Source organism: Mustela erminea, chromosome 1, assembly GCF_009829155.1.
Source record: "Mustela erminea isolate mMusErm1 chromosome 1, mMusErm1.Pri, whole genome shotgun sequence".
Lineage (NCBI taxonomy): Eukaryota > Metazoa > Chordata > Mammalia > Carnivora > Mustelidae > Mustela > Mustela erminea.
In genome coordinates this window covers 64,172,607-64,283,660 of record NC_045614.1, presented here as the reverse complement: position 1 = coordinate 64,283,660, position 111,054 = coordinate 64,172,607, and the positions used below count along the sequence as shown (strand labels likewise).

At 44.2% G+C, this 111,054-nt stretch overlaps 1 protein-coding gene and 1 pseudogene across 2 annotated transcripts; both read right to left on the bottom strand.

Annotated features, from left to right (window-relative positions):
• Positions 1–13,209: 13,209 nt before the first annotated feature.
• Positions 13,210–17,431, bottom strand: LOC116589269 (annotated as a pseudogene).
• A 42,991-nt stretch (positions 17,432–60,422) lies between these two features.
• DCLK3 (doublecortin like kinase 3) lies at positions 60,423–106,180 on the bottom strand. 2 transcript variants are annotated; one of them, XM_032359053.1, is made up of 5 exons: positions 105,854–106,180; positions 84,352–86,183; positions 68,335–68,467; positions 64,459–64,626; positions 60,423–62,240 (listed from the first exon to the last, which is right to left on the bottom strand). In XM_032359053.1, the coding sequence occupies exons 1-5, from the start codon at positions 105,918–105,920 to the stop codon at positions 62,047–62,049; spliced, it is 2,394 nt and encodes a 797-aa protein (XP_032214944.1). In that variant the 5' UTR covers positions 105,921–106,180; the 3' UTR covers positions 60,423–62,046. The 2 variants fall into 2 exon arrangements, with proteins under 2 accessions (XP_032214944.1, XP_032215018.1); XM_032359127.1 differs by lacking the exons at positions 60,423–62,240; positions 64,459–64,626; positions 68,335–68,467 and adding an exon at positions 83,536–83,793.
• Between the last annotated feature and the right edge of the window lie 4,874 nt (positions 106,181–111,054).

The following is a 111,054-nucleotide window of genomic DNA, read 5'->3' as shown; positions in this document are numbered from 1 at the left end:
CAAAGCCCAAGATAAATCTGGCACAGCTTCTTGGTGCATCAATTTCACTTTAATAACAGTAACTTCAAACTTGTTAAATATTGAAATAAAGTATGAATTATGTGGAGTACAACAGAGAATGCATATTAATTCTTAAAGATAAGACTTTAAGACTTGTAGGAGATTTTGAAATTTGGGTGGAAAATATCAGTATGATTCCAGATGACTCACACTTCCTCACACCACCCCATTGCCCCTCAGGTGCAGGCATTCACTCTTCTCAGTACTGAGAACATTGGAGGGACAAGGCTTTATGACTGATTCCCATTTTTTAAGGTGGTTCCTGTTGATGGGGATACGTTTTGTATTTTATAGATATGGCCCTTTCCCCTCCAGCCCTGCCACCGACCATCTTCTTGAAACCATTCTAGTTGCTGTGCTTGAAATGAGTTGCAGGACTGAAGTGGCTTTAGAATGATTTCTTCTGGACTGAGATTTGCAGTGGAATTTTTTGGGAGAAGGTTACAAAGAAATTGATATCTCAATAACAATTATGGGTAATTATAATTTTTCTTTTTTTATTCCTCTTATAAAACACAGCTGCAATGAATATTCTTATCATCATATCTGTGTCTGTACCATTAATTATTTCTCTGATGATAACAGGGATGGTGGCTCTTTCTAAAAAGTAAAAGTTGACCTACTATTTCTATATTTCTGTTTACATAAGCCCCACAACTAGGTCATGAGTAAGAAGCAATTCTTTTTTTCTTTTTTCTTTTTTTTAATAAACATATAATATATTTTTACCCCAGGGGTACAGATCTGTGAATCGCCAGGTTTACACACTTCACAGCACTCACCATAGCACATACCCTCCCCAATGTCCATAACCCCACCCCCCTTTTCCCAACTCTCCTCCCCCCAGCAACCCTCAGTTTGTTTTGTGAGATTAAGAGTCACTTATGGAAAAAAGACAGCCTCTTCAATAAATGGTGCTGGGAAAACTGGACAGCCACATGCAGAAAAATGAAATTGGATCATTTCCTTACACCACACACAAAAATAGACTCAAAATGGATGAAGGACCTCAATGTGCGAAAGGAATCCATCAAAATCCTTGAGGAGAACACAGGCAGCAACCTCTTTGACCTCAGCCGCAGCAACATCTTCCTAGGAACAACGCCAAAGGCAAGGGAAACAAGGGCAAAAATGAACTATTGGGATTTCATCAAGATCAAAAGCTTTTGCACAGCAAAGGAAACAGTTAACAAAATCAAAAGACAACTGACAGACTGGGAAAAGATATTTGCAAACGACATATCAGATAAAGGACTAGTGTCCAGAATCTATAAAGAACTTAGCAAACTCAACACCCAAAGAACAAATAATCCAATCAAGAAATGGGCAGAGGACATGAACAGACATTTCTGCAAAGAAGACATCCAGATGGCCAAGAGACACATGAAAAAGTGCTCCATATCACTTGGCATCAGGGAAATACAAATCAAAACCACAATGAGATATCACCTCACACCAGTCAGAATGGCTAAAATCAACAAGTCAGGAAATGACAGATGCTGGCGAGGATGCGGAGAAAGGGGAACCCTCCTACACTGTTGGTGGGAATGCAAGCTGGTGCAGCCACTCTGGAAAACAACATGGAGGTTCCTCAAAATGTTGAAAATAGAACTGCCCTATGACCCAGCAATTGCACTACTGGGTATTTACCCTAAAGATACAAACGTAGTGATCCAAAGGGGCACGTGCACCCGAATGTTTATAGCAGCGATGTCCACAATAGCCAAACTATGGAAATAACCTAGATGTCCATCAACAGATGAATGGATGAAGAAGATGTGGTATATATACACAATGGAATACTATGCAGCCATCAAAAGAAATGAAATCTTGCCATTTGCGACAACATGGATGGAACTAGAGCGTATCATGCTTAGCGAAATAAGTCAAGCAGAGAAAGACAACTGTCATATGATCTCCCTGATATGAGGAAGTGGTGATGCAACATGGGGGCTTAAGTGTGTAGGAGAAGAATAAATGAAACAAGATGGGAATGGGAGGGAGACAAACCATAAGTGACTCTTAATCTCACAAAACAAACTGAGGGTTGCTGAGGGGAGGGGGTTTGGGAGAAGGGGGTGGGATTATGGACATCGGGGAGGGTATGTGCTTTGGTGAGTGCTGTGAAGTGTGTAAACCTGGTGATTCACAGACCTGTGCCCCTGGGGATAAAAATATATGTTTATAAAAAATTTTTTAAAAAAAGTTTAAAAATTCAAACTAGAAAAAAAAAAGAGTCACTTATGGTTTATCTCCCTCCCAATCCCATCTTGTTTCATTTATTCTTCTCCTACCCACTTAAGCCCCCATGTTGCATCTCCACTTCCTCATATCAGGGAGATCATATGATAGTTGTCTTTCTCCGCTTGACTTACTTCGCTAAGCATGATACCCTCTAATTCCATCCATGTCGTCGCAAATGGCAAGATTTCATTTCTTTTGATGGCTGCATAGTAATCCATTGTGTATATATACCACATCTTCTTCATCCCTTCATCTGTTGATGGACATCTAGGTTCTCTCCATAGTTTGGCTATTGTAGACATTGCTGCTATAAACATTCGGGTGCATGTGTCCCTTTGGATCACTACGTTTGTATCTTTAGGGTAAATACCCAGTAGTGCAATTGCTGGGTCATAGGGCAGTTCTATTTTCAACATTTTGAGGAACCTCCATGCTGTTTTCCAGAGTGGCTGCACCAGCTTGCATTCCCACCAACAGTGTAGGAGGGTTCCCCTTTCTCCGAATCCTTGCTAGCATCTGTCATTTCCTGACTTGTTAATTTTAGCCATTCTGACTGGTGTGAGGTGATAGCTCATTGTGGTTTTGATTTGTATTTCCCTGATGCCGAGTGATATGAAGCACTTTTTCATGTGTGTGTTGGCCATCTGGATGTCTTCTTTGCAGAAATGTCTGTTCATGTCTTCTGCCCAGCCTCTTCAATAAATGGTGTTGGGAAAATTGGACAGCCACATGCATAAAAATGAAATTGGATCATTTCCTTATACCACACACAAAAATAGACTCAAAATGGATAAAGGACCTCAATGTGAGAAAGGAATCCATCAAAATCCTTGAGGAGAACACAGGCAGCAACCTCTTCAACCTCATCCGCAGCAACATCTTCCTAGGAACATCGCCAAAGGCAAGAGAAGCAAGGGCAAAAATGAACTATTGAGATTTTATCAAGATCAAAAGCTTTTGCACAGCAAAGGAAACAGTGAACAAAATCAAAAGACAACTGACAGAACGGGAGAAGATATTTGCAAACGACATATCAGATAAAGGGCTAGTGTCCAAAATCTATAAAGAACTTAGCAAACTCAATACCCAAAGAACAAATAATCCAATCAAGAAGCAATTCTTGGGAGGAGGAGTCAAGATGGCGGAGAAGTAGCAGGCTGAGCCTGCTTCAGCTAGCCGGAGATCAGCTAGATAGCTTATCTAAAGATTGCAAACACCTGAAAATCCATCGGCAGATCGAAGAGAAGAAGAACAGCAATTCTGGAAACAGAAAAACAACCACTTTCTGAAAGGTAGGACCGGCGGAGAAGTGAATCCAAAGCGACGGGAAGATAGACCCCGGGGGGAGGGGCTGGCTCCCGGCAAGCGACGGAGCAACGGTGCACAAAATCAGGACTTTTAAAAGTCTGTTCCGCTGAGGGACATCGCTCCAGAGGCTAAACCGGGGCGAAGTCCACGCGGGTTCAGCGTGGCCTCAGGTCCCGCAGGGTCACAGAAGGATCAGGGGTGTCTGAGTGTCGCAGACCTTGCGGGTATTGGAACGGGAAAGCCGGGAAAGCCGGCTACAGAGACAGAGCCGACAGTAAGCTCACAGCTCGGTGTTACCTTGAACTGGTCGCAGGCTCGGAGAGCTCAGAGCACGGCCGGAGGTCAGGCAGACGGGAGTAACTGGGCGCTGTTCTCTGAGGGCGCACTGAGGAGTGCGGCCCTGGGCTCTCGGCTCCTCCAGGCCTGAGACCAGGAGGCCGCCATTTGTATTACCGTCCTCCGGATCTCTACGGAAAGCGCTCAGGGAACAAAAGCTCCTGAAAGCAAACCCGAGCGGATTACTCACCCCGGCCCCGGGTAAGGGCGGTGTAATTCCGCCTGGGGCAAAGACACTTGAGAATCACTACAACAGGCCCCTCCCCCAGAAGATCAACAAGAAATCCAGCCGAGACCAAGTTCACCTACCAAGGAGTGCGGTTTCAATACCAAGGAGAGCAGCAGAATTCCAGAGGAGGAGAAAGCCAAGCACGGAACTCATGGCTTTTTCCCTGTGATTTTTTTTTAGTCTTGCAGTTAATTTAATTTTTTTCTTTTTCTTTTTTTTTTTTTTTTTTTTTTTCCTCGCCTTCGGGTAAAATTTTTTTTTTTTAACTGTTACCTTTTTCTTTTTTAACGATTTTTTACTAGTTTATCTAATATATATATTTTTTCTTTTTTACATTTTTCTTAGGTGTTTTCCTTTTTTTTTTTTAATTCTTTTCTTTTCTTTTTCTTTTTTTTTTTTCTTTTTTCTTTTTTTTTCTTTCTTCCTTTTTGAACCTCTTTTTATCCCCTTTCTCCCCCCTCACGATTTTGGATCTCTTCTAATTTGGTTAAAGCATTTTTTCCTGGGGTTGTTGCCACCCTTTTAGTATTTTACTTGCCCCTTCATATACTCTTATCTGGACAAAATGACAAGACGGAAAAATTCAACACAAAAAAAAGAACAAGAGGCAGTACCAAAGGCTAGGGACCTAATCAATACAGACATTGGTAATATGTCAGATCTAGAGTTCAGAATGACAATTCTCAAGGTTCTAGCCGGGCTCGAAAAAGGCATGGAAGATATTAGAGAAACCCTCTCGAGAGATATAAAAGCCCTTTCTGGAGAAATAAAAGAACTAAAATCTAACCAAGTTGAAATAAAAAAAGCTATTAATGAAGTGCAATCAAAAATGGAGGCTCTCACTGCTAGGATAAATGAGGCAGAAGAAAGAATTAGTGATATAGAAGACCAAATGACAGAGAATAAAGAAGCTGAGCAAAAGAGGGACAAACAGCTACTGGACCACGAGGGGAGAATTCGAGAGATAAGTGACACCATAAGACGAAACAACATTAGAATAATTGGGATTCCAGAAGAAGAAGAAAGAGAGAGGGGAGCAGAAGGTATACTGGAGAGAATTATTGGGGAGAATTTCCCCAATATGGCAAAGGGAACGAGCATCAAAATTCAGGAGGTTCAGAGAACGCCCCTCAAAATCAATAGGAATAGGCCCACACCCCGTCACCTAATAGTAAAATTTACAAGTCTCAGTGACAAAGAGAAAATCCTGAAAGCAGCCCGGGAAAAGAAGTCTGTAACATACAATGGTAAAAATATTAGATTGGCAGCTGACTTATCCACAGAGACCTGGCAGGCCAGAAAGAGCTGGCATGATATTTTCAGAGCACTAAACGAGAAAAACATGCAGCCAAGAATACTATATCCAGCTAGGCTATCATTGAAAATAGAAGGAGAGATTAAAAGCTTCCAGGACAAACAAAAACTGAAAGAATTTGCAAATACCAAACCAGCTCTACAGGAAATATTGAAAGGGGTCCTCTAAGCAAAGAGAGAGCCTACAAGTGGTAGATCAGAAAGGAACAGAGACCATATACAGTAACAGTCAACTTACAGGCAATACAATGGCACTAAATTCATATCTCTCAGTAGTTACCCTGAATGTTAATGGGCTAAATGCCCCTGTCAAAAGACACAGGGTATCAGAATGGATAAAAAAACAAAACCCATCTATATGTTGCCTCCAAGAAACTCATTTTAAGCCCGAAGACACCTCCAGATTTAAAGTGAGGGGGTGGAAAAGAATTTACCATGCTAATGGACATCAGAAGAAAGCAGGAGTGGCAATCCTTATATCAGATCAATTAGATTTTAAGCCAAAGACTATAATAAGAGATGAGGAAGGACACTATATCATACTCAAAGGGTCTGTCCAACAAGAAGATTTAACAATTTTAAATATCTATGCCCCCAACGTGGGAGCAGCCAACTATATAAACCAATTAATAACAAAATCAAAGAAACACATCAACAATAATACAATAATAGTAGGGGACTTTAACACTCCCCTCACTGAAATGGACAGATCATCCAAGCAAAAGATCAGCAAGGAAATAAAGGCCTTAAACGACACACTGGACCAGATGGACATCACAGATATATTCAGAATATTTCATCCCAAAGCAACAGAATACACATTCTTCTCTAGTGCACATGGAACATTCTCCAGAATAGATCACATCCTCGGTCCTAAATCAGGACTCAACCGGTATCAAAAGATTGGGATCATTCCCTGCATATTTTCAGACCACAATGCTCTAAAGCTAGAACTCAACCACAAAAGGAAGTTTGGAAAGAACCCAAATACATGGAGACTAAACAGCATCCTTCTAAAGAATGAATGGGTCAACCAGGAAATTAAAGAAGAATTGAAAAAAATCATGGAAACAAATGATAATGAAAATACAACGGTTCAAAATCTGTGGGACACAACAAAGGCAGTCCTGAGAGGAAAATATATAGCGGTACAAGCCTTTCTCAAGAAACAAGAAAGGTCTCAGGTACACAACCTAACCCTACACCTAAAGGAGCTGGAGAAAGAACAAGAAAGAAACCCTAAGCCCAGCAGGAGAAGAGAAATCATAAAGATCAGAGCAGAAATCAATGAAATAGAAACCAAAAATACAATAGAACAAATGAACGAAACTAGGAGCTGGTTCTTTGAAAGAATTAATAAAATTGATAAACCCCTGGCCAGACTTATCAAAAAGAAAAGAGAAAGGACCCAAATAAATAAAATCATGAATGAAAGAGGAGAGATCACAACTAACACCAAAGAAATACAAACTATTATAAGAACATACTATGAGCAACTGTACGCCAATAAATTTGACAATCTGGAAGAAATGGATGCATTCCTAGAAACATATAAACTACCACAACTGAACCAGGAAGAAATAGAAAGCCTGAACAGACCCATAACCAGTAAGGAGATTGAAACAGTCATTAAAAATCTCCAAACAAACAAAAGCCCAGGGCAAGACGGCATCCCGGGGGAATTCTACCAAACATTTAAAGAAGAACTAATTCCTATTCTCCTGAAACTGTTCCAAAAAATAGAAATGGAAGGAAAACTTCCAAACTCATTTTATGAGGCCAGCATCACCTTGATCCTAAAACCAGACAAGGATCCCACCAAAAAAGAGAGCTATAGACCGATATCCTTGATGAACACAGATGCGAAAATACTCAACAAAATACTAGCCAATAGGATTCAACAGTACATTAAAAAGATTATTCACCACGACCAAGTGGGATTTATTCCAGGGCTGCAAGGTTGGTTCAACATCCGCAAATCAGTCAATGTGATACAACACATCAATAAAAGAAAGAACAAGAACCATATGATACTCTCAATAGATGCTGAAAAAGCATTTGACAAAGTACAGCATCCCTTCCTGATCAAAACTCTTCAAAGTGTAGGGATAGAGGGCACATACCTCAATATCATCAAAGCCATCTATGAAAAACCCACCGCAAATATCATTCTCAATGGAGAAAAACTGAAAGCTTTTCCGCTAAGGTCAGGAACACGGCAGGGATGTCCATTATCACCACTGCTATTCAACATAGTACTAGAGGTCCTAGCCTCAGCAATCAGACAACAAAAGGAAATTAAAGGCATCCAAATCGGCAAAGAAGAAGTCAAATTATCACTCTTCGCAGATGATATGATACTATATGTGGAAAACCCAAAAGACTCCACTCCAAAACTGCTAGAACTTATACAGGAATTCAGTAAAGTGTCAGGATATAAAATCAATGCACAGAAATCAGTTGCATTTCTCTACACCAACAGCAAGACAGAAGAAAGAGATATTAAGGAGTCAATCCCATTTACAATTGCACCCAAAACCATAAGATACCTAGGAATAAACCTAACCAAAGAGACACAGAATCTATACTCAGAAAACTATAAAGTACTCATGAAAGAAATTGAGGAAGACACAAAGAAATGGAAAAATGTTCCATGCTCCTGGATTGGAAGAATAAATGGAATAAATATTGTGAAAATGTCTATGCTACCTAAAGCAATCTACACATTTAATGCAATTCCTATCAAAGTACCATCCATCTTTTTCAAAGAAATGGAACAAATAATGCTAAAATTTATATGGAACCAGAAAAGACCTCGAATAGCCAAAGGGATATTGAAAAAGAAAGCCAACGTTGGTGGCATCACAATTCCGGACTTCAAGCTTGTCGTCATCAAGACAGCATGGTACTGGCACAAAAACAGACACATAGATCAATGGAACAGAATAGAGAGCCCGGAAATAGACCCTCAACTCTATGGTCAACTAATCTTCGACAAAGCAGGAAAGAATGTCCAATGGCAAAAAGACAGCCTCTTCAATAAATGGTGCTGGGAAAATTGGACAGCCACATGCAGAAAAATGAAATTGGACCATTTCCTTACACCACACACAAAAATAGACTCAAAATGGATGAAGGACCTCAATGTGTGAAAGGAATCCATCAAAATCCTTGAGGAGAACACAGGCAGCAACCTCTTTGACCTCAGCCGCAGCAACATCTTCCTAGGAACAACGCAAAAGGCAAGGGAAGCAAGGGCAAAAATAAACTATTGGGATTTCATCAAGATCAAAAGCTTTTGCACAGCAAAGGAAACAGTTAACAAAATCAAAAGACAACTGACAGAATGGGAGAAGATATTTGCAAATGACATATCAGATAAAGAACTAGTGTCCAGAATCTATAAAGAACTTAGCAAACTCAACACCCAAAGAACAAATAATCCAATCAAGAAATGGGCAGAGGACATGAACAGACATTTCTGCAAAGAAGACATCCAGCTGGCCAACAGACACATGAAAAAGTGCTCCATATCACTCGGCATCAGGGAAATACAAATCAAAACCACAATGAGATATCACCTCACACCAGTCAGAATGGCTAAAATCAACAAGTCAGGAAATGACAGATGCTGGCGAGGATGCGGAGAAAGGGGAACCCTCCTACACTGTTGGTGGGAATGCAAGCTGGTGCAGCCACTCTGGAAAACAGCATGGAGGTTCCTCAAAATGTTGAAAATAGAACTGCCCTATGACCCAGCAATTGCACTATTGGGTATTTACCCTAAGGATACAAACGTAGTGATCCAAAGGGGCACATGCACCCGAATGTTTATAGCAGCAATGTCCACAATAGCCAAACTATGGAAAGAACCTAGATGTCCATCAACAGATGAATGGATGAAGAAGATGTGGTATATATACACAATGGAATACTATGCAGCCATCAAAAGAAATGAAATCTTGCCATTTGCGACAACATGGATGGAACTAGAGCGTATCATGCTTAGCGAAATAAGTCAAGCAGAGAAAGACAACTATCATATGATCTCCCTGATATGAGGAAGTGGTGATGCAACATGGGGGCTTAAGTGGGTAGGAGAAGAATAAATGAAACAAGATGGGATTGGGAGGGAGACAAACCATAAGTGACTTTTAATCTCACAAAACAAACTGAGGGTTGCTGGGGGGAGGGGGTTTGGGAGAAGGGGGTGGGATTATGGACATTGGGGAGGGTATGTGCTTTGGTGAGTGCTGTGAAGTGTGTAAACCTGGTGATTCACAGACCTGTACCCCTGGGGATAGAGTATTATGCCTCCATCAGAAAGGATGAATACCCAACTTTTGTAGCAACATGGACGGGACTGGAAGAGATTATGCTGAGTGAAATAAGTCAAGCAGAGAGAGTCAATTATCATATGGTTTCACTTATTTGTGGAGCATAACAAATAGCATGGAGGACATGGGGACTTAGAGTGGAGAAGGGAGTTGGGGGAAATTGGAAGGGGAGGTGAACCATGAGAGACTATGGACTCTGAAAAACAATCTGAGGGTTTTGAAGGGACGGGGGGTGGGAGGTTGGGGTACCAGGTGGTGGGTATTATAGAGGGCACGGATTGCATGGAGCACGGGGTGTGGTGCAAAAATAATGAATAGTGTTATGCTGGAAATAAAAAAAAAAAAAGCAAAAAAAAAAAAAATTTGGTTAACTTCTTCAATACTATCCAATCCACTTGCCATTTTCCAGAGATGCCTCATGGAATTTGGACTACTGAGTGCTTTTATTGCTTAGAAACAGAAGAGCAGGCTGCCTCCCACAGTATTTGATCCACTGTCTAAAAACAATCTTCATCATATGCTGAATATACTAATTCTTATCTGTTTAAACAGTTAGTATATTAAAATAAAGTTATTTAAAAGGAAAAAAAAAAAAAAAAGAAGCAATTCTTATATCCCAGAAAGAAGTGTACTTGCGAATGCCAAGGTTGGATTAAGGTTTGTAAGGTGTGATCTTCAGGTCCCTTAGCCACATCTGACCATAGACCAAATCACCCAAACATCCCAAATATAAGAAACAAATGTAGGGAGGAGACATACATAGGGAAACCTAAAACTGGATTCCAAGATCAAGCCACTACCACCATGAACTCACAGAAAGCACTTTAAGTGCTTTATACTAAATCTAGCTCTAATACAAAAATCCAGAAGAATGGTATGGATAAAATGCTACAGCAGAGAGCCATGCACTTGAGGGCCATAAGAGGAGCTGAAACTTAACAGATGAAATTATACCTTTCTTCCTCAAATCGTGGGCTTTAAAGAATATGGACTAGCAAGAGAAAATGTACATGTAACCCATGCTACAATGATATGCAACCAATACGTGTCTGGTTCTTCTGATGCTCGTCCTACAAGCTCTGAGCATCACCTATACCCATAAAAACTGAGAGGGCATGTCACTACACCCCAGCATTCTTTCCACATCCCGGCAGTACCTACTGAATATGTATACTGGTATGGGGAAAGAACTCCAACTGACATCAACTGAGCACCAATAACTGAGCACCAATATGCTGGTGCTTCACACTTGCTGACCATTTCACTCTCATGACCACCATAAAAATTAATCTTATTATCAGCACCTTCCAGATAAAGACACCACAGATAATGGAAAATATGGATTTGTTGAATATATATTAAATTTGACCTGCAGTCCCAAAGGCAACACAGAAATGCAATTGTAGAGGCCGGCATATGGGACCTTTCTAAGGTGGTCATAAAGAAATAAAGAGCTGTGAGCACAGTAATGACCCATTGAAATAGAGATCAGCATGGCCAGAGTTCAGAGAAGGGTTGCATTCCATTATGGAAAATGATGAGAAGGCCCAGAGTCCATAGAAACCTCAAAGATGCTCTTTCTATAGTTTCATTTAGGGCCAAATTTTGGCTCTTGAGCTCTCTGATGAAAGGTAACCCAAGTAATTTTTCAAGGTCAGTACAAGCAGTGACCTTCAAGTCAAACTCTATTGGCTCTGAATTGCAAAAGACAATAATTACACCACATCTATAGCATCTCTGCAGCAAAATTGAAAAGAATGTTATCCTCTCTGACTCCCCAATCCCTCAGAAAACAGTAGGGACCAGAGGAATGTGGCATTGCTCAGAACAGGTAAATAACTCAATAGTGTGATTTTTATATTCATGTTGATTAAAGATGTCACCTTGCTTCAACAAGCTTTGAAAAGTGCCCAGATGGATCCTTTTTTCTCATGACTCATAAATTACACAGTTCGCTGAATCTGTAATTCACAGAAACATATCATGGTGTCGGCCTTGTAAATGCCAATGCCAAAGCACCAGCGCCTTTCATTATACACTGTGATTATGGATTAAATGATTTCATAAACATATTGGGTGTTTCACATTTGGTATGAGGCTGTCTTAGAGTCCCTACAATCTGTCATCGCTGTTAACGAGATATCGACCTCCTGGTAATCCAAGCAAAAAAAATTCCCCTTTGAATGTCAGCCAAGAAGAAAACCCTCCAGACCTTCCACAAACTGCTCTCAAATCCCATAAGTAGAATAACCTCAAGAAAAAGGCCAGCAAAAAGGCCTTGGATGTCAAGGGCTGTGTCTGAGCAACATGAAGTATAGGCATTAGTGATGTTTGCAATTCCTTCTCTCCCCAGTGCAACAAGGACCATCTTAAGCAGGTGAAGCCCTTAAAGTAGGTTTCTCCAGAATTTCACTAAAGAATTCCTACCAGCAGAAAAGGATGAACTATGTGTACACAAGTCCTGGAGGTAGGGCTGCTAAATCCTACTATAATTTCAAGATTTCCTAGAAGTCTTGGATGACATCTTTTAAAGTTTATTATATACTTTACATCCTGTTCCACAAGAGTTCCCAACTTAATATGGTATGTAAGTGTAATATTCCAGGAAGTGGAGTCATGTTTATCTTGGATATTGAGTAGGCTGTGGTCTTTATTCACACTAGAGCCCCAGGGATCACAAACCTCCACTTTCAGAGCTTCAGTCTTCAGGAGTTTCCTAAATGAAACTAATTTCATGTAATGCCAAAATGGGGGAATTGCTAAGATTGAACCTACTTTGCAGTTGCAGAAGAGTCTCAATGTCTTCTTTCATAGGTGAATTAAGACGTTCCTTTATATTGTTGCCAGATTTCATTTTCAAATTTTGCCTTTGTATTACTGTTTGTAGATCATAGGTCAAAGATCTAGATAACTGGGGTTTTATATACGTCTCTATTTTAGCAATGAAACTACAGCTTGGGTGGAACATCACTAAGCAAACCCAGAAAGCAGATCAGATGCCAACCTTCATGTGTATAAACAATGTTTGCAATTGGGATTTTAGAGTCTTTAAAGGTCTTTTTACCAAAGGATCTGTAAGATATATTACAGTTATATATATATATCTATAGTGGTGCCTCAAACTTCCTGTTCACATAAAACCTAAGAGAAACTTAAAAAACATTGAACCTAAGCATTTTCTTATCAAGGCCGATGGCATAAGCCCAAGAGGTGAAACAAATCACACAAACACGTTTAAAATCCTTACTAGCATCCCACTTGCTAAGATTCCATTGCTTAAATGAAGTCACATGGTCAAGTCCAACATCAAAGAGGTGGGGAAATGTACTCCCTTTGCTGCAAGGGTGATGAGTGAAGAATTGAGAACATAAATCCAACTGATCATTTTGTTGCTGTTTTTTTGAAGGTTAGACAATTTATTAAGAGCCCCCTTTCCTCTGTCTTTAGGTCACTTTTTCCTCTGTAGACCTTGTGTGCTAGCCCCAGGAACATGGCTTGGGGCAGAGGCATGGCTCAATGAGGCCCAGAAGGTGGCTGCAGCTGTCTAGCTCATACCGCATGAACACAGCTGGCAGGTTCAGCTCCTTATACAGCATCTTCACCCAGGGCCACCTTCTTGGCCTCCTTCTGCCCATAACTCTCCTGAAGGATCTTTTACTGTTCTAGAGAGGCCTGCTGCAGACACCGAACCAACCAGCCAACTACATTTTTTGTCCTGGATGTCTGTGTCAATTTTAGCTGTCACACTAGGGTCTCCAGAGAGATCATGGTAATCATCCTGATTCTGAAAGAACTCCCCTATCTCCAGCAGGATTCTTTTGGCATTGGCATGCTTTTCTCCCCATCTATGCCTGCCATATCCACAGCAGCAGCCACAGGAACACAGAATGAATAGAATGCAGTCTTGTACTTGACAATACATTTATACCTCTTTTCAGTGATTCTGCCAAGATCCACATTATCCTGGAGGGCTGTGATGAGGTCCAGGGTCCATCTGATCTCAGTCTTATAGGAACTCTGTAGGAAAAGCGCAAATGGTTTCAGATAATAAGGCTGCTCTTGGCAGTAAAAATTTAGCAGGTGGTGGATATATGCTTCCAGAAACAAAACTTCAGTGATGGTATCCAAACCTATGCCAGGTTTGTGATACCTATAGATCCTGGTATGCCCCGTCCAGTGAGAGATGAATCCATGATGTCATCTGACACCAGGAAGAAAGCCTGGAGCATTTCCACACACCAGCCCACAGTCAGGGCCTGCAGGAGACTATCAGCATCCTGCTTCCCTGCCTCCACCAGCTCCTGAAAATCTATCAGCACTGTCAAACCCCACTGGTACTTGCCTTGGATAGCACTGTATCCCAAGACCTTCTTAAGCCAGGCAATTCCATCTCCTGTCTCCAGGTGGGTCATGCCATCCTCAGTCAGCACTTTGACCATCTGAGAGGAGTGCTGGATGAAATCCTGCTTTACTTGGGCATAAGGATCCAATTTCTGGTCCCCATTGATTCTTTTTTTTTTAATTTATTTTTTATTTATTTTCAGCATAACAGTATTCATTATTTTTTCACCACACCCAGTGCTCCATGCAATCCGTGCCCTCTATAATACCCACCACCTGGTACCCCAACCTCCCACCCCCCCACCACTTCAAACCCCTCAGATTGTTTTTCAGAGTCCATAGTCTCTCATGGTTCACCTCCCCTTCCAATTTCCCCCAATTCCTTTCTCCTCTCTAACTCCCCATGTCCTCCATGCTATTTGTTATGCTCCACAAATAAGTGAAACCATATGATAATTGACTCTCTCTGCTTGACTGATTTCACTCAGCATAATCTCTTCCAGTCCCATCCATGTTGCTACAAAAGTTGGGTATTCGTCCTTTCTGATGGAGGCATAATACTCCATAGGGTATATGGACCATATCTTCCTTATCCATTCGTCCATTGAAGGGCATCTTGGTTCTTTCCAAGTTTGGTGACCGTGGCCATTGCTGCTATAAACATTGGGGTACAGATGGCCCTTCTTTTCACTATCTGTATCTTTGGGGTAAATACCCAGGAGTGCAATGGCAGGGTCACAGGGACGTTCTATTTTTAATTTCTTGAGGAATCTCCACACTGTTCTCCAAAGAGGCTGCACCAACTTGCATTCCCACCAACAGTGGAAGAGGGTTCCCCTTTCTCCACATCCCCTCCAACACATGTTGTTTCCTGTCTTGCTAATTTTGGCCATTCTAACTTGTGTAAGGTGATATCTCAATGTGGTTTTAATTTGAATCTCCCTGATGGCTAGTGATGATGAACATTTTTTCATGTGTCTGATAGCCATTTGTGAGGGAGGAGTCAAGTGCTCTGCTCCTGGATGCCAACTCTTGGTCTAAACCTAATTGATCATTTAAGATTTAACAATTTTCTCCTGATTGAATTATTATTATAATTATTGCAAACAGATATCAAAACACAAAAATATAACATCTGAAAAATAATTGTTAAACATATATAATTTTTTATGGAAAACACATCTCTTAATGATATGAAATTTTAAAAAAATATGTCCTATATCTGTGAATAAATATTATAAACACAAAAGAACCAAGATTCAGCATTAATTTCATAAAAATTTTTCATTTTTATAAATAAGAGCGTTGAGAAATTTTGTTTACATAACTATAGCTATGAAGACATTTTCATAACAATGTACTGAGTTCTTTGAACTCTTCGTTATATACCAAAAATCACATGGTGATCCACCATCAAAAACTAATTTTAGGGGCGCCTGGGTAGCTCAGTCGTTAAGTGTCTGCCTTCGGCTCAGGTCATGATTCCAGGGTCCTGGGATCAAGCCCCTCATCAGGCTCCCTGCTCAGCAGAAGGCCTGCTTCTCCCTCTGCCTGCTGCTCCCCCTACTTGTGTGTGTGCTCTCTCTCTCTTTCTCACTATCAAACAAATAAATAAAATATTTTATTTAAAAAAACTTATTTTAATAATCTATATGCTGACAACTTAATTTCAGTCTTCCTTCAATTTTGCTGAAAGTAAAGAATAGGAAACTATGTTTTTTGTAAAATATTTTATTATGCAGTCATTCTGTTTATTCACTTTTTCAGTTTCTATGATATACATTTAAAGAACTTTATCAGCACCTGTCAGTGACTGTTAATTATATCTGGTTATTTCTGAAACTCTCACTTACGGTCACCTTGTTTAACACAATATACTCAAAAAAGGATGGGGAAATACAGTGTAGCTAATTTTTTTTTTAATTTTATTTATTCCTTTGACAGAGACAGATCAGAAGTAGGCAGAGAGGAAGGCAGAGAGAGGAGGAAGCAGGCTCCCTGCCGAGCAGAGAGCCCGATGCGGGACTCAATCCCAGGACCCTGAGATCATGACCTGAGCTGAAGGCAGAGGCTTTAACCCACTGAGCCACCCAGGCGCCCACAGTGTAGCTAATTTTAACTCAGCTGTGCCAAGGCAATATTTCATGAGGGGATGCTTTTACTATTTATTTACTTTTTGGGGGGTAACAACCTTATTTTTTTATAATGTTCAATTAGCCAACATATAGTACATTATTAGGTTTTGAGCAGAGAGCCCGATGCGGGACTCGATCCCAGGACCCTGAGATCATGACCTGAGCCGAAGGCAGTGGCTTAACCCACTGAGCCACCCAGGCGCCCAACATGCCCTCTTTAATACCCATCACCCTGTTACCCCATCTCGCTGTCCCCCTCCCTTCTGTAACCTCAGTTTGGTTCCCAGAATCGAGTCTCTTATGGTTTGTCTCCCTCTCTGGTTTCTTCCCCTTCAGTTTTCCCTCCCTTCCCCTGCAGTCATCCATGCTATCCCTTATGTTCCATATATGAGTGAAAGTATATGATAATTATCCTTCTCTGCTTGACTTATTTCACTTAGCATAATACTCTCCAGTTCCATTCATGTCATTATAAATGGTAGGTATTCATCCTTTCTGAGGGCTGAGTAATATTCCATTGTATATAGGAACCACATCTTCTTTATCCATTCATTTGTGGAAGAGCATCACAGCTTCTTCCACAGTTTGGCTCTTGTGGACATTGTTGCTATGAATATTGGGATGCTTTTACTTGATAACAAAGCTTGTAACAGCAGGTAAACTATTTTCATATAACATGATGATAAAGCCACTCCTAACATCAAACTAATCATCAAATCAGGGTTCCTGTCCATCCAATCTAATTTCATTTTTCAATTCAAATGAACATATTAATATAGAACCCTATGATTCCCATCTCAATTTGGAAAGCAACAGTAGTCTAGCATATTTTGAGCCTATTTTCTTCAATAATCAATTTTAAAAACTTTGAGTTGAACATCCTAGATTTATTATGTTGACCAGTTTAATGGCATTATCCAATGGCACACGAAAATTGTACGTAACTTTTTAGAAATGAAACCTTATGTATGAGTAAAAATGTATTCCTAAGTGTAAGGAGCATTTAAACCACAAATATGAAGAGTAAAACTGGTGTTTTCCCAGGCATTGAAATAGCCAGTGATCAGAGAAACTCACATACTCTTCCCAAGAGAAACCCAAATCAACTCACTTATAGGACTGGGCATGTACCAATCCATATTAACAGAAGAGGACAACCCAAATCACACCAAGAAAAGAAACAGTGGCTCTGTAAATAAAAATGTCATACAGGAATTTTGCTAAGCTTTGACTGGCAGTGTAAAACTCTGATTATTTTTACCAGAAAATGGCTGTCTTTCATTCTTTCCGCTATTTTCATGGATCCTTGGCCTTCAAGAGTTCTAGCTAGAAGGGAAGGGAAGGGAAGGAAAGGGAAGAGAATGGGATGATTGACAGCTGATGAGGAGGATAAAACAGCTGAGGGTTTCAAGCTCTGAGAACCAAAAGGAACATGGAGAGAGTGGGTCCTTTGAGGAGTGAAGCTCCCTAGAGGCCGTCAGCAAACTAGTTAAAAGTGGATGAAAGTAGGGAAATCTGAAGCCACCTCCCTTTCCACTCTCCATTCCAGGATGCCTTCTATGTCACTCATGGACTTTTAAGAAAGTCTTCTTTCTCTACTGGACTTTGCAGGTATTCATGGCTTTGCAAATAGACTTGCATTTAGGATCTACCTACAACAGAAATGTGATTTGAAAAAAGAAGAAAAATTCCAATGAGGTTTGAAGTTTTCACTTTTCCAAGAAGGAGGAAAGAGAGTGGCCCAACACCCATAGGAACTTCCTGAGGCCCACTACAAGAAGCCACAGGGACTGTCTGTTCCTGGAGGAGGTAAGACTGAAAGGAAGCAAAATATGAACCTGTCAAATATCCCAAAACACACAGCTTCTACCCTCCACAACTGGATGCATTCTTCACATCTCATTCACATTCAACTTCCTGAATCTTAGAGTCAAACAGGCCCTCAAGGTTGCTTGTCTTTAGGAAAGTGCACTATGATTATCTTCGTGAACCAAATGAAGCCCAGAGACTTTCCAGAGTCCTCTAGTTAGGAAGAGGTACAGAGATTAGAATTCAAGTCACCTGTCTCTCAGCTCAAGGAAACAAGCACGAAGACTACAAAGTAGGCAGGCATCATTTTGTATAAATGGACAAATAAAATATTTGAAGTTTATCATCCTATTAAAGAATGAAAATTCAACTGAGAAATTTGAAGATCTAATTGTCTTTATTAAACAATTCATAAATCAGGTAGCATCCCATCCAGTAGAGGGATGCTCAAAGGAATTGTACGAAGTGGAAGGTTTTTACAGGAAGGAGGGTGGAGCAAGAGTTATTAAGAAAAGAAAATAGAGGATTGTTCCAGTCAAGGTCACCTTTCATTAGGGATGAGGGCAGAGAGTCATATCATGCAGATTATGTCGCCTTCCTGTGGGGGATGGACAGCCCATGTAGGAGATTACCTCACTGGTGCTGACCAGAAAATTCCTGACTGACACATTGAGACTACATTTCTGGGGGAGGTTGAAACTGCACTTAGGTTAGGTATTAAACTCAGGTTTGGGGACATGGCCTAGCATACGTGACTACATCTTGGGCCTGTGGTTTTCTTTTTGACCATTCCTTCACAATTTTTTCCTTCTATCTTCCCCTTCTTTCTCTCTTTTTTCCATGGAATATAATCATGTTGTGGATTTTCTATTCTCTTTTTTAAAACAATTTTATTCTTACTTTATTCTTATTATCATATTTTTCATAGCTGAACATGAGACTCGAGACTCAAAAGATCTTCAATGCACAAAAAAATTGATGACCACGTTACCATTAATCATTATAACCAATCTTGTTTGGCAGAATTCTAAGATGACCTTGAAATGACATTTGCTCTGATATACATTCTCCCCTTTGTGAGTGGAAGGAGCCTGTGAATATGATGAGAAATTGTTCTCATGATTAAATTATGTTATGTGGCATAGTTAATTTTAAGAAAGGGAGATGGGCCAGATGGGCCTCACTTAACTACATGAGTTCTTTAAAAGCAGAGAATTTTTTCTGGCTGATGGCAAAAGAAGTCAGTGATTCAAATATCTGGAGGATTCAACATGCCACTCTTGGCTTGAAGATGAAGAAGGCTATGTGAAAAGAACCCACAAGCCCCTCTAGTTGCTGAGAGTGAGCTCCAGCCAACAGCCAGCAAGAAAATAAGACCTTAGTCCTATAAGCACAATGAACTAGATTCTACCAATGACCTGAATAAACTTGGAGACTGATTCTTTCCTGAGAGATTCCAGGTAAGAATGTACCTTTGAGCCCTGGAGGAGAGAATCCAACCATACCTTACTGAACTTCTAACATACAGACCTGTGAGCTAATAAGTAGGTATTGCTTTAACCTTCTAGGTGTGTGGCAATCTGTTATGCAAACAATCAATACCCCAGTCTTGGATTTAAAATAAGTATATTCTCACAAAGAGAATAAAATCAAGGGAAATTTTTTTTTAAGAACCACTGTTTTTCCTGGTAATCCAATGACTGCACATGGATTTATATACCCTGGATGCACTAGAATTGGCTTAGAGTTGGAGTTATCTCTTGAGAAAACGTGATTTCTTTCAAATAGTATGTGTAATTAACAGTCATCCCTTCTGATACTTGAAGTTACAAATGTTGAACTCTTGAAGGGAAAAGAAAAGCTTCAAAAAGGAGTAGTAATTGTTTCTAGAGCTAAAGAGGACAGAGGAACAGGTTTTTTCTGTATCTCATATTTGTATTTGAAACACAGGGGTCACTAGAATTCATGGTGGTCATGCTTATATCCAAAATTCATATACTATCTCCTCTAAAGGTGCTATTACCAAAAAAGAAAGTTAAACATGTAAAGACCAAGGAGGAGGGAAGATGCCAGATATAAATCTACATACAGTTTTAGCAGTTGGGCAGCAAATAACAGAGGAAAGGGTGAATATCTCTGAAAAATATCTTTAACTACCATTACTGGGATAGTAAATTCAACTAACTATAAAAACGTGCCTCTTATAGAAATGGCTTTGTGAAATTATTCTCCAGGAAATGTGAAACTTTATACATTCATTCCATCAAAAGAGAATTTAAAACCACTCATTCATTACCAGTTTACAGATAATAGAGATGAAGTTTCTGTATCAATACTAACAGTTATACTGCTAAGGTTAAGACACTTTCACAATAGCAGTACAAAAAAGGAGCCCTATAGCAGCTTCCCTGATCCTGAAACAGCCTAACAATAGCTGGCCTACCCCAGCTGTGCCTGCCTAAGAGGCAGGGAAGACGAAATTTATCAGTGAGACTGTAGAATTCTCTAAAACCTTCATTCCAATCGTTATTGGTCTTAACTTCCTTACACTAGAGCTATCTAGTTACAAAATACCAGCAGAGATGTATGTCCTTATATCACAGTTGTTATGTTTATCTTTGAATTTGGTTCAAGAGCCAAAATTTATCATGGTACATTGAATTAATAGAATCAATACATCATGTACATTGAATCAATATAATAAGTTAAACTTTTGTAAATATGACATGTCCCCTTATCAGTAAGCCAGTTCCTCTGCCTGCACCAAATCGATTATGCCTGAAAAGAAAGCAGGGCAAGTATTGTATCAGCAAAGAGGATGACATGATGGAGGGTAGCCCATACCCAACAAGAGAGAAAGGAAGCCCACCCAATTAGCTCTGGAAGACCCAGGCATTTCACGGTATCTAGAAGGTGAGGAGTCTCTCGAAAGAAAGCTTGAGCTGTAACAAGAGAAATAAAGAAGTGAGAGTTTCTTTGTACATTTGAATATGATGTAAGTAAATCTGGAACCCTTTCATACAAAGGTTTGACAGTAGATTCAACAGAGGGAAGTGGGGGAAGATTGGAGTCACCAATAGCCCGCAGCTATAGAGTCAGAATGAACTCAGAAACTTGCATCTTAGGATACGGGTTGGTGCTGGGTTCACATTACATGTTAATGTGTTGAATGATTCAGCTTGACCAACTAGTCCTGGCTTGCCTGGCTATTTCGTGGTTTTATCACAGAAGTCCCGTGTCTCAGGAACCCCTCAGTCCTGCTTGAAACCTGTCTCTGCATCTATCAACTTGCAACTATGCATTATGAGTACATGTAGTAGGAAATGTAAGACAGAGAAATTTAATTAGATTAGGTACCTAATTAACACAGATTTTAATAATGTGGCATTGCTAACCTTATCTTCAAGGGAATGCAGAAACCTAATATTCCTCAATGGATTCTCATTTAAACTGCCTTTTGAGAAGTGCTTACTGGAGAGTTTTGGTATGAGGTCTGATTTCTTAAAATGAAAGAAGTCTTAAACTGACCTATATTTTCCCGACAAACCTTTAATATAATAATCATTCTTTACACTAATTGTGCCAGGATAACATACACATATGTTAATTTGTTTTTGCTTTAGGTGCTGCAGGATGCCTGAAACATCCAGAATGGCAGGGACCAGCCAGCTGGAATGGCACAAAGTGAGTGGCCACAGATGCATCACTGACATGAAGTATATTGGGCCGGAGAGGCATGTGGGATGGAAGAGTCAGCCCACCACCTCTGTCAATGTCCTGTCTACATGCAGGTAGGAAGAGCAGATAGAAGGTAAGAATAGAAGAAGGTTTAAAGGTCCCACCTCATCTTTACTGTCACTCCAGACAGAAGAGTCACATGTCCACAGTCTTCTGCTACTAATTTTAGCTTCTAGAAATGATCAATGAAATGCTTTTTTTTTCATCATCCAAAATCAATAATAAGCTTACCAATGGCATCCCTGCAAATTATGACCATTTTTAGGGAAATGAATCCTATTTAAATGAATCACATTAATGCAAATACCATCTAGAAAGGGTCAATATATAATAATAAAGAGCTCATTATTAACCAAGCTTATTTGAATCTTAGGCCCATTTGAGTATTACTTTCTCTCTTCATCTCCCAGTCCTCTGAGAGATATGAAAATTAAAACAAAATATCAAACTGCATGAATAATCAAAAAACTAAATCATTACCTTCCAGTAAAAATATATTTTGTAAATATATTTTATATATATTTTCAGTAAATACATATATATTTTTTGAAACAGGGAATATGCTCATCTGCTGTGATATTGGGCTCTGACACAGTGAGAATGAAATGAGAAACACTATGACCTTGTAAATAAAGGATGCAGGGGACTGATGGTCTCTCTCCAGAGGAGAAATGAAAATGGGAAGGACTGCCACAATGTTAAATCCTACTAAAGCTGCCCCCAACTACCATGCACTCTCAGTACATAAGACTCTAAGGGGGCATTGCCTGGCAGTGCTCCACCCAGATCCCCTGGATCTTCCTACTGGTCGGGCATGCCGCTCTCCAGTTTCTGCATTCCTTACTCCTGACAGTTTACATCTGGGGATCTCCTCAGAGAACTGCCTTTGTCCTATCAGAGCTGCACTGCCACAACATAAGTAAAGAAAGCCAGAGGTTCCTGGGAGTTCATATCCTCCATTTATGGCCCATGGCCAGTGCCTGACAGATAGATGGGTATAAGGTCTAGCACCCTCTTTGAGGATAGACATATTCTGCTATGTGGTTTATACCCCAGAACCCCTCTCAGAATTAAGTTGAGGCAGGACTTCACCCAAAACCACACCTTTGCTTGATTTTCCATACTCTCTCCTCCTTCTCCTGGGAGAAGGTCCTTCATAAAACATTTGTATGTGAATCCTTGTGTTGTGATCTATTTCTGGAGACCCAAGACTTCATTCCACTCCTTCTTTTTGGAGAAAGGAATCTGAAGTTAAGTGTTACAAGCTCACATAAGCCTCAGTGGCATTTCCAATGGAAAGACAAGCTGATTGAATTTTGTGTGCAAAGTTTGTGGCCTGAAGAAGAAAATCCAGATGTAACTAATGAGGCAGCTACTACTCTCCATGTAGAGTTAAAGTTCTGTATCATTCATAATTATTAAGGTGAAAAAATCTCTATCTGTGCATCAGCAATGTACTCTGGTTGATAAAGTAGTTTCCTATGGGAATAATGAGTTAACAATTCTGATACTGCATACACATATGCAACTGAACAATTAAGTAAATGGATGGCAGATGGCAGGAGCCAGGTTTCTTACTGTTGGAATGGGAAGTTACAGTCAAGATTAGAAAGAAAGCTAGAATGATCCATGTAGTAATAGAGTACAGTTGGAGACATCAGTATAAACTTACTTTAGTTCAATATAGATACAGATTGTTACATACAGAAATATGTATGGGTATGTATATGTAGATGGGTTAATATACACATACACATTTTCTTGCTCTGTCAGTTTAGAAGCCATAACAATGACACCCCAGTAACATCTAACATACCCAGCCCCCCAATCTTGGTTTATAAAATCATTCTCCAATAAAAGGAACCAGGGGTCCTTGGAGATGTGGTTGATTCAAGGACTGGAGCAGGAAATATACAACATGAGCCCAAGTATTGTGTAGTGTCAGGAAGTAAGGCAGTACTTAAACAGCTTCACAATGATGGGAGTGTGTAAAGGGGACACAGGAGTCAACCAAAAGTGCTCCCAATAGCCCAATCTGGAATAATTTGAGCAAGAAAATTAAGTCATATTGGATTATAACAGAAAGTGTTAAATAATTGTCCTTTGGGAAAAAAAATGTTTTTCATCCTTTGAAGGCAAAGGAGAAGACTTTCCCAAATAAATAAAAGCTGAGGGAGTTTATCACCACCAGACCTAGCTTTAATGGTAAAGGGAATCCTGCAAATTGGAATGAAAAAAATAGTAAATACCAAAACAAAAACATGTGAAAAGTAAAGCTCACTGGTAAAAATAAATATATTGGTAAATAAAGAATACTGTAATACTAAAATGGTGGTCCATAAAACACTTTCAATTCTGGCATATCTAAAAGACAGAAGCATAAAAAATAACTATAACTTGGGATGCCTGGATGGCTCAGTCTGTTAAGATTCAGCTTAACCTTTGGCTTGGGTCATGATCTTGGGGTCCTGGGATCAAGGCTTGCATCTAGTTCCCTGCTCAGCAGACAGTCTGCTTCTCTCTCTCCCTCTGCTGCTCCTTCTGCTTTTGCTCTTTCTCTCATTCTTTTCCTCTCAAATAAATAAATGCCCTTCAACAGATGAATGGATAAGGAAGATGCGGTCCATATACACTATGGAGTATTATGCCTCCATCAGAAAGGACGAATACCCAACTTTTGTAGCAACATGGACGGGACTGGAAGAGATTATGCTGAGTGAAATAAGTCAAACAGAGAGAGTCAATTATCATATGGTTTCACTTATTTGTGGAGCATAACAAATAGCATGGAGGACATGGGGACTTAGAGAGAAGAGGGTTGGGGTAAATTAGAAGGGGAGGTGAATCATGAGAGACTATGGACTCTGAAAAACAATCTGAGGGGTTTGAAGTGGCGGGGGGTGGGAGGTCGGGGTACCAGGTGGTGGGTATTATAGAGGGCACGGATTGCATGGAGCACTGGGTGTGGTGAAAAAATAATGATACTGTTATGCTGAAAATAAATAAATGAAAAAAAATAAAAAAATAAATTAAATTTTTAAAAAACTATAACTCTAAAGCAATGTTAATGTATATACAATATATAAAGATGTAATTTGTGTTATCAATAGCATAAAGTGGAGTGGGGAAATCGAAAAGAATAGAGTTTTTGCATACAATTGGAATTAAGTTGTATCAGCTTAAAATTGTTATGTTTTATGTAAGCCCTATGGTAAACACAAAGAAAATACTATAAGAAATTACAGAAAAGGAAATGAGGGGGAAAAAATGTCAATACAAAAAAAAATCAATGAAACATAAAGGAAGATGCTAAGAGAAAAAAAGAGGGAAAAAATTGCTACAAGAACGACACAAAACAATTAACAAAATGGCAGTAATAAATCCTGCCCTATAAGTCATTACTTTAAATGTAAATGGATTAAGGCACCCGATCCAAAAAAAAAAGGGAATGGCAAAATGGAAGTAAATAAACAAATAAGAGGAAGCTATATGCTATCTTCAAGACAGTCACATTAGATGTAAAGACACACAGGCTAAAGTGAAAAGATGAAAGAAGTTTTCCTATTCAAATGATAACTAAAAGGAGCAGAAGTGGCCATACTTACATCAAAGAAAATAGACTTTAAGTTAAAAAAAAAGTAACAAGAGACAAAAAAAGGACATTATATAATGATAAAAGAATCAAATGACCAGGAAAATAGCAATTGTAAATATGTATCACCTAACATCAGAGGTCCCAAATACATGAAGGAAACCAATATTTCCTTCAGTAGATTTTAGTACTTCACCTTCAATAATGGATAGAACAACTACAGAGAAGATCAGTAAGGAAATAAATGACTTGAACAATACTAATTGGATCTATAGGTATAAGCAGAACACTCTAGGCACCAGCAGCAGAGCACATATTCCTCTCAAGCACACATAGAACAGTTTCCAAAGAGATCATATGTTGGGCCACAAAACAAGCCTTAACAAATGTTAAGACTGAAATCATACTGTGTACCTTTCCAACCACAATAGAATGAGACTAGAAATGAATAGCAGTAGGAAAACTGGAAATTTCACAAATATGTGGAAATTTAACAACCCATTCTTGAGCAACAAATGGGTTAATGAAGAAATCACAAAGGAAATTAGAAAATATCCAAGACAAATAAAAACAAAAACAAAACATACCAACACTTATGTAATACAACAAAAGCAGTTCTAGGAGGAAAATTTATAACAGTAAAGGCCTACATTAAAAAGGAAGATCCCAACTCAGTAACCTAACTTCATACCTTAATGAACTAGAATTAAAAAAAAAAAAAACTAAATCCACTCAAGCAGAATGTGTGAAATAATGAAGATTAGACCAAAAATAAACAAAACAGAGATAAGAAAAAAAATGATGAAACTAAGAGTTGGATTCTTTTAATAGATTTACAAAATTGGCAGGCCTTTAACTAGATCAACTAAGAACAAAAGGACAAGACTCAAATAACTAAAATCAGAAATGAAAGAGGAGACATTACAACTAATAACACAGAAATACAAAGGATCATGAGACTTCTGTGAACAAATATAAACCAACAAATTGCATAACCTAGAAAAATACAGCCTACCAAGACTGAATCATGACTAAATAGAAAATCTGAACAGATCTGTAACTGGTTAGAAAATTAAATCAGGAATCAAAATGCTCCATTAAAAAAAAATATCCAGGACCAGATGGCTTCACTAGAGAATTCTACCACACATTCAAATAAAAGTTAACACCAGTACCATGCTGTCTTAGTGATCACAGCTTTGTAGTAAAGCTTGAAATCAGGTAGCGTGATGCCCCCCATTTTATTTTTGTTTTTCAACATTTCCTTAGCGATTCAGGGTCTCTTCTGATTCCATACAAATTTTTGGATTATTTGCTCCAGCTCTTTGAAAAATACCAGTGGAATTTTGATCGGAATGGCAATAAAAGGATAGATTACTCTAGGCAGTAGAGACATTTTAACAATGTTTATTCTTCTGATCCAAGAGCATGGAACGGTCTTCCATCTTTTTGTGTCTTCTTCAATTTCTTTCATGAGTGTTCTGTAGTTCCTCGAATATAGATCCTTTACCTCTTTGGTTCGGCTTATTCCCAGGTATCTTATGGTTCTTGGTGCTATAGTAAATGGGATCGATTCTCTAACTTCCCTTTCTGTATTTTCATTGTTAGTGTATAAGAAAGCCACTGATTTCTGTACATTGACTTTGTATCCTGCCACGTTGCTGAATTGCTCTATGAGTTCTAGTAGTTTGGGGGTGGAGTCTTTTGGGTTTTCCATTTATAGAATCATGTCATGTCAAGAGAGAGAGTTTGACTTCTTCATTGCCAATTTGGATACCTTTTATTTCTCTTTGTTGTCTGATTGCTGTTGCTAGGACTTCTAATACTATGTTGAACAAGAGTGGTGAGAGTGGGCATCTTTGTCGTGTTCCTGATCTCAATGGGAAGGCTGCAAGCTTTTTCCCATTGAGGATGATATTTGCTGTGGGTCTTTCATAGATAGATTTAATGAAGTTCAGGAATGTTCCCTCTATCCGTATACTTTGAAGCATTTTAATCAGGAACGGATGCTGGATTTTGTCAAATGCTTTTTCTGCATCGATTGAGAGGACTATGTGTTTCTTCTCTCTTCTCATATTAATTTGTTCTATCACATTGATTGATCTGACAATGTTGAACCACCCTTGTAGCTCAGGAATGAATCCCACCTGTTCATGGTGGATAATCTTTTTAATGTGCTGTTGGATCCTGTTTGCTAGGATCTTGTTGAGAATCTTAGCATCCATATTCATCAGTGATATTAGTCTGAAATTCTCCTTTTTGGTAGGGTCTTTGCCTGGTTTGGGAATCAGGGTAATGCTGGCTTCATAGAAAGAGTCTAGAAGTTTTCCTTCTGCTTCAATTTTTTGAAACAGCTTTAGGAGAATAGGTGTTATTTCTTCCTTGAAAGTTTGGTAAAATTCCCCAGGGAATCTGTCAGGTCCTGGGCTCTTGTTTTTTGGGAGGTTTTTGACAAAGACAGCATGGTACTGGCATAAAAACAGACACATAGACCAGTAGAACAAAGTAGAGAGCCCAGATATGGACCCTCAACTCTATGGTCAAATAATCTTCAACAAAACAGGAAAAAATATACAGTGGAAAAAAGACAGTCTCTTCAACAAATGGTGCTGGGAAAACTGGACAGCTATATGTAGAAGAATGAAACTCGACCATTCTCTTACACCGTACACAAAGATAAACTCAAAATGGATAAAAGACCTCAACGTGAGACAGGAATCCGTCAGAATCCTAGAGGAGAACATAGGCAGTAATCTCTTCGATATCAGCCACAGCAATTTCTTTCAAGATATGTCTCCAAAGGCAAAGGAAACAAAAGCGAAAATAAACTTTTGGGACTTCATCAAAATCAAAAGCTTTTGCACAGCAAAGGAAACAGTCAAAAAAACAAAGAGGCAACCCACGGAATGGGAGAAGATATTTGCAAGTGACAGTACAGACAAAAGGTTGATATCCAGGATCTATAAAGAACTCCTCAAACTCAACACACACAAAACAGAAAATCATATCAAAAAATGGGCAGAATATATGAACAGACACTTCTCCAATGAAGACATACAAATGGCTACCAGACACATGAAAAAATGTTTATCATCACTAGCCATCAGGGAGATTCAAATTAAAACCACATTGAGATATCACCTTACACAAGTTAGAATGGCCAAAATTAGCAAGACAGGAAACAACATGTGTTGGAGGGGATGTGGAGAAAGGGGAACCCTCTTCCACTGTTGGTGGGAATGCAAGTTGGTGCAGCCTCTTTGGAGAACAGTGTGGAGATTCCTCAAGAAATTAAAAATAGAACGTCCCTATGACCCTGCCATTGCACTCCTGGGTATTTACCCCAAAGATACAGATGTAGTGAAAAGAAGGGCCATCTGTACCCCAATGTTTATAGCAGCAATGGCCACGGTCGCCAAACTGTGGAAAGAACCAAGATGCCCTTCAATTGACAAATGGATAAGGAAGATATGGTCCATATACCCTATGGAGTATTATGCCTCCATCAGAAAGGACGAATACCCAACTTTTGTAGCAACATGGATGGGACTGGAAGAGATTAAGCTGAGTGAAATCAGTCAAGCAGAGAGATTCAATTATCATATGGTTTCACTTATTTGTGGAGCATAACAAATAGCATGGAGGGGCGCCTGGGTGGCTCAGTGGGTTAAGCCGCTGCCTTCGGCTCAGGTCATGATCTCAGGGTCCTGGGATCGAGTCCCACATCAGGCTCTCTGCTCAGCAGGGAGCCTGCTTCCCTATCTCTCTCTCTCTCTCTGGCTGCCTCTCCGTCTACTTGTGATTTCTCTCTGTCAAATTAATAAATAAAAGCTTTAAAAAAAAAAAAAAAAAAAAACAAATAGCATGGAGGACATGGGGAGTTAGAGAGGAGAAGGGAATTGGGGGAAATTGGAAGGGGAGGTGAACCATGAGAGACTATGGACTCTGAAAAACAACCTGAGGGTTTTGAAGGGGCGGGGGGTGGGAGGTTGGGGTACCAGGTGGTGGGTATTATAGAGGGCACAGATTGCATGGAGCACTGGGTGTGGTGCAAAAATAATGAATACTGTTATACTGAAAATAAATAAAAAAGAAATTAAAAAAAAAGAAATTTTATTACAGAGGAGCAAGAGAAAGAGCAAGGGGAGAGGAGATCTGAAAGCAAACATCTCTGCAACCAGTATAGTCCCTCAGGCATTTGTCTGCATTCGCGGGGAAGCATAACATCCTCATGACACAGGCACGTTTGCTTCCCCATCACTGTACCATTCATCAGAGAGATACATTCTTGTCACAATATTTTGAGGAATATTCACAATATTTTGAGGAATAGGACTTTGTTATGGGCTGATCAGTATCCTTCCAAAGTTCAGATATTGAAGTCTTGACCCCCAGGACCTCAGAATGCAACTGCATTTGGAGATTGTATCTTTAAAGAGGTGATTATGTTACACTGAGGTGATCGGTGTGGGACCTAAGCCACTTATGGATTGGTGATTTTATAAGGAGAGAGGATGTGGACACAGGCATGCACCCAGGGGAGATTGTGAACACGCCAGGAGAAGACAGCTACCAGCAACCCAAGGACAGAGGTTTCAGAAGAAACCAACCCTGCCAACACCTTGACCTTGGCCTTCTAGCCTCAGAAGTGTAGACAAATAAGTTTCTGTGGCTTAAATTAAAAAAAAAAAAGTTAACACCAATTTTTCAAACATTTTTTAAAAATTGAAAATGGAGGGGCACCTGGGTGGCTCAGTGGGTTAAGCCTCTGCCTTCGGCTCAGGTCATGATCTCAGGGTCCTGGGATTGAGTCCCGCATTGGGCTCTCTGCTCAGCAGGGAGCCTGCTTCCTCCTCCCTCTCTCTCTCTCTCTCTCTCTCTCTGCCTGCCTCTCTGCCTACTTGTGATCTCTCTGTCAAAAAAATAAATAAATAAAATCTTAAAAAAAAATTGAAGATGGAATACTTCTGGGCTCATTTTATGAGGCCAGCATTACTCTGATAACCAAAGCTAAACAAAGATACAAGGGGCAAAAAAATGGTAGCCCACATCCCTGACAAATATTGGTGCAAAAGTTCTCAACAAAATGCCAACAAACTGAATTTAACAGCACTTTAAAAGTTCATACACCGTGACCAACTGGGATTTATCACTGGGATGCAAGAATAGTTCAACATACAGAAATCAATGAGTATAATATACCACATTAACAGAATGAAGGGCAAAAAATCACATGGTCATCTCAATTATGCAGAAAAAAACATTCAACAAAATTCAACACTTTATATAATAATAACACTCAACAAACTAAGAACAGAAGAAAATTACTTCAACATAATAAATGCTATATATGAAAAGCCCACAGCTAACACAATCAAAGTTGAAAAAATGAAATCTTTTCCTCTAAGGTCAGGAACAAAGTAGGATGTTGACCTTTGCCACTTTTATTCAACACAATACCAGAAATCCTAAATACAGCAACTAGGTAAGAAAAATAAATAACATCTATCCATACTGGAAAGAAAGAAGTAAAATTATCTCTTTCTTAGACTGTATGTGCTATAACACAGATGTGTCTTGAGGTCATTAAGATAAGGGAAATAAGACAATCACAAAAAGATAGAGAGCCTGTTTCCACTTACGTGAAGTACCTAGAATAGTCAAATTCATAGAAAGATAAAGCAGAATGGTTGTTGTTAAGGAGCTTCAGAGAGAGAGAAATGGGAAGTTGTTGCTTAATAGTATAAAGATTCAGTCATGCTGGATGGGAAACCTCTACAGATTTGTTGTATAACAATGTGCATATAGTTTACTGTACGACACACACAAAAATTCTTAAGAGGGTAAATTTATGTTACTTGGTTTTTATTAGAATGACAAAATTATTATTATCTCAGTGACCATAGGGGCAAAGGTGGTGTGAAAAGATAGGGCTTCAAGAATTTTCGATTCATGAGTTATTTTTCCTGTAGATATTTTACATATGAGTTTTTCTTTATGGTTATATCCCATAGTTACAAAATCAAACATCATTAAGCTCATGTAGGAATTTATTTCTCATGGCTGCTGGGCAACACTAATACCCATGTTTCCCTTTCACCACCAGTTCATTTAGTACCCCTGGTCACCTCACACATTCATATCACTTCTATCCTTATAATCCACCTATGGTGGGTACTCTCCACTTGCTGTTCCCCAGCTCTTGTCCACATTTTCCTGCCCTTCCCTGGACCCCAGCAGGCTGAACTTGATGGAATGCATCACCCAAGCTCTTTTTCCCTCTGGCTTCTGTTGGCAAATGGAGATACCACCAAGCACCTGAAGGGCAGGGGAGAGAAGTTACAGGTTTATTCCCTGGCTCCTTCCCAGCTAGACAACACTTTGATAAATGTCTGCATTTTTCTACCCAAGGTTACAGCTCCTTTCAAATAGCCCCTCTCTGAGAGCTACAGATTTTCCCACACTCCCATTGCCATCCACCTCTTACCCATCACAAAAAGCAATGGCTTCCTACTGATTTGGGTCCTTCAGTGCCTCACCATCCCTTGTTGGTGCCTTTCACCATACCTACACTTTTACAAACACTCACCTTATCATTAAGCTCTCCTAAATTATATTTTCATGTGCCATCTGCTTTCTGTGGACCCTGACCAATCCACCACTGTTAGGATAAACCAAGCACAGAACCACCCCCAAAAAAGTATGATTTGTGAGCAACAACTTTTTCCTATATTCATGGAGCAAACACCATGTTAGAACCCATATCAATCTCCACACTGCAAAGCAAGCTTCCCCAGTAAACTATCACATCATTCCCAATCTGCATTATGAAAGTGTGCTAGAGAGAAGTATCTGTATTGTGAAATCCTGCCACAAAGGACTGAGTCTACATCGAGGAAGAAGTAGTCCAATGTCAGGGAAGACTGAGAGTGAGAGGATTTTGACGGGGTTGGGGGAAGGGGTCTTGCTGGAGGGAGCCAGCCTTCAGCAGGTGGTGTCAGGGTGGGTCAAAACCAATCCTGAGGGGTTAATTCAGGCTGTTCTGAATGGACTGCCCCAAGAAGACAATCCAGAGCAGATGATGCGCATAAGCAATAGGGCAGCAGAGGGTTCTCATGATGATTAATGAAAGTCTTGGTCTCTGACTCCCTTAAACTCACAGAGAAAATTCAATTTCCCACTGGATCTCTCTCCAGCCAGGGCCAGAGAAGCCTGTTATTCATCCCCTTGGGATGTAGGCAGAGAAAAAAATTATCATAAGAATATACAATTACCTGGTGTCTAGAGCTGCCTCACCTTTCTTTCCAACTGCCAAGCCTCAACGAAGCCACAATGGAGGAAGGAGACGGAAAATCTGTACCAAGTGTCCCACCATGTTTGGGGTACTTTGCCTGTATTGTCTCCTTCAGCATGACTCTCTGCATACCCCTACAGGACGGCCATAGAAGGAGCCCGCCTAGCCTTCCTGACGAAACAGAAGTCAAGAAGCCAAACGACTCTAGTTGAATATTCCTGGGTCACAGAAGAGTGTCCTGCCTTCTTTCATCCATTTATCAAAACAGAGTGAAGGGATTTTTAAAAGGGGAGAAGGGAGGATAGGTATGAAAAAGGGAAGTATGGGAGATGTTTAGGATGGGGAAACCATTCTGTACAAAACAGTAATGGTGGGCATATGACTTTATGTATTTTTCACAACTCATAGAACTGTACAACACAAAGACAGAATATGGATTATAGTTAATAGTAATGTATCAGTATTGGTTCATTGATTGTAACAAATGGACCACACTAACACAAGAATTCTGTGCTTGGGATAGGAAGTGAGGGAAGGGTTGAACAATGAGTATATGGAACTCTGTGTACTATCTGCTTAATTATTTCATAAATCTAGAACTACACTTAAAAATATTGAATCTATTAATTACAACAATGTATAATAATAATAATAATAATAATAATCCCACATACTGAACAGCCTGCCCCTCCTATTGCTTTGCAGTGAATCTGGCCTTTCTCCTAGTGGAGGAATAGGCTATGTTGTGACTGAGACTAGTGGATGATGTATACATGCAGAATATGGGGATTGGTCCAGCATTAACATCTACAGCTATAAATGAGTATCAGAGGATGCTAAGAACTCAGTGGGGAAAAGTGGAAGGAAACCTCCAGTTGAAATATCTCTTAATTAATGTTGAAGGTCATAATGACAGAAGGACTTCTTCCTGACAACACTGATAGTGAAAAAAATTGGGAAAAACTGTGAAATACCCCTGTGGTTATGTTTCATTTTGTTTTCTTTCTTTTTTTTTTCTAACTTTCCTTCAGTCATGAGTGAATATTTTTGAGGAAGGAGGAGATAACAGTGTTCATATTCCTATAATGTAACAATTACTGTAGTATTTTTAAAAAAGCCTTAAGATTCTAGGAGCCATATCTGCCTCTAAATTTTTAAAGATATTCTCTGGACCCAAGTCCAGTTACTTAAAAGAGTCTTGTTGTTGCTTTGGGTTCCCAGGAGATGGGGGCTGCAGCCAGTTTATTAAAAGAGTGATCCCAGGAAGCACAATGAGGGGTGAGGAGAAACAGGAAGGGAAGGAAAACTAATATGGGCAGGATAAAAGGACTTAGTGCTGTCAACAGCTTGCTGACAACAAAAAACTTCTATAGACTCTCAAAAGGAACCAGATAAGCCCACTCACGATAAGTCAAGACAAAAGCAAGACCACTCCATAGTCATGACTGTACACAAAGATAAGGACATGGTGTGACCACAAAAATAATTAAATATCCCTTTGTTCTGACATAACTGAGTCCTGCTTCTTTATCAACAACAACCCAAGATCTGCTTTGTTGGCCCCGCCTCTTAGATAAAAATCATTAAAATACACAGTCATCAAATTGCCCTGAGCTCCCAATTCAGCACTCAATTCAGGAGTGGAGGGATCAAATCACTTCTTACAATCCTTTTCAAAATCACCCAACCCAAGTCCTCCTATACTAAAATCCCATTTACCCTCTCACAGTCACTTATGGTATGTATTCTCCCTGTTGCTGCAAACTTATCAACCTCACTTTGACTTCAGATGGAGTCGTGTGGCCTTTGGCTGATGGACAGTGACACCAATAAAAAATGAGTTACTGAATTAATTACTATTGTAGGCAGTGGGATTCAATCCCACTGTGGACACTACAGAACTGCAAACAATGCATCTCAGAATTAATTATACCATAAGATGGAAGAGACCAGGGAATTAATAGCCTGACTCCCAGTCTCCTTTACTTGAGAGTCATCCCTGGGGCATTAACCCCTCTACATTTTTGGATTGTGCCTACATGAGGTGGGGCAGCCTCCCGCAGCTTCAGAGGAATTCCAAGGACAATGAAACAGAGAGGCATCTTGAGTTCCACTCTCAAATGTTTTCGGGGGACTCTGACGGAGTCTGGGGAACTGTCCACCAGAGGTGTGCTGATCCCAGGTGGTCCAAGAGGATGTAATATAGTGTCCTACATTTTACATTTTGACAATAATCTACATTTGATATGTGAGAAGCCACATTGTACAGATGCAGAAACTGAGACTCAGAGAGGTTAGAAATGTGGAACTGAGGCCACCTGGTCTCAATGTTTAAAAAAATTAAAAAGGCAACATTGCTAAAGTTTTTCTGCCAGAGACACATTTCTTCTCATCTCTCCTAGATGCATTTTTCTGATACTGCAAACAAATTGCAGAATGAGATTTGGAGATTATATGTTGCTACAGACCATTTTAAGGAATGTGCAAGACTGTTTGGAGCAGTCATTTGGAAACCCCTGTTCTCATCAGAGGAAATCTTATGGGGAACATAGAGCAGAGATGAGGCCTAGAGCTTCCCCTACTTCATGACCTCAGTCAGCCTGTGAGACTCCTCTGAGAATGCCCAAACTCCATAGAGCACAGAAGTAAATCAAAAACAAAAGATTCAGATGCCTGCACCAGTCTGACCTCTATCAGCTTGTTACCATGAATGAATTTTATTATTTTACCTCTGAGACAGGGCCCTGGGGATCCAGTTTCTTTCTTACATTGCATTGTAGAGTTATCTCTGTTACCAATGAACAATTGAGGGCTACATGAACTGATTAAACAGCCCAACCCTGCTGACATAATTCACAACTAATCTTGTTCATTATCCAAGTGCAGATTCAACAATTTGATCCTCACCATGCATCAGTGGCATGCATGCTGTGGTGCCCACCCTCATTTATTATGTGTTCAAATACAGTGTCTTGTGCTCCATGATTATTGTTACAATGGATATGTAGCTGAACACAAAGGGAAAGCAAAACAAAATCCTTTATCTCTTATTTGCAATTTCCTTTGGGAAACAAATGAAAAGGCATGGCAAAATCAGGTGATTAGCTATGAAATAGATTCAGCAGAAACCAGAGGGCTTTGGGAGCCCAAAGATTCATGGAGGATGGAAAAGATAAAGTACAGGGGAACACTGAACAACAGGCTACTACATGTATTTAGGGGTGAAATGATGTGACTTTGGGATTTGTTATAAAATTCTCCAGTATGATAAAAAGTGGGAGGGCAGATGAAAGAAGATTGGCAAAGTCCAGCCAATTATTAAGGCTACATCCTGGGTACATGGAAGTGTGTTTATTTCTGTGAAATTTTCCAGATCTAAAATCTTCTTAATAAAAGGATGTGGTTGTGGAGTTTTCTTTCCCAAGTACAGTGCATGTGATGTCCATCTTAAACACTTTGCACTGTATCTCATTTAATCTTTTAAAAATCTGATTCACTTTACAGATGATGAGCCTTAGAGTCTAAGCAATGAGGTAATTTCCTGGGAGTGCTGGAGCCAATCTTCCCCTTGAGCTCTCCAATTAGAATTAAGTGAATTAACTCATGAAGAGGCTGAGTTGGACTTGGACCTTGACTTCTCAGCATATATAGGCATCCCAGGAGAGGGAACCACATGAACAAACCTCCGCAGATAAGACCTACAGGGGTAGGGAGGAGAAAGAGGGCAGAGGAGTAGGAGACCTAAATATGATGGCATATTATATTTAACTAGACAGTTATCAAACCATTCTGAACACCTACAAACTCAACAGGAGATCAAAGAGAAGAGAAGCAATTCTAGGAACAGAAAAGCAACCACTTACTGGAAGGTAGGGTGTGTGGAGAAGTGAATCCAAGGCGATATACGAAGATAGACCATGGGGTGGTGGGGGGAGCCAGCTCTTGGCAAGTGATAGAGCAGCAGAGAACAAAATCGGAAATTTTAAAAGTCTGCTCCACTGAGGGACATCACTCCAGAGGCTACTCAGGGGGTAGATCCCTCACTGGGACAATGTGGTCTCACGACCCTCAGGGTCACAGAAAGACCAGGGGTGTCTGAGTGTGTCAGAGCTCCCAGGTATCACAGGGGGAATCCAACTGCAGAGACAGAGATGAGAATTGGTTCTCAGCTCAGGGTTACCTTAAACAGTGATCCAAGGCACAGTCAGACCACTGCTCTTCGAGCAGGGACCTCACAAGTGACAGATCCGGGGACACTCACCTTCCTCCCCAGGAGAAGTGGCACAGGAGCATGCTGCAGGAACTGGCTGGGTTTAGAGACTCCAAACGGGGCATGCACCAGAGATAGAAATGCTCAGTCACAGGCTGGAAGAGCACAGAGTGCGGACAGAGACCAGGGAGAAGGGAGTGACTGACTGCTTTTCTCTGAGGGCACACTGAGGGGTGGGGCCCTGAGCTCTCAGCTGCTCTGGCCCTGGAGATTGTGAGGCTGCCATTTTCATTCTCTTCCTCTGAATCTATGGAAGTGTTCAGGGAACAAAATCTCCCAAGAGTGAACCCAAGCAGATTACTTGGCCTGGCCACTGGCAAGGGCAGTGCAATTCCACCTCAGGCAAAGACACTTGAGAATCCCTGCAACAGGCCCCTCCCCCAGAAGATCAAAAAGAACATCCAGCCAATATCAAGTTCATGGGTCAATGAGAACTGCAGAACTCCAAAGCTAGGGGAAGGCAACACATAGAATTCATGGGTTTTTTTCTCATGATCCTTTACTCTTCCAAAGTTAAATTTTTTTTAATTTTATTTTCTGTGTGGTGCATAAACACTGAATCTTGGAATACTTAAAAAATAAAATTCAATTTTAAAAAAAGAATCTAAAATTTGAAAAAAAAAATTTATTTTCTTCTTATCCTATTTTTTTGTTTCCTCTTTCTCATTTTAACCTTTTTTTAACTATTTTATCTTAACAATACTTTTTTAAAAAATCTTTTTTAATTTTCATTGTTATAGTCATATTCTATCCCTTAATTGTATTTAATTTTATTTTTTATTTATCTTATTTATTTTCAGTGTTCCAGAATCTACATATTGTTTATGCACCCCACCCAGTGCTCCATGCAATACATGCCCTCCATAATACCCACCACCAGGCTCACCCAACCCCTCACCCCCCTCTCCTCCAAAACCCTCAATTTGTTTCTCTGAGTCCACAGTCTCTCAAGGTTCATCTCTCCCTCCAGTTTCTCCCAAATCACTTCTCTCCATCTCCCAATGTCCTCTGTTATTCCTTATGCTCCACAAGTAAGCAAAACCATATGATAATTGACTCTCTCTGCTTGACTTATTTCACTCAGCTTAATCTCTTCCAGTCCCTTCCATGTTGATACAAAAGTTGGGTATTCGACCTTTCTGATGGAGGCATAATACTCTATGGTATATGGACCATATCTTCTTTATCCATTCATCCATTGAAGGGCATCTTGGTTCTTTCCACAGTCTTTCCACAGTAACCTTATTTTTTTGTATACATATTGGTTTTTCTTTCCTTTTTTTAAGATTTTATTATTTATTTGACAGAGAGGCAGAAAGAGAGTGAACACAAGCATGGGGTGGAGGGGTGGGAGAGGGAGAAGCAGGCTTCCTGCTGAGCAGGGAGCCCAATGTGGGGCTCAATCCCAGGACCTGTGATCATGAACTGAGCCGAAGACAGATGCTTAACCAAATTAGCCACCCACGTGGTTTTTCTTTCTTTAAAATTTTGGGATACAATTTCTTCTAACAGTTCAAAATATACCCTAAATCTAATGCATGGCTTTGTTCTAGTCTCCAGCCTGACCACATTCTTGCCTCTTTTTTTTTTCTTTTTTCAACCAACTTCTTATCTTATCAATTCTTTTTTTAGAATCTTTTTTTAATTTTTATCTTTACAGTCATATTCTATCCCTTTGTCATGTTTACCCTTATTTTTGTATCTATATGTTTTTCTTTCTTTAAAATTTTGGGAGGAAGTTTCTTCTAACAGACCAAAATACACTGAAAATCAAGTGTGTGGCTGATACACACACACACACACACACACACACACACACACACACATCTCCACACACATATATGTATATGTATATATATCTCCTCCTTTCTTAATCTCCCTGGTTGTAGGTCTCTTCTGATTTGGTTAGTGTATATATTTTCTGGGGTCATTGTTACCCTTTTAGTATTTTGTTCTCTCATTCATCCATTCTTATCTGGATAAAATGATAAGGTAGAAAAACTCACCTCAAAAAGAAAGAACAAGAGGGAGCTCTGATGGCTAGGGACCTAATCAATATGGACATTAGTAAGATGTCAGAACTCGAGTTCAGAATGATGATTATCAAGGTGCTAACAAGGCTTGAAAAAAATGTGGAAAATACTAGAAAATCCCTTACTAGAGAAATAAAATACCTTTCTAGAGAAATAAAAGAATTAAAATCTAAGCAAGTAAATCAAAAAAGTTATTAATGAGGTGCAATCAAAAATGAAGGCTCTTACTGCTAGGATAAATGAGGCAAAAAAAGAATTAGTGATACAGAAGACCAAATGATGGACAATAATGAATCTGAGAGAGGAAAAAAAAAGAGATAAACAACTACGGGACCATGAGAGGAGAATTTAAGAGATTAAGTGATACCATAAGATGAAACAATGTTAGGATAATTGGGATCCCAGAAGAAGAAAGAGAGAGGGGGATGAAGTTATATTGGAGCAAATTATAGCAGAGAATTTCCCTAATTTGGCGAAGGAAATAAGCATCAAACTCCAGGAGACACAGAGAATGCCCCTCAAAATCAATAAAAGCAGGTTCATACCCCATCATCTAATAGTAAAACTTACAACTCTCTGTAACAAAGACAAAATCCTGAAAACAGCTCGGGACAAGACTTCTGTAACATACAATGGTAGAAATATTAGATTGGCAGAAGACCTATCCACAGAGACCTGGCAGGCCAGAAAGGACTGGAATGATATATTCAGGACACTAAACGGGAAAAATATGCAGCCACGAATACTATATCCAGCTATGCTGTCATTGAAAATAGGAAAGATAAAAAGCTTCCATGACAAACAAAAACTAAAAGAATTTGCAAACACCAAACCAGCCCTATAGGAGATATTGAAAGGGGTCCTCTAAGCAAAGAGAGAGCCTAAAAGTGAAAGAACAGAAAGGAACAGAGACAATATACAGTAACAGTCACCTTACAGGCATACAATGGCACTAAGTTCATCTATTTCAATAGTTACCCTGAATGTAAATGGGCTAATGCCCCAATCTAAAGACCTAGGATATCAGAATGGATTAAAAAAAAATAAGCCCCATCAATATGCTGTCTGCAAGAAAATCATTTTAGACCCAAAGATACCTCCAGATTGAAAGTGAGTGGGTGGAAAGCAATTTACCATGCTAATGGACATCAAAAGAAAACTGGGCTGGCAATCCTTATATCAGATAAATTGGATTTTAAGCCAAAGACTATAATAAGAGATGAGAAAGAACACTATATCATGCTTAAAGGGTCTGTTCAACAAGAAGATCTAACAATTTTAAGTATCAATGCCCCTAACATGGGAGCAACCAATATGTAAACCAATTAATAACAAAATCAAAGAAACACATCAACAATAATATAATAATAGTAGGGGACTTTAACACCTCCCCTACTGAAGTGTACATATCATTTAAGCAAAAGATCAACAAGGAAATAAAGGTTTTAATGACACACCAGACCAGATGGACATCACAGATATATTCAGAACATTCCATCCTAAAGCAACAGAACACACATTCTTCTCTAGTGCACATGGAACATTCTCCAGGATAGATCACATCTGGATCACAAATCAGGTCTCAACCGGTACCAAAAGATTGGGATCATTCCCTGCATATTTTCAGACCGCAGTGGTTTGAAACTAGAACTCAGCCACAAGAGGAAAATTGGAAAGAACTCAAATACATGGAGGCTGAAAAGCATCCTACTAAAGAATGAATGAGTCAACCAGGAAATTAAAGAAGAATTTTAAAAAGTCATGGAAACAAATGAAAATGAAAACACAACTGTTCAAAATCTTTGGGACACAGCAAAGGCAGTCCTGAGAGGAAAGAATATAGCAGTACAAGCCTTTCTCAAGAAACAAGAAAGGTCTCAAGTATACAACCTAACCCTATACATAAAGGAGCTGGAGAAAAAAACAGCAAAGAAAGCCTAAACCCACCAGGAGAAGAGAAATAATAAAGATCAGAGAAGAAATCAATGAAATAGAAACCCAAAGAATGGTAGAAGAAATTAATGAAACTGGGAGCTGGTTCTTTGAAAGAAATAATAGGATTGATAATAATCCCAAAACCAGATAAAGACCCTATCAAAAAGGAGAATTACAGACCAAATATCCTTGATGAACACGGATGCAAAAATGCTCACCAACTACTAGTCACTATGATCCAATGGTACATTGAAAGGATTATTCACCACAACCAAGTGGGATTTATTCCTGGGCTGCAAGTTTGCTTCAACATCTGCAAATCAATCAATGTGATACAGTACATTAATAAAAGAATAAACTAGCCAGACTTAACAAAAAGAAAAGAGAAAGGACTCAAATTAATAAAATCATGAATAAAAGGGAGAAATCACAACCAACACTAAAGAAATGTAAACAATTATAGGAACATATTATGAGCAAATTTGACAATCTGGAAGAAATGGATGCATTCCTAGAGACATATAAACTACCACAACTGAACCAGGAAGAAATAGAAAACCTGAACAGACCCATAACTAGTAAAGAGATTGAAGCAGTCATCAAAAATCTCCCAACAAACAAGAGCCCAGGGCCAGATGGCTTCCCAGGGGGAATTCTACCAAATGTTTAAAGAAGAATTAATACCTATTCTCCTGCAGCTGTTCCAAAAAACAAATGGAAGGAAAACTTCCAAAATCACTTTATGAGACCAGCATTACCTTAATCCCAAAACCAGATAAAGACCCTATCAAAAAGGAGAATTACAGACCAAATATCCTTGATGAACACGGATGCAAAAATGCTCACCAACTACTAGTCACTATGATCCAATGGTACATTGAAAGGATTATTCACCACAACCAAGTGGGATTTATTCCTGGGCTGCAAGTTTGCTTCAACATCTGCAAATCAATCAATGTGATACAGTACATTAATAAAAGAAGGAACAAAACTATATGATACTCTCAATAAATGCTGAAAAAGCATTTGACAAAAAACAGTATCCTTTCTTGATCAAAACTCTTCCCAGTTTAGGGATAGAGGGCACATTCCTCAATATCATCAAAGCCACTTTTGAAAAATGCACAGTGAATGTCATTCTCAATGGGAAAAAAATTAGAGATTTACCCTAAGGTCAGGAACACAGCAGGGCTATCCATTCTCACCACTGCTATTCAACATAGTACTTGAAGTCCTAGCCTCAGCAATCAGACAATAAAAAGAAATAAAAGGCAACCAAATCAGCAAAGAAGTCAAACTCTAACTCTTTGCAGATGATATGATACTTTATGTGGAAAACCCAAAAGATTCCACTCCAAAACTGCTAGAACTCATACAGGAATTCAGTAAAGTGTCAGGATATAAAATCAATGCACAAAAATTAGGTTGCATTTCTGTACACCAACAGCAAGACAAAAGAAAGAGAAATTAAGGAGTCGATCTCATTTACAATTGCACCCAAAATCATAAGATACCTAGAAATAAACCTAACCAAGGACGCAAAGATCTGTACTCAGAAAACTAGAAAGTCCTCACTAAAGAATTGAGCAATACACAAAGAAATGGAAAAACTTTCCATGTTCATGGATTGGAAGAGCAAATATTGTGAAACTGTTTATGCTACCTAAAGCAATCTATACATTTAATGCAATCCCTATCAAAATACCATCAATTTTTTTCAAAGAAATGGAAAAAATGAAACAAGATGGGACCAGGGAGGGAGACAAACCATAAGAGACTCTTAATCTCACAAAACAAACTGAGGAGTGCTTGGGGTGTATGGGGGGAGGCATAGGGAGGCTGTTATATGAACATTGGGGAGGGTAGGTGCTATGGTGAGTGCTGTGAAGAGTGTAAGCCTAATGATTCACAGACCTGTACCCCGAGGCAAATAATACATTATATGTTAATAAAATAAAAGTTTTTATTGGAAAAAGACCTACAGGGTGGGAACTTCTCTATGAGAAGATGGTTTCGCATAAGTGCATATTTTATTACTTAGCTGATACAAGCTGATTGTCTCATCACCTGATCAACACTGAGTGAACTAAAAGAGGAAGAACAATGAGAATCAGGTGTTGAAGCAGAAGTCTGAGAGATCTGAGGGAGTCTGGGACTTGAGCTGATCCAACACTTGTTCTGTCCCAACTGTGTCCTAACTCCAATATGAGAATAAAGGAGAACAGGGAGCCCTGACAGCTGAGTGAGGCAGAAGCTCTGGCTCCTCCCAGCTCTTGGAAGACTAACTTCTCTTTCTCCTTCCTTTCCCCTCCTAGCTCCTGGCCAAAAAATATATTGACTGAGATACTTACTGCATGCTGGGCAGCGTGCAGGCAGGATGTTGGGGATTTAGAGGTGCAGTAGATCTGTGCATCCCTCCAAGTGCTCTGAGCCCAGACCAGCAGCCACAAAGGGGAATGACAATGTGAGCTCTGAAGGGGAAGTCTGTCTTGGAGTGGGGCTGCTTAAAGGTTATGGAACCTACATTCCACACAAAGCAAGGGTAGGGCTTGAACAAACAAAAACTAGAGAGGGCTACCTAGGTAAATGTGGACATGTTTAAGATGTATTTGTCTGGGGAATGGGCAGAGAGCATCAGTCATCTATTACTGTGTAACAAGCAATCACAAACACATCCCAGTGGCATAGAACAAAAAGCAGTTACAGAGGAAGGTGAAGCAAAGAAGCTCTTTAAATTTGAGGGTTAGGCTTAAGGTAATGCAGAGCCAGTGAAGTTGTCCATGCAGTGCAGAGAAGTGTCTTATACATGATGTGGCAGAGTACATTTTTGGGAGCCAATTTTTTTATACCTCCCTACATCCACACCCTTACCATACAACTTTGTAGTTTCCTCATGTGAGCATGAGTGAGTGTATTTCCCTATCCCTTGACTTTGAGATCAGCTATAAAACTTGCTTTGCCAATAAAATCTCAGGAGATGAGACAAAGCCACCTTTTGCAGAAGGCCCTCCCTCTTGAACTTCTGCCCTTGCAAGACAAAGATATGCACTGGATGGTTTGGTCCAGAGAAGATGAGGCACACTCTCTGAGACCCACAGACTTGAGTGAGAGAGGGAATTTCTCCAGCTGTCACAGTCAAAGCCGAATGGCTCAGCCACGCCCCACTTTGATCAGACAACCTCCAGCCAACGGATGATGCATAAGCAAGTCAGGCTGAGATCAAGAGAGGCATAGAGCTGACCCACAGATGCCATATAAATGCTTTTTGTTCTATGCCACTGGGATGTGTTTGTGATTGCTTGTTACACAGTAATAGATGACTGATGCTCTCACCATGATTCCCTCCCCCCAAAATTCAGGGAATTTTGTCAAGACTAGTCAATTCATGGACAATTATAGGCACCTGAGAAGCTAAAGTTAGGGATTATGTCTCTCTCCATCTCATGGAAAGAAGAGCAGGACAGTGCTGGCAATAGCTATGAAAACGGCATGGCTCTAGGTAAGATAATAGTCACACATATGTATTTGACCTGTATTTGACCCAGCCTAACTCCCTAAACTAGAGGAAGGAAGCAATGCTTTTTCCTAGAGATTAGGAGCATTCTAGAAGATTCTGAGAAACTTTCAACCAATCCTGGGAGTTGGTAAAAAATAAATAAATAAATGCTCTAGAAAAGTAAACATTCTAAGTCCCAAAACTTTAGACTCTCTTACACACACACACACACACACACACACACACACACCCCTGTCAAACCTAAATATGTGTAAGGTTTTGCAGTATACAGGGATCAAAACACATTCTCATCATATGAAGAGAGTTCCCTTTATAACAGATCTATCTTCTTCAACATATGAAAACTCAGGTTTTGGAACCTATATCCAGGAGTATGTCTTGGGCACATTTAACACTATGATTTTAAAATGTTGGCTGACCCTTAACTATTTTAGAAGGTTAAAATGTTAGAGGCCTCACAACTGTCAACAACTCTGTTATTAGGAGGGGAAAAATTGTACAATTTAAACATTTCAGCCTGAGATCTTATCTCCTTTTCATGACAGCTGGTTCCAGGCAAGCTTGGACAAGGTAGTCATAAGCATTCATTGCCTTCTCTAAGCCAGGAATCAGGGCTGTTAGCTGTTGAGAGAGAGACAGTTGTCCCCAGAACTGATATTCAAACCCTAACACACCTGTTCTCTCTCACAGATGGAGATTTGGGCAGAAATGAACCCAGACCTCCTTGTACCTTCAAGTGTGGCCACAGCCCCCAGCTGGCTCCACACGCATGAGAGACTGCTTCCCCAGCCCACCACGCGTGAGAGACTGCTTCCTAGCCGACACTGCTCAGCGTGCATCCCGTTGATCCAAGAAGAGATGATTTCCCCAAGAGCCTTCCATAGAATGAATCAGGACCTTTCAAAGTAGCAATTCGACAAGGCTCTTCTAACCCTTAGGAGGTTTTTATTCTTTTAAGGCATATATAGAAACATGGACCTTATCCAAGTATGAAAGGGTTCTTTTTGAATGTTTGTAGAGTATGTGAGCGAGCCCCTCCCACAGCTGCCCCCCAGCCTTTGGTGCACTGGAATCTGAACCTTTCCCCATTAACAGCCCTGTCCTCTAACCTCCTCCCTGCCCCCCCGCAACAAGCCTTGACTCATTCTTCCCCTGGCCCTTGCTCAAGCTCCAGCCCCTGTCTGGGTCTGTCCATCCACACTCCCTCTCACCCTGACATCCGGGATGGGGCAAACCTAAGTCAGGGAGTCTATGTAAGGACTGGGGCAGGGCTGCACACTTTACAGCTTATCCATGAAGCTTTTCATTGCCAGGAGCAAGAACAGCTTGTTACAGTGACACAATCCTTATCTTGTCTGACAGAAATATCCCATTTTGAGAGACTAAACCTAGCAGGGCAGAAAATGAGAAAGATACCAAACCCAGATTGTCAAGGAAAGCATTCATCAGAAACCAGTACAACACAGATCCCTCAGGTACCAGGTCAGGAAGCAGGAGCCAGACACAGGCATGGTTGCGCTTTGTTAAACTGAGGTCATTCCCTGATCAGAGCCAGGCTGACTCCTCAAGCCCAATACAGTGCCCTGGGAACAAGGACAGATTCCAGGATAATCTGCCTCACCTGGGAGTGACACTGCTCACAGCGCCATCTGGTGGCTTCTTGGTGACATGCCAGCCTGCAGAGCCTAAAGACCCCAGCAAAATCTCAACCAGAAGGGTTCAGAAAAGTCAAAACTTCACCCTGCCTGTAGCTCTTTCTCCCACCTGCTCATTCTCGTTTAATCGTCAAGATTTACTCGGTTTTATAATGAACACGGTGAGAAAAAAAAACTCTGCCAAACCTCAGTTCCATTTGAAATAAAGCAATTTTATTTCAAATAAAATTTGAAATTTTATTTGCTTCGCTGGGATGTATTAGACATCCAGTCACCCAGACCAGTGCTGGAATGCTCCAGCCCATTTGGAGTGCAGTGCTTTTTCCCACTTGTCCTCCCTTTCCATGCCTTTGCAAAGACAGGAGATGAGGACGAAAGAGTCTTCCATGGCTGTCCCCCTGGGATTGCACGGTCCGCTTCCTCTTTGAATGTGATCTTCTTCAAGTGCTGTCCTCAAGCCAGAAGGAAGATCTACAGCCACCAGATGATTTAGTGGCCAGTGGCACAACATACAGGCCTCTTTACCTTTTCCAGTCTTCTTTCAAGTACATCAGAGCAAACCTCCCCTTATAATTAATACTCATCCCAATGTGAAAACACCATGAGGAGACAATACCCACCTCTCCCCCAAAACCTTGCTGCAAACACGAGAAGATGGTGAGATTGCCGAGCAGTAATGCCACCAAAGACAAATGCCTCAGCTGGCATTACGGTGTTGTCAGGGTGTGTTCTTCCAGCTGAACCGGGCACACGAAGTGAGTGCTTTCAGTTAAAAACATGCACTGAATCCCTGCCATGATGATTCTGATCATCCCAGATGTATCACAGCAATGAAGGGGATACAGAACTCTCTGGAGAGTGAGCCAGAGAGCATGATGCTTGAGCATCATAAGCAAAACAGGCCATTGGAATAAAGTAAACATTGGCAAGATACTTTTTTGATATATGAGCCTATGGTTTTCTCATACAATTTTAATGCCTTGGATTTCATGCAAGTAGCCTTTGTAATTCTTCCCTTCAGGGTATTTTTTACAGAGCAGGATACAGATGGGACTTGAGATCAGAAGCTTGTCCTTCTCCTGCCCTCTGTAATGGCTCCCTGATAAATACTAGATGTCCCAGGTATAGGGTGGAGAGAGAGAAGCCTATCCTGGCAAGGAGAGAGTCCAGGACAGGGCTGGGAATATCTAGGAGTCCCACATCTATGATGTTGGGAATGTCTGAGTCATGAGGACAGCACTTTGAGGCAGGTGGGGAATGAGGGGGTCACAAGACCTCAAAAGGATACTAGGGTGGGAGATGCTAGGCCCAAGGACCCAAAGCTCAAAGCTTCACCAAAGATTCTCGCATTCTGAGCTGAACCTATGCAGCCTCAACAGACTGAGACAATGGGTATGTCTCAGCATTAATCAATGCAGACCTGTGACTTATGACTGGAAAGTCTCCCCTTGGCTTTACCATTGTGAGTGGCCCCAGGACCCTGGCATGACCTCAGGCTGGAGAGGAGCCTACAGTAACACCAGAAGTGAAATTTCCAGGTGATCCTCCCTGCACACCTGAGTTCAAGACTCAGATTCACACCACTCCAAACGTATTGGCAGGAAGAGACGCTGCAGGAACCTGACACTAGAGTTACAGAGACCCAGAAGGAAACATAAAATGGAGACTGACGGTAAAGACTCAGCAGTATGGAAGTAAAATCCAAGCCTTTAAAGCCCAGAGCCACACACAGTGCCCACAGTGGACCTAGACAGGCCTGGTGTTTGACCACGTTGGTGAGGGTGACTGCCAGATTGTCAGCAAGGACACACAAATCAGAGCCTGTGACTGGTAGCAATCACGCTTTATGTGGTCCCCTTGTCTTTTGAGACCTCACTAACACTGGCGAGAGCATCCTTTCCCACAGGCTGCAGGAAGCACAGTGAACTTCTGGGGTGGCACAGCCAGGGCTTCACCCTCTTAAGAAACTCAGGAGAATGGACAGGATCTCCTGAGATGTCAGACTTCCTCCCTTTCCAGACAAGCCCTGACCAGCAATTCACTTTCCTTCAGATACAAATTCTATTACTCCATCCTCCGTAAGACTTAACTCTATAGTCAGGTTTGTCCTCAAAAAGCAATTACATGGTTGTCAAAAACCATTAGGCTGAATACTTAACATTGGTGCATTTTATTGTGTGTTAAGTAACACTCACCTTAAAACACACATATATACACACACACTCACTTGTTATGGGCATCTGTAAAATCTGGAAACAGACAAATACATATGTCATCAAAGACATCTTCAGTCTGTAAAAAGGGATACTTCCATGCTTTAGGACCCTCGAGACTTGGATTAGGTTAATGAAGACAGAATATATATGATATTCTCATTCTAGGATGTGGGTCAGTCATTCTAACCCTAGGAATTACCTGGGTAGGACAGAGCAGGTGGGCAGCCCGGGACATGGTGCTGGCATGGTGGTGTGCACAGAGTTGGGGCTGTGGTGGAGGAAAATACCCTTATGGCTTTTTTAAAAACTCGATTGGGAGGGGAGAGATCTAAGCTGATTACGCACCCACCGTCTTCCCTGGAGCAAGTTTATTTCCCCTCCCTAGGCATTAGACATTCAACCGTAAAAGGAGTAAGATGGGTAAGATGATCTCTACATCTTAAATTTTATGATTGATTCTTTATTTAATCTATCTTGCAGCACCCGGGTGACTTGCATTATCAATCATAAAAGATGGAAGTGAGGCTTCTGATAAGCTACCGTCCCTAAGAGGATGCCGCTATTCCAAGTCTCCGAATGGAAAACCTCCGCCACACAGCAACTTGAAAATGTAGTGCCTTCTGATGGCCACACCTCTGAAGACAAATGAAGACATTGGATTTCCGTGCTCCTAAAGCTAAAATCACCACAACTTCATTTTTATCCGCTCCTTAGACTGGTTCAGGACCAGAGTGGACCCACGCCGTTGCCTTAGCACTACAACGAAGCCACCAGCCTACAGGCGTGGGGCTGTGGAGTAGACCAGAGCTGAGTCGCTGACTGCCTGTGTCTAAAGAGGGTCCGAATGTATCCTAGCAAACCCTCGGCAGCTAGCGCTAGAGCCCCGGCTGCCTTTATAGCCTAGAAAAAAATAGAATGCAGCCCAGCGACCAAACCACAGCCCCGTCAGCAGCCTGTGCTGCATTAGGGGTAACCTTGGCCCAGATAAGTTCATTGCAGACACGGTGTTTTTAAAAGATGAAGAAACAACCAGCCTACTGCAATGCAACCGCGGCAAATTCTATCCACAGCAGACCCAGGAACCCAGCGCTGCACACCCCAGCGTGATTCCAAAAGTCAAGAGCACCACCTGCTGCCCAGACTGCGGAAAGGCCGGTTTGTCCGTCAACCTTTCTCTTCAGCAACCTCAAACGGAAGGTGCCTTCAGCTCAAACTGGGGGAGCCTGCTCAGTCTCCGAAGTTCCCTCCAAGATCTGTGAGCTGTTTGTACGCCTTTGTGTTTATGATGGCCTAAAAAACGCCACACAAACTCAGTCACATGCTGGGTCATTCGACTGATAAAGGAATGGAAAATCATCAAAACATTCCTGGCCTCTATTTTGCATTTGTTAGGATGTCGCTGGGAAGTTGTGTCCAGTGCTACTGTTTCTATCTGTGGCATGTTCATGGATCAGAAGAGCGGTGATGGCATCCTCAAGGAGGTATTTCTACTAAGTAAAAGTCAAAGGACTCAGCTTCGAGCTCTATAGCGACTGTAGAAAAATGGGGTGAAAACTGAGTCATCATAGGGGACTCAGGAGGGTAGAAGCCCACCTAACTCCAAAGAATGTAAACAGAACAGTAAGGACCATATTGGAACTGCAAAAGGCAACTTAGTGGAAATAAAACATCATCTATCTGATCTAACTGATATAAATTATGAGGCAGTTTTACCTGAAGCTAATTTGTAATTTTGTTTTGCTTGTATGATGGAGTATGAATTATAAGGATAAGAAATGTATGCCTGGTATTGTTTGAAATATTTGTTAAATTAGGGGCACCTGGGGGGCTCAGTGGGTTAAGCCTCTGCCTTCAGCTCAGGTCATGATCTCAGGGTCTTAGGATCAAGCCCCACATCAGGCTCCCTGCTCAGTGAGGAGCCTGCTTCTCCCTCTCCCTCTGTGCTCTCTCCCTCTTTCTGGCTCTCTCTCACTCTCGTTCTCTCAAGTAAATAAAATCTTCTTAAAAATGTTTGTTAAATTATACAGAATTATTTACCTCTGACTCCTTCTAACTGCTCTCCTTATTTCTATCCCTCCCCCTCCAATGCACACATACACTCATATCCAGTGTTAATTGTTGAATGGAAAAAATATGTCAACACATAGCGTTCGCTAGAAATTTCTCCCGCTAAAAGGGACCCCATATATGACTCAGCATTAATCAGGTTTTGCCTGCAGTGGTGGTGTGCTTCATAACAACCCACCCCCAGGTCTCGATGGCTTACAGGGACAGCTATCTGTCTTCCTCACCCACATGTGCTGTGGGTCAGTTAGAGCCCCTCTGGCTCTGCAGGCCAAGTTCAGGTCGGCTCCACATGTCTCTCATCTTTGAACCTGGCATGCTTTTTTTGTGGTCAATGGCAGGGGCACAGAGACCACACAGATGCACATTTAAAGCCTCTGTGCCCATCACATCTGCTCCAATTCTTTTGGTCAAAACAACAGGGTAAGGAGGTGTACTTCCCCCACAGAAGCGTAAAGAAGCCAGGATGGGGGGAGGAGGGAAGGTAGGGTTGTGAACAGACCATGCAACCTATTACAGACCCACATTTTAGAAATACTGCCTTTAAGGAAAGGGAGCATTTACATTCTCATTTCTCCCTTTAAAAAAAGAAAATGTGTAGAAACTCTGATCCAAGAGGTAATTGAGTCTCTGCATTGTATTCTCTTTTCTCATTTCTGAAATCTCCACCAGAATAAATTAAACAAACTGAGAACTAAATCACAACCAGAGGCCAGACCTAAAACTTAAAAGCTGAGATTGTGGACCAAGGGCCCTCAGAGAGCTCTGGCCTCACAAGTCACAGACTTGTGAAAGATGAATTCCAGGACCCAAGCTCTCACCCCAGCTCTGAACCAAAGTGGCCGAAGATGGGGGTGAGTGATATTGTAGTCAGCCAAAAACAAATCCAGCAAGAGTAGCCCTTAGCCTGCTGCCAAGGCCTGAGTGATTGGGGTCACAGAGTGACCTCACTTCTCCTCAGAGCTCCCCAACCTGCACTGAGGGTGTGGGTAGCGAGCTGCATGGGACATGGTTCCTGATGAGAGTGGCTTTGCCATGGCACTGGGCAGGCTGGCGAGGGGACCCCATATATGATCCTAGCAGCTTCCGTCTGCTGATGTGGACATGGAGGGGGAGTACCCCACAGAAAGGAGGGGTTCCCATGGTGAGGTGGCTCCCTCTGTGGAAAGAAAGATCTGCACTGGCTGTCCCCCAGTGTCTGATATCATACAAACAAGACCAGTCTAATCTATGAGAAAGAGCACTTAGAAAATGACATGAAGGAGGGAAGGTGGGGGAGGGGCAAAACAGGTGAAGGGGAGGGGGAGGAACAGGCTTCCTGTTGTGGGATGAATAAGTCACAGGGATGAAAGGCACAAGATAGAGAACATAGTCAGTGGTACTGCAATGACCTTGTATGGGGACAGGTGGGAGCTACACTAGCAGCGAACACAGGGTAACATACAGACTTGTCAAATCACCACGCTGTATCCCTGAAACTAATGTAGCATTGTGTGTCAGCTGTACTGCAATTAAAAAAACAAGAAGAGAGGTGCCTGGGTGGCTCAGTTGGTTAAGCGAGTGCCTTCGGCTCGGGTCATGGAATGCCGGGATCAGGCTCAGCATCCGGCTCCATGCTCAGCAGAGAGTCTGCTTCTCCCGCTGACAGCCACACCCATGCTCGCTCTCTCTCTCTCTCTCTCCCTCTTTCAAATAAATAGATTAAATTTAAAAAAAAAAAAAGAAGAATCACCCGATGTACAAAATTACAAAATGACTTCACAATGTAGAAGCAGCAGCCCATAATCATTAAAACATGGTGCTTCTGGTACATGGGTTAACAGGTTAATGAAACTGAATATAGTCTAGACATAGGGATGCATATACTGATTGAACGCATGAGAAAATTTACTATATAATAAATAAGATATTCATTAAATTTTTTTTTAATGGCTAAGTTAAAAAATTGTCCAAGGACAGCTGGCTAGCCGCTAGGGGGGAGGAAATAAAACTGAACTCCCTACCTAACTCCTTGCACCAAAACAAATTCCGGATGCACGAAATATTTATAGTTTAAATATTTATGGTGACTAACATAACACAATAAAAATAAAATAAAACGGTCCCTTGGAATGGAATGTCATTTCTAAGAAAATAAATAAATAAATGTTTAAGAAAAACAGGAAACAGTGTTAATATTTCATCTCAATGTTGGGAGTGGGGGGTGCTCTGTAGGCAATAGATCAACATCAGAACCCAAAACAGGCAAGACCAGGGAGTGAGACCTCGAGAAGGGCATCACGTTTCCTTGCAAGGGAAGCTTACCAGGGGTGTGCCCCAGAGCACTGGGCAGCAAGCAGGAAATGACGTGGAGGGATGGCACTAGGAATGCTGGCTCTCTCCTGCCCAGGCCACACTGTCCTCTTCTTAGAAAAACGGCTCTCAATTCATGCTTCCCCAGAAGGGGCAGCCCACGTTCCCATGCCACTTGCCACCACCATCACACACACCTGATGGGGCTAGCTAGGGCAACTGACCCAAGCTAGCCAATCAGAATTCCTTTCCCAGGAATTTGGAAACAGATCCCTATGGGTGAGCCAGTTAGCTCCAAGGAGACACGCTATAAGGTCACGGAGAATCCAAAGCCAGAGCAGGCACAGGACGGCCGTAACTGTGAACGAGCAAGACCCAGACACTGGTGTGAAGCAGGCTGGTGTGCAGGGGAAGGAGAAAGAATGCCCAGCCCCAGGCCCAGCTCAAAGCCCCTGAGCTACCTCTCCACGAGGCTGGACAATCAGTGCAGGTGACCTCTGGTTCTCGTGAGACCTTTTCTGTGGGATCCCCATGACCGACCTTGCAGTAAGCCCTCTCTCCACCTGACTCACTTGCCCTGCTCGACGCTCTTGCAGCATCATGATTCCTGATGTAGACGCAGCTTTTATGGATACACAGGCTAGGAAAAGCGCCCTAAGAAGAAAGGAACAAATCAGAGCTAAGGGAGGTGGGGGAGGAGAGGTCACAGCTGGCTCCATTCTGTTTGAGAGAGATCAGAAGGGACAATGAAGCAGACCAAAGAAAACCAGACGAGTGGAAACAGCGTGCAGTCACTCAGTCCTCGGAAGGTGGCCTGTGTCCCAGAGCTTGGCAACAGAATATACTCAGAAGCTGCAAATGTGGGACAAAACGTCCCATGGTGCTTCTGTTATTTTCAAGGGAGTAGGCAAAGCAGAAAAAACAGCGATGTGCAGCCCTTGGATGATTTTTAGGAGGCTGAAAAGCCAGCCAGGTGGCTTGAAAGGAGCTGCCTCCCCGGTACAAAGGCTGGGCTTTGCGATTCCAGGTGCGGGGAGCAGCCCTGCTGACTTTTCATAACCTTCCATTTTTTCCCTGGGATTGGTTTCCACCCCTGAGGGCGAGTGTAAAAAAAGAAGCACAATAAAAGGAATTACCCTCCGGTATTAAGACTCAGTCCCCTCCTCAATCAGAGTGCTTGTGTGGGGGCCTTTGGGCCAATGTTGGGCCTTTTGTAAAAATAGAATCAAACTTCACAGATCACATTTTGGAGAATAGAGACTCTTTTTGAAAAGGTGTTTTTTGCTTTTCTTTTTGCTTTTTAATGAGTGCAAAGGTGAAGAGCCACCACAGCTGGGAGAAAACTGTTGAGCTTCAAAAAAATGAAGGAAAGGGAAGGAAGAACCTTCTAGCAGGTGAGGGGTCACTCTTCTTCCTGTCATGATTTTTCTAGCCAGGGAGGCTTTGTCAAGTGGCCACATCTCCATAGCCAAGAATCTGAGCTGAAAACGGTTTGAATGGCAGCTGCTGCCTGAGGCGGGTGAGGAAGCAGGGGCCTTCCGGGGGGCACACCTGTCCAGGAGCCTCTCCTTGTGATCTGCAGGGCAGGCAGGAGGGCTGGAAGGTGTTCAAGAGCCCCACCCCCTATCACTGTGTGGCTGGATGTGTCCTGGGATATGAATGGATGGTTTGTCCTCTCTGCATTCCCCTCCCTCTTTTCTTCAATTCTAGCTGGTTTTCAAAAGATAGAAAAGACAAGTAAACACCAGGATGTACTGGTTTTGTTTCCAAAATCCCATGGCAAGCATTAAAGTGAGGCAGGTGAGGCACTGTCCTGCAGGCAAAATCTAAAGACACCCCCCCCACACAAGAAACTCAGAAGTCCGGATAGATAATATTTTAATGTAATAGTTAAAAAATAAAATGACTAAGTCAATTTCACCCCAGGCTTAAGTTAAGTAATATTAAGTAGTTAAGTAATATTCAATAAATATCCTTGGTGTTGCTTAAAAATTTTTTTTAATACAAAAAAACTCTGATTTGTAAGGTGTACCCTTAAATTTAGGGGCTGAGAGAGATCTTCATTCACCTCGTCCCAATCCCAGCCCTGCCCAGGAGAGTATCTGGAAGACCTATAAAGAGTGTAAGGAGGGAGAAAGGAGCCTACAGAGAGAAAAGGAGAAAGAGTGCCTCCCTCTCCCAAACCATACAAAGGGATCCTTCCCAGCTTGAGGAAAGAGAATCCTACAGACTCCAGAAACCCCAGGGATCCAAGTAGATGCCTTCTCAGGCGTCAGGACCCCAAAGGAGAATAATCAGTGCGACCAGACTGTGGACTGTTGTACAAAGGATTCCCAACCCCTAGAGTGGCAAGGGAGCAGCAGAGAGGTAGGCTGGGACAGAGCATGTGACAGCAGGAACCCATGGGGACTGATCGCTGAAGGCTGCCCCCTCCATGTGGCACTTCACAAGATCCCAGAACTGGAATCCCATGTGGAACAAATGGCTGAAGTCACTGTCCAGCCAGCAGGATGGGGGTACAGCCAAAATCATTCAAATGACAGAAAATGAAATTGTGCCATAACTGCTGCATACCCGTAGTTTCAAACTAATATTAACAACTGCCATATCCAGACAGGGAAACTGAAGCCAAAAGGTTAATTAAGCAACTTGCATTAAGCTTGGATTTAAAAAAAAAAAAAAAAAAAGAAAGAAAGAAAGACTGTATGCATCTACATTTGATGGAGAAACATATCAGTTTCAATATATCCATTTAAAGGGACAGCCTTAGGGGCACCTGGGTGGCTCAGTGGGTTAAAGCCTCTGCCTTCGGCTCAGGTCATGATCCCAGGGTCCTGGGATCGAGCCCCGCATCGGGCTCTCTGCTCTGCAGGGAGCCTGCTTCCTCCTCTCTCTCTCTCTGCCTGCCTCTCTGCCTACTTATGGTCTCTGTCTGTCAAATAAATAAATAAAATCTTTAAAAAAAAAAAAAAAGGTCAGCCTTAGTTTTAGAAAGAATACTTATCAAAATATTTCCTGTTTCCAGGGTTACCTCCATGATGCTCCTTCATAAAACTCAATATCAAAGGCCTGGGAGCCTTGGTAAAGGCTGATGAGACAGGAGAGCGATCTAAGTGCAACCTGCCTTCCCCCACCTCCCTCCCGAAATTCTTTTGGGAAGTTGGAGCCGAGAATTTCTGTGCGCACTTCCTATCAGATCAGGGGAGGGCCCAAGATCTCTCAAGTGAGATATACTTTCAGATCATGATGAAGCTATTGGCTTTCTGTTGACATAAATTACACGGGTACCACAATAGATGAAGCATCATTTTCTCCGTGCTGCATGGTTTTTATAACAGCAGCTGGATTTCTCAATGCAATTTTTCTTAAGGTCAAATATTCTTCTCCAAGTATATTCGGCGATATGAAACTTGTCAGAACAAATCTAGATATATCTTTATGTTCTTGTATTATTCACTTCCCAGATCCTATCAGGGAGATAGACCAGGAGGAAAAAAAAATATACCATTAACAACAAAGGAAATATCTGATGCTACTCAGTATGGTATCTGTGTGAAACAGAAAGTATATAACCTATGGGGAAAAAGAAAAATCTCCACTATTTATTCCAGTAGCGCTGCTTTCTTGAAAACAATTAGAGTTTTCACTGCTCTGGGTTTCCAGCTTCTAGGACACCATCACTGTAGGACACACGCTAGGTTTAAGAAGAGCTTTCAAGGGGAAAAGGAAATGATATTCAGTACGCATCAGTTCTAAAATGCACTTGAGCTGAAGAAATGCTATGATAAGGGAAAGCGTCTATCTTTGAATGAGGGAAAACAGTTGTGGAGATTCTGTCTCACAGCAACTCAGCTGTTAGTATTTGCCATGAGAGGGATGGCCACAGCGATCCCACACTGACACCAACAGCAAGGTCATACAACGTGGGATTGAGATCCAGCAAAGGGGAAAGGTATGGTTTTCCAGGTTCTCGAGGCAAGATGACATGGAGAGAAGAGCCATGCCTTCCACAGTTATGGGTTTGGATCCCAACTCTGCCACCTTCCACCTGTGAGTCATGGGTCCTCAGTTTCTTCATCAGTAAATCCGAGATTTCTTTTTTCATGCAACAGATATGTATTATGAGCCTAAAATTTTCCAGGCACTGTTCTAGATGATACCCAGGGGAACAAAACGGAGAAGGTCCCCTCCCTCCTGAAGAGTAGGTTCTGGACCCTGGGGTCACTGAAGGAAATGAAACTGGGGGATGGGACAGCATCTCAGGGAGGCAGCTTCTCGAGGAGATAGCCTTTGAGTTGAAACCTCAGAGGGCTGAAGGAAAATCATTCCAGAGAAAGGAAAGAGCCAGGATGAAGGCTCCACAGGACGCTGACTGGGCTTGAGAAAATGCCGCGGGGTTTGTGTGAGGACAGCAGGGCTAGGGATGGGAGAGGAGTGAGAGATGTGATCAGTGAGGAAGGGAGGTCCGCTCAGCTTCTGCAGGCCACCGTGAGGATTTGGGTTGCATTCCAAATGGAACTGCAAGTCATTTTAAATGGCGGTGACAAGATTTTTTAAAAATTCCACTCTGGCTCTGATCATCCATGCAAGAGGTGGGGGTGGGAGGGACACTAAAGCCCCTACCATGGGATTATCTGGGATTCGCTGAGAAAATATCGAGGTCCGGGCAGAGTTCCTGGCTCCACATCTGTGCTCCTAAATGACCACTATTAATTATAATATCTATGGAGCCCTTTGAATATCCCCTTCATTCCATTTAATACATTGCATGAAATGACCAGCTTCGGGGCCAGTCTCCCTGACAAGACAGAGCTCCTTGACAGCGGATCCCAGGCTATATCCATCACTGTATGCTCGGGATCTGGTATAGGGCCTGACTCATGACAAGAACTCTATCATAATTGCTGAGTTCAGAACTGAATCCACGAATGACTTCTTCTTGATGGAAGGAACCCAAATAGTTTCTGTTCTTCCACCGTGAGTGTTAAGAGATGGAAATTCAGGTTTGCAAAAATGAGTGGCTTAGTAAGGATGGCTGATTCTCCTTAGCAGGCACCTTAGAGGTGCTACGATGCCAAAATGGCTACAGATTCTAGTCTCCTCAAGATCCTTCCATCAAGTGGTGAAGCCTGTTTCTTTGCCCCTTAAATCTGAGCCAGCTGTGTGAATTGCATCAGCCAATAACTGGAAGCCAGTGGCGGAAGCGACTTCATACAAGCTCCAAGGCTAAGCCAGAGAGACCTCACAGCTACCAACCCCATGCCTGGATCCCTTCCTCCAACAGGTCATCAAGCCCAGGCCGGCCTGCTGGACTGATGGCCATACGGAAGCCGTCTGTCCCAGCCATCCCATCTCCTCTAACCAAGAACAACAAAGCACTGCCTAGATCGGGGCTGCCCCACTGAGCCCAACCCCAAGGAAGGATGGGCATTGGTGGTTAAAACTTCAGCTCCTCTGGCCAGGAGTGGGAGGATTCTAAGGTGTATCCTACACATGGTGTCTCAGAGCCCCCCACGCCCTCCGCTGCCCTTATTGGGAGCAAGCCTCAATTGTCCACAGCAGTCCTCAGGCATGAACTCCTGCTTGCTTGGCTTTGCTCTCCTTCCCAGACTCCCTGTCCTACTCTCACCACATTTCTCAGGAGAGAGGTCCCCGTCTCGGCCTCTGCTTTAGAGAACACCATGACCCCAGAACTTTTCCCAGATGGGTTTAGCTTCCTCATCTCCTGGCCAGAAACCTCCAGTGCCACCTGCTGGAACTTTCCTCCACCCCACAGCCCAGCTACAGGGCTGGAGCCCTGATGTTCACACAGGCCCTAAGAGCCTTGCTCGTATGCTGGAACTAGTTCTAATCTCCTCCTTGGAAGAAAGGAAACCACAGTTGAGTCTATAACCCCTCTCTGAGTTACTGATCCCTGGATTATATCACACCACCTAAGTCACCAGGGTCCACCCACTGAGGAAGCCCTGGACCCAAAGCCATTCTGTACCCTGGTCCCCTGGAGTTCGCCTCAGTCTGGGCAGCCAGGAATTAGGGGGTCCATTCCAGGTATGCAGGGACGCCATCAAGAGAGTCTGGAAGGACCGGGGAAGGTCTCTGGAAGCAGTGGCCTCCTGCTCATACTAACTGTATATGAGAAACTCACAATTTCCCAGGAAAGCAAACTAAAAAAGGGTGCCTGTGTTTTGTACTTGCTCAGCAGACACATTCCGTGCCATAGGGAGCAAAGGAGAAGGGCCAGATGGGAGGTGATGATCTGGTCTGGAGGAATGTATGCCCACATGTGGATGCATCATGTGGCCAGCTGGATGGACGGTCTGAGCCAAGAGGAGGAGCCTTGGCTAGAGACATACTGGGAGGAGGGAAGGTGAGGACCATCTGCAAATCGATAGCAGGTACAGGTAAAGGGAGAGTGTGGGAGGAAGGAAGAGGGTTTAGGACTGGTCTTGAAGGAACTACAACTGTATTTTTTAACAGCTTTATTGAAGTATAAGTGACACACAATACACAGCACATATTGAAAGTGTATAATTTGATAAGTTTTGACATGTATATACCCACAGATCTATTACTACATTCAAGATAATGAGCATACCCCTTGCCTCCAAAGTTGCCTGGTGTTCCTTCGTAACCCCTCCCTCCCTCCTGTCCCCAGGCAACCCCTGATCTGCTCTGTTGCTAGGATTAGTTCTCACTTTCTAGAATTGTAGGTAGATGACATCACACAGAATGTAATCTGCTTTGGTCTGACTTCTTTCCTTCACTCTAATTACTTTTCTTTTCTTTTTTTTTTTTTTTCTCCTTTCATATTGTCCATGTTGTCGCTTGTATCAAGAGTTTATTCCTTGTTATTGCTGAATTGTATTCATTGTACGGACGCACCACAATTTGTTTGTACATCATCAATGTAAGGACATTCAGACTGCTTCCACTTTTGAGCTACTACAAACATAGCACCTATGAATATCTGTGTATAAGTCTTGGTGTGGACATACACTATAATTTCTCTTGTAAATGCTTAGGGGTGGAATGGCTGGATCATACACTCAGCATTCGGTTAACTTTTAAAGGAACTGCCAAATTGTTCTCCAGAGTGGGGAGATTATTGAACATCCCCACCGGCAATAATCAAGAGTTCCAGTTGCTCCAGCTCCTCACCAACACTTGGTATGGTCAGTCTTTTCATTGTAGCCATTGTAATAAGTGTCTGGTATCATTTCACCATGGTTTTAATTTGCATTTCCCTAGTGACTAATGACAAAACAACCTTTAGCAACTGGAAGAAGACTGAACCTATCTATACAAGAGACCCGAAGGAGAAGACAGAGATGCAGGAAGAAAGCCAGAAAAACATGGCATCACAGAGGCCAACAGGAGAAATGGCTCAGAGAGAGTGGTCAAGAGAATCAAATGATGCTAACATGGACTGAAAGTTCTCATTTGGATTTAGTGCCTTTGGTGACATTCTAGTAGCAACTGGTTCCAGCTTCCAGCCTTTCTCCACATTTGCAGAATAGGAGTCCACTGGGCAAGCACCCTCTCCTCTGGTGTGTGGGCTCCAGCTCCCTCCTCAGAGCCCCTGAGGCAAAAACACCAGCTGTTGCCACTTTGCAGCGGTCCCACATTTCCAGAGGGGGTCACAGGATCTGTCTCCTGGGAGGCCCACTGTGACATGGAGATGAGCATGCAGAAGTTTTCTTAGGAAGTGGTCTCTGGCTGGTCATCTCTGACAACAGAAAGAAGCAAGACTGGGCGAGGCGGATACTGGGATGTTGAGGCTGGGTTGGATCTTCGGTGTTGTCCTCCACTGGGGGCAAGGAGGTCAAGCCTTCCTTCCCTGCACGGACCAGTCACTAGGACACAGCCTGCCGCAGGAAGGGGGTGTGACCCCGGGGGAGGCGACTCCTTCAGCTGAAATTGATGCTTGTAGGTAGTTACTGCTGAGGGCTGCTACCCCGGGATCCTCTTCCTTTCACGTTCAAAAGCGATCAGGGTGGCACACTCGGCATCCACTACAATTGGTTTCTCCTCCAAGTTTTCAGGTTCTAATCACCCAGCCTCTTCCTTTGGCTCCCCAGCTCAGGTTGGAAGCCATTTCCTGCCGTTAGCGTTGGCAGATCACTTCGGAGCCCCTGGTGCACCTTTGCAATGTTCCAATGCCCGCTTAAAGAATTCCTTACGCTAAACACTCTCCTCTCACTCTTCCCAGTTTCCTGATGCGCTCCTCTGCCCAGATGACTCCAAACCCATTAGGGAGGAGGGGGTGGAGTGAGAAGCCCACGCTGGTGGGCTGGTTCTGTGTCCCACTGGCTGGGTTACATATATAACCCAGAAAGGTCAATTTGGGAAATAGCGGGGTTACGTTTTGCTTTCAGCTCATGCATACCCCCGAGTCATCTGAAAAGAGCAACATTTCCATACAGAAATCTGGAATGAATCAGAGAACATGCATCCTCCGTGTGTCTGCCCTGCAGGTAAGAATGTGCCTGAACTCTCTGAGCAACGTGGAGCCTGAGTGTAATCCATTTACGGCACTGCTGGCATATTAATGCGCTAAATGACTCCCTGGTGGTCGGAAAACGTTAACACAGCCACAGTCTGAGTGCCTAACTTCAGGTGGAAATGACTCGGGCTCGGGGATAATCGGCTGAAAAACAGTATAAAGGAGTGTTGTAGGGCAAGAATAAATCAATGAATTCTCCTTTCCATTTTTCTGCGAGCACCAGAGGAGATTTTCAGTAAATGCTGGACAGCAAGATCAGCACATTCCAAGTAAACAGGCCCTGCCTCTTAATCAAGTGTCCGTCACAACATTTAGATGTAGTCGTATTGGTTTCAGGAAGCATGTCGAAACTCGCCTTCCCTGGTTCCCCTCACCAGCAGTAAGAAGCCATCAGAATACAACCCGCTTCTGTCAGTTAGAGCACATTTTATTAATACAGAGACACCATAATTCACCTTGTTCATCCTCCCAGGGGGAGTTTAGGTCCTGGTAAGCACCACTCATATTGTTTGCCATGAACTTGATTACACGGAGAAAGCAAAACCCAGCATCGTTACCAAAAAGTCCTTGCTGACGTCCTATCGCCCCCCACCCCCGGAAAAATGTATTAAAGTCTTCAGATATACAAATCTAAAAATACAGTACAACATTTAACATAAAGACTCAAGTTTATTTTTTAAAATATGCTTTAAAATGTACTAAGCATCTCTCCTTCCCCTGATTCTCCAACGACGGGCAGAAGCCCTCCTGGCGTCTGCGTCCTGGATTTCTGTCTCGGTCTCTGTCCCTGGAGGAGGGGGACTGCATAGCACCCAAGGCGGAGACTAGGAGGCTTGCTCAGCTGACCGCTTGTGCTGGCTCCGGACGTGGCCCTCGCTGCCGGGGGGCACCTCCTTCTGGAGGCTCCCTGTGCTAGTCTTTCCCACCGTTTCAATCCAGGGGTGCTGAAGGACCTGGTGGGCGGTGTAGCGTTTTTTGGGGTCTACCACCAGCAAGCGGCTCACCAGATCTTTGGCAGCTGTGGGAGGAAGAGAAGGAGGGGAAAATGAAACAAATGCACAGGGCTCTGACTTTGCCGGTCCCTTCTGCAAACGGAATCACAAACACCCATATGGGCGCCCCGCCCTAGAGGGCGCTGTCCCGCAGAACTTTCTGTGATGCTGGGAACCTTCCATGTCTGCAGGACCCACTGAGCATCTGAAATATGGCTGTCCAGGCTGAGGAACGGAATTTTTATTGTATTGACCTTATTTAAATCACAATAGCCATAAGTAGCGGGGGAGGGGCACTGGGTGTGCTACTGTGTTGGGACAGCACAGCTCTAGAGGGTGTCCATTCATTTCTAGAGTCAGGGGGCCAGGCCCACCCCAGACATCCATGGCGCCCCTCACAAGAGAACAAATGGAGGCCACACACCATATGTCTACATATCTTACATTCTGAAATCAATCATCGGGCTGTTAAATAAAATCTGTTCAATCCCCTTCCTAAGTTGGTAAATATGCCTTCACACTAACAAAATTGAGAAACATGTAAAGGAAACCTAAGTAAAAAATAGCACAAATTCAGAGTGGATTCCATTTTCTGCCCAAGATCATGACTGATTCTGGCAACTGCTGGGCCAGGTGGCAGGCAAGGGCAGGAACGACGTCTCTGTGGCTTGCTGACTCCCCCTGGCCGGCTCCTGAGCCTCCTTTTTAATCAGGTGAAAACGAAAACATACACCTCTCTTGGCGGATGACTCCTGCTCACGATCGGCAGCTTACCCAGCCATCAGCCCCTCCCTCTACACCACTGCCCAGCTGCCTCTTAAGCACGGAAGCCCCTGGATCTCTCCTACATCACCCACTTCCAGCTGGGTGAGTTGTGCAAACAAAGCACCCCGGCACCCACCCCGACCAGCACCACTCCGTCCAGATCCTCAAAAGACTCAGTGGGGAGCGGGTCAGGTTTAAACGGGGAATTCTCAGACTCACGTGTACTGGTGTGGACAACTGGACACCCCTCCAACAGGTCCAAGCTCTCTCTACCCCTCTGAACAGAGGCTCCTTGGCTCCCCGGAGGCACTACAGGAAGTGTCTGGGTAAAGAGGTCTCCTCAGTCTCAGAAGTGGGCCTGTACCATTCAAGCAGGGAATTCTGGGGTTCTGATGAAGTGACCTAGAAGGGGGGCCCTGGGTTCTTGGCTCCAGAGTCCCCTCCCTCTGTGGGGTGGGTGTGACAGAAGCAGGGGGAGATGAACCATGAGAGACTGTAGACTCTGGGAAATAAACTGAGGGGGGTGGGGGGATGGGTGGCCCATGATGGGTATTAAGCAGGGCCCTCTACGCCATAGGTGGCACGGGTCACCATAACTTTCTAGAATGATTTTTAGACCTTCAATTCCCAAGTCACCACTGGCTTGCTCAGCTCAAGACCCTCTCTCTCCCTGCAGCACACCAGCCCTCTCCCTACCTTATTTAAGGGGGGGAGGGGTAAGCTTTCTCCTTGCCTCATTCCCCCAGCCCCAAATAAGGAGACCGAGGCTGGGAAGCGCAGTTCAATAACTAATCTTAGATTACATGGTTGGAGAAATTGAGGGAAAATAAAGTTACCACTCCTATTCACCTTTAAGCCCCAAACTCCAAGACTCAAAACCCCTGAATATTTAGTTCCTGATTTCACAAGGGTAGCAAAGTGGTACCAAAAAATCAGTAGCAAAAAAAGGGGAAAGACTGCATGTGGAAGGGCCAAAAAGGAGGAAGATCCCGCAAGCCTCTGCTCCACTGAAGATAACCAAGACCTTTACCCCCCCCTTTCCAGAGCCTCTGAGCTCCAACTATACCATGCCACAACCCCCAGCTGCTCACGGAGGAAGATATGCATTCCCAGTCTGCTCAATTCCCAGCACTTCTATATACAAGATGACTGCGATCTCTCCAAATGAGGGTTTCCATTTCTGATATTCTTCAGTTCTGAGCTCCCTTCATTGCCTTAAAGAAAAATATTCAGTGACTGCAACCAGGGGTCAGACTTCACTGAATCCAAAGCAAGTCCTGTTTCCCAGAGTGCTACACAAATAAATCTACACGAAGCTCACGGTTAACAAAGGATGAAGTACAGGTCGACAGCCCCCGCCATGCCCAGTTCAGAGATGGGCCCTCTGCAGCTGACCTAAAACCAGCTCTGCAGTCAGAACCCAGGACAGGCTCCAGGTCTAACATCGCCTCGTCTCCTGCTTGGGGAAGCCAATCTCACCGTCAGAAATATTGTCCCAGTAAGGGGCCAGGAACTCAAAGTGGCCCAGCTGGATGATGTTAAAGAGCTCATCCTGGTCCCTCTCCGGGCTGCGGAACGGGGGGAAGCCACACAGTAGGATATACAGGATCACGCCTGCGGCCCACATATCCACTTCCAGTCCATAACCTGTGAGACAGGCAGAGACACAAGGGAAACTGAGACCAGGCTGGATCAGACAGGAGGAGAGAAACATGGGGAACTGTAGTTCTACATAACAGAGGACCACAGCTTTGAGTAAGCGCGAGCCACTTGTAAACACATTGGGGGGCATCTCGGCTCTTTCCACTGCTTGGCAATTGTGGACATTGCCACTATGAACATTGGGATAAAGGTGACCCTTCTTTTCACTACATCTGTACCTTTGGGGTAAATACCCAATAGTGCAATTGCTGGGTCATTTGGTAGCTCTATTTTTCATTTCTTAAGGAATCACCATACTGTTTTCCAAAGTGGCTGCACCAGCTTGCCTTCCCACCAACAGTGTAAGAGGGTTCCCCTTTCTCCACATCCCCTCCAGCATTTGTTATTTCCTGCCTTGTCAATTTTGACCATTCTAACTGTTGTAAGGTGGTATCTCAATGTGGTTTTGATTTGAATTTCCCTGATGGTTAATGATGATGAACATTTTTTCATGTGTCTGATAGCCATTTGTATGTCTTCATTGGAGAAGTGTCTGTTCATGTCTTCTGCCAATTTTTTGACTTGATTATCTGGAGCCGAGATGCCCTTCAACAGATGAATGGATAAAGAAGATGTGGTCCATATGTACAAAGGAATATCACTCAGCCATCAGAAAGGATGATTACCCAACTTTTGCATCAACATGGATGGGACTGGAGGAGATTATGCTGAGTGAAGTAAGTCAAGCAGAGTCAATGATCATACAGTTTCACTTACTTGTGGAGCATAAGGAATAACACAGAGGACATTGGGAGAAGCAAAGGAAAAGTGAAGGGGGGAAATCAGAGGGGGAGATGAACCATGAGAGACTGTAGACTCTGGGAAATAAACTGAGGGGGGTGGGGGGATGGGTGGCCCATGATGGGTATTAAGTAGGGCTCATATTACAATGAGCACTGGATTTTATACACAAACAATGAATCATGGAACACTGCATCAAAAACTAATGATGTACTGTATGATGACTAACGTAACACAATAAAAAAAATAATAAACACATGGGGGCATTTGGCTGCCAACACCTACAAGTGGGGGATTGACACCAGTGTTACCCAAAGCTTGGTCCTCAGACAACTGCCAGTTTGTAATCCTTTATTTCTGGTCTGGGATAGAAAAAGCATAAGTAAATATTTGGAAACTCATAGCAACTGGGCATGGCCATGACATCCAGCTGCATGGTCAAGGACAGGTCTCACTGAACAGAGTACGGGGCAGAGTTCAGGGGTTGTCAAACACACATGATGAGTCACACGTGGCATGAGTGGTGACCTCGTCCCGTGTGGCAGAACTTCATGTGGGTCCACACTATATTAGAAATTTTAAAACCTTCACCAGAGATAGTTCGAGAAGCCCTGGTCTACCCCAGCAGCTTCTCTGCCCTAGTCATTCGTTGTCTTCTCGCACTGCAAAAATATTTTTACTGGCTCTCTCCTATGATTATAAAAAGCCTGACATTACTAGCTATATCCCCATGAGTGCACACACACACACAAACACACACGCACACACACTGATACTTCCTGTAACAAAATTAGGATCACATTGGACATATTTTATACTCTATTTCATCCTATAAAGAATATTTTAAAAATTCTTCAAAATTATGATTTCTAATAACTGTCAGTATCTCCTTTATATAATGAATCCTTTATGTTGTAGTCTAAGTGTTTACTAACTTTCTTACACCATAGTTCTGTGATGAACATCCTAATCTATTAAATATTTGAGCACATCTCTGACTGTATTCTTTTTTTTTTTTTTTTTAAAGATTTTATTTATTTATTTGAGAGAGAAACAGTGAGAGAGAGCATGAGCGAGGAGAAGGTCAGAGAGAGAAGCAGACTCCCCATGGAGCTGGGAGCCCGATGCGGGACTCGATCCCGGGACTCCGGGATCATGACCTGAGCCGAAGGCAGTCGTCCAACCAACTGAGCCACCCAGGCGTCCCATACTGTATTCTTGAAAGAGCTTTCCAGAAATAGAATGCGGAACATAATACACTGTCAAGGTTTTTGATACTCCCCAATCATCCTCACAAAACCCAGCAACAGCCACATGGACATTTGCAAACACGCTCTAACTTTTTACCTTTGGGGAAGGAAGCCACTCAGCAGCTATAATTGGGAAGTTGGGTATTCATTATTAAGCCCCAGAGCAACGGTGACAAGATAAATCGACAAAAAAAAAAAAAAAAATAGAAATAAATCACTACTGACCTCTTTATGGCCAACTTCACTGGCCTTTCCTCAGCTCTGTCCTGCCTTTCACACTCAGGAGCATTCTCAGCTTGGCTTGCCCTCCCATCTTGAAATTCGCCCGTCGACCTCTGTGGCACCATACTTTCCTCGTCCTCTTCCTGCCTCTCTGCTGCCTCGTCCCCTCCTAACTGTCCTTCCATCTCCAGAGTCTGTCTCTGGCGGCCCTTCAAGAGGCGCTCCCTCTCTCGCCCACATGGGTTGCCATTTCCGAGTCGAGGAATCTCAAAAGCACCCGCTCAGCCCAGGGCCCGACCTCCCTGCCAAGTGACAAGTCCCTGTGTCCATCGTCACACCTCTACCAAATCAATGTGTTTAACATTTCAACCCACCCACCCCATCCCCCAAAAGAGCTTCCAGCAGCCTGTCTTAGTCAGTCTCAGCCCCAAGGCTGTGGTTGCCCTCAGCATTCAGGGAGACTATTGCTTTCCTTCTTCTCCTGCGCAGGGCATCAATGCCCCCGCTAAAATATCTATGATGGCTCAGTATGCTCCTGTCTGCCATGGCCACTCTTCTGGCCACATTGAGTCCAAATTCTTCTGTTCAGCCTCCCCAGTTGCAGAGAATCCAGACCCGACCTAGTCAGCCAACTGAATTTCCCTCTACCACACTGAGATCAGTCTTTTCAACAGCTCTATCAGCCAACCTCCATGCATAGTCCAGTCTGTCTTCCCTTCCCTGATGGTTCTGCTGCTGGGAAACTTTCTCCCTTCTCTCCACCAACACCACAACCCATCCAAGAGCTTTCCCATCTTACATACGGCACCTACACTGATTTCTCCCAAAGTGCCACAGTGGCTAAACAGTCATTCAGGCCCTAGGCTGAACAGTATTTGGAGCCATACAATAATAATAACAGTTTCCTTTTTATGTACTTTATAGACTATGTCACTAAAACAGTTCATTGGCTCTTCATATAATATACAAACTGGTAATAAATATTAATCATGGGGTTTGAAATAGGACACCCTGTTCCTTTAAATGCAAAGTTGGTGGAGGAGTTTTCAAGCCAATTACTATAAGAACTGCTACAAATTTTTCCCACTAGAGGTAGCCATGGGTCAGTGGCACAAATGGCCTTGCTTTCTTGAGTTCCCTGGGTAGTTCTCCACCATCTTTTATCTCAATCTTCTGCCAACACACACACACACACACACACACACACACACACATACACACACACTCCCTCCTCTGTAAGGGCAGCCCAGATGAGGAAAATGTCTACATGCTTTGGTCAAGATCTTCTTCAAATAGTCCCATTAAAATTCAAGTGGAAGCCTGGTGCCAACTCTGAGATTTTTGACTGCTCCATATTGAGAAATACAAAATACCAAATTGTAAAAATAAGACATTTGCTAGTAAGTGAGCCAGATCCGATGGAGCAAGGTATAACGCCTACCTTTCTCAGAAAGAATTTCAGGAGCTACGTAAGTCGGAGTCCCACACACAGTAAATATAGGTCTCACCACATGCTTTGCGAGGCCAAAATCAGCCAGTTTCAAGGTGGTAGATTTGTCCTCGTTTCGCTGAACCTGTAAAAAAACAAAATCTCCAAATCACCAAAATTGTGATGAGAACAAAAAAGAAAAACTAATGAGACAACAAGCATGCAAGGTCAGGATAAGCAAAGAGATAAACCTGCTCGAGCTTGTAGTTGATAAACCCAACCTGATTTCAGTGATGGATTCTCACATTTTCAAGTAAAACACCAATGAGTTAGACTCGCTGTGTTGTCCACTGCAGAAGTGCCCTATGGCCACAGATGGGTATTAAAATTTGTATGAAATTAAACATTTAGGTTCTCAGAGGCACTAGCCACATTTCAGGTGCTCAAGAGCCATTGATGGTTAATGGGTACCTTATTGAGCAGTGGAAATAAAGAACATTTCCACCATCACAGAAACTTCTATCGGGCACCACTGAATTAGAACAAGGATCAATGATATTTTGAGAACTAACATTAGTGAGGTCTCAAGAATGCCTCTGAGGGATACGAAATTGGGCAAAAGAAAAAAAAAGAAGGGGAAAGAACTAGGAATTAAAAGGACAAAGTAAACAATCAGTGGAGAAACACTAGGTATAGACCCTAATTTGGGGGCTGGGGGAGGCATTAAGGACCAAACAGACCAGGGGTCTTTATTTCCAAATCTAAGAGTTTTGCCTCTGGATGGTCTTGGACAGATGTCTTTATTCATCTAAGCCTCCTTTTAAAAAGGAGGGAGGTGATAATATTCAGCAATAAGGCTTCTGTCAGGAGTTTCAATCAAGGTCCATAATCTACCCTGCAAAGTCCTTATCTAAGGTAACCAACAGTCCCAGGCCACCAGGGACTGGAGGGCTCCCAGGATGTGAGATTATCATTTTTAAAACTAGGACAATCTCTGGGGGCCTGGGTTGCTCAGTCCATTAAGCATCTCCCTCTTGATTTCAGCTCAGGTCATGATCTCAGGGTCGTGGGATCAGGTCCAGTGTCAGGCTCTGAGCTCATCGGGGAGTCTGCTTGACATTCTCTTCTCCCTCTGCCTCTCCCCCACTCTCAAATAAATAAAACCTTAAAAGAGGCAAAAAAAAAAAAAGCCCACAAAAATAAAAACAAACAACTAGGATAGCCTCAGGCAAGCCAGGATGAGGTAGTTGTCCTTGTTTGCACCTACAATAGAACCAGTGCTACCGAACCAAGATTGACTGCTGTACACAAGAACTGACAGACTGGGTTCTGCCGATGTTTTTGCATGAAGATGAAAGACATTAGCTCTGATTCTTTAGACCCCACTTCCCCCAAGTTTTAGAGAAAGGGAAAATCAGCCATTTTTAGAGCACCAAAAAGACAGCTACCCTCACTCTGAAATGAAGACGGAGAACCCCTGTCCTCCTTGGTCATCGTCAAAATGGATCCCACCAGGGGCGCCTGGGTGGCTCAGTGGGTTAAAGCCTCTGCCTTCGGCTCAGGTCATGATCTCAGGGTCCCGGGATTGAGCCCCGCATTGGGCTCTCTGCTCAGCGGGGGGCCTGCTTCCTGCCCATCCCCCTCTGCCTGCCTCTCTGCCCACTTGTGATCTCTGTCAAATAAATAAATAAATAATCTTAAAATTAAAAAAAAAAAAAAAAAAGAATGGATCCCACCCAAATCTCATTCTTTCAAACAAATCCCAGTGACTGGCTTTCTGCTTGTTGGTAAACCAGTTCCCACGGCCCAGTTAGTGTGCCCTGTCCCCATCACCCTCAAGGTATCTACCTGCTGGATGATGTGTTAGGATGTGGTGGGTCTTCCCTAAAGGAAACAAATCTCAAGAGGTGAGCCTAGCAGGTATTTACACCACCATGCAAGACATGATAAAAGTAAAGATATGTTATATTTCACATAAAAACGAACAGCAAGGGAGCAAACCTAGCATATTTTGCAGTTAGTGAAGGATACATTGGTTTCTTCCATGCTACGCAGGCGGTTTTCCACTCCAGGCCATCGGCCACAAAAAATTCCAACCTTCTTCAGCGCTAGTTGGTACCCAAACAAGTAAGGTAGAAGGGTGACCCATGGGTGGTCTGACCTCCCAACCTCAGAGAGAGTAAAGACTCAGAGCAGCAGCCATCCCCCTAGGAGTCTCACCTTGGCCAAGTCTCAGGACAGCAAGAAATAAAGGCACAAGCCAAAGGGTTCCAATGCCCCTCATTCCTGGGAGGCAGGAAGCAAAGCACAGCCCAGCGATACCTGCCTGCTTCCAGCTCTCTGGCTGAAGCAGTTCTGGGCCCCAGTGGCGGACACCTGCTCTCCACCAGTGCCAGACAGCCGCTCCTGGTACCTGGTCTGTGCAAGCCAGGAAGATGCTGGTTCCCTACGGGGAAGGCGTTGCGAGCCCCTTTAGCAGTCTTGCCACCCATCATCCTGATCTCATGTTCACAGAAAGCAGCCCACGCGATCTCTAGCAGGGAGCTTTGAATGGTGGATTCTGCAAGTGTGGCATCTTTTCCTCCCCCCGTCATCTGCCTCTTGGGAAAGGTGCAGCCCACACGAAACCTGTTGTCACATCCTGCCTGGCACCTTTCCTCCCAACAGAAAGGACAAAGCTGGGGGCTGTCAAGGTCTCAGGCCCAGAGCAGAATTTATCCATAGAGGGCAGAGAGAAGAGTGGAATCTTAAAAGAACAAACAGAGAAAAGTCCAAATCCAAGAAACAGAGAGTAGAACGGTGGTCGCCAGGGACTGGGGAAAGCTGGTGATCCAAGGGGATCAACATTTAGTTCTAAGACGAATACGTTCTGGGAATCCAAGGTACAACATGGTGACTGTAGTTAATCATTCTGCATTGTGTACTTGAAATCTGCCAAGAGAGATCTTAAACATCCTTATGAGAAAAGAGTCACAAAAAACAAGGCAGCTCTAGGAGGTGAAGGACGTGGATGTTGACCAGAGTGTGGAAATCCTTCCACAATGGACACACGTATTGGATCATCTTGGTGTACATTTGAAATATATCACAACTTTATTTGTCAATCACACCCCAGTAAAGCTGGGAGGGGGGAGAAATTAATGCAAGGTTTTAATTAAAATATAAATTTTAAATATGAGATTAAGTAAATTTACACTTGGGGTTTTTTCCCAAGGCATGTTCTCAACAAAACTTTGATTTTCCGCTTACAAAAAAGTAATTACAGCCCCTATGACTGTCTTGAAACCCAGACAGCCAGCCAGTGCCCTGGGCATCCTGGCCATGCAGCAGAATTGCTCCCAGGAACAGAGAGCCAAGCTCCCCCCTGGAGGGACCCCTCCCGAACCCAGCACCACCTGCGGGATTGATGGCAAAAGCCCTTTGGGTAACAAATCCATAAAATCAAGGTTGAGGTGACTGGCTCTGCCCCTTCCCGGCACAGGTCTGCCCCAGACCCACCTACCACTAGCTCTGCTGGAGGGGGACTCTGGGCGGCTTCCTCATGTCCCGCACTGAAATAATCTTTTGCGGGAAGATTCGGTATTACGTACCAGTTACAAGCACAGACTTTAAAGACCCACCACTAGCAGACTCCAGCTCACCATTTACTGGTGTAACTGGCTGAGTAGTTACATTTGCTGGTGTAACTGGCTAAGAAGCCCTCTCTATGCCTCTACTTCCTCATCTGTAAAGTGAGATGCAGATGAGATGTGTGGTAAGAATTTAATGAATTAACATTTGTAAGGTGAGATAAACAGCACCCAGCACCTATGAAGCAAGACAGAAATGTTAAGTAAACCCTATTATTATTTTTTTTAAAGATTTTACTTATTCATTTGACAGAGGGAGATCACAAGTAGGCAGAGAGAGAGAGAGAGAGAAGAGGAACAGGCTCCCTGCTGAGCAGAGAGCCCAATGCGGGACTCGATCCCAGGACCCCGAGATCATCACCTGAGCCAAAGGCAGCGGCTTAACCCACTGAGCCACCCAGGTGCCCAACCCTATTATTTTAGCCTCTGTAAAGGAGGATCGGAAAGATCAGAACTGACTTCAGACAAAATGAGAAGTATGGCAGGTTGCTCTTGATAATCTTCCTTACCCAAACTGAAGGCCCCTCCATATGGGCAGGGCACTGGTCCATCCTCTGCTGTGAAAGTCCCACTCCTCTCCCAACTCTTGCCTGCCCTGTATCTCATCACAGAAGCTGAATGCTCCCGGCAAAAGTGAGCAGAGCCGTTAATTACTGAGCTACAATTAAACAGGGACAACGCTAGCTGACAGCACCCAGGAGAGAGGCTCCTTGGGACCACCTATAGGAGAAATTATCAACTTGTCTGCAGGTAGATGCTCTCACATCTCTAGTGGAACGGGAAAAGGTTCCCAATGTTCCTAGCAGTGCCTTTAAGGGGGCCGAGGGCAATAGGAAGACTCCGGCTCTCCCTGTACCCCAATAGAGCCATGGGTACAGCGACACCCAAAATTGCAGTGGACGTACTCCCCGGTCTCTCCATACAAGAGAAAGTTCTCTGCACTTGCTTTGGATCCTGCCAGTGAGCTTACATCTCTGGAAGCAGAATGTGTCTTAATTACAGAGTCTGAGTTACCACAGGGCAACCCAATTGATGTCTCCCTAATTAACCTAACTGGAGGGAAAGTCACAGATGCAGACAAAAGTGCGATCCGGCTGTGGTCTGCACAGCAAGACAGACAGAGCCCAGAACGAGACAGAGAGGTAATGATGAGAATAACTTAGACTAGAAAATTGGGTTTGGAAGGGAAGTACAGAAAATAGTGGTGTGGTGCCTCGAGTTTCCAGCTGGACCATCTATGTTAACCACATTTGCTAGGTAATTGCTGAAAAAATGTGTCCCCCACCAATATTTGCATTCTCCCAACCAAATGATCAGCGGGAAAAGCATCTGGCAGCCTTGATACACCAAAATAAAATATGCTCCCATGAGAAGGAACAAGCTAGTCCTTTCCTCAGAGAAACCCCCCAACTCCAAACCCTGGCTCCACTGAAAGACCAGCAGATTCAACCTGGGGGGTACTCAGTCTCTTGTTTTGCACTTTTTTTAGGTTTACTGTCCAGATGCTAATGCATGCATTTCCAAACACCAAAGCCGTGTTTACATTATTCCCTATTATCCTGCCTTTTGTTCTCTTCAGGGTTTCATCTTGCTCCTGTGTCTCAGGATCATCCCCACATCACCCCACACAGCAGACACTCAGCCCCAGGGCTGGCTGAGCTCTGGGGAGTTGTTTTTCCCTTCCAGAAAGTGGCTGGAGACCACCGGTGTTTTCATTTCTGCTGTCTCCAGCTTCTGCTCACAGTAGGGACGTCACATCCTTCGGGGCCATCAGCACGACTCAAGGTCTCTCATCTGCTTCATCTACATGAGCAGCTTAGTTGCATTAGTTGCACTGACTGTGTCAGTTTTGTTTCGTTTTTTTTCAACAGACACTTTCCATTCATGGCAACAGAGTAATTTCTCTCTTAATGGTGAAATCAAATCCGTGACATCCTCCCAGGATAACTCTTCCTCCTAGCATCTATGGGACTTCTGAAACCATCAGCTTTTCCTCCCAGACAGGAATTTGTGTAAAACACCCTCCCACCAAAGACTGTTCACCTCTGATTGAAATCCCAACATGGGAGAGATCCCACAACTTCATCCAGCAGCTCATCCCATTTGTGGCCAGTTTAACGTGGGAGGAGTTTCACCCCTATGTTGATTCCAAATCCCACCCCCTACACGGTTGTCCAAGTCCGCCCTCTGGGAGGGTACTGAAGAAAGACACACTCATGATCCCCAGGTTATCTCTGGTGTCTCTAACTTCACATCCGAGGATCCACCAATTGATCCTGATAAGACCTAATCTTCTGATCACCGCTCCTTTCTCGCTCCTTCCTACACTAAGTTCGCTGCCTGATCCAAAAGCACCAACATTGCTTGGGAGCCGGTTAGAGATCTAGGCTGCCCAGACCCACTGAACCAGAACCTACATATCGACAAGCCCCCAGGTTGATGCATGGCCAGGTTCTGGATGATCTCCATTTCATCGATGCCTCTTTTAACAAAGAATGCCCAGAAATGAACACTACATGCCACGTGTGATTTGATCAGGACAGTGGACCTCAGGCCTTTCGGTGGATGGAACACTGGGTTGCCATAAAGACAGCCAGTGGGACTACACCCAGGGTACCATTCTGATGCCCCTTCCTCAAAAAGTCTTTGTAGGGGATCAGAACATGCCACCCCAAATTAGGCCACTTTGAAATACTGATTATTAAACAACTCCGATTTTCCACTCGTTTTCCCATTATTTTACCTGCCACAATTTGCTGCCCCTAAAAGCCTAGAAACCCTTTTCCCTTTATCTTGTCACTTCTCTAAAAATTTATTGTTTTTTTAAGAAACTCTATAAAGCCCCAAATTCAAACTACTGTTTGAGTTTCCATCCCAGAGTTCCTCCCATGTGTGTGTGCTGCGTTCATGCCCTCCGTCTGTGTTTCTCTTATTAGTCTGTCTTTTGTCGACTTAATTTCCAGGGTCCTGCCCAAGAATCCAGGATGGTGGAGACAAAAGGGTTGTTTTCCTCCCCTACACCTTCATGGGCCAGGTTTGGCTAGGGCCCGTCCACAGCCCCCGTGCGCACATCTGAACTTTCTCACCCACATGTCTATTTCTCTATTTTCTGGCCCATTGTCACTCACTGCTCTGGGTCATGTTCCTTCCGGGGCTCTGTTTTCAGCTGCCCGCCAACTGCAAGGGTGTTCGAGATGCATTCACACGGCACTGTTAAGACTGCTGAGCCATCTGCATCCATCACCCCCTTTTCCAGGCACACCAGTTCCCGATTTGAATCCGGTGGTCTCTGTTATTCACATAAGCACCCATACAACACCTGGAGGGCCCCAAAACTTCAAGAGGAGTCTTTATTTTTCTGAACAATTAACAACCTCCTGTCCTTCAATGGTACCTCAATTTAAATCTGATCTTGCAATGTTCATCTCTGAACAGAAGATGGCAGCAGAGTATACACCAAACAGTAGGCAACCCCCCCTTCACGCCCCCGCCCCCCAAATTCAGATGTGGTTAAGCCTACACCTTACTTGATCCATCATGGTCCTTCCGGCCTTTTCCCTCCACGGTTCCATTTGCAACTGGCTATGAGGGCTTTATGATCTTAGAAACCAACTCACACCGAAATACCAATGCCTAGAATCAACTTACGTTTCAACAGCAAAAGACACCCTAAGACAAAACAATGATTGAAAGCACCAGCTGAAACAAAGTCTTCCCTGTGACCTGTCGTGACAGGCCAATGACAAGCCTTCACCCCAGTACTTTTCTAGCTAATTAACATCTGATATTTACCCAACAAATATTTAGATGCCTATGGTTTGGCAGGTATCATTCTAAGTACTAGGAATAGTGGATAAAACAGGCAGGTAAAGTCCTTGCTCTTATAAAACCTTCTTTCTATTAATAAATAATATTCAAACGAATATGTAAAGTCCTGCAGTGATAAGTGTGGTAAGAAAAGAAAAAGTGAAATAAAGGCTGTGTTGTCTGGTATAGTTTCCCATAGCCACATGTGGTTATTTTAAACAAAATTTAAAGTTCAGTTCCTCAGACACCCAAGGTACATTTTAGGTGTCCGCATAGTAGTGGCCATTGTACTGGGCAATGCAGAGACAGGATATTTCCATGATCACAGAAAGTTCGACCGGACAGTGCTAAAACTGACAGCAGCAGGAGTTGCTATTTTAAATGGAGTGGTTAAGGCAGGACTCGCTGAGAAAGTAATATCTGAAAAAAATCAAGGGTGAGGGTGGGGTTATGGACATTGGGGAGGGTATGTGCTATGGCTGTGAAGTGTATAAACCTGGTGATTCACAGACCTGTACCTCTGGGGTTAATAATACATTATAAATGTATTTAAAAAATAAAATTTAAAAAAATCAAGGGTGAGCCATATTCAAATCCTAGGGAAAAGCTTTTCAGGTAGAGGAAATCGCAAGTGCAAAGGTCCAGGGGCATGCAAGTAGGGGCAGGAATGGAGTGGATAAAGGGGTAAGCAGACAAAGTAGAGCTCTGAGAAGAAGCCAGAGGCCAAATCATGCAGGACCTTGGAGAAATGAACCTGGCTTTTATCCTGAGTGTGACAGAAAGCCAGTGATGACTCTGAACACAGGAGTTATAGGATCTGATTTATATTCAGGCTTCTGGGAGGAAGATGGCCTTTAGAGGAAGAGGGAGGACCAGTGAGGAGGCCACTGCCATAGTCCCAGCAGGAGATGGTGGTGGCTTGGTCTCAAGTGGAGGAATGGAGGTGAGAAGTGTCATCCTAAGGCAAAGAGAAGTTGTGAATGGAGAAAGTAAAGAAAGGGGCTCCGGAGCAACTGAGATTCCCGCCACCAGCAGCTGGGCCAGCGGCGGCCCCATCTTTGTGACAGAGAAGGGGTGTGGGGGTGGCACTGTATGGGGATGAGAACTCACCTAGAGTTCAGGATGGAATCGAACGTGGAAAACTACAAACAGGGCGAACAGACACCTTGGGGAGGGTGTGTGTGTAGTTCATAAAAGTGGGGTAGTAGCTGAAGGGGGACATGGAGAAAACAAGGTTTATTTTCTTTTTTTTAAGATTTTATTTATTTACTTGACAGAGAGATAGATAGATAAGACAGCACAGGAAGAGTAGTAGGACAGTAGGGGAGCGGCAGGCACTTCTTATCTATGGATTCCTGAAAGCTGTAGTCTCCCGTATTTGTCCTACATCGAGCAGTCCCCCCAGATCTCTTGAAAGAGGACTCGTAAGCAACCCTGTGACCCCACAGTGGACACGGGGAGAAGAGTGAGGAGGACGTGGCAGCAATGACCCACCCCCGAGATGACTCTGAGCCAGCCCCACACTGAGGGACTCATCCTGACCAATGAGATAGAAGAAGGTGTGTGTGAGCAGCCCCAGAGCCAGCGTTCCTGCCACGATAGGAAGGGAGAACACCCACAGCAGTCCACCCCCCACTTTCCCTGCCATTTATGTGAGTGCAACAATGTGATCCTTGGAGTGGGCATCTGGTGTAGACATATGGGGTCCCTGAGGGAGACGGCAGCAACTGCCTTGAGATCTCTGACCTGCTCCGTTAACCACCCCTGTAACCACCTGTCTCCAGCTTCTGGTCACTGAGACAATGAGATGTCTTCATTGTTGCTCCACAAGGTGTGCTCGGCAGACCATCAATATCCCCCGGGAGCTTATTATAAATGCAGCATCTCAGGCCCTTCCCAAACCCACTAAATCAGCACCTACACCTTATCAAGATTCTCATGCACAGTCACGTGGTGCCCCCGCAGCTGGGAGGTAGCTCAGTAGTAACCGGGAGAGCCCGTAAGGGTGTCCTCTCCCTGTCCTTGTCCTCTGCTCAGCCCTTATAATTCCTTGCTCCTCTGGGTCCCAACACGCAGACAGTATCTCCCCGGGCACATGGCTTTATACCTCTGCTTCCAACTCCTTCCCAGAAAGGTAATGTCCCGACATAAGTCACCAATCCCACCACAGTATGGCCGTGCACATAACTGATCCAAATTCCCAAAATCAAGGTCCTACCCAGTGAAGCCAAAGTTATGACCAACAGAATTACTATTGTCATGGTCACCATCACTTATTCACGGGCCTCTAGGGGTGTCCTGGGATCTGACAAGGTCAAAACGTCAGAGGTGGTTCCCACACGGAAAATTTACCATCTTGAAAAGGCGCCTGGGGTCAAATGCTGCCCACAGGAGATTCTTCGACAATAGTCTTTCAACCTGATTCTATATATTCTAGCCGACTAACTGAAAGCGATTTTAAGAGTTTTGTCTTGATACGGAAAAGTGGAGTCTCCTTGCCCAAAATGGCAGTTAAAAATTAAAGGCGGGGGAGGGATCAACGGTGGATCCGCGTCCACACAGAATGCCCAGTTCTATGGAGTCCGTAGCCAGAAGGCTCGGTAGGAACATCACAATCACATTGGCAAGGTTTAACGCAGGAGGCAGTGGGAGAAGGGAGACCCACAGCTGAGCTTCCCCTCCCCACCTCCACCTCTGTGCTTCATCTGTTTTAGTCTCTCCCTCTCCTTCCTTCCCCCTTCCCTCTCCCTCCCTTTCTTCTTCCTTCCCTCCCTCCCTCCCTCTCTCCTTTCCTTTCCTCCTTCCTCTCCATATCCTTACATGACCCCTAACATGTAGGACATCCAGAAGAAGCTGAAACAGAACCAGGGTTTCAGATTACTATAATTAGACAACCAGATCTTAGACCCTGGACACTCGTTGAAGGGATTTACCAATTTGCTTCCTCAGATTAAGGGCATTTTGAAAATACAGGGTTTGTTTTTTTTTATTTTTAAGAAACTGAATCCTAGATCCTCAAATGGATCACAAGAAATCACTCTCATAGCAGCAACAACACACATGAACATAGGCATTAGGAGGACATTAGCAGATCACTCTTCTTTACCTTTACTAAAGGACCCGAATGGAGTCACAATTTTAGAAGTGATTTAACAACATTTTCCATCGTGTTTTAAAGTTGTCTCTGTTGCTGATAATTCCTGATGCACAGTAAATTACCAGACACCCACCTTTGCAGAGGTGGCTCTTTCAAAAGGAACAAACAGAAGAAAACCTCAGTTTTCAAAATGACCTAGTATCTAGAATTTTGAAGACTTTAAGAAATTTCCTGAAGCTTCTGGCTGTGTGGTCAAGCCTTAGACAATGTGTGGGTTCAATGACCATATGGATACTTTTTATTTGCCTGGAAACTGTTAAAACGCAGACGGCGAGCCACTCTCACTGACATAAACCTAAAGTCTTAACTCTGGCGGGTCCTGCTGGAATTCACCTGGGATTCTTGAGACGATCTCTTGTAAACCTGTCTTCCCACAAACTTGATCGATATTGGCCAATGACCAAAAGGCTTGCCTCACTGCACTTTTTCTTTAGTGATTTTTTTATGGGTAAAATCCCCATTTCTTGATTTTGTTAAGAATACCTTAACAAGACATGCTTCATAGGCGCCATAGTGAATGCAATTGGCATATAAGTGCATTCATGAGTACTTGGACTGCTAAGGAGAGGCCCCAGATGCCTCTGTCTTAGATGCTAAGGGGAAAGGAAATTGAAACTGGAGCTAGAAAAAGGTAAGTCGTGCAGGCCAGGGAGAACTGTGTACCACAGCACTGCTCATCCAAGTAGACATGGAGAAAAGAAGCTAGAGAATTTAAATTAACAAAATGACTGAATAGGCTTCTTTTTGAGGGAGAATGGCCAGGAGTGTGTTGGGCCATTTATTATCCTTCCAGATTTTCCTTACCAGCCTTGGGGACGTCGGTCACTGCCCTGTCCTAGTTGCATTCAGCAGTTAAAAACCTAGAATAGTCTGTTCCTTCCCAGAGCCCACGAGAGGCCAGAAAAAGTACCACCTTTATCCTTGATGAGCTGCGACCTGTCCCCCCAGCTGCCTACCACCGTTTGCCCTGGATTCCAAGGGTCTCTGCTCCAAGAACTTGGCAGCCACAGTTCCCTGTCCAACCCCTTCCTTTCAGCCTGTTTCTAGAGTGGGCACCTGTCCCTTCTTTTGCCCTTCCTCTGGGACAGAGGGTCTCAAATGACCTTGCTCCTGTCTGACCTCTCTTCAGGGTCTTCCCCCACCCGCTTGCTCAGCCTTCTTTGCCATCTCAGAGTCTGGCCATCAGGAGCTTGGCCTGCTTATCTCCCACCCTGTGTGGGCTGCTGTCATCATCCTCACCTCTCGGGCTCCTGTCCGCCCCCTCCTCTCCCACCAGGGCCCCGTCAACACCACACAGCGCCTTCCAGCCCCAGCAAGGGAGCACACACTGGCAGAAGAAGCAATTAACATTTCTGCAAGCTGGAAATTCTCATAATTAAAACTTCTTTTGCAAGATCTCAGGAGTCGAAGTAATCCAAAGGGAAGAGGAGTGCTAGCATCTTATCGGGAAATGTGATCAGTAGAAATAGATAAACTCAGCAATATAGACCTAAAATTGTACCCCGGGGCCCAATTATTAGACACAGATATTTCTGTTGATTAAAATAACGTGATAAGCTTGCTGTATTCATAAGGACCTCTTTGCACATTCAGAAAGTCTCTAAAAGCAGCAACAGTTAAAGCCACCCATGTAGTCAGATACTAGCTCTAACATGAAATCACCTTCCTAAGTTTAGCAAAGTCAGGTCTTAATACAGACAGTGACCAAACAATCACTTTGATAATACAAAGCTCAGCACAAGCAGTAAACACTAAATTAAAGGCAACTGAAGGAAATTCATTCATTCATTCATTCACTGAGGGACAGTGGTCATCACGGTGGTATTTGCTAATAGTAAGTCTTAGCAGATCAAGCAAGTTTGTGAAGTGTTTATCAGACCAGCAAGCTGAGAGATGACACCCTTCTAAGCCCAGACAATGAGCCCACTGCTCATAAGTTACAATCAACACCAATAAATAACTGCCAAATCCAGTACTATCAGAACTGTCTGAAAAGCCGTAAAACACTGACATTAGCGTTTAGACTTGACACAACAATACGTTGGACTTTACTTACCCAGAAAAAGGACTAATGTGACTTATAAATGTGACAGACCTTTTCATTTTGATCAATACAAGCAGACAAATGATCCACGGCACAGAAAAGAGATTCGCTTATTTCACCGAAGATGACTCAGATGTGGAGCTTTTTTGCAATTTCTGAAGGAGCCATACCACCACAAAGGGGGGGGGGTGAAGAAAAAGGTAAAAATGAAAAAAGTGGGCTTCCTTTGAAATCAGAGAAAAGGGTCTAAATATAAGTTACAATCAACACTAATAAATAACTCATGTATTAAGATTGAAAAATTATACTTCCTCTGCTGTTGTGCCCCTCTCTCAGAAAACACACACACGAGCCCGCGTGCAGGTACAGGCACATACCCACTTCACTGCCCTTAAGGACACTAAAGACACACACATCCTGACATTTAAATCCACGCAGAGTTATCATATGACCTCTCAAAGGCAGTCAGCTTGTCCATACTAAACATAGTCCCTGCAGTTTCTCTAATTCCTCAAGTAAACTTCGCCATGAGATCCAAACCCGTGCCTTCTCCATTTTAAAAACCGCTGACACTGGGGCGCCTGGGTGGCTCAGTGGGTTAAGCCGCTGCCTTCGGCTCAGGTCATGATCTCAGGGTCCTGGGATCGAGTCCCGCATCGGGCTCTCTGCTCAGCAGGGAGCCTGCTTCCTCCTCTCTCTCTGCCTGCCTCTCTGCTTACTTGTGATCTCTGTCTGTCAAATAAATAAATAAAATCTTTAAAAAAAAAATACTTTAAAAACCGCTGACAAGTGAATCCCGTTACATAAGTGAGAGCCTCCATGGCCCAGGAGATAAGCTGGCTCCACGCACTGGTCCAGGGACCTGGCTGAGAAAATGCCAGCTGAGATGCCTGTCCCAAAGGAAGACAATCCTAGAGGATACATTATCTCACTGCACACACCCAAAGCTTGTACGACCCTTATAATGCTTGACGAGGCACACGCGCAAACTGTGCAGCTCAGGGAGAACACCCAGGCCTCTAACCAGAACCTCTTCTGCTGAGACAATTCGCTGAAAATATCCGAGGCTCATTCCAGCATGTCCGTTATCAACAGCACACAGTGCACCACACGTGGAGAACGCCCGGGCTCAGACCCAGAAGACAGGAACAATCAAAAGGCTGCTGAAGAAAGGATGAGAACATTCAGCTAACGCAGAAATGAAATTTTTTCAAAGGGAGACATGCGGTCATCTTTCAGACCTCTCAGGAAACCGGTCAAATGGCTTCTTCAGGTCTACCAATTTGGGCAAAAACAAGGTTGCTGGACTGAGGGATCAACACAGACTTCATTTCACTAGATAATTCGTTTCATTCTCTTGGTGTTTCTGTTTGTCTGTGGGAGCAGGTTACAGACGGATGAATATACCGTGGAATGATGTTCCTAGGCTGGGTCTATAGGCATGAAATTTAGGAAAACAGGCTAAAGCCCTGCCAAAAAGAAGAAAAAAATGTGGCTCATGAGATCATTTTCCCCGTTCACTGGTGCTCTATCTACGGCCATCTGGCTCGGGATTCCTGCTTGCGATAGTGACCTTAACATCAGAGACATTTCTAAAGTGGTAACAGTGATGGCCGGCGCCACGGGTGGAATGCTGGCTGTTTGGCAGGCAACACACTCTGGTCTGAATTCATTCCTTCATCTAACTACTATTTTTTTTTTTTAAAGATTTTATTTATTTATTTGACAGAGAGAGATCACAGGTAGGAAGAGAGGCAGGCAGAGAGAGAGAGGAGGAAGCAGGCTCCCTGCTGAGCAGAGAGCCCGATGCGGGACTCGATCCCAGGACCCTGAGATCAAGACCTGAGCCGAAGGCAGCGGCTTAACCCACTGAGCCACCCAGGCGCCCCCATCTAACTACTATTTAAAGATGGTCTGCCATGTGACAGAACTGTTTGGGTTTTGGGGTAAAGTCTGAACAAAACCAAGTGCCTGCTGTCATGGAACTGTCTTTCCTGTAAGAGGACAAAAGAAAAGGAAGAATAAATAGGGAATGCATCAGGAGGTGATCAGGGCTAAGAAGAAAGTGGGATGGGGCACCTGGGTGGCTCAGTCAGTGAAGCTTCTGCCTTTACCTTGGGTCATGATCCAGGGTCCTGGGATCAAGCCCCGCATTGGGCTCCCTGCTCATTGGAGAGTCTGCTTCTCCCTTTCTCTGCCCTTCCCTCCACTCGTACTCTCCCTCTCTGTCTCTCTCAAATAAATAAATAAGATCTTGGAAAAAAAAAAGATCTTATTTATTTATTTGAATATCGTGCAAAATCTTATTTGCACGATAAAGGTGCCAGAGAGTGACCACGTGAACAGAGACCACCAAGAACCCACCTGCAGCTCAGGAGCGCTGGGTTTACTCACTCACTGCAACAAAAGAGAAGGCACACCACTGGGGTCCAGGAATTCAAATAAGATTTTGTCAAAGGACTTTAAGATTGGGGTTGTTAGGTGATTTGGGGGAGGGCCCAAGAAAGCAGGGTTTTGCTCCAAATTGGCTACTGTCGGAAATGAGGATAATTCTACAATGGGGTGTTTCAGTAATTCTTACCAAGAAGGTAGGAGGAATGAAGTGAGGCAGTCACTCACAGTAGCCAAAAGGGGATGTGTGGTCCTACGTGTGATTTGGAAAATCTTGGTTTATCTGCATTTGGACATGATTATAAAGGGGTCTTGTTTTTGTCTTGACCATCAAGGTCACAGAGTGTCCTCATCTGATGTTGGCGCTCCGTGAGACCGTGTATCTTCAACAGGAAAACCCCATAGCTGAAGTGTGAATGCCAGGCCAGGTCCCAGACGTCCACCTTCAACCAAGTCAGACAAGAACTGTTAATATTTCTGTTTTATAAATAAGGACACCAAGGCCCAGAGATGTGAAAAACTTATCCTACAGCAAGTAACTAAGAAAGCCAGGTTATCTGACTCCAGAGGCAGCCTCTCACCCCCTGACAAGAGGTTCTCTTCAAAAGGCCAGGGGGTGCTTCCATGGGAGGGTGATTCAAAGCCCACAGGGACAGCTCTTGCTGGTACCTAGGCCAGAGGCAAATGTGCAGGAAATTAAGTGTACCCGGGCACGGTCAAGGCAGAAGCATCATTCCCCCAAGAATGAGGAGGCATTTCCCATTTTATTTAAATTGAAAGGTTGCCCAAAAATAAATTAATTAATTAATTAATTAATTAATTAAAAGGTTGCTTTTTCAATAATTTCATCGACACCCACAGGTCTCAGCTACTTATGACCTAAAACCAAAGTTTTAAATCCTGGCTCAAGACTGTTAAAATGACATGAAGGCCGTGTTCCAGAATGTGGGGGTAACCGTGTAGGAGGCACGCTTCCCCACCACCCGGCAGCCGGGGCTTACCAGCAGGTTTTCCGGCTTGAGGTCCCGGTGCACGATGCTCTTGTCGTGCAGGTGCACCAGCGCCCGGCACAGGTCCATGAGCATGAGGGCGGCGTCGCGCTCGGCGAACTTGACGCTCTCGATGATGGCGTCAAAGAGGTCCCCGCCCTGCACGTACTCCATGATCAGGTAGATTTCCGCCTCCGTCTCGTACACCTCGTGCAGCTTCACGATGTTGGGGTGGGAGAGGCTCTGGATGATCAGGATCTCGCTGTCCACCATGTCCTCCTTGCCCTTGAGCTTGGACTTGTCGATGATCTTCATGGCGTAGGCCTGCCGGGTCTCGCGGTGCCGGCACTCCTTGACCACCGCGAAGTTGCCGTCCCCGAGCACGCGGCCCGCCTCGTAGTGCTTGTGCACGTCTGTGGCCAGCAGGCCCGCCGGTCGCCGCTTCCGGCCGCTCCTGGGCTCCCTCTCCCCGCGAGTGGCCGGCTTCCTGGCCCCTGACGCCTGCGTACAGGGCTGCTTCTCCCGGTCTGCGTCCTGCTCGCCCCCGCGCGGCCCGGGGAGCGCCTCGGGCTCTGCCTGCTGCTCCCTGGGCTGCCAGCCACCCGGCCTGTTCCTGCAGGCGCTCCTGGCCTCCCTCTTCACGTCCCGCAGCCCCTCCTCTCTGACCGGCTGGGCTTCTCCAAGCTCCCGCTTGGCTTTGGTGGCTGCCTGAGCATGACCTTCCTGACATTCGAGGTCTCTGTCCTCCTTCTTGTCCGGGTTTTTCCCGGGCCTCCTCAGCTCCTGAGTGGGGTTCCTGGGGCTGCTCCTGTGGCTCTCGCCCTTCCACCCTTCCTCCCCGGCTGCAGGGTGAGCCTCCGGGGACCGCCTGCAACTCCTGGTCCTCACCAGCTTCTCCGAGGCGTCATACCTGTGGCACTTGCCCAGGTCCAGCTCGCTGGTCCCCAGGGACAGCCGCTCCCTCTGCAGGCCCTGCTGGAGCTCCCGCTCTCTCTTGCACTTCTCACATCGGATGATCTCACCGGAGGTCCTTTCGATCTCCACGCCCAGGTGCTTCTCTCCACTCGCAGGTCTCTCCAGAGTAGCTTCCCTGGGCGGTCTGCTGCCGGGCTCGGGGTCCCACTTTCCCCCGACCCACTTCTTCTGCGGCCTGGCCCTGTCCCCCGGCACTGGCTCCGCAGGGTCCTTTCCCTGATGTCTGCTGCCTGCCTTGGACCGGGCAGCCTCCCCACAGCTCTTGGCAGTCTCAGTCTCCCCACAGTGGTGCCCGCCTCGCAGGACCCTGCTGTAAAGCCTGCTTCTTAGCCTGGGAGAAGGGGCTCGGCTGTGCTGGGTCAGTGTCAGCGCCCGGGCTTTGCTGGGGTACAGTTCTTCTATAGCTATCTGAATGTTCTTCAGTGTCAACGGCTCTTTGCCCATGGCTATGAAAGCATCCCCTTCCCGGAAGAAATCCGAGACACTCCTGATCTCCCTGCCCTTGAGGTTAAAGAGTTTTCTCACGCGATCGTTCTTCCATCTGGGAAAGCCCAGGGCCTCCGAGATGTCAGCCAAGAGCTGCTCAAAGCCCTGCACGGACCGTCTGTTGAGGAGCAGAGTGATTTTCCGGAGGGGGTGCCCACCCAGCTTCACCACAGTCACCACCCTGGGCTTCAGGGTACTAGTCTCAGTGTGGACGGAGTGGAGGCCACTCTGAGGGCTGAACACAGGCACTACGGAGCCGCGTGGCCCCAGCAGTGGTTTCTCCAGATTCCCTCGGCCAGCAGGCAGCCATGTGCCCTGCAGCTTCCGCTCCGTGATTCTTGAGCTTAAAGATTTTAGAGAATGGTCACACAGGCCTCGATGTCCTGCAAGAGGAAAATACAACACAAAAAAATAAAAAATTTAAATAAACAAAACAAAACAAACAAAAAAAAGAAAATACAACACAGCGTCAGTCATGATGGGTTCAAAGAGCCCTTTGGCCTTCGCCAAAGCTTTACTGAAGGTCACTGATCCTATCATGGTTTTATATAAGTGTGGTCTTTGAGGATCTGCTTGAAATCTTAGAGCCTGTGCACTTTGGGTCTAATCCCCAGTCTCCCCTATAAGAGATAAGGAATGCAGAACGAGGCTTCGTTGGGCCTGATGGCTCCTCTGAGCCTCCCAGGGGCCCCCAGTATGCGCCACACCATGGGAGTCCTCACTAGGTGAGGCCTGACCCTAGAAATATGACTTCTGCTACCCTGAAGTGAGCTGTCTTTCAGGGATATACAACTGGGATAAAAAGGTCTAAGCTTCACTGCCCAGGAAATACCAACAAGAGGTCAGAACCTTCTGGAACCTTAAAGAACCCAAATCTCACCCACCTCTCTGCCAAGAAGAGTTTTCTCAGCTTGGCTTTGAATTCACTCGAGGTGAGGTGAGGCTGTGAAGAGGTGATGACCACAGACTTTAAGGCAGATCTGGATTTGAATCCTGGCATGGCCATTGGCTACTGATGTGAATGTGGGCAAATTACTCAAGTTTCTGTTTTTTCATCTAGGAAGTAGGAATGAGAACACCTTCCTTGCAGCATTTTTGTGAAGAGCAAATGGGAAACTAATTACAGTTCACTTAAAGGAGTGTTTGGCACACAGTAAGGACACAGTAATGACCAATTATTAATACTGTCTTTACAGTCTCAATACCTTTTGTATGATAATTATCATTTTGGTAGTAATATATTGGTAAGGCAGAATTTACTTGACCTCACAAGAATTCATGGACCAGCATGACATAGTAGGTATTTCTTAGGGTTCCAAAAAAAGAAAGAAGGAAGGAAAAGAAAGAAGAAGAGAGAGGGAGGGAGGGAGGGAGAGAAGGAAGGAGGGAGGGAAAGGGAAAGAGAAAGAAAGAGAAGTGAAGTGGAAAGGATTTTCCGTGTAGGTACAGAAACTTTCTTCTCTGAATGGTTTTTCTTCCCAATATTAAGGGGGGAAAAAAAGGAAAGAAAGAAACCAAAGTCATATTAATGTTCAGAACTTTAATAGTGAATGAAAATGTGCTCATTCTCAATGTATTTCCTGATAAATTGCATGACTGAACAAAACAAGACGTATTTCCTGATCAGCTGTGCCCAGCCAGAATGAAACAGTTGAGGTAAAAGTGTTCAATTTCCATTTTGGTTCAGGAGAGAGGAAAACGACAGAATGTGTCACTGAGTTACCCCGTGAGGATGGGCTGCGGATTACTTACATTACCCCACAGGACCCATCTGTCCTACCCTACATGTAGGAATCTGCCGTTTATGCTTCCTTTAAAAAGAGATTAAAGATAATTATTTTTACGTGCATTTGAATCGTAGCAAGAACCCCGGTTGTGCCAGGATGCGCAATGTGGCCCAGCATATTTACACAGAATGGTTTTTGTTTCTTAATTATCACGTACAATCTGTTCTGAGATGACTTCCATCTAGACGCAGGTGTCAGATTACATGACAAGTAGTGGCTAGGACTGATCTCACGTGCCATGAATGTATGAGCCTAACACTCACATTTACAGTTCCGCTATTTATGGACATCTGTTCTTCCTTTTCTTCTCATAATCTCTGAGACCTGCCTCCATTTCTGCTGGAGAGAGAGTTGAGAGAAAGAAAGATCTACAGCAGTAATACATGTCTGTGTTTATGCACAGGAGAATTAAGGAAGGATACCAAGGAAGACGACCTTCACACGTGTGTGCACAAGGGGACTAGTGTTGTCATTCGTTTTCCTTGTGGTGCTTCTCACGGAGTCGGACCTGCTACACACATTTGTCAGGCTAAGTCAATGGAAAAGAATTCTCTGTTCCAAGGAGTGGGAAGGAGAAGGATTTTTAGGGAAGAACCCAAAAGACAAGGGAGCATTTGACAAATACATTAGGGATGCAGGAGGAGTTTAGCATGGAAGGGCATTCAAGAGGGTCCCAGAGAAGGGTCCAGCAATGGGAGGTCAGGGAACCATATAAGAGTCCTCATGGAACAAAACAGACACTGGTAGCGTTCTCACACTGAATGATGACTGAGGATGACAGTAAGGTGAATCATGATGGGACCCATGGCCTCAAGATCCCAGTGAAACTAGGGAGTTTGGATATGGTGATCAATGACTTGGTCCTGTGGTACCCACAGCTGGGGTGGAGGAGGGGGCATGCTCTCTGGGGGCGATGGTACCAAGCCAAATTACTTCAGATCTGGCCCTGATTCCTGGTGATGAGGAAAGTAAACTGGGAACGCCCTATCCCTGAACCCAAGAAAAGCTCCATAAGAGTGGCCCCCATCCCAGGGCACAGACACGAAGAACATGAAGACAGAGCAGCTCTGCTCCACCACCATCAGGCACACTTAGTCCACTGCCCAGGCAATCACTGACTCACTCAAAACCTCCGGTGTCTGGGGGCAAGAGTGAAAACTCAGTCCCTCACCTCTCCAACATAACTGGGTTCTGACTGCATCAAGCTACTGGGGAGTGCTAGGAAAACATAACCTCAAGGTGCAAGCCTTCCTCCCCCCTTAAAAATCCTTAGTACAGAGCAAAATTTTCTTCTTTAAAGGTGAGAGAATCCAATCAGGAGTCTCTGAATGCCTGGTCTGTATGCAGGGAGATTAAAGCATTAGGGAGAGGAAGGATATAGCACAACTTTGGGTCTCAGTCTCCAGCAATAGCCTCACCTCCCAAGAACAGCAGCACAGTGGAACACTCAGACCAACTAGAAGCAGCAGTGTCCTGGTACCTACCCCCATCAAGCCAACCAGAAAGACAAAGACCAGCCTGTGTCTGCTTATCGCCAGCAATTTATAAAACTGATTAAATGGAACCACATGATACTGCCAGTACTTCCATTTTGATGGGAAAAAGAATGGAAATTCCATGTGGCTCAATCTAAAATTATCTAGGGCAATAACCATTACTGTGTCCCCGCATCAACCACAAATAGTTAAAGAAGGTACAGATAGTGAAAATTAAACACCCTAATTCCCAGTCCTCAGTCACCTGCCGCTTCCCAGAAAGTGACGCAGAAAAAGATGCTGTTGTAGCACTCTGTTTTTCTAAGTTTCTACAGCAACGTAAATTGGCCTTGACTTGATAGTACTGCTGCTTTTGCCTCATACACCCTAAATACAAATGTTTATAGGGTTTCTCTCCAGAATCAATCTAACCCCCCACATATACACACAGCAGAACAAACACTGCTTTTGCTGAGCCACTCCTCTGCTCAAGAACCTACGGTGGCTCCTTATTACCTTCTTGGGGGCCAAACTGAAACTCCTCAGCTTGACATGTAAGGCCCTCCATAATCCAGCACCTCTACCCACCCCAACCCCACAGCCCCCTCACTCCTTACATCCACCCAAGCCTCACCAACTGGTAAGACCTGGGACCCACATCCGCCTCCAGATCTTCCCTGACCTCACTTTCACAGTCAGCTCCCTCCTCGGAAGCTCTGTTTGTTCCTTAAGTCAACACTTCACATGAATACTTGAGACAGATACTGACGCTTGGCTGCTGGCTATCTAGTCTACCCTTCAGCACATCCATTAACAATACTAGGCACTGCAGGTTTGGGGAACCAGTTCCCAGCACTAACATTCAACATGAATACCAAGTCTCAGTCTGCCAGCTCTCCTTGGAGACAACCAAGGGTTACTCCTTTCAGCTTCAGTGGACATCACACCCCAGACCTCCCAAAAAGATTAAATAAGAGAGGTGGAAGAAAGCACGACCACAGACATCCATTTACCACAAGGAAATCGGCCAAAGCAGTGTTTATAAAGGACTAATACAGGCAAGGGAGAGCATGTGATAGCTTTATTTTAGAGGCATTAAACACAGCGTCAGAGACCTCACTTAAACCCTGGCTCTACCAGGCTCTTCCTAGCCATGGGACCTTGGGGAAGTTTTGGACTCTCTCTGAGCCTCTGTCTCTACCCTGCCAGCCTCACTCGTGCTGAAAGTGCTCAGCGTGTGCTTGTTTTCTTCCATCTTCGGAAGAAACAGGTCTTGTAACCTTGGATTCCCCCAAATCTATTGTACATCTCAAGAGCAAAGAGAAAACGATGCTAAATGTGACTCAGCTGGTGAATTTGCCATCCATGTAGTGATTGAAATAGGAAACCAGTAAGGACGGGATAATAGGAGGAATGCTCCAGCAAACTGAAGCATACAGCAGTTCTGGGAGGCTAAACGAACTTCCTGCTCCCTGATCCTAGGATCCTCTGCCTGGTGTGAGCCAGTAACTGCATGGGCATTTCGCTCTTATTGCTTGTAATGGCTTTGGTCCCCAGCAATCCTGTCTCCTCTCTGCCGCCACGATTCAGATGACCTAGCATAACCTGATTCTACAGTGGTCAGACCTACATCTTGTCATGCTGACCAGGCTACCACAGTGATGGGAAGTCACCTTAACCCAGTTTCCTGCATGATCACTTAATAACACTTCATTTACGAGGCTATTCATGGAGTTTAGGATAAAGATAAAAAGAAAGGAAGGAAGGAAGGAAGGAACTATCCTGCAAAATTAATCTTTTGCTTATCTTTTTAGTCAGAACAAAAAGAGTGTACCTCTTCCTAGTCATTTTTAAATCCTAACCCATATGTCTAACAAAGAAAAACTATGTCTGAGGTCACCACTAACTTTGGAATTCTCACCTTGGTTCCTAGAGAGCTATAATGACACACGAGAAAAAGAAATGGGAGAATCACACCAAATTACTATCAGGCGTAAGTAATACATCATCACTTTTTAAGCCTTTACAAATTATGGGTACTAAAAGAAATGGAAATTGGTGTTTCAAAACATCTGGTAATAGGCAGTACAAAAACAAAAAGTGACTGAAAGAAAGTCAATGCATCTAGTGGGATAGAACCTCCTCTCCTAGTAGGGAAGTTCCTCCTAAAATACTTCCCCTTTTCTTGACCTCATATTTCTGAGTGGTTCCCCCAAATTGATCACGTTTGGCTCCAGGACGCCGCACTGAGAAACCTTCACTTCCATTCTTTTGTAGAAGATGAAGAAGGACGAGCTGGAATCTTTTTCCCTTTCACTGAGTAATCATTTGTCCTGGGCTTTTTCCAGGGGCTGTTTGGGAACAAACTCATTTTGTTCATATGCAGATTATGAGGCAGGAGAAACATTCGTGAACTTACATTTGATTATGCAAACATCCCAAGGAGGGTTTTCTAAACGAATAAAAAATTGGAATGCAGCCTCCAGTCACTAAACCTCAAAAATGCTACTGTTTTTGTAACTTGCAAGCCTGGCCAACGTCCATATTGATCAAAGCCAGAGAAATTAATAAAGGTAAGGTAATAAGATGAACCTGCCGTGCTATTTATTGGCCGTCATTACTGATGACACTTCAGTCTCTAATCAATGCGAACCAACACATCGAACCAAGACATCAAAAACAGTAATTAAAAAGACCCTTTCCAACTCTCATCTCAGAGGTGCCCCTGGTCTGGGTTGTCTTTTAATCTGCTGACCTACTCACGCCAACTTTCCTATGTGCCTCCCAGCTTACTGGCACAAGAAACTTGTATGGTCTCTGAGTGAAGGATATTTGCCAGTCTTTGTTATAGCCTGCCTAACAGATGCCCAATATTTCTTTCCTAAGCTACTCACCGATTTAAAGATGGAATTTGCTAAACAAACAAACAAGAAGCAGAATCAGATCCGTTAATCCAGAGAACAAACTGGTGGTTGCCAGAAGGGAGGGTTTGGGGGATGGGCAAAATGGGGGAGAGTATGGGGGAGATACACGCTTTCAGTCATGGAATGAAAGACACAGCCCAGGGAATAGAGTCAATGATATTGTCATAGCGATGTATAGTGACAGATGGTAGCTACACTTGGAGTGAGCACAGCATAACATCTAGATTTGTCGAATCACTATGTTGTACACCCAAAACTAATCTAACATTGTGTGTCAACTGTACTTAATTAACAACAACAACAACAACAAAGAAACCAGTGAAGAAAAAGAAGAAAGCACAATGGATACTGACCAGGCAAAACTGCTCATTGCCTTGGACACAACTGTCCAGGGAGAATGCCATGTGAACATGAAGGTGGTCACCCACAAGCCAAGAAGAGAGTCCTACCCCAGCTCCTACCCCCATGGCCCTCAGAAGGAACCAACACTGCTAGTTGGTTTTCAGACCTCTAGCCTCCGTTACTAGGAGACACTGTTGTTTATACCACCCCCCACCCCCTCCAAAAAAAGAAGAACTCTACTGTCTCAGCTACTTTGGAGTTGCAATGAGTTAGTTAGGAGAGGATTTTCAAGTGAACAAGCTTACGTATCTCCTCACTTTCAAAGCTCATCCCAACCCTCTGGGTAAGAACTCCTCCCACCCTTGGTTTCCCCGCTCCCTGCTCCCCGGATCTCACCCTGCACACACTACACACCTCATTACCACACCACACTTCTCACTTCCTCTTCTGTTGGTTTTTTTGTGTCTGGAAAACCTCCATGTTCCATGCAAGCCAGAAAGCATATTCCTCTCTCCCCAAACACCGCAGGACACTCCACGACAAAGAGGACCGATGACCAAGGGAGGAACTTCCTGTCATTAGAAAGTAGGAAAGAAGGAACTTTCCTACCGTCATTGATGTGCCTCCTTTAGCGTCTGGCTAAACTGGCTAAGCCAGCACCTCCCATTCCCTATGTACCGTGTTCCATGGAGCAAGACTTCTCACGTGTTAGAGCACACACACTGCCTGCAAACCGTGTTCACGTACAGGAACTAATTCAGCCAGTCAAGGTCTAGGGTAGGTCCGAAAGTCTGTGTCTCTAACAAGGTCCCAAGTGATGCCTACGCTGCTCGTTCAAGGACTGCACCTTGAGAAACACAGATATAGAGACAAGTTCCAGAGTATCCTTCTGGGAATGCCAGTCAGCTATCAGCAATTTCAAAGTGGCCCACAAACCAATTCCTGAAAGTAGTATTACAAGCTACAGTACCTTTATTCTCCCAATGGGAGTAAGGAACGTATGATATGTAACTAAAACACGATGCGACCAGTGCCGTGAAACCGAAAATCCAGTCAAAGCTCCCTTGCCTGAGTTCTCCCTGAAGTGCAGCCAACAGAAGCGAAGGAGGGAAGGACCACTTCAACGACCCAGAGCGGCCCCACAGCAGGCACTCACCTGGGAGACTGTTGGAAATACAGAATCCCAGGCCCCAGCCCAGACCTACAGCATCAGATTCCGCATGTGAACACAATCCCCAGGTGGTCTGATGCATCTGGAAGTTAAAGAAGCCCCGCTGCAGACTACCTTTTGCATCACCGAAGTGGCTGGCAGACCATGACGGGGGAGGTTATGAAGTCCTCGGACTGGTGCACATCCCCTTGATTATCACTGAAAGCATGGTGGCGTGACGCAACCCCTTGCAAGGTGGGATCCAGGGATGGCTGTCACCTAGGGGCGGGTTTACTTCTCTGGAATGTACGTGCGCCGGCTGCCCGAGGGAGCGAGCGAAGAGGGAAGAGGAGGTGTTTTGTGCACGCGCACCGGACACCTGGGAGGAAGAAAGAAGGTGAGAGGCGGCGGCAGAGAGGCCGTGGGATGGCTTCTGTACCCGCCCTTCCGATCCTCGGAGCACAGGGTTAATGAGGGACACGGAAGGAGCTGGGTTTTGAAAGCCTGTGTGAGGCTCTGTGACCCAGATGACAAGATACAAGAGTAAACAGAGGCAGCCACCCCACCTTCCCCAGCACAGCAGAAGAGGGCAATGTGGGGTCCTGGGGGCACACGGACAGCAGGGGTGGGGGAGTGAGGAGTGACTTTTAACTGTTGGAGAAAGAGTAGGAGCTGCCATGTACCTGAGCACAGGTGACACGCTGTCCTGGGGACTCGGAGGACGCTGGCTGAGGTCCCGTGTAAGCAGGGAGGCCACATAACTCCAAACTGGGCATTAATATTAACGTGGCCTCATTTGCTCCCAGGGCCAGTGAGGCCTCAGACAATCCAGGGACCACAAGAATGCCATTTCTCTCCAACAGCTTTTCCTCCAGATGAACCCTTCTCCCACTTTCTGATGATTTCATCACATGAAGCTTTTATGCTTCGCTTTTCCCTTCAGCTCTGGGTTTGCTGAGGCTCACCAGATGCTACCCTGTCGCTCAGGCTGTCCCTCATTGCGACATCCAATGCTGGGTTGTTTGAAGGAAGCTTCCCCTGGGGACAGCTTATCCTTCTGTCTCACCCCTGGGTTTACTGTTTCCTCCCAACACACCCCAACTCACCCACGATCTCATCCCTGAGGTGTCACCTCTCACTCAGTAAAATTCCAACAGGGCATGGCTCTCAGACCAGGCTGTTGTTTTCTATGACCTGGATTTTTAATCCCAATTGTCTGCTGTGGCCCAGGAAACTTGATTTGGGTTGAATTTTGCTTTTCTCTGTGCTGCTCAGGGAGGCTCTTTGGAAGGACAAAGGACAATCTCCAGCTGACTCGATGCCTCTAAGACCTCATATTTTCCTTTTCCTGACTGGTCACCCAAAGGCCTTCCACAGATCACCAGTCTCCACTGACCTGTGTCCTAACAATATCTAAACACACTGGGCTACACCACAGTCCATTTCTCTAGGGGAGGCGGCAGAAATAATTCTACAAGCAAAATCCATCTTCTTTCTTCTAGATAGACCGAGCACATGTATCCCCTTTCTCATCTTCCTGTTTCGGTTTGGATGGACCTCAGACTGATGCAGAGACACTGGGAATATTTGAACCATCTGAAAATGCTGGTCCTGCAGACTCTGACCCCTTGTTTATCAGCTGCTCACCTCCGGGGCCGGTATACACCTCCACTAAGCATTATTATACAGGATCAAGGAGCCCGTGGATTCCTTAAAAGCCCTTTTTAAATGATTTTGACCTCTTGATCAGACAACCACCATGTACACCATATAATTAAATAGCAAGCAAGTAAAGCAACTTAAAAGGAGATGTTTCCAAAAAACACATGTTTTGGAAACAATAGATGTTTCCCTTATATTCAAGAGCGACAACATATTTGGAAAAGTACTGAGGCCTCTTACATAAAATAATGATATGGGAATACTATGATTTATTATATGCCAATAAAGAAGACAAGTTAATAAAATGGATGGAGTCCATGAAAGATACATATTACCAAAGTTCCCTCAGGAAGAAATAACCTGATTAGCTCCACTGTGTTCTTTATCTGAGGACTAGGAACATCAGATGGAGGAATAACTTTGCATAAATATTGAAGATGCAGTCATTACACAATTGATCGGGTTTACTGGTAAAAATTCTCAGGAATTGCTTGTGTTGAAATATGCATCCTTTGTAAACAGAAGTAATGCCTTGGACCCACTCTAAGAAGGATGCAAAGGGAGTCCTAAGGAGGATATGTAGGAGCAGAGACTGTGTGGGTGAAACTCTTTGTATGTTAGAACCAAAAGGCCAATAACCCAATACCCTCAGTTTTCAGAAACAAATGTAGACAAAGGGGTACACAATGGGCCCAAGGCCACACAGCCAATTAGTAAGAACACGAAGTGTCAATGGCCTCAGACAAATTTAGAGATGTCAGTTGTAACCGCAGAATAAAGCAAAACTCCTGGGACCAACAAAAGGAAACAGAGCAGGACGCCAACTCATCAACAGGACCTAAGCAAAGCAGCCTCAGTTTAGCTCTGCCCTAATTGTTAAAGCAGCCAGCATCCCAACTGGGCAAAATAAAGTCACAGAGTATTCATGTTGCTGGCAATAAACAAGTGAGCTTTTTCCTGCTATCCCCATAGACAGGATAATCTAAAAACACAACTCCCTGAAGTGTATTAAGATTCCAAACGGAGTGATGTTGGGGTAAATCTTGAGGTACAAACTTTTCTTCCTTTAGGGAATCCAAACAGGATTTGGTTTTCCTCTAATCTAAAAGTAGGGAAGTCACCGTGCCAAGACCAGGCCCCAGAAAGCTCTAGCAGTGGGCCCAGTACCCACCCTGAGTGCCAGAGCCCAGAGGGACCTGGCCCTCATCTCTGCTGGTGGAGTACATTCCGGTCCTCACTGCCATGGGGGCCTGCATGACCACCATCACCTCCCAGGGGGATGGCCGTGAAGACCGTAACAAGGTGACAGGCATAAGGTCATCTGCGCCTGTAAGCACTCAGTCCATCAGGGTTAAATCACACTGACGACGGTGGCACCATGGCCAGCCAGCTCCTCTGCTAAGAAGCCAACCTCTGGGGCGCCTGGGTGGCTCATTCAGCTGGGCGTTTGTTTGACTCAGGTTATGCTCTTGGGATTGTGGGGCTCCATGCCTGGTAGCGAATCTGCTTGAGATTCTCCTCCCCTGCTCCTGTCGTGTTCTCGTGGGTGCACATGCACATGCACTCTGTCACTCTCTCTCTAAAATAAATAAATAAATCTTTAAAAAACAAAAAAAAAAGAAAGAAAGAAAGAAAGAAAGAAGCAGCAGCAGCCAACCTCAGTGGGCAGAAAATGTATAAGTTTCCTTCAAAGAGCCCAACTGCTTCACGTAGGTCTTTTGAGAGCATCATTTATAAATGTTTTAGCCAAGATTGGTGTCTTCAGAACCTTGATAAGAGTAAACCTTGGCAGCTTCTGTGGTTAAGCTTCTCCAGGATCCCTTGCAATGAGCTCTTTGACATTAAATATGTCATTGGCAGGGACGGTGTCTACTAAATAAATGGACCTCACTTGGCAAGATTCCAAGCCCACAGACCCAATGCCAGGCAGGTGGTAGGCTGGCGATAAACAGGTGTTGCATGAAAGAACCCAATAGTTCCGTAATTGTGTTAATGACAACAACCTATCGGCTGAGTCCACAATCGCCAGGAAGTTCCAGGATGACCAAAGAAATCCTACACCTTCTATCTGTTTCTGCCCCCAAGTCTATCTAAAGCTACTCAGTTATCCACGTTCCTCAGTTTTCTACGTTCTCGAGGGTCAGCACAGTCCTGGATGGAGGTGCCCAGCTCGATCCCCCTACCAGGCGGCGGCCCCCACCCACCAGTTCTTACCAACATTGGCTATTAAACGGTTACCACTACTCTCGTTTCCAGAATTACCCTCTGCTGACTGGAGACACCCACCCAGGAGGTTACACAGCCAACCGCCACTTTCACCAGTGTGGCCCACAATCAGTGACCGATGGGGACAGGGAAGGATACCAAAGACCCGTCCCTCACCCAGGAGGGCCCAGCTTTGTGCGCAGTGCAAGCTCCAGAACTTCTGTGGGCTCGGGCTGAGGTTGTCTCCCGCTGAGAGCACATCCTTGCTTAGCTGTGTCCCCTGCTCCCCCTGCCCCCTACCTCCCTTCTCCTGACAACTCTCCCTCAAAATCATATACACAAGGATCCTGAGCTCAGGTTCTGTTTCCAGGGAACATGAACTTTAACCATTGCCTAAAATTATGAAAGGCCTTTAAATCTCAAAATAAGAAGGAACACTGAGTGTTCTGTGACATGTTTTTTCAAATTCATTCTCAGAAGCATTCCCTCTTTCATGTTTCATTAAAAACAAAGGGCAATTGGGGCATCTGGGTGGCTCAGTGGGTTAAGCCTCTGCCTTTGGCTCAGATCATGATCCCAGGGTCCTGGGATAGAGCCCTGAATCGGGCTCTCTCCTCAGCAGGGAGCCTGCTTCCCCCTCTCCCTCGGTCTGCCTCTCTGCCCACTTGTGATATCTCTGTCAAATAAATAAATAAAATCTTTTTTAAAAAGGAGGGGGCAATTAATTACCCAGAAATGCCTAAAGTGTGTTCAAGCTATTTCCTTCACACACACCATCTTTCCTACCTTTGGTCTGGTCTGCAATCGATCATCTAATATCATTTCCCCAAGATGTCTTCCATGAAGATCCTCAACCGCTCCATCCCCCTCACTCACCAAACTGCGGCTGCTTCCCTCCCAGCTTACCACTACTGGTGTTACAACATTTACCTGATGCTCTAACCCCTGTCTCCCAGCCCTCCAGCTCTGTACCGGCTAATATAAAGGGCACTGACTACATGGGGCTATTTGCAATTTCAATTTAAACTAATTAAAATTACTGTGCCTAAGCTGGGTGGCCTAGGAGACCCTTGGTAAGTAAATTTCCCAATATCTAATTTTGTAACTTTTATACTAAAAACTGGTATTTTCAAGGATAGGAAAAGAACTGTAAGAACCTTTAAGAAAGAGTTCCTTAAAAAGCACCAAAGAATATGACTGTTACTGGTTGAATTTTGAGTGGATGGTAGTTAATTGTAGGTTAAGAAAACACAATGCCAGCCTCCAGATCGAGGCAGCCAGCTAGCCAAAAACTGCAGAGAATTTTTGACAGTTATTCAAGGCAGCATGGAGAATATAAAACTTTCCTCGTTTTCCCCCCCTGGGATGGGCAGATATTTAAAATTCCACTCCCTCTTCCCCACAGAATAAAAACCCATCATGTATGTTTTTTCTTTGTTAAAATCTTCACTTAAGACTACTTAAAAGCCCTCAAGTCCTGTTTATGGCCAAGCAAACGGTGGGGGGAGGGGCAAGATAAAGAGAGCTATCACTCTGTTTCCCTACCCATCTCCTCTCCACCTCTCCACCAACACTTCTCCACCAACAGCTTCACAAAGACACCTACTTTGTACTCATGATGAAGAGAGCAAGCTAAAAAAGAGAACCAGGCAGCCTCTGCTGTCTTTGCTCTGTAATGTAGACAAAGCAACTGGGGAAAAAAGCCAATAACTAACAAATGTTCCAGGGAGCACGGGAACCACAGGGGTCTTTCAACTGGTTCTCGGATTTTTTTTTCATTTATTCTTTATTTCTCCTTAATGTGAGTGTGGACTCCTGTTTCCCTTTCACACTCTGGGACAACTCTGGAAAAATACCATCTTCAAAATCAGCAAGACATCTTCAGCTATGCCATTCTTGTAGAAAATGATCAACTTCTTTGAATTCTAAATTAATACTAATGACATTAGAGGGAAAGCACTCCAAGGTTCAAATAGCCAACACACAGTAGACTTAAAACTTTAGAAAGGAGCTTCTTCAAAATTACATTACGGGGCGGGGTCTGCAATCCTTGGTCATCAGTTGACTTCAAGTTCCAAAAAGAAAATGGAGCTTCAACCTAATATACGCAATTGCTTTCTGTCTCCTTTTCCTTCTTGAATTAATATGGCTAATGATTTTGGTTTTCTTAACTCAAACACAAGGTAAGACCCTGCCCAGGGCTGTGGTGTCCTTTTATTTTGTTCTACATCAACAGTGTACATAGGGCCTCACTGAAGATTACTGACATCATCTTTTTATCCAGACTCACAATATAAACATGTTATTACTAACAAGTGTCAATCATCTAAGGGAAGACTATGATGTTGGGGCTAGTGATGTCTAGTGCCAGTCAGAGACACTGATGAGCAAATTTACATGACTTTCCATTCTAGAATATGAAGTCTTCATCAGTTAAATGTATCCATTCTTCCTAGGTCACCTGGGTGGCTCAGTTGGTTAAGTGTCCAACTCTTGATTTCAGTTCAGGTCATGATCTCAGGGTCGTGAGGTCAAGCTCCATGCTGGGCATGAATCCTGGTTGGGATTCTCCCTCTCCCTATTCTCCCCAACTCACTTGCATGTTCTCTTTCTCTCTCTCAAAAAAAAAAAAAAATCAGTTCTTTCCAATTGTAATTTGTAGATTTGAGGCCATTTAAGTACTGATGCAATTTTTGAGGGAGGACAGGAGAGAGATGAGAATGAGTAATGAAGATAGTAAAATATATTATGGAACTCCAGTTGCAAGATCTTGGTACTTACACAAGAATAGCTGGGTTTGAGGAAAAAAGAAAAACTGTGGCCTCAAAATAGATACCACCTTGCATGAGAATTTGATGTATAATACAAGATCATTACGAACTAATCAGAAAGAATCATTTTTACTCAGTACTGAAATAATTGGTTAATAATTGGAAGTGAAATGAATTTGGATTCCAGATTACCTAAAAACAACAGAAACACATAAATAAATTGTATTTTGATATTAATCAAACCACTGAAGGGAGAACAAGTTTGGACACTGGAAGCATTAAAGGAGGTCACAAGTGTAAGATCCCGAGCTCTCAGGCATCAGCACAGGATGGGGAAATGGAGGATGGACTGACTTCAGTGTTGGTACCCCACATGGACAGAGCTGGCGCCACGTGGCAGGTAGGTAAGGGCCTCAAAGGCCAAGCTCAGCAGCTACATAAGAAGAATTCTTAGCCCTAAGAATTCCATGTGGACTAAGCAGCCTTCATCCATCTCCAATCTTCCAAGCAGGATGGACGCAATGGCAGTGTCCCCAGTCTTATCTGTTCTGCAAGAGAAGCAGCCCAGGGGCACCTGGGTGGCTCAGTGTGTTGAGCTGCTGCCTTCGGCTCAGGTCATGATCCCAGGGTCCTGGGATCGAGCCTCCCATTGGGCTCTCTGCTCAGCAGGGAGCCTGCTTCCTTCTCTCTCTCTCTGCCTGCCTCTCTGCGTACTTGTGATCTCTGTTAAATAAATAAACAAAATCTTAAAAAAAGAGAGAGAGAAAGAGAGAGAGAAGCAGCCCACAGCACTTCCACCCAGAGTCCAGTGGCCCCATTCAACCCAAAAGGGTCTTGGGTTGGACTCTCCCAAAAGCAGAGCCTGGGTCAGGATTTGAGTTGAGTTGGGAGGTGACCCCAGCACGTGCTGCAGGAGGATGAAGCGATGAGGCTCTACAGCAGCGCAGGCAAGCTGGCTGCTGCTGTGGACAACCTGGGCTCGGCTCGGAGAGGAACCTTCTGGGGGAACGGGTAGAACAGGCCCGAGGGTTGTCCTACCATAGAGGCAAGGTAACTGTGATATTCATCCACCCATTCTCCTCCATGAGGGGTTGGGGGCGGCTCCAGGGGCATTAACTCTCCAGCACTTCTAGCTTTCTCCAAGAAAGGGCAAGCCAGTCTCCTATAGCCGGAGAAAGCCCTCAAACGCAGTTGCAGCGGCTTGTAGGGGAACCATAAGAACAGGAACTAAGGCCAGGGCTGATAGCATCTGCTAAAGAAGAGGAGCACACTGATATCTGGGGAGCACAGGCTGTCTGCAACAGATGGAGGGACTCGAGGAATCTGGGTACAGCCCATCAAAAGTTAACACAGCGTCTGAACTACATAGAACACGAGCTTCACCCAACCTATTCCCAGAAGAGACGTTCCAAAAACCAGGCCACTGTGGCCAGGGACATCTGCTCCTCCAACCAGCCCTGATGCCTAGCAATGGTTCCCAAAGGTGCCCTGGACTAGCTCACGGGTACGGAGCTAGCTCTTAGGAAAAATGCTACACTAGTCTTGGGGGGAGTCCAAGATGAAAAGGCACAGTGCCTGTTCTCCAGTAGCATGTGGTCTCTGGAGATGACAGGTCAGCACTTCCTTACAGACCATTCGTCACCAGTTCCAAAGAGATGTAGCAGAGCCTGGGTCCCCTGGAGGACGTCAGAAGCTCTGCCATGAAGGTCATGGCTGTGCGGAGGCCAAGAGATAAGTAGCAGTTGGTTATGAGTGAGAACACACAAACAGAAACCACTTCTGGCAGCTTGCTCCTGGGGCTTCCATCAGGTAGATTAGGTTAATAACTCACACAAAGAGGAAACACCAGGTTACATTTTAAATTATTTCCTGCCCATAACTTTAATTCACATAAGATCTCACTCTGGCCACCCCAGTGATTTGTCTTCAGTTTGTGACCTTTCCATTGGTGTGTCTGTTTGGGTGCCCTCTCGTTCTCTGCCCACGGCTTCCCCTGAGGGCAGAGTTTCCAGATTCCTTGTTACATAATTACCCAGAGATCATTTAACCTGCATCACACCTGTTCTCTCTTTGGAGAATTTTGAGTATCTCTGTCCAAAAAAAAAGAAAAAAAGAAAAGAAAAACAGACTTGGTGCTCTTAAAAACCAAAAGCAGATAACCAATCTCATTTTATATGGTCTGACAGCTTCTCTCTCAGAACCATCCACGATTTTCTCAAATATTTTTCACTTTCTCGAAACACGGAGAAGACACAGAGGATGTGCCTAATCAGGCCACAGAGAACCTGCTCCAACAGGTCAGGAGTAGCCAGCACATCAGAAAGGCTAACAAAGCCAATCCTATCATCCAAACAAGCACTAACGAAAAGTCCTGGAGAGGAAAAAACAGACACTACAAGACGCTGCCGTTCTCAGAACTCAGTTCAGGAAAGCTCAAGCCAATCAGGAAAGATGGTAGGTAGCCCAGCTCCAGCCTGGAGCTCTTCTGTGCTTCCTGTGGACACAGGTGGCCCTCACTCTGGTCAGTGGCACCATCAGCCACCCTGACCCCATGGTGATGGGGTATCTCTGACTCCTCTTCCCTCCCCACACCTCCCCCAGCCAGTCTCCGAGTCCCGTGGATTCCACCTCCCAATCTCTCTCAAATCTGGCACCATCTCTCCTCTTCCATAACTACGTACTGCCTCCGTGCCTCCCCTTAGCACGTGGGACCTGAACCCCCACCCCCCTTCCTCACCCTACCCCTACCTCTACCCAACCCCTGTCTCTGGCCCTCCACTAAACTACCCACGCCTGGCCAAGCAGTATCTCAGAGCCACAAAGCCGGTCATCTGCCTCCTTCATTAAACACTCCAGGGTTTTTTTCCACCTGCTTCTCAAATACTCGAGGATCCTCTGACACATTCCAGAGGTTTGCCAGTTCTCTCCAATTATGTTTTTTAACTTTGTGCTTTCACTTCTGTGAAAATCTTTTTTAAGATTATCCATAGAAAAATCAACAGAAACATAGTCTGGATCATGTGAACAAACATGTTACGCTAAGTACTGCCCATAGTTTCACAGACTGTTTTTGTGCGTTTATGATATAGTTAGCGACCGGAAATATGTCACAGGCTAATAAGAACATCCTAAATCAGACTTAACAAAGAGACCTAATAAGAACCGAGCCATCAGGCAACCCATGTAGCACAACACATAGCACACTAAATTCGCAGGACCTGATCAGTTGTTTTTAAAATCAGAAACAGTGATTTCATTGTAGCAAAAATAACTTCGTCCATCACACTAATTTCATCCAGTTCATTTGATTTTCTCGATTTGTGGCTGTGTTGATATTTTTGCATATATACTTATTTGGTTTTTATAGTCCTATGCAAGCTCCAAGCAAGTACAGACCTATTTCATGCCACTACATCTTTGAACTGCATTATAATAAAAATAAATCAAGTTTCCACTGGGAATCTGCAACATTTTGTTTCCTTTAAAGGAATTCACATATTACTCCCATTTGAGAAACTCTGGCCTTGGGAACAAGGCTTAAGGTCCGTAACAAGGCCTTTGTGGGAGAGACAGTGATGTCCTCTGAACTTTCCATTCACACACGCCACTCTGGATCCTTCCCCAGCCCCCTCCCAGGGAGACCTCCTTGTCCCCTCTTACAATCACTAAACTGCTTCTCTCTATGCCATTACTTCCTGCCTACACCACAAGGCCTCCACACACACCAGCATCCCTGAGAGAATGCCGGTTCTCCCTGGGTACTGATGTTATGGACTTGCTCAAGAAGTGTCTGATGAGTCCATGAAAACACTTCCCCTTTGATCATCAAGAGCCCTCTGAGGTTGGTTAGACAAATGTTATTAAATAAAGAAAGTTGAAGATACTGACATTCCCAGGGAAGTATAGCAACTTGTCCCCAGGTCACCAAGAAGCTGCAGACCTCTGGGGATGGAACTCCGCTCCCTGATTCTCAGTACAACTGCCTTCTTCCCCGCTTCTCCACTCTCCCTGCATTTCCCTCTCCTGACCTACATTACCAGCCAGTTAACAAAACATCCTTTCCAAAGAACGCCCCCACATATGCATCTTCAAAAGGGGCTCTGCTTTACCACCTTTAAAGGGTGGTAAAGGGCCCAATTTAGACGTGAACAAGTCACCAAAGGAAAAGGTGGGAAAGTGTGGCTAGCACAGACAATGAGACTAGCACTGAAGCTCCACTGTCCAGCATTTCCCTCTCCAAGCTTTGCCCACAGCCTGGCCATGATAAACTAAGACTTCATCTCTGTTTTTCCGAGGGCTTCATGGGGTTCTCATGCGGAGACTCTCCCTTCTCACACTTTTTTAGCTCACCATCAAAGAACATGGCTCAAAGAGCTTTCAAACCTAAATGAAGTGAGTTACAGAGCATCTTTCCATCGTTTTCTGCCTCTCTGTACTTTCTCTAGTGAAGTCTTCTACGGCACCACCCAAAGCATCCAAATACTAAGCTGAAATGCTTTTCCAAAGTTGGGCTGCTGGACAACCCAAAATGCCTTTCCTTTTTTACTTCCCAAGGCCCCTGCTTCTTGCTACCTTGCCCCTTAAGGAAAAGCCCGGTGCTTGGCTACCACTCTAGATGCCTTCTTGGTTGTGATGGCAGTTGTCAACTCAACACCAGCCCACCAGAACTCACCTCTCCAAGCAGTAACCCAGACTGCCCTTGCAGTTCCTAACAGTCACCGAAGCACAGGACCACCTAATGCCAAGACGCTGGGTGAAACACAGTGATGGCAGCTGGGCCAGCTTCAATTTGACCACTGTCCTCTTGGACAAAACACAGAGTAAAGGAAAGAGATGGAATCCACAAGGAGAGGTGAGGTGATGGAATGACAAACATTGGTGATGAATAACAACTGAGTTCCCTCCACAACTTCTCCTCACCGCCACCACCCCACTCCCCAGCAGGTGCATCCGCTGAGAAGGTGTCCCCAGGCGCCTCTGCGCAGCCCTGGCACAGTCTTCTCTCCACCCCCCAGCACCTCGCCCCCAGAGCCAGACGTAGAAGGCAGTGTAAATGCGATCTTAGATTTGAAATTAAGTGATGGGAGATTTCACAAACTCATTTTTTTTTTCCTGTTAATTCCAAATGCTTTGCCCATAGCCTTTATCTTGATGGTCTTTAGTTCTTCTGTGTGTTTCTTAACCTAGTTCTAAGGTGTTCCCTTTCTTTCAGGTCAGCCGGATAGCTCGGGAGACCTGGGTTCGAATCCCAGCTCTACCGCTCCCAAGCCCTATGACCTCGGGCAAGTCAAGAGTTCTGGGCACGGCTGTCGTTCCACCTTCCTTACAGGCTGTGAAAAGGATGGAAGGTGGTCAAGTCCGGGCAAGGCGCTTGGCACATTGAGATGTTCAATAAATGTCAGCTGCCTGCCGGGTGCATGCACTCTTCCGCAGCTCCACGGCACCTTGAACGATGCCCACGCGTTTCCCGGGAAGGCCCCTCTGGCTGGCAACTGAGAGGAAATCAGCTGCGGACGGCGTTATGTCCCTAACCCTCCCCCCCCACCCGCCCCGAGAAAGCGAGTTCCAGCGGGTGTAGGTGTGCGCGCGCGGACACACACACGCACGCACACACACACACACACACACACACACAGCGCTTGGGGAACCCCAGCGGGTCCGGCACGGCGGCCCCACCCCTCATGGAGCGGGGTCTCTATGTCCCAGACCCGCTGGGGCCCGGGCGCGGGACACTTACCCGGAGGGGGCGGCGCGGGCCGGGCCGGGGGCGGCGGCGGGCGTGGAGTGGGCGCGGCGGCTGGCATGGCCAGGCGGCGGGCTCGGGCGCCCGGGGCGCGGCGATGGCAGCGAGGTGCCGCGGCTCGACGGCCGAGCTGGAGCGGGGAGGCGGGGCGCGACCGAGTAGCCGCCCGACAGCGCCCACCGGCGCCCGCCCTCACTTCTCTCCCTCCCGCCGCCCGCCCCGCGCCGCTCGCGGCGACAGCCACGGAGAACGTCTCCGGGGGCGCAGGGCTTAGCAACCGCGCGGCGCCGCAGCCTCGCTCCCCGCGCTGGCCCAGCGTGCGCGCCGCCCTGGGCCCTGGAGGCGGGTCGGGGCGGGGCGGAGAGGGCGGGGAACTGGCGCCCACACCCCTACTCCGCGGGCTAGTGCCGGGAGGTGGCCCTCGGGGACCCCTGGGCGGCCCAGCCTTCCCGCACTCTTTCCCCGCCCTGCGCGCCCTGGAGCCAGGCGGGATCCTGCTTTGAACGTGAGCCTCGCCCACGTTATCTGTAGGTGGCAAAGCAAAGACATCCTCAGGAACCCCACAGCCCTTGTGTCTCCTGGCAGTTCGGAGTCCAGACTTTCCGCACCAGTCGCTCCATCCCACCCCATTCCCACTACTCTAGCACGCTGACCCCAGGTCCCGCAGCCACGTACATGCTGTTGCCCACGAGATTCAGAGACGTGCTCACACTCTGACCACACCAGTGGCTTCTAAGGCACAGGCTTCAAAACAGCCCTCAAACTCATGTCTTTCTGGTACCCTCTAAGGACTGCTCAGTACCCCTTGCATTGTTGTACCCCTTCCAAGTACCACCTGCCCAATCCACCTATTTGCAGATATCCTTGCAATCATGGTCCCAGGCCCAGGCGACCTATATCCTCGCACCGGTTCCCAGGCCCCTCCTCCGTGAGATGGTGAATGCAAGGGACCACCACGCGCACACACCACACACACCTCCCTACGTGGACACTGACAAGATTACAGAAGTGATCTTGCTTTTGCCCTGATCCGTCAGGTCACAGAGCGACCTTGTCCTTGTCCAATGTTGATGTTCTGTGAAATCTTTGGGGTTCAACAGAACACTGAGGCTGAGCTGAGAGTACCAGGTCCAGATGTCAGCATCTGTCTGTCTTTCTCACATAGAACAAGTCTAAAAGAAGGCTGTTCTTGCCTCTCAGGGATGACCTCAGGACCAGATATCATTCCAGGCTTCTAAATGCCCACCTTCAACAGATCGCCTTTTTTCCTCAGACTCAGGTTGTTGCCTCAGGGTCAGAGAATGGCTGCAACAGCTCCATACTACTATGGTTAATAGGTACATTATTATTATTGTGTGAAAAAGAAACCTCTGCTTCTGGCTGGCGCAATGACCAGACAACCCAAAGCGATCATAGTGGACCATAGTCAGCAATCCACCCCACCAATAGTGACCAAAATGACAAGCAACCTGCCTCCAAGTCACTCACCGTCTAGTAAGAGGAGGCAGTAATGAAATAATTGAGTATGGTTATACCTGGTATGGAGAAAAGGGAAGTAAGGAAAGGGGGAAAGTGGTTATGTTAAGTCGGGTAGTCAGGAAAGACCTCACTGTCAAGGTGACAGTTCAGCAAAAGCTTAAAGGAAGAGCCACTTTGGGAAATTTCTCTTGGAGGTAAGGGCCTTTCAGCTACTTAAATACTTTTCTTTTTAGAAGCCTTTAACAGCCACTCCTCCTGGCCCCATCATTTATATTTTAGGAGTAAATAAAACTGAAACTGAGTTTGTGAAAAACTAACTTGTGGGAGAGACCTTGGATGACTTATGTTTTCCTTTTTGCCAAAGCAACAGTCCATTAGTGTTTAATTACTAGTTAGGTAATCATTTATATTTTAATTAGATACAAATGAACACCTTAACTGAAGTTATCAGATTACCTTGCAACAGTGAGGGGCAAATATGATCCATCTTGTTGAACACTGTGGAAGACATCACTGGTTGCCTGAATACTTCTTCCCTCTTTCTAATCTAGAAATAGACCCTAGTGTTTAGCTGAGCACCCTGCAGCCTGGAATAAAGAATACATTTCCTGGGCTCCCTGGCAATCAGGAATGGTCATATGGAAAGCTTCTGGCCAATTAAATAGAATAGGTTGGGTTGCATGGGAGTTTCAAATAGGCTCCTTAAAGACAGATATGGTTAATAGGTACATATGTTCCTTTGTCCCTCTCAACCTCCTTCTTTTGTCCAGGATTTCACACATAATGTCCTTGGTTGGTTTAATTATTATTTTCAATTCTTCACCCCACCCCTTAATAGAATCAGACAACCCACCCTTTAAGGTAAATAGAATGTACTTCCCAAACCTTGATTTTTTTTTTTTTACTTTTTAGAAAAGGCTTTATTCTTTTAGTGTAGTTTGGTTTCTTAGGAAAATGGAGGGTAGGTACATAGATTTTTAGACTTGACCATTTTTCTGACTTTGGCCCATGAGATGTTATCAGACATAATGGGAACAGAGGCTTGGAATGTATTCCTGTGATTTGCTTTAACCATTGTATGCTTCTGCCCACAGCCTAAATAGCTGCTGGTCCAAGCAAATGTCAAGAAACATGTAGTAGACCTAAACTTGGACCTGCTGCTGAATTCAGCCAACCTGCAGACTAAAGCAGAGCTACCCCTACCAGACTTGCAGACCTAAAAGTGAGACAAAGGGCAGTTTTGTTTCTCAGCATTATGGCGAAAGCTAGCACACATGATGGTTGATGATGGCTGGAGCTTCAGCAGCCGTATTGGGTCATGTGGTCAGTCACCTTGAAGATGGAAGCCAAGCCCTAAGAATTATAGAGTAGAAAAAAATAGAACCCTGAGTCCCTTACAACATCATGGATCTATCATACCATGCTTCAAGTACTGACTCTGGACTTTCCTTCTAAGAGAGAGTGAACCCTTGTATGTTTAAGTCACCATAGTCAGAGTCCATTGTTACTAGCTCCTAAGTGATGATTTGTATCAATTTATTCAAAGATGAAATCACTTTATTTTCATATTAAGAGAAACATTGATCACATACATTTGCAATCATTTATGTCAAATAGAAGACAGAAAGATCCATCATGCTTACAGTGAACCACTTAACTAGCAACTCATTGAGCACAGCTGAAGACAATGGAGTAATACCCCTATTGGTCTAGTCAGGCTATCAGAGCTATTTCGTTTGCAGGTGATCCAAATTCACCCATTAGCTCAAAATGACAGGGAGCACAGGATAGTTGAAGGCTATCTGAAGAAATCTCATGAACATCCAAAAGCAGATTGGCTACCACCTCGTGACCTGACTCTCAAATGTCTCCTGCATATGATGCATCTGAGACTCCAGTTTCTCTAGGAAGGAATATACTAAGTCCAGCTTATTTATTCTGACAAGGGCACTTATACTGGATCAGCTGTTTTGAGGGTAGGTGTCCATCCCTGGCCCAAATAGCCATGGCTCTGTGGAAAAGCAGCTAGAGGGAATGGAATGGAAATAAAGCCTGGGGGTGGGGTGGACACGGTATAGGGATGGGGGACTTTCAGAAGCAGTGCCAAAGATATCCTAAGCCTAGAGGGGAAATTGCTGATGGCAGGGAAATTGACTGACATATCCAGGACACCAGGTAGGCTTTGTTGAGGAAAGAACTAGAAAATTTCCAGGAGGTCAATCCCAGGTAGGATACCACTGCCCAGAGAAACTTGCAGGAAAGACCTAGATAAAGGGATAATGAAGCTTCTAAAAAGAAATTGCTCTACTTCCCAGCATTACCCAGGATGATTCCAGATTGAGATCCAGGAAAAGGAGAAAAATTCAGCATCTTAACACAAACGACTATTCCAACAAATCTGCAATGTGCTTTCTCCAGTGACACCTTACATGTCTCCTCACCATGTGGATAGGGCATTTTAGACACCTCCCCACCCCCAGCTGTCACAGCATCTCTCCTTTCCTCTCTAGAACCCTAGAGAGATTACTATACCTTCCTCATCTCCACTCCTTCCCTTCTGCCCAGCTCCTCAGACCTGCTGGGATGGAACTTGCTTCCTATCTTTCTGCCTTGCTGCTTTAACTGCACCGTTAACGATCTTCCTGTCCGATTCCGTGAGCACTGCATGACACAGTCCTTGTTTTATTTCATCACACTGCAGCATGTGATCTGTCTTGAAACTCTCTCCTCTCCTGGCTTCAGTGCTCTTCATTCTACCCCACCTTCTCAAAGCAAACATTTTTACTGCTTTGTGGGTCTCTCTTCCTCTGCTCAGACCTCAAATTGTTCTGTCTTACAGCTTTGCTCTTGGCTTTGATAGACTCACTGACCTGGCTGACCTTATTCAATGCCTTAGTGCTAACTTCAGACCAGTTCCATCGCCCCTCTCCCAAAACCAACTCAGTGGCCTACTAGACAGCTCCTCAGAGGCCTCTCTTAGGCACCTCTCACAGCTTATCCAAAACAGAACTCATCATCCATTCCCCCAGATTCTGTTCCTCCTACTAGATTCTTGGTCTCATTCAATTCAGTTGTCCAAGCCATAAACCCAGGAATTAATGTCAACTCCATTTCCAGTCACCAAACTCTGTCCTCTCCCCAACACCTCCTCCCTGCCAAACTGCCATCGTCTTGTTCACACTCTGATTACATCTCAACCAGCACCCTGAGCATCTCCTTCCTTGCACTGCTATATCCTTTCCATACTTAACACCCAGCCTTATTGGACTGAGGGAAATCTTTCTCAGTATTGTTCTATATGTTATGTAATTTCTCCACTAAAGATCTGCCAATGAAAATAATAAAAATCTGTTCTGAGAGTTTAACTGTAAACCCCTTAGAAGGGTCTTCAAGGTTCTTCAACCTCTAGTCTTGTCTACCTATCAACCATGATCTCCCGCCATTCCCCCATGGATACTGTGGGCTTCAGCTAGCGCACATTTCTTGCTTTGTCTCAGCTGCCCCTAAGAATCCCTTACTCCAGCATCACCTCCCCCCAGTAAGTAAACTGCCAAGCCATGATTCAAGCCATAACTAGTCCGTACTCACTACCAGCAGAAAGATAAGAAAGTAGGGTGTTTGAGGTAACTGCAGCATGGCCAATCTGGTCTCTCCCCAGTGCTGACAACTGACCCAGTCACTGGCACATTCCATTCAGTCAGCGATTCTTACCTACC

What these genes read in the sequence shown, in the direction of transcription:
- DCLK3 (XM_032359053.1), bottom strand. Translation starts at nt 105,920, where the DNA reads ATGCCAGCCGCCGCGCCCACTCCACGCCCGCCGCCGCCCCCGGCCCGG. An exon ending in TCAAGCCGGAAAACCTGCTG is followed by an intron (nt 68,468 to 84,351) that starts GTAAGCCCCGGC and finishes GTTTTTTTACAG; the next exon opens with GTTCAGCGAAACGAGGACAA. An exon ending in TGAAATTCTTTCTGAGAAAG is followed by an intron (nt 64,627 to 68,334) that starts GTAGGCGTTATA and finishes CCTGTCTCACAG; the next exon opens with GTTATGGACTGGAAGTGGAT.